Raw genomic sequence first — 142,561 nt, 5'->3', positions numbered from 1 at the left:
TGTTTTCATTCAGTGCACAGCATCTTTCTGAAAGAAGTGTTTAAATTTTTGCACCAAGAAAAGCAAAAACTTCTCCCTTAGCATTTCCAGTGTAAAGGACAATCAGTGAAGAGAGGAAAAGGTGAATGCCATGAGTGGATTTTTCCCTGTGAAGGCCTGTCCTCTGCTTGGGGAAGAAAACACTCCTGAGTAAGGTTGCCCGGTGCATTGGGGTCCCAGAGGTGTTCTGGTCCCCCATGAAGGTTACGCTGCTCAGTCACATCCCATCTGCTTATGTTCTGCCTGGTGTGCATCCCCTGCTGTGATGTGGTCCTACCTGTGGGATCAGCTTCTTTAATCTTGGGAGGTTTAATGCAATTTCCTGAGACTCTCAGAGTCTTTGCCAAGTCCCATGTCACTGGTGGGCAGAGATGCCCACCAAGTCTCCTTGGTTTCTGCTCTGTGCCTTGGATGGCACAAGTAGAAAGTCTGTGTGTGACCATTTATTCCTAGTGAGCCACAGCCTCTCTCAGCAGGAGAGTAACTGCCAGCTGCTAATTAAATATCAAACCTGAGATGCAGCAAAGCTCTGCATCTTATTCTTTTAGGTAGCATTGTACTTGTGTACTTGAAACACTGTGGAGTGTTTCATTCAGACACAAATTTTAGTCCTGTGGAATGAAAGCTTCCTTTAATAGCTTCCTGAAGGGCTGGTGGTGGTGACACTTTTTTCTTGTATCCTTCCAACCTTGGGTAGGGGAGGGACAATTTCCACCTCTTTGGTTTCTGGTGCAATTGGTGTGGTCTGTGTCTTGTGGGAATGGGAGGAAAACCGAGTAGAAAGTGCATTCAGACACTGCTGCAGAGGACCAAATTTCCCTTAGAGTGCTGGGAAGGTGTTTTGTACCTGACTGGTGATTTTTATCCACTGGAGGCTCAGCAATAAAACCCACAAAGCTCCTTTATACCCACAAGGCTCTTGGTGAATCAGGAAGGAGCTTTTCCCTGGGCTGCTTTGGGCAGCGATGTTCAATGCACCAAGTACTCAGTCCAAGAAGTTTGCAACTGGGAGGCTGCAAAGAAAGGCTCCCCTTCTGCACGCAGTCACTTGTGTTACTTGAGCTCCCAGTAAAGGACAAGCAAAGGCCTGCTACTGACCCAGACAGCATGAACAAACTCATTCCTGGCCTTATTCTAGCCTGAGTGCAGCAGCCCAGCTGTGTGTGGACTCTGAATAATAGTACCATAGCACCTGCTAAGCAGTGAGATTGCATGAGAGCTCTTTAATCATTACAGTTTTGCCTTATTTAGGTCAGGAATGAACTCTGCATGTGTGTGTATTCCCAGTCTGCAAACACAGGGCATTGTACAGGGTACAATGCGTTGGGATTTGCCCCCGGGACATAGTGCTGTCCCTCGCCTCAGCTTCCACTCTGGTCCTGCTCATGGACTTGGTTGTCTTGTTTATAAGGGAGTTTTCCCAATTTCCCAGCCCAGATCATGAGCTCTGGCTATCTACACACAGTGTTAGTACTCCAGTTGTTAACAGGAGTGGTGCTTTCAGCCCACTGTGCCCGCACAGACACTGCCCGCTCTTTGGAGAGCATTTCCATGGTCCCATCCCACTGAGCCCTCTCCTGGTGATAAGCTGCTGCTGGTTCTCTCAGTCACTGGAGCCCGCTGGACTTTCCCTCATACCCTGGGCAGCAGCATTTTGCCTGAGGTCTTATTTTCGCTGCATTGATCTAATAAAAAGCAGAACCCAGTTCTTTTATGTGAAGGGCTGAAATCTGATTGATCCTTTGCTGCCTGACTCAGGGTAAGGCTGTGTGATTGTCTGGCTTTTCATTATGTTATGTCTCTAGATTTTATTTCTCATTCCAGCAAGGATCTCCAAGTTATACTCTTTGGACAATAAATGCCAGTGGAAACATGTTCTCTTTTCACAAATTTTAATTCTCCTCCTAAGCCTAGATGGAGCTCATTTCAGAGCATTTTTCAGGGGATTTTGTCCCTGTTGTTCTAAGGTCCTTCTTTTCCCTGTCATTTTTAGTGTGATCCCTCCAAAGCAAACATGCAGCATTATTTCAAAAGCTTAATCCAAATCCTTGTCAGGGACATTTTCACCGTTTGCTTTGCTGTCAGAGCTCCACAGTTATAATTTCACTCTACCATCAGCAACAGGCTGGCCTCCCTGAGGACTCGCAGCAGAGGGTCTAGAGCCGGTGCATCGCAAGGCAGCTCCAGTTTCCCTGCAACTACTAATGTGCAGTGAGATCTTCCTCTCATTTCCAAAAATGACAGCTGGAATCTGTTGGAGAGGCTGTGCCTGCAAAAGGAGCTGATGCAGCTTGCTTAGGCAGCAGCCCTTACACTACAGCAATGCAAAGTGAGCCTGACCACTGAGTCACAAGCCCAGCTTGCAGAAGCCACACGAGAAACCTAACACAGATGTGCAGGCATTGCAGCAGTTGTCAGAAAAACGGACCAAGTGGGAAATGGGTTTGGGATGGGTTTTTCCACCTTTTTTCATCATAGTTTACAAAAAAACAGTAGAAACATAGACATGTCTGTGCAGGTGAGATCCCTTTTGAAGCACCTGGATTAGACCCCACAGCACATAGGATTTCTGATCTCCGTGAGGTTGGTGGCATTTTGCTCTAGGAGTTACATTTACATTTAAAAGCACTTCTGCATCCAGTCCTCTCTAGACAAAGACTTCTTTTTTGGAGCTTCTTTTTGTCCCACAGGCAAAGTGCAGCAAAACCAGGCCTTTCTCAATTTGTCAGCACCCCCCCGGTGCTCCAGCTCCGGTCTCTCTGCAATGCTGTGGCTGTGCCCGGTGATCCGGTCTCCCAGGATTTATTCTCACAGCCCTGAAGGGGAGAGGATGTATCATACTTACTGTGTTGTGCCCTGCATAGTAATTGGCATCCTCGCAAAGAAGGTTCTCACCTGGGTATCCCAAGAATACAGACCTGGATAAGATCCCAGAATGACTAACTGGGATCCAGTAGGTGACACAAGACACCTTAAATCATCCCTTTCTTCAAGGCTTACAAACATTTTGGCAAGAGGTAGTTTTCCAGCCCTCTTTATTACTCTACAGCTTTAGTCTGTGGCTCTTTCACATCCTCTGATTGCTACCTTAAATCCTACCACGTCCAGGTGGTGCCAGAGGGCACTTGCACCCTAGTAGCCCAAGCATGAACATTCCCAACTGCCCCTGCAGAACGTGGAGGTGTTCAAGGCTGTGGAAAGTGATGAGACTCTCCAGATTTAACAAGCTTGTCCCACAGCATCACTCTTGGCACATTATGTCTCCATCCTGCAGAGCAGCAATGCTGGCTTACCAGGTAAGAAGCACAGGAGGAGCAATAAGGCTATGGTCTCCCACGGTGGAAAGCTGATGTCCAGCTGGATTGTGGCTGCAATATCAGGCCAGCTCTTTCTCCTCCCCTCTGGAAGAAAACTTTTGATTTTTTTGTGCTACACATTGGCTTTAATCACAGGATGCAGGCGTGGGTCCTGAATGATGCACCTATGCTCTATCATGCTGTCATCCTGCACAGTGGAGAGCCGCTGTGTCCTGTGGGAGCATGTGCTAAGCCATAGAGTTATTAGCCTGCTGCCTCCATCCAGGCAGAGAAAGCCAAAAATAACCTGTAATTCTGGTCATTTGTTTAGAGAGCTGCATTTTTCAGCAGCTTTCCCGCATCCCCTTCCCCAGCACTCAGGTTTCCTGGGGTGGATGGAGGCCCCGTGTTCCCTTCTTCCCCAAACTACGTTTTCCCCCGGGGTGTTGGCTCCACACATTATTCACTTTGCCACTGATTTCTCTTGTTGGAAATGGGGCCTCCACAAGGAGGTGTCCCCGTTCTCCCCAGGGTACGCCAAGGAAGTGATGGGCAAGCAAAGCACAGGACCCAGGCAGCACCACGTCTGACCAGCCTGGGCTGGGGAGGGTTGTTAAAGAAAGACACAAACTTTTGCACCTTTTTTTTGTCTTTCTTTAAGAGGGAAGATTCACAGTCCCCAGGGGAGTCCTACAGCCATCGCTGTTTTTTTTCTCTGGAAATATTGTTAGCCCCTGTGCAGAAGGGAAGGGCCGTATTCCCACTGGAAGGGAAGGCTGAAATAGTTTTCAACAAGACCCATTCCCAGCTCAGGTTGCTGTCCCAGCCATGTGAACATGTGTGCTGGAGGGAGCATGAAGGTAGGATCAGCCCCGCATGGGAGGCCGGCAGACGTTTAGCAGCGGTACGTAACTACACCAGCTAAAAGTGCAGATGGAGCCAGACCCAGGAAGCACCAACTGCCCTTTGGAAGCAGAGGTGTCTCAGGTCTGCTCAGCCCTGAACTGCCAGGCAGCAGCTTAAGGGTAATCAGATGGTGTTTTTCCTTGGAAGGCCCAAAGCCATTATGTTTAATGAAGTGATAATGAATGTCTGAGGCTTGAAAAGCCTTAGGAGGGGGCAGGCTCCGGCACAGCCGGGCAGAACACAGCATCAAGAGAGGTGACAAAACCTGGCGTGCCTGGAGGACTTTCTGTGCTGCTTGTTACTGAAGATTCAGCCTTTCAGAAGGACCCAGCCTGATTGCTCAGTAAACACAGGCCAGAGAAGTCCACCCAGCAATGCTGCACCCTGCTCTCACCAAGGCTGAGGACAGAAAGCAGACTTTTGGAAGATGTGCAGGCCTGATTTACAAATGCCAATTAATGAGAAATTTACTGCGCCTGTGGGGAACCAGTGCCAATGGTCAATTCCCCGCGCTGTTATAAATTTGCTCCTCATGCTCAGCTTTTTCCAACAAGCTCCACATTACAGCCACAGATCTTATTCTGACTTTCCCTCCCGATTTGAACAACCGTGCTCTTGGAAATCTCTTTGTCAGGAATAAACCTGTGATTAGGTTTATTTTTATTATTATTTATTATTATTATTTATGAGCCTACCTTCTCTCAGAGTGGGTCACTGAACTGGATGAGTTGGTGGCTTTTCCTGAGCCCAGCATGGTTTAAAAAAAACCTGCTTACAGGATTGGTGGCTGGGTGTGCAACAGCATTGCCACCCCCCCCATCCAGCCCAGCGCTCCAGGGTTGTGAACGACTTGCCATGCTTGCTGGGTTCCCGGTGCAGCTCTGCTTTCTGCCGCTCAGCCTCTGGCCTGTCTGTGGTGAGAACCTGGATCCCCAGGCACGGGGCTCGGCACGGCTCAGGCTCAGCTGCCACAATGCGCTTGCTGGTGGCAGAGGGAGATGTCATCCCACCCCCCGTGGGACAGTCACACATGGCTTCACCGGGCACCTAGCTCCCAATTCCAACATGCAGACAACCAGGACGGGACTCTGATGGGAATTCCCCCTAATCCCAGAGAGTTCAATACTGCAGCACCCAAAAGTTTTAGACATGGGAGATGAGCAACACCTGTGTTCTTGGCACCAGCAGATCAGCCAAGGTAATCCCCCAGCAATCTGCCCCTGCAAAATTAATCTGCACTGCCTGACAACAAGCAGCCCTGGGATGTACTCACTGGGGTCCACCTGGCTGGGGACATTTGGAAATGAGTGATAATGTTCCTGTCTGTAGCTAATCAGCACCTGCCACTCTGCGTGAGGCCAGCTCAGCTCCGCAGAGCTGCATCTTCTTGCTGAGCGGAGTGCAGTGTTCTGGTGCTCAGAAAGGCTCAGGTGCCTCGTTGCAAGGAGCGTTGCAGGGACTCAACCATTTGAGTATTTGATTCTGTTTCTTCTTGGCTCTTCAGACCTGAATTTATGTTTTCAAGCACCTATCATCCCACACCTCTGCCTCTTAAGTGGTAAGTGCATATCCAAGCATGAAAGCACGTGGGATAACAAGTGTATGTGTATCATACTGGGAGGAAAGCAGCTTTTTCATCATCTTAAGTGTTGCTTAGTGTTTGTAAGATTTTCTGACATGCCAAGAGTCAGAACCCACTGCTCGGGAAGGATGTGGATAAATCCCTGTGACCTATGCCTCATGTCTGGACAAGAGGTGGTGTTATCCAGCAGTCCTAGCAAATGCAAGAAGGAAGTAATGGGTTGGGCCTCCTGGCATGTTGCTGGGTGTATTCCCACAAAATAACTTCTGTCTCTCCTTTGAGGTAGAAAGGAATAGCAAAGGAGACCTCCCTTTCCACCTGCTGTAGAATGTAATTTATATCAGTGTCAGAGAAGTGGTGGTGGGTTTTGTTCTTTCCAAATCACTTTCCTGAGCCTGCACAGGGAGATTTTCCATGCAGTGGGGTAGCTTTTTCGCAGCTAGAAGAGTTTTGGTGAGGAGACAGAAAGGGAAAGATATGCTGGGGACCAGAAGGAACTCCGCAAGATTTTGTTGCAACTCAGAAAGCCACTGAGATAGATAAAACCAAGCCAGAGGTAAAGAGCCAGCCGTGGGAACACAGTGGGAAGGAAAAGAGTTTTTTATAATGTTTTTTATTTCTATTCCATCTGGCCTGGTCACTCTGAGTTCATCCTCTTTCAGAAATGTAGTTATTCAAGTTTATATTCTAATAAAACCTGAATTTGGAGTTTAAAAGTCCTTTTGGTCTTTGGAGAGAGTTCACTGCGAGGAAAAGGTGTGAGCAGATTTACGTCTCCACTCCTGCTGGCTCTTGCTTCAGGAATCCAGGTGCCCTGTAAAAGCGGCTGAGCATAAGAGCTGCCCTGGTGCAGCGACCTGTAGGGTTTCTGCAAGACTCGCTTGCCAGCGGAGGGCTGGAAGGCTGGAGCAGGAGTGCAGATGTAGCTGCCTGGCAGAGACCAAGGAGGAGAGGGAGGGTGAGGAAGCAGCCACCAGGAACGTGATGCTCTGGGTTATGAGGGGTCTGGGAGGCTGCTCTGGCTTAGATTAGCTTCTTGATTGCTGCACTGTGTTCTCATCAGAAGAGAAGAGGGTTTGATCAAAGGAAGATTACCTCCAAACGGGAAAAGAAGGTTTCATTAGAGAGGCTTAGATGATGTGAAGTAACTTAACTCATCTTTTGAACAGCTCAGCTTAACCCTTCGGGAAGGATTGCTCTCCACGCCTGCCTGTTTCAGCAGGCAGCTCTCAGCGCAGGCAAATCCGTTCCCTGAAGGAGGCCCTGAAATTCAGAGATGCTTTAGGACCAAGATGCTCTTGGCCCCAGATGTCTGGCCTCAGCTTGCAACACATACCGAGTCTGTCTCTCTTTTTGCAGTGATTAACCTGAGTAAGAAGCCTCTTCCAAGCCCGTCTTCAAAGGTTAGAGGTAGAATGGCAAATATCCAGCAATCCTGTGCATTTGCTAGCCCAAAACCTAAGAAAAGACGGTGTGTGCAGTGCCCAGCTGACTGCTGGTGCTGATCAGGGCTGGTCAGAGCAGTGAAGCATCTCTCAGCTCCTTCTGGAGGAAGACTTATTATTCTTCTGCCCCTTGTACCCTTAGTACATAACCCTGTGTGCCTGCATGAACTGTTCGGTTTGAAGCCATCATATTCAAGGAGATCCAACAACTCCCATTGTTCAGATTTAACCTGGCTTTGCCTCCAGAGCCTGGCATGTTTGAAAGTGGAAATAATTGGTTGGGTTTCATCTGTCCAAACATAGCTGTGCACAAAGTGCAAATCCCATCTTCTCCTGCTCCCCAGAGCTTGTCGTCTCAATTGCTTTTACCATTGATGAAGAGAAATTGGCACTTCTAGGGCACAGGAAATCTTCTGGTATGAGAGAAGTCTGGAGAGATACAGCTGAGTTGCTCCCAGAAGCATCACTCCCACTGACAATGATAGCACAGACAAGTTGCTCTGAGGAGACAGAAAAGAGGGTGGTCTGGTGTTTACCCTGGGCATCAGGTCAAGTTGTAACTGCAGAGTGTGGAATGAAGGAGAGTGTAAAAAAATCCTAGAGCAGATCTGATAGCAGAAGTCCTCTCTCTCCTCTGAGATTCCTCACCAAGGCTCCCTGAGATGTGTATCAGCCATGAGAGCTGGGCAGCAACCCGCAAGACAGTCACGCTTCAACCACAGCTGGACCTACAGTGAGCCAGCAGGGCAGGGCTCGCACTTCCCCGAGTGGCTCAGCCCCTCTGCCCTCCTTCTCTCCAGTCAGAGCAGACCTGGTCTCCTCCTCTGTGCTTTCTTGTATTAATAAACCTCGTTCAAGCTGCTACACAGACAGAAATGTACCGATAGCTTGTCTTGTGGGAGCAATACTTCTGCGGTTCAGAGGTCTCTCAGCCAGTTTCCTTACACTGCAAACAATAAATGTCCACTGTGCACGTGTTCCGTCAAGCAAACAGGCGTTAATTTGACAATAGAGAGTGTCCTTCACAGTATGATCAGCACTGGGACAGATTTGGTAAGGGGAAGCTTTGTCCAGGCCACCTCTGGTTTTAGGTGCACTTGACCTTGTACCCTCTACCGTGGAAGAGACCTCCAGGCTAGCTAACCCCTCATGCAAAGATGAGGTGAGGAAAGGGCTCAGGATATGCTGAATTATGATATTCTTTAATATCTGAGGGCTTCACTCTGCCTTAGCATGGTATCCTAAATGGAGCATCCCTTGGCTCCATATAGGTTTGGCCTACTTCAGTCCCTCTCCGTAGACTTAGAGTAACCACCCAGGACAAGACCAGGATTTTCCTGGGAGAGGGAGGCTGTTTGAAGATCTGAGCTGTCAAAAGTCTAAAAGACCTCTTGTCTGAGATCACAGAGGGCAAACCAAGAGGGCCAGACTGGAAAAGAATGGACAGATATTGGCATGCCATGGGTAGGGCTGAATTGATGGAGAAAGTCCAAACATCTGGTCGTTGGTTTTAGGGTCCTTTTAAAAGAGATGTAAAGAAATGATCCATCAAGATAATGATGGACTATAAGACATAATCTCTGCCATTTTGGCCCCCCACTGCTGCGATGAAGCAATCCATCCTTCTATCACCCAGCTCTTGAGACACCTTGCCAGAAATGATGAGTTCAATACCCACCCTGTGCACCTGAAGCAAGCCTTCAAAATGCTGGGAACACAGCCTTGTACGGCTCTTCTCCCTTCTTTCAATTTTCTTCCCTGACCTAGTTCCTTCCTTTCCTTCTTATCTTTTCCATATTTTCCTGTGTGTAGCAAGATGCTGGGCTTGCCTGGGTGTAATTGCATCCTTTGCGGTATTGCTGGAAGCACCCAACTGATGAAGCCACAGAAAGGGTTAAGCAACTTCATGGGTGACCTAAGTTTGCCAGGTCTCAGAAGAATGGATCATTGAATGTACTGAAGCTGTGTTCCTCCAACAGTGACTTGCAATTTGATCTCTCACCAGAGACATATTTTCTGTTTTGCTGTTCTTTTTGGCCATGTTAATGTATTTTGAGCCTTGTTTTTCCTTATAGACAGCGGAATCAAATTCCAGCAATGATGGCATCTTAGCCAAGTATCATTCAATTGATTTATTCCCCCACCCCAGAAAGCATGGTTATTACTTTCTTTAATAACGTCAAAGAGGCTCGCGGACAAGGGACTTTTCTCTATTAAGGTTTTCTGTTACTAAAGAAAAGTGAGTAAAAGATGCTGTTACATGGGAAGACTTACATTGCAAATGCTTTAACAACCCTTCCCCCACCCCAAACTCCTCATTAAAGATTACACAGGCTCTTGATGGTGTTCATTGCCCTGTGAATAGGTATGCCAAGACTTTTGGGGCTGAGAACCCTGCAAGAAGTCCTACTCTGGACTGTGGCATGGTCTTTGTACTCAGTGGTGCTCAGATCCCAGTTACTCCATCAGAAATGTGTGGGAAGCAAGGACTCCGGAGAGGGCATGGGGAAGATTTCAGTAAAGGGAATTAAGTGTGGCAGGACTGTGGCAGAGCGGCAGGACAGAAAAAAGAAGGCGGGACAGAACGGCCAAGGAAGGACCGGTAGCCACAGGAAATACTGGAAAGTGCATGTCTACCAGATAAAGTTATCTGGGACTGGGGATTCCTGGGACTTCCCACCCCTGAGCTTTGAGATAGCTGCATTCAGTGGCTGTTTTCTCACAGAGCACCCCTTGAACAGACTAGAAAGCTCATCCCATGTCCTCCAGCTTCTTGTTACTGTCTTCTTCACCCTCGCCTGGGCTAGCAGGATTGGTTGATTGCTCTCTCACTTGGTACTTAGCCAGCCCTGCAAACATGTCCTCTGGAAATCATAATGTATGAGCAGCCCTGCCAGAGATCAGTCACTGTGTTCCTGCTAGCAATCTCACAGGCTGAGTGCAGGGCTTGTGTCTTTTGTGTGCGAATCTCCTCAGAAAATGAAAAAAGAGGAGGGGGATTTATTAAACGAGCAGCGGATAAGGGCTTCAGATTGATCTGTCACAGGCAGGAGTGAAATTGATAGAAATGGCCACTCTGCACCAGGGAGCAGATTACGGTGCCTCTGCTGCATGTCCTCGTCCTGCCACAGCTCCCTGATTCAGGCACCCCATGACCCAGGTCCCCCTGCCAATCACTTGGACACAGATTTTCTGGTGATGTTGGGACCAGTCTCCATGTCTGGTGGGGACTATGAGTGTATTTAGAGGGTAGATGTGCACTTTCTCAGTGGCAGATTCCCCTTTGCTGATCCACCCACCACACTACACCTCCAGTTGCTGTGTCTACCCCCTGAAATGGTCTCACTTCGAATTAAACGAGTAGCCACGCTAGGGAGGAAGCAAGGCAGTGGGACTTTTGACCCCTGACACCCTGGAGTGTCAAGGCTATGGAGGTCTCTGGTGTTGCTCAGCTGGTTCCTCTCTGCCAGCAGCTCTGCTCTCTCTGTCCTCAGCAATCCTACCATGAGGCACTCTCCAGACTGGATGTCATTCCTATTCTGGCCATCAGTGGCAGGAAAATACAGACTAGAGCCTTAGAATATCCAGGCAAGGCTCTTGGAAGAGGCAGGCAGGTCTGGGATCCCACCTTGACACACCTTGCATCCTCGCCTGTCCCCTTTACACAGGACTCCTCTGAAGTCCCCAAGGGACCATGGGAAAGGTCTTTGGCATGCCCCCCTCTTCCTCTTTAACATCCCCATAGTGGTTGCGATTTCCTACAGGTCTTTCTGACAGCTCAGGCAGGAGGATGAGCAGCTGCATCCTCACCGCTCCGCGAGGCACAGAAAGAGAAAGCACAGCCCTGTGTGTGTGTACGCCAGGGACCTGGTGCCACCACGAGTCAAACATTGTTAGCATTATTGCACATTAGAGACAGTAATTTTTTAGCAGACAAGGTATTGCACCCAACATGAGGTAATTTATTCTGGATCTTGTTATGATGGATAAAGATGAATTAATCACCATGCTGAAAGTTAGTGGTTGCCTGGGGACCCATGATCATGACCTGATTATATTTAATATAGGTAAAGAGAGAACAGTCCCAACCAATTCTATATATCTATAAACCCACACACTCACATGGTGCTTTAAAACGACTCATTTTGCAAAGCTGGGGAAAATTATGAGTGGAATTAATTTGGAGGGAAATTTTAATCAAAAAAAAAAAAAGTGACTGAAGATGGTAAGTTCTTTAATGAGAGAATATTAGGTCATAATTTTGCCTCAAAGAAAGAAGACAATTTTGCCTAAAAGTCCACACTGATTTAGTGGCAAATGAAGGAGGCTATTAGAAATAAAAATGCAACATGGAAAGAATAGAGAAAGGGAGAAAAGCCACAGTTACTGGTATGAATTGCAGCAAGGAAAGGCAGGAAACTGATAAGGAAAACTGAAGACAATAAAAAAAAATTCATGGCTGGCAGGTCAGAGAACAATAACTAGTTTCTGAAGTGGGCTGGGAACACAGGAAACAACAAGCACAAGCAGAGTCTTTCCCAAAAGGAGCCATTTCAACTTGTAACGGGTAATGCAGCAAAGCAGAGCTCAATCAACACGATGCCTCTCCCCAGGAGTCCCACACTAGCAGCTGCCTTGTGAAGTCTTGGCCCAGTGGTGGTAACTCTTCACCGGCTCTAGCAAACAAAAGCATCCTGGAGATGCAGTGAATGCTGATGCTGGACAGCTAGGAGAGCAAAGCGAAGCAACAAAGGGGACTCCAGGCCAGAAACTTCACTTCCAGTGGAAATAACAGAGATGGCCACATGGCACCTGAGTGCTCAGCAAACGGAGATGAAACAATATTCATAACTTGTTCCTGGTGAAGCTCATTTGTTAAGTAGGGCTCCACTTAGAGGTGGCATAAGGCAGCATTGCTGCTAAAAGAGGCAGTCTTGCCTAGCCCATGGCAGCCTCCATATTCCAGTCTGGTGGCATCCTTTCCCTGTTAATACCAGGATTTGAGGCAAACTGGGCCAGTGAGCTCATACTACATGAAGATTACCCAAAAGCTACAGCTGAGTGGTTTGTTTTAAGCCAGTTCAATTCCCCAGACCAGAAAACTGCTTTTTAAAGTTATTATCATCATCATCATCATTATTTTCCAGGAGCAGCACTTACTTACATGAGCTTTACCTGTTTCTCAAACTGAGAGGCTTTAACATTTTCTTGGGTGTTTGATTTACTGTCATGGAGTATTCTGTTTAAAAAATAGCTCCACAGGCAGCCGAAATGATCACGCTTGGTTTCCTGTGGCTGCCTCCTGTGTGCTTCCTCATGTGTCTAGCAATTTGTTTGATCTCAGAAGGAAGCCTTTCTCAGCAGAGCACTAATTTGGGTATGTTTTGTCTAGCCTGGTTACATACATTCCTGGTATTTGTAAGAACACAGTGTCTCTGAGAGCTCTACCTCTCAGCTGAACTTGATGGAAGGCGGCAACAGCAGGATTGACAGGCAGTAATATCATATAATTCCTGCTTCCTCAGGAAACCTGGCTGAAAGTAACACCAAACTGCAGCAGTCAAGTACTTGATAAATGGACTAACAACTGGCTAGCAGATCTCACAAAAAGAGTTCCTGGAAAATCAGGCTTTCTGCAGATCAGGATATGGATCTGTGCTTATTCAACACTTTCCCTCAAGATCTGGGGGCAAATAAAAATGACTTCCAGGTAGGTGGATGACAAAGACCGTCCAAGCAATAGACCACATTTGGATCACTACACAGTGATGAGAACCCCTTATTGTCTGTGCCTTGAAAAGCGAAAATGTATTTTACCACGGCCGAGTTCCCAGTAGCCAGAGTTCAGATCAGCTCATCACACCTTGGAAGGGTGGTGGCGGGGTGATGATGAAGGCATTATGCCAGAAAAGCTCATATGTTCATGGCCAAGAAAAGGGGGATGCTCAGGAGGAGGAGGGAGGAGATATCCTCTCTGCCTATTCCACTGGGGAGACACTGGCACCGAAATACCCCTCTTCTGGTGCCCTGTTCTTATACAGTGTGTGCTTTGCTGGGTTGCAGGATGCACACACCTGCCCTGGGCCCTCAAAGAGTTATGGTTTCATGAGCACGTCTCATTCCTGCTTGATGTGTTTGATTGGCTGTAATGACATATTTGGACATCATCTATGTTTCCATGTCTGCAAGACTGTCATCACCATTTGTACTGGGGACGCTTTCCAGCTGGTGTACCACAGTAGTTTCAGGCTACAGTTCTGTAAAACAAGGAGCATCACCCAGCACTTCCGCCAATTCCTCCTCCTCATCCCTTGCGCATGGTCCCATACAACCCACTGACCCATCACAAAGTCTCGTAACCATTTTATGAATATCTCCTCTGTGCTGAAGGCAAACTTTTCCTTCTTCCATTCTGCCAATCTGCAAGTTTCTAACCACTCATGACCTGTGAGACCACATGTCGTTTCCTGCATGCCCTTCTGGAATGGCTCAGCTCTCTCCTACAGTCAAACCACCACGAGCCTGGCTCTTGAACTCTGTGTATCGTATAAATAATCCCCAACCCTTACATCCTGGCGTCCTCAACATGGTTTATCATGCTCCTGCCAGGGACATGTGGAGCAGGTAATTCCTGACAGGTCCAACCACTGTTTTTCCCTCCAAGAGCCCATGAACTGGTGCCATGTGGCTGTCAGATTGCTGCCAGCTCTGGCAGCAGCCGTGGGGAGCCCGTGACAGCCAGGTCTGAATCCTCACTGCTGGACCATTGCTAGTGAGGAGAGACCAGGATCAGGGCAGGAGAGTGCTGGCAGGATAAACAGCATGTGGCAGAGGAGCAGTGTTGGAGAATGGTGAGACGAGGTCCAAACTGGCTGCCAGCAAGTGCATGGTTCCAGTTAAGGGAGTGTGTGTACACTGTGGACATGGGGGTACGTGCAAGCAGAGGTGTGAGCCACCAATGCTTGGTGCCCTGGGTACCAGGGGTGAAGGTGGTTTGGTACCTGGGGAAAGGCATGGGATAGGAAGGTGATTACTCACTGCAGTGGGGCTCAAGAATTATGCTTTTTCCTGGTGGTGTTTATTCCTATGTGTCACTCTGGTGGTAGGAGGTGAAGGTCAGACATCCAGCATGACATCTGGGGATTGTCACTCTGCCCCACTTTCCCACAAAATCCAGCTTGGCCCCAGGGAAAGGGGACAATCTCTTTTTTTTTTTTGGGGGGGGGTGGAGAATTTTCTGGGAGCTGCAGCGGTCTCCTTGTCTGCCAGCTGCCACTGTCCTATGGGTTTGGGTGGCCTGAACACCTCGGTGCATCCCTCCACTAGGATCCACAGTCCTGGCCCCACCGCAGGGATGCTCTACCTCCTTCCCCTTCCAGTGCTGGGGAGGAGAAGCTGTGCTGCTGGCACTGTCCAGCTCTGGAAAGTCCAATTAAGAAGGTATAGGGTGAAAATAAAGGCACAATGGAGAAAGGCATAAACCAGTGAAAGCAAGACAGGAACTAGTATCAAATACTCACAGCCTGGTTTTGTACAGCGTACACCAAATCATAGTCCCGCCACAGTCTCAGGGTATTGGCCAGCTACCCCAATGGTGTGCATCCTTCTACAAAGGACCACACTGGGAAATGGAGGGTGGGACAGGAATACTCGAAGAGGAGATGCTCTGATTCCACCCGCTGTGCCCCAGCTTTTAGGTGGAGTCATGATTCCTGCTGAACTGTTTCCAAGCACTTGCTGCAGGAAACCCTGGGAGTTCATTCACACAACCAACTCTGGGCCTGCCATGCAAACACTGGTGTTTCCGTGCTCTGTAAGCAGCACCCTCGGGAATTTTCAAGGAAAACAGTGCTTCATTCATGACCTTGTCGGCTTGAGAGAACAACTTTTCCCCTCCACCAGCTGCAGCATGGGCTTTGTTGCCAGCCCTAGGCACAGGACCCGGATCAGTCACTCAGAGCCAAGTTAGTCTAGAAATGGCAGAAAGGCACGGCAGCAGTTAGGCTGGAGCATGGAGAGCTGCAAAATGCTTGAGCTGACCCTGTTCCTAGCTCATGCTGGGGGCTGAGTATGGAAGGGGCAAGGGCTGTGCTGAGGGAGGACTTTTCCCAAGCACACTGGCAAATTGTGCTAAGCAGAGGTGGTGGAAACTTAGTCCTTGCACCCAAAGCTGCAGCCTGCTACGATGTCCAGGACGAGACATGGGAGTTCCTGGGAGACATAAGAGCCCTGGGTGCAGGCTGTACATTTACTGGGCCACCAGTCACACCCATCCTGGCTGATGCATTCAAGCACACAGCTGGATGCTTGTGGACTCACCACAAAGGGCTCTCTTGTCCAGTCTGGACCAGTTCACTTCCAGATGTGGGAGTCTGGAATCACTCAGAGAAGATAAATCCCCAAATGCGTTGAGACTAATCCAGAAGACTGTGAAACCATCTGCAAACCCCCAGGTTCATTCAGTAGACGGTGATGATAGCTGCTGCATAAGCATGAGCAGGAGAGCTGGTCAGGTTGGGGTTGTTCCTGGCAGCTCTGCTATATTGTCTTAGTCAATAGCTGACAGGATGCTGCAGGCCGTGAATGCCAATATAACATTAATGAGTATGTCAAAAAACACAGGGCTGAATTATTCAAAGCGTGTAGCTGGAGAGACAGCGCCCAAGACATGCAGATACCCACCTGCACTGGGACAGCTTGGGAGATGTTAGGACTGACTCCTGGCAGCTGGACGACAGACCTCAAGGGAAAAACCCTGTAATTCCTTCAGGGCTCAGGGTCTGCCTGCGTCCTGAAGGCTATCCTAATAGCTAAAGTCTCATGATGGGAAAATGGGAAGACTCCATACATATGGAGCTAAGTCCGGTTAATGTTCTGGCAGGTTAATAAGCCAAATCATACAGAAAACCCTATTTAGTAATGTAAACAAAATTGTTATCCAAAAACTTTCCAATGTCTGTCCTTTTCTCTGGTGCTGTACTCAGCCTTTCTATGTCCCTCTGGGTCTATATGTACTTCGACCTGGCCCAAAGTGCCAGGTGTCCTCAGGCAGGGAGGAGTTACAGAGAGCCACCAGCACCCTCAGCCCTTTGCTGGGAGAAGTCTGATGTTCATGGTGAGGTTTCTTCCTTGATTTGGGAGACCCCAGACTTATTCTTTTATGCTCTCTCCTCATCAGCTCCCAGCGAAAGTTTGAAAGATGCACAATAGCCTCCCACAGCCCCACTTAACACAAAGGGCTCTGTTTCATTATGCACAACAACCTGGATTTGTTATGCCATTAATATATGCAATGTGCACAGAGTTTAGCTAAAACGGTAATAGTTCTTTAATTGCTAGGCAGTTGTTAAAACAAAGTTAAAAGCAGCTCAGGCCAAGGCAAGACCAGCCCAGCCCTGGGACTCCACGCTGTCAGGTCAATAAGCGCCTTTGGCTTTCAACTAGGAATGACAAAATTTATATTTACCTATATTTACTGGGCTACACTGCTGTCATGATCAGAGAGACACACACAGACACACATGCATGTTACCACGACCTGACTACTAAATTTCATGTCACAAATAGACTAATGCTGTTCAGCCTAGGGTTATCCAGAGTGCCCATTTCACTGGCATTATAGACCCCACATTGCCGTGGGCTCCCTGTGTTTCCTCACAGGCACAGGACTTGGCACAGGGTGGGGGCAGGACAAGGGTGATCAGCACCAGATCGGGACAGGATGCTGCTGAGCCCATTTTCCTGACCAATACAGGAGTGGTGGGCAGGGATCTGCCCTCTCCTGCTGCGCCAGCCGCTGGCAGATTGCTGAGCACAAAGGCGCAGGTGTGTAATGTGCACCTTTCTCTGCCTTCCCTTCTACACGCCTTCCTTTCAGAAATTCCCTATAAATCAGTTGTGGATCCCTGCTCAAATGATAAATGATCACTTAAACCTTTGTTTTCAGTTGTCAATGCTTCACATCTCTTACATTATACCCCAGCCCTGCCATGTCCTGCCCTTACCTGCTCCCCCATGAGGCTCAGACAGAGCCACTAAATGAGCCAGTCTAAGAGCCAATAATTTCATTTTTCCAAGACTTAATTTCAGCTTCTGGGATGCGGAGGTGAGTGTGTGGATGTGCCACGCTTCTTGATTCATCTCCTCCTACAACTTCTTCTTGGATATCAAGCACACTATCGCACTAAAAAAAAAATACGGACCGGTAAGATACCAGAAACACTATCAGGGAACAGACACCGTGGATGGTGGCTTTAAGACAAGCCTGTCTATAGCTCATTAGCTGATTGCAGTGAATGTGGGCAGCAGAACACTGAGACACTCCACAGCTCCCTCACCAACCCCTGGCGTTCAAAACACTTGATTCAGGTCTCAGAAAACATTATGCTGTACAAAAATAATGAGATTTTAAAAATTAATAAACTCCATCTCTGTTTATTTGCCTTCTATTTTTTGGAGCTATTAGGAATCATGTTTCCAGCTTTTCTCTGCAATCACAAGTTTGGCTCTGATATGATTTTCATTCAAGACCGAGTGTCTCATGTAATCCCTTGACTCTTGCAGCTGGGGCTGTAAGAAAAATAACAGCTCTCTGAGGACTGAATCATCAGGGTTGCCAACCCTGGTCAACCTTTTTGGGTAGGTAAAGTAGGGATGGGGATGCTCTTAACACTTCTGACTTTGCATTGGAAACTACTGAATTACTTTACCTGTAAATCTGGGATTTACAATTACTCCTGTCACACAGGGGTCGTTTCCTGGTCCTCAGCAAAATCCCAGGGCATACTTCCCATGGTGGGAACAGTTCTGAGATGTTGCTGAGCAGTGTCTGAAGCTCTTACAGGGACGTCAGGAGGACCTGACTGGCCCTACCTACCTGCTGGTCCTTGCAGAGAGGGAACTGGCTTCTCTGCCTGCGGTGGCAAAGCATGGCAATCTGTGCTGGCTTCTTTGCTGTGATGTAGGGTTTGGGCTGGGTAGGTGCTTGGAAGCAGTTCAAACAGTCAGATACCTGAAGCTTGACAAATTTCAGCCAGTTCAAACATTTGCCCAGTGAATAATATAAAATTCACACTCGTCGTTTGTCCTTTGTTTTTTCCACTGACTGTTCATTTTCTCTCCATGCCAGTGATGCTGCTGTGAAAACTCTGTATTTCTCTGAAGAAGCAGGGCAGGACTGGCTTCATAGCTGTCCTTCTGGTTGCCCTTATGTCATGTGTTGTGTCCAGGTCCAATGTCTTCCAGAGCATGCATGATCCCAAATGACATAATTTAGTCATGTGCTTCTCCTTCAGCCGCACCTAAGACAGATTTGGTGAAAAGCTTAACAAAAGAATTCATATTTTTCTCTGAAAGTTTAGGAAAATGAAAGCAAGGGCTTGATACTCTTCAGGGGTACATTTGTGCATGATGACACTCCCCAGTGTCTAGTTCTCTCTGTTTGGACTCAAGAAACAAACAGGCTTGGGGAAAGAAGAGAGGCTGCTACTGTCATTGGAGAGACCTGCTTTCCTGAGGTGTTAATAAGGGTGTCCTGCAAGGCTTCAGGGCTCCTGTCTAGCGAGGGGACCACTGACGACATGCACATTGTTCATAAGCGATCCGGCTCATCCTGGTCTGGACCAACTCCACGATCCCTCCACAGTCACTAGAGGAGAGACCTTAAAGAAAAGGATCTTTGGTAAACGTGAACATTTGTGCACATATTTGCTTCCTGTTTTGTATCTCTGACAAACTGCACAATCGAGGTTTGATCTGTGCTTTGATGGATTAAAGTAATTTTTATTCATCTTTTAGTTTGCTCTGCTGTCAGAATAATTCCCAGGTAATGTGGATTCCCACAAGGCAGCCTGTCCCTCTGGGAGAAGAAAGCCCCAACATCAGACAGACCAGCTGAATTTCAATTGCCTGCCAACCCATCGCAAGGCAGGCACCTCTCCAGAGATGAAGCACTCAGTTTGGGGTCTTCTGCCAAGCAGTGCTGGAGAACCAAGAGTTTATAAACTCCCTAAATCTTGCTCCTTTACACTGAGGCCAGCTGTGGTGGATGAGCAAAGGACTTCCTCTCACCAGCTGACAGACACCTCGAAGAAGGATGCATTTGCATAGGAAATACTCATTAAAAAGCAGCTGGATGTTCAGCGGGTGAACCTCTGGGCACCAGCAGGCTGCAGGGCAGGGTTCACGCAGGCAGCTGCTCTGCTGTACACTGCGAGCATGCAAAGCAAGAGCAGGTATATGTTTTTCAGATCAATGCTGCACCCAGAAGAAGTTGTCATTCATATCACAGCTCAAGTCACAGTCTTAATATTCAGTGTTCCCTACAACGCCGGCTGTTCTTTAGGTGACAAAACTGAGGGTACGTAAGAGTGACACGTTGACACAGGGCAAGATGAGACACTTATTGCTTAATTAGTTAGACAGGCCTTCTTTTTTGAGACTGCTTGGGGGGGGCAGCAGCTTTTCTTATTCTTTTTTTAATTTTTTTATCCCCTCCAGCAGTTTTTTGTGGGGTATTTTTCATTGTTTATTCGTTTACGTAAGGGGGTTTTGGTGTTTTTCTATTTCTTGTTTCTTCTCCCACACCTCACAGGCAGTTGTTCTATGGGTGTGTTGGTTGATATATTTATCTGTCTGTCCATCTACCTCTCTTTTTATCTCTATTTTTCTATCTGTTGTTCTGGTTTTAGTTTTGCTTAAATCCGGTTTGTTCCTTCTGCTTTCTTCCAGTATCATCTAGAGGTTTCTCCAGCTAACTGCTTCTGCTGGTTGTTTCCCTGTTGGTGGGTCCCTCATTAAAAGGGCTTGCACCAGTGGTCTGTAACTGCACGGAGAGGCTGGTGCCTCTCCTGGCGCTGGGGGTGATGGTGGGCTCCTGGATGGGAGGCGAGCACCACTTGAGATGCTGATTTGTCAGATGAAGGAGCTGTGGAGCAAGGAGCAGACTGCACTTGCAGGGAGGATGAACACGAGAATGACAGGGTCTTCATAGAGACCTTGAACAGGCAAAAAAGCCTGAGCGCTCTGATGCAAAGGAGGACACGCTGCAAGGGATGGGACTAGAAGGACTTGTGGATGGAGACTTCCATGATGGGGGAGACATGACACTTGTGACTTCAGGCAGCATGGGAAATGACCTTTCTCTGCCTGCCGATCTGTCTTAGCAAATAGGTGCAGACCCTTCATAGCCAAGGAAATGGACCAAGCCCATGAAGGGAGGTTTCAGCCAGACTGAACAAAGCATTAGGAGCAGAAGGCAGCAGCTGGTGCTACTCACCACAGGTTCCCTCCCGTGCAGGATGGAGGCACGCATCTGCTGACCTAAGCTATGACACAGAAGGCTTGTTAGTCACCAGTGACCTGGGTCTTGGATGTTCTGGAGATACTGCTGAAGCTTTTTTGGCCTTCAGAGTGTTATACCTTGCTGCAAATCAGTGTGGACAAAATGCTGCTGTCAAGGGACACCTGTAAGAAATCAAGAATGATTGTTGAGCTGCAGGGGTGAGAAAGAAGGACTTTGAAGCCCAGATATTGTCGTCTTCAATCCTGCAAGGAAAACCAGAAAGACTTGGGTAGGAAAGGACTCCCTCCATGAGTTAACACTTGGCTGGTATCATAGAGAGTGCTTTGGCTCATATGGCTTGTCCCTCTGTGGTAAGCAAGGACTGCTGGGCAAGGATGGGATCCACCTGGATCTGCTGGAAGGGCAATAGAGCAAGAGGTAAACACTCCAGGTGGTGTCTGGAGGATGTCTGGGATAACTTCTTAACATAAATTCTTGGATGCACAAACCAGAGATAATGCCTGCCTGGATGTGCTACTCATAAAAGGAAGAGCTGACTGGAGACGTGATAATGGTATCGGTGCTGTTTGCAGTGACCACAAGACCAGGGACATCTGGGGAGGAGAGAAAACTTCTGTTTTTGCACAGTACAGGTAGATGGGATCCCATGGGTGGTAGCTCTAAAGAATAAAGGATCTCAGGAAAACTGCCAGGTGTTTAAGCACAACTTCCCCCAAGCATGAGAAAAATTCTTACCAATATTCAAGAAAGTCAGTAGATTAGTTTGGCTAAAGAGGGAACTCCTGAGCGAGCTCCAACATAAGAAAGATGGGAAGGGGTGGGAAAGGCTACACGGGAGGAATGCAGAAGCATTGTTCCAGCATGCAAGCAGGGTGTTAGGAAAGCCAACGCTCATCTTGAATTGAAAGCGACAAGGGATGTCAAGCATTACCATTAAAAGGGAAGGAATAAACAAGGGGTATGTGGATACAATGTTGAATGGGATGGGTAATTTAGTGGCAGGGGATGCACATGAGGCTGAGGAAATCAATGCCTCCTTTGTATCTGTTTCCACTGGCAAGGTCTCCCAGGCCTTTGTGCTTAGAGAAAGGGTTCAAGGAGGAGAACAAATGGCAGTAGCAGAGCGGAATCAAGTCAGGGATCTCTTGAGAAATCACAACCCACCTGAATCTATGGGACAGAACAGAATGCATCTGGGGTACTCATAGAGCCAGCTAACAGCACTATCAGACCACTCTCTACCTTCTTTAAAGGATGAAAGAGATCAGAGGAGGTCCCCAACAACTGCAAAAAGCCTACTGTCACAGCCAGTTTCAGAAGACAGGATGAAAGAGAACCTGGGAACTGCAGGCTGGTCAGACTCCCTTCAGTGCCTGGGACAAGCGAAGCAGGGTGTGTAGAAGGTGGCAGGGCCTGGTGAAGCTTGCACCAGCTGCCGTACCTTCCAGAACTCATGTTAGGGAGGCAGCAAAGGACTGAAGAAGGGCAGTGTGGAGACAGCAGTAAGAGGGGGTAAATGACATCACTGGCTCAGCCGGGCTTTGATATCAGAAAGAAGAAAGAACAAAGTACAAAGCTTTCAGTTTATACGTGTATATGATATCTCTAGGTGATGAAGAAGAACCATCTGGGCTTTTCAGAAACAAATCATTTCAAATCAGACCAACTTTTTGACAATAACTGGCCCACTGGATAAAAAGAAGCAATAGATGTGAAATATATTGACTTTAAGGCTTTTAACACAGTGCAACAGGATGTTCTCTGAGTGGACTAGGGAAATATACTATAGATTTCATAAGAGGGTGGGGGTGCAATAGATGAAGGGCTGTTCTCAGAGAGCTCCTGACAAGCTCTCTGTCAAACCAGGAGGGCTGTTCAGATAGGTCTGACCAGAGACTGATCCTCTTTTGAGTTTTGATTCCCGACTTAGAGGACAGAATTGAGAGGATGTTTACACCCCTGTGAATAATGAATTCATCCCAGCTGGAAAGAACAGCAGAATCAAAACCAGAGTGGCTGTGATAAAATGCAGAAATGGTCTGAAAACAGTTACCTAAAGCGGGGAAATGGAGAGGACGGAGACAAACTCTTTGCAGAGGTGCATAATGAGGATTAAGATACAACGGGCATGAGTTGCAATTGGGAAAATTCCCATTGAACATAAGGAAAATATCTTCACCCTCAGGACTAGGGAGGTGGGGAGGATCTCCATCCATGGAGACTGTCAAAACAGATCTGTGTGAGGCACTGAGAAACCTGGTCCAGGTTTTGAGTTAGACCTGTTTGGAGCAGAAGAGTTAAGTAGAGACCTCCAGAGGTCCCTTGCAACCTAAATCTTTCTATTAGTCTATGACAACGGTTTATCTGGTTGTTTGACAATATCAGCCATTCTGAGTCAAAGTGATGACTGAAGTTCTGAGAAGCTCAGGGGAGAAGGAAAAGATGAGATGTGCAAAAGCCGAAGAAACTTCAGAGAAGCTAAAGAGGAAACACCAGTGCACCTGAAAAGGGACAATCCTTCAGTCCAAGACGACTGGCAACAGGTTTTAATTTCTCTCCAATGGCTGCGATCTTGGTCGCTGCGCCTTAACTGACTTTATGCAACACGTCTAAATAGCACCCGTCTTTTGGAAGGCAATGGCTGACTGTAAATGAATTTGTTAACCCATTAGGAGACATTTTCTAGGCCACTGTTCCTGGTTTTCACACCGGTGACTCTTAAGCTCTTCGCCCTTTTTGCATGACAAAAATCATTACTTTTTTGAGATGGCCAGCTGTAGCCCTAGATCCCTCTTCTCTCAGGCTGTGTGTGGCTGGATGGCAAAAAATCTCTCCCCAGTTCTGCTTCTCCCTGGTATTAAGTAAAGAAATTATCAGTAGTGGATAGATACTTCTCAGATATATTTTCTTTTTTTTTTGCAGTCCCCAAGATTATCCACAGGACAACATAAGAGGAGAGAGGGTTTCTAAACAGGCAGGGTCACAGGTTGCAGCTGGGGTTGAAAAGGCTTCCTGGCCACCCCCTTTGGACACAGGGCTCTGTGATGTGGAATCTGTGTGAGGTGGCTTCTCTGTAAGGTCACCTCAGCAGGTAGCTTAGAGAAACACAGGTTTGACCAGCTGCCCTTGGATTTGGGCCATGGAGCATGAGAGAGGACCTGAAGATGGGGTAAGTGGGTGGAGGGTGAGGTAGGATATGGTGGGTGAGTCTTGTGCTCAGCACATCAGACTTGGCAGATTGGGTGGGCAGCCAGATCTGCTCCTTGCAGTGGAAATTCCTGGTCTGTTCTCAGAGTGCTCCCTAAGTCACAGGGACACCTGGCACTGCAGGACATCCAACCTCTTGGGCAGCAGGATTGGACATCAATGCCTGAGTCTATGGGATCTGTGACATCACTGAGCTGATGTCAGTCAGGCTGCCTGTGGTCTCATTGAACCCCCATGTGGAGTGCTGATACAAAGGAGCAAATGCTCTGACATGTCCTCCCAAGAGGCAAATAGCCTTGATCCCTCCAGGAGTCCCTCCTTCCCTCCCATCCTGCACATGGGGCTTCAGATTAGCCATTGAAGACCCCCTGTCCCATCAATTAACAAATCCCTATTGAAGGTCTTTGCTCTTTTTCATCTTCTCTCTTGCATTTGGCCGAAAGAACAATAGATCATTAATTCTCCAAGGTCTCAAGTCAAATCCTGGGTGATGTCTTATTTCCATTTCCTTCCCCCACTTAGCGGTGAGACAAATCCTAGACTATCTCCCATATTCTCCAGGAGCAGCAGAGATGCCGCACCACCCCACCACCAGCTTGGCCCAAGGAGAGCTTGTGAGACATGCCCCTCACCAGGGCTCTCAAAGACAGCTCAGCTGGGCCAGAGTACCGCAGCATTCATTTCTGAACCGCAGAATACAAAAGATTCTTAGGAAGGTTTTGCCATAGGGGTTTTTCTAAAGCTTTTGTATTCTGCTCGAATGATGCTTTTCTCAAGCAGAGCGAGCTCCCCCCACCCCCCCCAAAAAAAAAAAGGAAAGGAAAGGTCACGCCAAGTCTCTGCGCAGATGAAATCCCTGAAAGGGCTGGTTTCATTGTGCAGTTCAAATGCTGCATTTGCCTGACTAAGACACAACCACTCCTGATGGCCTTTTGCACTGGTCCCAGGAGCTTACACTGGATTGCCACTAATGCAGGTGCTGTAAGAGCCGAAGTCCTTGAAGGAAGCATTTCACTAGGGCTGCCGACCAGCGGACGCTACCTTTGCCTTAATTGCTTAATTAATACTCTGCGCAGGCATCCAGCAGCATGAAAGCAAGCAGGTGTGAGGTTGTGAGCCGCCCTGCGGAGCTACTTCCTATTAACATTCACTTGGCTTTCTGCAGCGGGAAGCAAAAGAGCAGGGCAGATAAAGCGTAATTAAAGGGCCATTCATTCAAATGTTACATTTCCATCTACTTGAGTGCTATCAGGAAGGCTCTGGCCTGGTGCAAGGCACCAGCAATTTGGTTAAATTTTCAGCCATGCCCGCTTGGATGCACCAGCAGGGACAGGGACCAAGTCTGGGAATGATGCTGACCTGGTCAGCTGGGTCCCGGGGTGTCCCACTAAGTGCTGGGACTGGGACAGTGTGGGAGCAGCCTCCTCCAAAAATGTGTGTTCAGAGGGAGAATTTTAAGATTATTTTGTTCATCAGCGGAAAAAAGCTGAAGCTGGGCTTCATCCCTAATGAAATTAGTGTTGATGAGAGGAGTCATGACGGCAGCCTGGCTGTGCACAGGCTCCTTGCCTGAGCTGAAGTGGTGATGGGCAGCGTGAGCTACCCAGCTCTCCCCTGGCTGCCTGCTCGGCGCAGGGGCCTTTGTGGGCGTAGTGAGGGGGCTCCCATCTCTCCACAGGGCATCACCGTGATGTGCAAGGGGGCTGGTAAAATAAGGGGGCACACAGGGCAGGGTTGTCTCCATTGCTGATTCACACCGTATTATACACACCCTGCAAGCCTGGCAAAGGGAGGGGTGTAAAAGCCCCCATCCTCCGCGGGGCAGAGAGGGGGCTGGCTGCTGAGCCACACTGTCATGCCCCTGCAGTCAGTTGACGTCAGCTGCTGGCCCATTTTCACCTCTCGTGAGCAAGCTCCAGAAATGTTTGCTGATTGCTGTTACTGAAATAACTGTGGCCATCACAGTGTCCTGGTCCATCAAGCCCTGAGTTGCTGGAAAGCAAGTCTGGATTTCTCTGGAGCTGAGCCGTCGGGGCATGTTCATGCTGACTGTGTGCCATGCATTTTTTTCAGGTGTGGTGGCTCTTGCTCAGAGTCACAGCCTAGAAGACATCTTTGTGGACACAGCTGGCAACTGCTTGTGAATCTCCCCAGCTATCAAATTGGAAAGAGGCCCAAAAGCAATCAAGTACCTCCCTGACTGTCAAGAGGGAGCAGAGCTGCAGTTGTTGATGTCTTCTGCTGAATAAAAGACACCGTGGGAGTTTTCCTACCTACAGAACATGTTTTCCCCCCTACAGGCTACATCGCAGAGATGCTCCCTTGAGCCTCTGCTGCTCCAAAAGAAGGAGCTCCAATCACAGCTTGATTAACAGGAAATGCCCAGTTGGCTTCTACTCTCCTGTCATCCCCAAAAGAGACAATTTCTGCTTGAAAGTGGCAGCGAGGCATTGGGTGTTTTCCCTGGAGCTGTCAGCCATGGGAAAATGCTGCCTGTCCTTTCACTTCCCCATCCTCTGGGGACCAGAGTGCCCCAGAACTATGACTGGACCATTTGTATGTACAAGCCTCCAAGAGGAGATGGCCAGCTTTCTTCTCCCTGCCTGTACAGAGAGCTGCTTGTGAGCCAGAACACTAACTAAAACTGATGGGACTGGGTGTCCAATGCCAGCAGCAAGGAGAATCATCCTCTTTCTTTGCAGGGCCAAGACACTTTGCTGCTTGTCCTAACACTCTCAAAATGGGCTGAGAATGGGGCAGACTTTGAGGCGCACAGAAAAAAAAACCCAGAACTCTGTTTCTTAAATAACCACCTGCTAGTGCAATGTAAGGTAGAGGAAGAAGGTTGTACGTGCCTGTCATTAGATGGGCAGGTCACTTCCAAAAGCTGGCTGTGTTTTGTGTACTGAAAATACCACTTTCTGTATTAGTGGCCCTACTGTATGTCCGCTGCTAGCCGTGGGAAAGCTGCCTTCCAACATAGCCTCAACATGCTGCCTGGAGGCAGCCAGCAGCCCTTTCCCTGGGAGGGAGAGCATGAGGCTCCATACAGCCGGCTGCAGGACAAGGGCAGGGAGTGGCTCTCACAGGGCCAAAAGGAAAAGCACAGAGAGCGAGGCAATACTGAGTCAAAAACCTGGGGAGAATGCACTGAGAAATGCAGTGGAATTAGAAGAAAATTGGGAAATGTTTGAATGAAAAATACAAAGAAAATAATATCTTCCAAACATCTTTCATTTTATCAGAATTGTTCTGACTTTTTTTCCCTGAAAATATTTTCCAGTGATGCTTTGTCTCATGAAACCTTGTTTAGTTGTGCCTGTCTAGTGTGGGAGCACTGGATGAATGATGGGGCTTTCCTTGGAGCTACCAAAGGTGCTGCGACCTGGAGCAGCATGGGCTGTCCTGCCTTCTCCTGCAAGCACAAGGCACATTTCTGCGCTTTGCTCCCTCTGAGAGCAGTATGTGCATAGCTTGGAAGTACAGACAGCTTCTCCGTGAAACACCAGGCTGCACACAATTCTGCTTTGGGCTAGGATGACAAGACCAAACCTGATGCATTTCACATTGCTTAGTGCACTACTGGAAGGCACACATAACTGGTCTTCCCCACCATGGGGAAGGGTCCAGTGTAGAATCCAGCAAAAACTAGAACAGACACAGCAGCTGCAGTGCCATTTCACAGCTTCAGCCACCTCTAGACGCAGAAGCAGGACGGAGAAAGACAGAATAGCAAGGTTTTGTTTTGAAAAGGTGGGGAGTGCTTCCACTCCTTCCTCAGCATGGGCCTGTTAGCATAAGGCCAGGACTAAGGCAGCCTTCACAGATCACTGTCAAAGGGAGGAATAAAACAAACAGGCACTGTCTGAAACCCAGGCTGCCTGCCTGCAGCGGTGAGGGGTTTGCAGAGCTGTAAGTTACATCTTCTCACATGCGTGCACAAATGCACACAGAGATCAAACGCTCACAAAGACCCATCAGGCAGCTTTGCAGGCGCTTTAATCACTATCTAGGACTGGGAATCCCAGTTGCTCTAAAATGAGAAGAAAACAAATCAAAACCTTTGAAGGATGAGGGGAGGGGCGGCAGCGAGATGGAGAGCAGCAGCCCACGCAAATGACATCTCAGAGCTCCCTTCACTTCTCGCCTGCAGAATTGGCCTCTTGCAGCAAAGCAGATGGTTGTGCTTTGCTTTTGAGGTGCTGGGAGAATAGGCATCCTGGGGCTAGACAGGGGAGACTGCCTCATCCCTCCGTTGTGATCATGCTTTCATTGATAACCAGCAAGGTGCTTGCACAGCTCCCACACCATACCAGTTCCAGCACCCATTGCAGGGAAACACTACCCGTGTCCTTTCATCGAGATCAGGGAAGATCTTGGAGCCTGACTGAAGAGGAAGATGTGCAGCAGCCAGTGAGCAGCTACGCGGTGCAGGGGCACTTTAGGCTTTGCAAAGGCTACCCACCCTCCAGGGAATTCTTGGGCTCCTTCATGTGAAAGACATGCCAAGGGGTATTCACCAATACCAATGCCTGGCTGTGCTAGGTTTTGTACAAGAACATTATGAGGATCAGCTGGTGCCTCAAAACAATTTTTTTTTTTTGTAGAAAGATGGCTCATTCAAGAACAGAAAAGAGAATAAAGGTACAGAGGGGAATGGGGTCATTTTCCTCCCACCTAACTCCCATTGCTCTAGGCAAAAGACTTTATTGATGGTCTCACATTTAGCAGGTCAGTGTCATGCAGAGCCTTTGGAGCATAGACCAAATACGGGGTGGTGGGTCTAGGTGGTGAAGAGTCTGGCTGTCATCTCCAGGGCTAGCTGAACTTCTGCCAGACATCACTGGTTCTCTCATGTCCAGTTCACACTCAAAGCAGCTGGCTTATCTCTAGGTCTTTTCTCTGCCAAACTTTCCAATCTTTCATCCTGGAATTGTAATATTAATGACAAACATCCCCTCCCCTGGTGCTGGTACAGAAGGTGGTTGACGCAGCCACATTGGGTAGTTGTGAGCTCAGAGCAACATGAAATCCCCAGGCCTGTGGCCCAGCTGCACAGTGTTCACGGCCACGTGTTTGTTCCTCTGTGGATGGGCAAACAGCACACTCACGTTTCTGCTTCCTCCTTTGACTGCTGCCTTTGGTTCTAAGCTTTGGTTGGGAGCAGGTGGGGAACAACCCCCTGAGGCGCACATCCATGTGGTGATCTCCTCCAGTGCCTCCTGATTCACAGACCTGAATGCTAGGCAAGGTGGTAACAGATGTAGCAGAGAAAATATCCCTCCTCTCTCGCCTCAGCCCTTCCAGCTCCCCAGCCCTGTCCCTGAATATCACCGCAGCCTCCTTTTCCGCCCCCCTGCCTTCCCCACCAGCTCTGCTTTGCCTCCTCCATTGCCCCTTTGCAAACTTAGCAGCACTGTGCAGGCGCCGCCACGCCAGTCCTGCTCCCCACCCTGTGGAAAGGGAAATTTTCTGCACCGAATCCTCTAGGAGCTGGTGTCTCCATAAGCAATGCAGGGGAAAACATAGACATTGTGACTTGAAGTGGGGAGGTCAGTTTGGGGAACAGCAGAGAATACCAGCTCACCAAAGACTTAGTACAAGGTGACGGACAGAAGAGAAATTGCTGGCCCAGCTCTGGAAAGCTGCCTGGCCATGGCAGCTTGGCACGGTCCCCCACTGAGCAACAGGTATGTGAGATGGTACAGCTTTGCATTACAGCTTCCAGGCCCGCAGCCAGCTCTGGACTGAGCTGACATTCAGGTCCTAACCTGCCTTTCCCTGCACAGCCAGCTGCCCTCCTGCCTGCCTGCCGTGTACTCAAACCTGGGAGAGCCCTCATTACCCCAGCCATGGCCGGGTGAGGTTCTTCTGCCAGTAATACTTGGAGCAAACAAGTACCACGTCTTTACAAATGCCCTGTCTTCAGGAGGGAGAGAACTGGGTACCTGTAATGCTCTTTCCTCCTGTTTTGTAAGTTCCACTGCATCATATTGATTGAAGCCATGATCCACCAGCCCCAAACACCACTTATAGTAAATGCACAAGTGCTTCAAGTGTAAAGTATTCCCTCAAAAACCAAAGCTCTCAACTTTCTCAAGTGATCCCCAAATAAAAAGCAGAGCAATAATAGGATGGATGCGTTTGGCACAGTCAGCTTCGTAATGAACACCTAGGGAAGCATGAACATGTTAAACAGGGCTCGCTTATGCTATATCGGGTCACTATTACATGCCCTTCATTATTGGAAACTTGTAACAGGCAGATGCCTCTGCCTAGTGTGAATTAAGAAAAAAAAGACACGACATTTATGCTCCTCACGGCATTATCATTTGCTACCTAAAGAAGCATTCTTTCAGCAAGAACTTATAAAAATAATGAGCAGGTGACTCTCCTTGCAATTTCTTGACATTTATTCTGAATGTCCTTAACTGCCTCATTTCCCAGAGTACCGACAGTAGCACCCACCTGCTCCAGCTGGGTGTATTTCTGAAGCTTTTATTCCCAGAATCAGATATTCCAAGGAAACCCTCCAAGACTTAATTTGAATGGGCCAAAGATTTCTGTTTTGTGAGTAAATCACTGGAAAACTGCAGTGGCTCTGAGCCGCGCTGCAGAGCCACTGGTACATAATGCATGTAGCCAAGCCAGAGCTCAGCTAAGAAAAGCTCAGCCCCAGACTCTGGGAGGTGCCTGGATTTCCTCAAACTCAACATTACAAAACATCTGTGAGCACCCAAAGTACTGAGTTTAGCAGGAGGGAAAGGCTAATGCTAGAGACGTCTGAGGGATTTAATTGTGAAAAGTACTATAAAGCCTGGATTTTCAGCAACATTTGGGTATGGTTTTGCAGAACATCATATTGTAGATAGCCAAGCCAGAGAACCTCCAGCTCCATCATTCTCTTTCTACATATGCTACCAACACTCAACACAGCCTGGCAACTGCGTGGCCTCCAAACGCCCCGTCTCTGCTCTTCTACTGCGGCAGTCATTGACACAAGACCTTAACCACTGGAGGTGTGCTATTGCTTTGCCCGCAGTGTCCCTAGGACCTCCCTCTTGTCCTTAAGTGGAGTCAGATGTCACGCCCCTTGTTCAACAGACCCTGAAGAGAGCTCTCAGCCGAGGCTGTCCCCTGCAGCCACCCTACTGCCCTGCTCAGCAGGTCTTTGTCCAATCTCCCTCCCCACAAGCACTTGCCCTGGACTACTTTGTTGTTGGATTACACATCAAGTCATGCCTCCAAATTCACTGGCAATTACCTCCTAGGCAGTGAGAGTGAATGGCTTGGGTCCCTGGTGCTGTATTTATTTTAAGATTTTTCCTGGTGGTGGAATCAGCTTAGATCCCTATTGAGGTCAATGAACCTCTACTGCTGTTATACACACAGGAGTTACCCTAAAATATACCCACATGGTAGCCACCCAAGCCCCAGAAAGTGCAAAAAAAAGTGCTTTCCAAGCAGCGGGACTGCCGTGGCTGTTTGCCAGGTGGGTGCATTAAGGCTTCCAACCCAAGAACTCATCCCAAGCCATGGGGCTGACTCATAATCAGCTATTCCTATGAAAGCCTGGGCCACCCTCATCCCTACTTCAGGCTCACTACCTTCCGATCCACCATGATGGCTCACCCTAAGCCTTATTGCTCCCCAGACTCAGTCCCCAAAGCTTTCCCATCCTGCTCCCGCAGGCCAGCTCAGATCCAAATCCTCTGTGGTCTGTCTACTCTTGTCCACCCTCTGCTAACTTCAAACTCATGTCCTGTACCGTTGTCCCTGACTGCTCATGCTCAATTATGTCCCAAAACACACCTGCTAGGTAATCGTAATCTATTCCTTGCTGAATTCTGTCATTAAACTGCAGCCTAGTGAACTGCCCTGGAGTCCTCATGCCAGCCCTCCCCACCCCACCAAATTTATTTCAGTCCCTCTGAGTGAGAATTGCCACAGCAGCCTCAGCACAGACCTGGCCTAAAGGCAGAAAAGCTGGGAGGAGGAAATGAAACATGATAAGAAATAGAAAGAAAAGATTCTAGACTTGTCAGCCTGAAACTGAATCAGGGACAACACAGCCTGGAGGAACTGGAAATAGGGGAGCACCTATTAAAAGGAGGGAAAACGCAAAGAAAAGTGGAAGGGGAACAAATTGATCTGTGAAACATTTATGAAAAGGATCAGTTGGTGAAGAAAGAAAGAAATGAAAGTAACAAAACACAAAGCAATTCTCTGCAGATGACAGTCATGAGATATCTTGACTTTTTTTTCCTCTGAAATTTGTTTTCTAGAGGGTCTAGTTTTTCTAAAGGGTTTATCTTTTCAAGCACGTTTGTTCCTCCTTTTTGAGTGGCTTCAGTGCTCAAAACTTTCTATTTCCACAGCAAACATTGGTAAAATCACAGAAAAGGGATACCATCTTCCTCCTCCTGCCCTTCCTATACTGTATGGAGCTTTAGGAGATTTTTTCTGTAATATACAAATGATGAGGAACGACAGTGATGAAAATGCTCTGATGCAGCAGGTATTTGGTTTTAGAAATGATGGATTTCCCTTTCTCTCCTCATCCCCTAGACAAAGAGCACAGGGCGGTCGCTGTACTCTGTGGGTGGCTGCGCACATGTGCGCGCACGCCTGGGGTGAAGTGGATGCGCAGGTCCTTTCAAGCTCTGGCAGAGTGCTGGTCACTCCTCCAGTGGCGAGGGCTCCCACGTTGACCCTAATCCTGTGCCCTGTTGACAAAGAACACCTCTGTTCCCCCAAACCAGAGCTCACCACCCGGGACATTTCTTCTAATGTCTCTGGGGTGTGGATGCCTTGCTCTGGTGCTCCTCAGCCCAGGTCTCGTGGATCAAGCTGCTTTGCTGTGCCTGGCTGCTGATGGTACAGCAAACCAACAGGCTGCTCGGCCGTCCACGCTGCTCCGGAACGAGAAATGCGGGTGTTCAGCGGTTTCTCCGCAACACAGCAAAGAGGCAGTGGCCTGAATCATCAGTGTCATTTGTTTCACTTTGGACACCGGCAGGCTTGGTCATGGAGCCAGGAGCCCTCCCAGGGAGGAGCAGGGCGAATTGCGTGGCCCTGACGGAGGGCAGGGACTCCGGTTTGCATCAGCATTTCCAAACATACTGTGTGCCTGTGAAAGTGAAATGGCCTTCTAGTACTTACAGAACTGTTTTTTGTCAAGTTTAATATTATCCTGAATATTATATTAGTATTTAGGGTAGTAGGATTAGTAGGATCACTTTGCTGTGGAATCTACTTTTGGGTGCTTGCACAGAGATGGAAGATGCATCAATGGGTAAATCCCACTTTTCTTTGCTATTTACCCAGAATACCAAGGGGTTTTCCTGTTTACCATGTGAAAGCCCAGGCAACCTGAGAGTTCAAAAATTATTAAAAAGCCAAAACCCTCAAAAATGAGGAAACTGCCTTAAAAATAATTAGATATTTTCTCAAAGACTGTTCCAAATAACCTTGAGGTTTTTTTCTTATGTCCTCTTTTCCTCCTTCCCTTCCTGTGACTGAGCCCTGCTGCCTTGGTAAAAGATACGCTACTCCCCAGTAGCCACAAACATTTGTAAATTCAACTCCAAGCTGTTTGGACTATTTGTAGGACTTGTGTTGACCCTCCTGATGGCAGCAACCAGGGCCCCTGAAGCAGAAAACGAGCAGCGTGTCTGCACCACGCACCAGCTGGGGACTAGCTTCTGCGTAAGCCTGTGGAGGTCCTGAGTCCATCTGGGATGATGAGGCCAGAACGTAAAAGCTGCCTATTTGGAGACCATCCTGGATGCTGCTCAGTTCCCCTTTTGCCAGACTCCTGGTTGCTTCTTCCTACATCTAAGAACTCCTCTAAGTACAGGAGCTACGGCCTGGGCATATATTTGCAAATTCATTTCAATTAATATTTGTTCAATTAGCTTAAAACATAAAGAATTGGGAGGTTTTTATCTGTCATTTTATGAATTTTCAATGATGTTTCCAGTGGCATAGTTTGCTCGCAACTCTGTTAACTACTGGGAGGCATCTGGGGCAATGTACTCAATGCTTCTTTCTCCTGAATTGCACAGAAAACAGCCCATTACAGTCACAGTTCAAACCAGTGCAAAGGAAAATCCTTCCAATACTTGCTATGCCAGGCGCGGGCACTTGCTCAGGTGGCAGCTGGCAGATGATGCCTACTGGCAGCAAGGGTGCCAGCTGCTGAGCAGGAATATTTCAGAGGAGCCTGAGGGTCACGCAGCAGAGCAGGACACCCCAGCAAGGAGGACATGTCTCTATGGCTCCTCGTGCTGTCCCCTGCAGACTCACTGCTCTGCTCTCAGATGCTGTCTCAGCCCCGCCAGGTGCTCCCCTCCCTTGAGCATGTGGTCTTCTGAGCTGGATGGGCACGTGCTGTCCCTGTCTGACAAAAAACAACAGTGGTAGTGCCAGCTTTTCTTGGCTTTGACTCCTCCTGCAGCTCTCTGCTCTTAGCACCAAGCCATCAGATGACAGCTGTCCACAGGGCTTCAAAATCCTGTGCTCAGGTCGAGGCAACGCTTGCTTTCACTCATCTGGGGCTCTGCCTTTGCCTCCTGCCATTAGGACATGTGACGGCCAGGTCTTCGGGGTTTTAATCCTTGCTCTACAGACCAAACCCCCAGAAGTTTTAGAAGAGAGGTGAGATAAAGCTGGCATCCCTTGACTCCAGTCTCTGGAACTGCCCCAAACCCACCACTGTTCCTGCTATGTGCTCTGGATGCTGCTGGAGGCTCTGGGTGACCTCACCTGGTTTGGCTGCATTGTTTATTCTCAGAGCCAGCCTGGTACCTCCTTTTCCCCGGCTCAGGATGTCACAGCTGGTCAGACTTGTGGTGCAGAACTGATCGCCAGTGCAGGGCTGGTGCCTGGTGAAGAGGGGGAGCTGAGCAGGGAAAAGGAGGATGCTTTCCCAGCTGGGAATCCAGTCTCACAAGGCATCCCTGAGATGCAAAAGGGAAAATGCAGACATCTGACCCACTGCTGGTGAAAATGATAGCACAGGAGAAGCCTTTAGACAATGGGATGCGTAGAGATGCTCTCTTGCTGGCCCCCGTGGGGAGAGACAAGCCTCTGGTGGGGGAAGGTTAAAAAACACATACCTGCAGAGCCCAGAGCAGTTTCTAACCTCTCTCCACTCCACTGGAGGGACCATGGTCTACTGGGAACTGCTCTTCCATGGAAAGATGATTAATCATATAAATGTCTCCAGTCTTTATCTCAAGATGGCATGTTGTAACCGTGTGCAATTGAATCCCCACTGAACTTCTCTTTGGCAGCACCAGAGGTGATGCTGCAGGTGAGATGCAGATGCCCAGTGTGACAATGGCACAGCTGCTGCGACCCAGAGAGGACACGCTGTGTGGCACTGTAAGACCTACGAGCCAGCATGTGAACAGCACGTGGCACCGTAACGCGTTTTGCGTCATTGCATGTGATGTGTGATTGTGGTTAAGTGTACAGAGTTTGTAGCTACAGATTAGATTAAGATTATTTGTAAAGTTTTTTTTTTCACATATGTTTTCCCTTGTGCCGAACAGCTGTGGGCAAAAGCCTCACTAAGTCTGCTTATCCTCTGCACAGCTGTTTGTGTCACTGTGCTGCTTCTGCCACTCAGTGTATCTATGGCAGTTTGTTCTCTCTGGTCAAGCCTTTGTGCTCTGAGCACGGATGCTTAGAGCACCTTCCTTCCCACATTTCGGCTCCAACCAAAATAAGCAGAGCCTCCCGCTGAGTCTGCACTCTTTTCATGCCCTTAGTACACTCGCATGGGCCTGAACTCCAGGTGCCCTCTGGATGCATTGGGTCCTGGGTGTATTCTGCAACATAACTGAAAGGAATTGATAGGAGATATCCTGTGCTGGGGTGCGGATGCTCATGTTGAGTTGGATAACCTCTTGTCTCTTGCTTTGGTGACTGGCTGTCTCTTGAGTTAAGTTTGCCATGATTTCTTAGTGATGCTTTATTAGTTCATAAATGGCTTCTTCAAATAAAATAATTGCCGAATGCTTGGGATTAGGCCAGCCAGCTTTTGGATGATGGTGGTGAGTTACGTTCTGGTTTAAAAAGAAGGTGAAACAAGAGTAATTATGACATACAAAAGGTAAGGAAGACTACTTTCCCTAGCCAAACTCCTATACTCATTTCTCTTTCCTGAAGCAGCTGAGAACTCTCCAGAGGAATCACAAGCTCTTGTTAAAACAAACAGGTGACTGACTATTCCTTGCCCAGCTATGGGGAGTGTCCTGAGCCTGGAATCCCCCTTAGGCGGCATAGCCTTGCAGGAAAGGAGTTTTCTGCCCCAAGGATTCTCAGCACAGCTGTCTATGGGAATCAGAAGCGCAGCAGAAACATGGGTGATGGTGCCATGCTGGGAACAAGATGCCACCGGGAGCCTTGGGGTGCTACCAGATTCAGTGCCCTGCCTAGAGGCAATTCACCAGGAAGGCTTTTGGCAGGCCAGCACAGGGCTGAGCAGCCTGCAGCAATACACCCTCCTTGGCTCCTCTCTCCCAGCCTGCTTGTTCTCTGGACTGCTGCATGGGAAATGTCCCTTTTAATAGCTAAGAAGCCTGTTGACTCGCTGCCCAAAACTTCAATGAAAGAGGCTCCATCTTTCCACTGTACCATCTTTGCTAAATCAACACTCTCTGGGCATTAGAGATCCCAGGTCAATGAAGTGCTAATTATTAATTTAATAGTCAGAATAAAAATCTCTCAGGTCATAAAGAGAAAGGCCACTCCCCCTCAAAGGTGAATATATCAGTAAGCAGACATAAATAGATTGCTAGAGCTAATATATCATCAAAGAGCTATACCACCTGAAAAGGCTGGAGACACCTCTCAGCCCTTTCTGTGCTTTGGGTACTGTCTACATTTGGTTTCTTAGATCCAGCAGCTTCTTTGTGAAGCAAAAATTTATCGTGCGGGAGAATGTTAATAGCAAAAGTTCAAGTGCTATAGTCAAAATCTGTTTCCTGTCTTCTTGGAAAGCCCAGGCAAAAAGATACATACACATATAGAAATAAAGCTGAGAAATATATCACTTGGAGCCAAAAATTAAGATAAAAGCTGTGGTTGCTCTGCATCTTAATCTAGATGCCACGGCTAAGATTTCCTTTTCCATTAGTGCATTATTTAGCAGCTAAAACATAATAGAGGATATAAGCTGTGATGCCTAACACAGCCTCAGAGAGGCTCGTTCTGGTAGCAGTTACACTGCTGTGCATGCAGACCTGCCACCTGGAGAGCTTGCTCCAGATTTAATGAATCACCAAGAAATAAGGGCATGCCTGAGCGTGCGGATAGAGATTTTGAACAGGTGAATGGTGTGGGAAGGGAGAGCCCAGACCTACACGGGTATTGTGGCCTTAGCTACGGATGGTACAAAACCCCCGGTGGAATCCAGCAGCATTGTCTGTCTGTCCCTCCTGCATCTGAAACTCCCGAGTTTCTGCCATTCTGCAGAAGAAACTCCTCCTGCTGATGCCTGAGGTCCTCCTCTTCATGCTGCCTCGGGAGCTGAGGTCTTCTGAAAAAATGATCCCAGAGCAAAGTATCACCTGCCAAACGGGAGAACAAATAACAGTGCTCTGATGTGTCCTATCCATGCTCACCTGGAAGCATCACAAACAGCCTCCATCCCTACACTCTCCGGCTAGCACCCCAATTGTGACTGTGTGGCCGTGGCTGTAGAGGCAGGCTAGAGCCCCTGCATTTCTTTTGTGGTGCCTGGCAAATTCCTGGCCAGCCCAAAAGCACCAGTGTTCCTGCAGTGTCTAGATGTGCTGATAAACTGAGCCACCAGTGCCAAAGCAAGGCTGCCTGCACACCAGCTCTCCAGAGAGGAGGTATTAATGGGCTCTACACCCAGGAAGGTGAAAGGCACCAAGGGCTCTTCCTTTGCATATTTAGCCCCTAAAATCTCTGTTCCCTGTCCTCTGGGCTTCAGGACCGCCTGGTCTCTCCCAGCACTGTCAGGCAAATGAAACAGCAGTGGCTGCAGTTGTGGATATTGATGTGTGCCTATATTCATAGCTCCATAAAGCTATTTTATGGTGATATAATAACCCTAAATATGGAACATATTGGCAACAGAGAGTTAGCAATTCTAAGTGGTCTATCCATAGTGAAATAAATGCCTCCCAGTTATCAACAGAGGAGCTTGATGGAGTCAAGTAAACAGCCGCTTTTCAATATCTCTCTCTGCTGCAGATTCACAAGGTATCAATATATCTATTGGAGTCCTTTGTGAGTAAGACATAAATCTGGGCGTTTGTTTCCTGGGAACAAATGCTTTATTATTAGCAAATTGTAAAGCAGGGTCTAGGCACTTTGCTAACAAGTGCACGATCTGCAATTCTAATGGCAGTTCATCTCCCATCTCACATACACATGCACACACACATACGCCCCTCCAGTAAACCAGTAAACACCTCCGTGGGAGTGATTAGTATCTCCTGATGACTGATAGCCAAGCTTTCTCCTCCGGTTTATGCTGCCAGTTCAGCTGCTGAAAATAAGATCTGCAATTGCTCCAGGCCTGGCAAAGGAGCATGCGAAGAGCTGGGCAATACGCTCCACGCACAGAGTGGCAGTGGAGCATTTTGACATCTTGCCAGGTTCCCTGAAAAAGGAAGGGAAAAAATCCATTTTCATCAGTCCTTTTCTGCTCATTGTTATTAAAAGTGAATGGGGAGCTGTGTTTGCCAGAAGCTGTGAGCCAGACAGGCTGCTCATCACCCATGTGGTGCAGAGAACAGACAAAACCTGGCTGGGAAATGGCTGCAGACACCTCTCGGGACTCTCCGAATACCCAGGTTATCACAGCTCACTTGTATTACCTGCCTGCAGTCTGGATACCCAGACTGGCCTGCCTGAGAAACCCCACTGGGTGATACTTCACAGCTGGGTGGCAGCCACCATGAGTCGTCAGCGGTTTCGGGAACTTCCCGCAGCCCCGCTCCACTTTCACACATGTTTTCAGCTCCCTGAGTCCTGTTTCAGAAGGGACCAACTGGAGGCAGCTGGCAAACCCACTCAGTCCTTCTTACCTCCCTGTAAAGCGGAAATGGCCCAGGAGGCTGCCACAAGATCCTGACAGTGGATGCTGATGGAGGTCCCCCCTCCAGGTTTTCTATTTTCCCAAGGCATCACCGTCCCTGGTCTGGGGGACCAGCCAGCCATGAGCTCTGCAGCACCTCATCAGATACTCTATGCTATTTAAAGGGGGAAAAAGTGCTCTTGTGACCATGAGTTGAAAGGCTGGTGTGATGATATTCAGTCTGACTTAAAAAGACTTTCCTATCCTCCTGGCACTCACTTTCCCTCTCCAACGACATGCAGGCTGCAGGGCTGTCATTTCAGGGATATTTCAGAAGTGTGGTTTGCAAAGCTCTGATATTCACAGCAGCTCCTTGGGAGCACTGCAGAAAGGCACATACCACCCACTCCTCTCAGAGAACAGCAAACATGTCCAGATATTTGCAAGCTACATTTGTAATGCTTTGAAACAGTTTTTCAAGTAAATTTTGGTAAAGCTATCAGTGATCTTCCTCACACTGAAACTATTTTATATATTTCAGAGCCCATTATCACACATACACAGGAAGGTACCCTTCAGAGATGGCTTGTCTGATGCTTTAGTATGACATCAAGTTGTCTGTGTGATTCACAGACCCTCTGGAGCCTAAGGAAAAGAGCAGCCCCCAGATCTGTCCAGATATTGAAGGACCTTTCACACCCAGGCACACCCAGTGGTGCAAGAACTTCCCAGCCTGCAGTTTTCTAGTGTACATGCTCTTCTCCAAAAGGCATCTGTTGGACCAGATCAGAGATGTTTGCCATGAAAACAGCTGTGGAAGATAGAGGAGTGTTTAGATGAGGCCTTCCCCTGCTGCTTTGGTAGGAACTCAGCCATGGATAGTGTAGGTGAGACAACCAACAACACACAGAGGCCAGCTGCAGGGGGCCTGCTTAGTCCTGTGGACCTGCCCTCTTCCAGCTTCTATGTGATTTATTGCACAAGAGGAGCTAAAGCTGGATAGGATGTATCCTCATATGGGCTCCTTCATGGATGCAATTGCTGTCCCTGGCTGCTTGCAGCTGTGGGACTGCAGCAGAGGTGAAAATGGAACCACGTGCCACAAAAGGAAGAGTGAGGACTGTGAAGTGTGGGAAAGGCGTTAAGGTGGGTGCTTTAGCCAAAGGGCCCAGATGGGCTCTGGGCTTTGGAAAAACCTGAGGAGGAATGAGGAGTGAGTCCTGCCCTGCTCCCAGGGCACTGGGCACTTGCACAGGTAAGACCTTCACCACCATGGTCCCCCACATATCCAGTATGAGGGCTTTTACCCCCAGGGCAGCTCCTCTCGCCAGATGTGATGTGCAGGAGTGCAGGTAGGATGTCTCCCCACTGCTCAGGGAAGGAGCCGCCTCCTGCGCTGAAATGCTGGGGCTCTTCACAGAGCCCTCCTGCCCCTCACTGCTCTCCTTTGCATACAGCATCTGCAGAGGTGGCCAGGTGCTGACAGGGGCTGGTCTCCATCCCCACCCTGTTCCCGCACTGCTCCCTGAGCATCTCTCCTGCTACTGTCAGAGATGCAGCTCTGGCCATGGACAGCCTCAGCACCACGGTTCCTCTGCTCCACACCAATTCACAGGGGAGGCCCCTTCCGCCGTGCCCATCACCCCCAAGCTGCCCAGGAGAGCAGCCCATATTTCACACTGCCTCCAGCCTGTGCCCAAGCCAAAGCTGCAGCGCTGAGCAACTATAGCAAAAATGGTTCTTTTCAGAAGACTGTGGGCAAAGCCCCCTGCCCCGTAGGTACCACTCATGGAGAAAAGACGCCAAAGTCATAGCTCCTGCAGCATGGAAATGCTCAGGGTTGTCTTGCCTGGCACCTGCAGCTGTCCTACAACCTTGTGCCCTGCAGCTCCTGGCTTCACCTGTTGTTTCCATTATTGCATGGGTCATCACGCACACACACACGGACTGTGCCAGGCACCCGGCAGCACCATGCCAAGCCACCGAAAATGCTGCTCTTCGAAGGAACAGAGGCAAACGGTGGAGGAGAAAGCAACGTCCTCCCCTCATCCCGCCGTCCCTTCTGCTCTGGGAAGGCCTGGTGCAATTCCCGTTCTCACCGCACAGATGGCGTGAAGCTCTGCTCTGCTCTGCGGTTTGCCCATGTGTGCGTGGGTCTGCAAGGCCAGACACATGTACGTATACAAAAATCTTATGTTTTGATAGTGATCAACTGTTGGTGACTTGAATGATTTCTCTCTGTTTCATGCTCAGCTCTGTTGTGCTTAAGATTCACTTCACTACTGTCACCCAGGATCATCTTCTCCTGCTTCACATCTCTCCTTTATAGTCCCTAATAAGGGGACTGATTTGTACCGCTGCACCCTGCCTGAGATAAATGCAGAGATTTATCTTGCCTTTGTGCCACTCAAACAGTGAGCTTGCACTGATGATCTCGTTTGTTCTGGGGCATCATGGTTGGATCACCAATGCCCTGCCATGCTCGATTTTCTCTGCCAGCTCCCCCCAGGTCTGGCCCACTGTTTCCTTGAAACTTGTCCTGTACTTTACTTTGAATGCAGCAGGGAGTCAGAATTACGCCCACTGTTCCCTTCTATTCTTGGCCCTCCGCTTCCCTCACCTCCCAACCAAAATCTGTTCGCCTTCTGAAAATGGCTTGTATTTTCTGACTGTGAGAAAGCATCTCTCCCACGGGGGTTGTGGTGCTGTTGGCTGTCACACTTCAAAGCGGAGCAGCCTGGGGCAGGGGGTCTGTCCCCTTCCCCTCCCTGACCCCTCTCTCCAGCCATTCTCAACTGACAAGTGACTGATCTGCCTTGTAGCAATAGGTTTTGTGGCTCCTCCAATCACTGTTTGTTGCCTTCATTGCTTGCTTTATGCCAGCATTGCTAAATTTACTGGACTTGTCACTGGGAATTATTGGTGTGTCCGTATTTCTCTCCTTTGATGCCTGTGATTGCTGGGTGAAGTGGCACATGCTATTTGTCCCCTTTCCAAACGACGTCTCTGTCGAATCAACAAGAACAGATTATTCATCTGCTGCAGGAGGCTAATTGCATACAATCATAAAACAAAATATTATTTCATTGCAAAGTAATGGACAGCACTGTTTCTGCACCATATGGCACCCTAGCTCAAACACGGCCTGATCTGGCCACCTGAACACAGCCCTTGTGCAAGCGCTTTTCCACTTGCTTAAGGGGTGTTCATCTAATGGGGCATTTTCCTCAGCAAGGCAGCAGCAGATCCCTGTTATTCACAGCCCAAGGAGAGCATCTACAGTGCCAGAGCAGGGTGACTTTCATCCAAGGAGAAGCGACAAGCCCCAAGCTCGCATGAAGGCACAGCTGTAACAGCTGTAGCAGCTCCCCAGAGCTTCTGAACCTCTGCCTGCAGCATGGGAAATTGTGAGGTGCTTCTTTAGTGCTTTGAGATCTCTGGAAGAAAAAAAAAACCCAAATCAGCATCCTTGAGTTGCCCATTTTATGATCCTTAGCCATGTGGTGGCAGAAACATCAGCACCTAGGAGTAAGGGCAAGGAGGAACGTCATGGAGGCAGCTGTGGAGACCCTTCAGTTCGGAAACACTGTGGCAGGGTTTTGCTAGAGATGAGGTTTGTGTGTCTCATTCTCATGGCATCCTCCGGCATTAATGGTTGGACCTCACCTCTGATAATGCACTGTGACATTTACTCTTGATGAGCAGCTAGCACAGCGTGAGTGTCCCTGTGTGTCTTCACCTGGTCAAGAATTGGTCAGCACAGCCTCGAGGAGTCCTGGTTTTATAGGAGATGGGAACAAGAGACATCAGGCTCACAGTCCTCACCACCGCTGCTAAGTCTCTAAATTGGGCAGCTGGTTTTCAAATTTTCAATGAAAAGAACTGATTTCCATGGGACGTTGAGTCTTCCCACAGAGAAGCATTATGTTTACCTCCAGCCTTCTGTCTTTTCCTGAAAACCACTTTCTTTAGGAAACTACGTGGGCACTTCATTTTTCCTGGGGACACACTACGCAAGAACAGGCTTTTAGTCATCTCTTCAGCCTCTTAACCGAAATATGAAGGGATGGATGACCAAGTGGCCACACACCAGTGGGGTTCATGAGGTGGCCTAACAACAGGAGGTCTTCTAGGCTCAGACCACTGCCAAGACCACCACCTCCCTCTCATTGTATATGGCAGTATTTTTTTGCCAAAGCGCTCACTTCTGTGTGTTCCTCTCGCCACTTCCCAGTTTACCCTGTGAATAGGAGCCTAAATGTTCACCTGCCTTTTGTCAACAAAGAAAAGCCATTGCCTTGACAGCAATACTTGTAAAGTCTTTGTTAAGAGCTGGTTGGACAATGTTGCCAGCATTTTCTTTGGGTTATTTGTTAAAGCTGAAATGGTTTTTGTAAAGCCTCAATAGTTTCAGCACACATCTTCCTGAAAAATCACTGTGGTCCAGAGCAGCAGTAATGCAACAGTAATCCCGTGGCTTGGTGATTAGTGTTAGCTAGGCTGTAAGGCAGGCAGCTCCAAAAGGCCAAACACTGGCATTTGGGGAAATCACAGTAATTTGGGACAATAATTGCCAAAATGGATCAAGGACAAACCCACCAGATTTGAGCTCACTCTTCAAGTATTACTGTACTCCCCTGAATAAAAAGCAAGTTTTAGGACAGAAAATAAGGTATGAAAAAGTCCAACTTGCCACAGATTTTCTCCAGGTGATCTCTGGGGTCACATTTCACCTAATACCTTCTTACATTGTGAGCAATATATTGTTCCTCAAGTCTTCTGCCCAGTTTGGCATGATCAGGGATGGAAAACTCTGCTCTGAACTTTACACTTCCACATGTTAGCTCAACAGCCCCCCCACTGTGCTTTCAGGAAGACATGCACAAGAATTTCATTTAATTGTTTGATTCTAATAAAAGAAGACAATAGTGCCTCACACATTTCTGTGAAATACTTAAACACACTCCAGTCCAGTCTGCTGTTTTACATATTGAGTTTTGAAGACTTGTGACTGCACTCTGGTTTTTATTTTAAAAAAAGGGAGCCAGACTGTGGTATCTGGAGATCCATGGCTCACCAACAGTCAAAATGTCAAAGCTACTTAAACCTGCTCTGTCCCAGCTGATGGTCCTGCACAGGAGGACCCATAAACAGCCCAAGCCACTTCAGAAGGAGCAATCTTTGCAGATGATTGAACAAACAATCACTGCCATATCCCAACTTCCTATCTTGCACCTTTCTCCAGCTCCATATGTTTTTCTTTACCATGTACAGTTTTCCGCTCTTTAGCCAGTTTCTCATGCATCAAGCCATGCCAAGTCCTAAACTCATCCAAAAGAGCGCATAGGCATGGGAGACTGAACCCCTCACATCATTCAAACACAGCCTGCTCGTAGTCCCCATCACCTGGACAGTCTGCCTGAGGTCAGCGATGTTTGTCCAGTCAGACACGCCCTCAGAAAGCCTCAAGCTACTCTTAGGGAACTCATTCTTCTTAAGGGTCAATTTCTTCTCCTAAGGCTGTCTGGAAGATTTCCAAGGGCTGGCTGGCTGCCGTTCCTGGTTTATCACACAGGTGGGCTTCAGCATCCAGCACACAGGCCCTTATTCAGGAATGCCATGCCATGACAGGGCACATCTGTATGTCCCACGTGGTTTGGTCCAGCTTGCAGTTATAGTTTGCCTCCAGCCTGCCCTGCTCCTCTATCCCTTAGCTGTGTGCTCTCCTTCCCGCCAGTTCCCCATCCCAGCTCTCTTTTGGTTCCTGTTCCAGGGAGGTTCCCTTTCCTCCATCTCTCTCCGATGATGGCAGCAGGGCGGGGAGAAGAGTCAGATTCTCAGTCTGGTATAGCCTTACCTTCACTGTCTCTGGACAGCCCATGGAGCTGGCTCATGTTTGGTAGCAAATCCACATCGGCTGGGAGGAATAAGTGCTGGCCAAGTGGTGACAGGATGCCCTTATCTGCCTCACTGGCATCGTGTCTGTCCCCAGCACAGCACTACTTAAGGTGCAGGGGCTCCCCTGGAGATCTCTACAGGCCCTGGAGGGTTTCAAGTTAAGACATGAGCTAGGAGAGTAATCTGAAATGAATAATTTATTTTGGTGAATTTTCTTTCCCTCTGTTTACAGATTGTCTAGGAGCAGATTGCAGCTTTCGCACCTCAATTCATTATTGGAAACTATTTGCAGATAGTTCCTGGTCTGCAACTCATTTGCTAACTCTGTTGGGAGTACTGCAGATCTGAAATCAGAGTTGTTTTGATTGGTCATGTGGTACTGCCATGCTCTCATTCCTCCATGAAATATATGTGACGTTTAGAATTAGGCTGTAAGGGCAGATGCTCCTAGTCACAAATTAGATGTTCATTTTCTGCCAGTACTCCCCAGTAGCCCTTCTCCATTTCCCTAAACTGCCCCTGCCGGGGCATCCATCAACATCAAGAGAGTAGGAGTCGGCCTTAAAAAAATTAGTAACCCCTTCTCATCTTAAATTGGGGAAAAAAAAAACCCAAACAACAAAAAAAAAAAACCCAAGTAGGAGAAAATATGTGTTAGTAACTCAAGGCAGAGAAACAATACACAGCAACATCCATCCAGATTGGCACCATCACTGTTAGCTTGGAGGAAAACAAAGAGCTGTCCCCTTTAAAAAATATATGAGCTACAGCCCACCCCATCAGTGTACCTGGGAACAGCACAATTCCTGAAATGCAGAACGGCGAGCAGTTACGGGACCTGGAAGGTGACCCCAATTGAATCATACTGGTGCGGCTGGGATGGAGCAGCCACTCTTTAGCTGCTGCTCTCAGGACTCTTCATACTCTTTGGGCAGCGTGTCCAACACACGTCCTGGTGGTCCCAGGAGAGCCATGGAGTATGTGCAGGATCTGGTCACCAGGTCTTACTGAAGGAGCCCTGGGAGGGCTTTCCACAGCAAATACCTGCTTGGATTGGATGATTTGTTCTTCAGGAGGTTTGGCTTTCACACAGCTGTGGATGAGAGCTGCCAGAGAGCAGCAGTGCAGAAGTGGAGGGGCCAAGACTCTGTTGGGCTCCTCTGGACCAGGTCACTGGTGGGCCTGTGAGATGCCAGGCCAGCCCAGCCCTCATTCACTCTGCGGCCAACACACATGGAGTGCACAGGCTTCCTTCCCCTGGTTCAGCTCCACAGAGGGGAGGGTTTTACCCTTGGCCCATGTTTGGGCTTTTGCTGCCCTTCTCCCCACTCCCCTTGGCTCCCTCTGCACATGCTGACGAGAATCTCCTACCCTCATATGGTCCATGCAGTCATGAATCCTACCCTGTCCATCATCTGGAAGGAAAAAAAAACATCCTGCCCACAAATCCAGGGCACCAGTTTACCTCTTGAGCTGCTAATAAGGCCAGACACTCAGGATGTGGGGCCTTTCTCAGCAGAGCCTACAAGTCCCCAGACCCACCATGGAGGACCCTCCTTTGAATCAAGAATCTGGGCAGGAAGTCACTGAAGAAACCTCTTAGGGCTTTTTTTTTTTCCCCTTCTTCAAAGTCCTTTTAGCATCTTTGACCGTTCCCAGTTGCTTCACAGTCAGTGCAGAGGAAGCTCAGGGCAGCTCCAAGCCATGTGCAAGTTCTCATCCAGCTAAGTCCCCCTAAGGCTTGAAACCAAGCAGTTTTCTGCAAGAGATGCCTGAATAAATCTGTGGCCCTTCCTGCATGGCCCTATGATGCTCTGAAGGATTCTTGGCACATCCCAATGCTCAGCAGCACCGCCAGGACCAGGTGGGAACCTTTTACTGCATGACGAGAGGGGATTGATGTGTCAGGCTGAAGCGAGTGCTGAGATGATTTACAGGAACAACTCATCCAAGCTGACCCTATTGCTCAGGCAGAAGAGGCCTGAAATCTGAGAGAAATCACGAAGCAGAAGCTATGAGGCTCATAATTCACCTTCCTGGGAGAGGCAGCATCCATGGGGAATTGCTGGCTGTGCAGGGGGTGGATGCACTGACAGAGGGGAAGTTTTTCTTGCTATGCCTTGCCCATCCAGGCTCTGCACGGCTGAGGCGCAGTTTTTTCATGGCAATAGGAGCAAAACAGCACATAAGACCAACACAGATTCTCAGTGCCTTTTCCTGAACTAACGTGATACGTTAATGAGCTGAGACAGTTGACAGAGATGGAGTACCATGCCCACCATAGGGGGGATGGATGGTTCAAGCCATCCAAAGCTTACATCAGAGCCCAGGACTCGATTAGCATGTCTCCAGCATGACACGTCTCACTGCTGAAGGAGCCTAGGAGTGGCCAGCCATGCTTCAGTCTTCTGGTTACTGGAGTCGCTGTGCAGTGCACTGTTTGCTCATACAGCCATCTGAGGCATTCTGGTACCCAGGACACTGTGCCCAGTGGGGTACCCTACTGCAGGAAAGAAATCAGACCTGACGTGTAACCTGGGACTGTTTATAGATATGTATGTATGTATATATAAAATATATATAATATATATGTTATATATTACATATATATTTTTTATATATATATATATGGTGTGCAGGTAAGATGATCCAATATTGCATTCATGGTAGTCTGGTCTACTGGGAGAGTCACTCTGTTAGTGTGCAACTTATCTGCGCACCAGTGTGCATCAGTTCAAGTCTCAAAATGGAGCAGTAACTATGCTGGGTGTCTGGATAAATCACGTCAGCAAAGTTCATCCTCATGTGTGCAAACCTGGCCAAGCAGCCTTGCTGATGGAGAGCCTCCCTGTGCCTCCATGTTTGGCCAATCTGCAGGGTATGTGTTTCAGCTGCTGAAAATGTCCAGGAGAGAGCCATGACCTATGTGCCTTTCATATAAGACAACAGGTAGACATTATAATACACAAACTATGTCAGTAGTCCTAGTGTTGGTGGGTCTGGGGAGCCCTTTCAAATTTGTATTCGATAGTCTGACCCGTTGTCTGCTTAGGCCTGTCCTCAGAGCAGGTGAAAACTACTTCAATACAAGGTCTTTTTGGATCTCCAGAAGGATGACTTGTCCAGAGGGACCCTAATCTAGTGGAGAAAGTAATATTTGCTGACCTGCTGATTGTCCATGCTGCATTATGCACCATGTGCTCATGGCTGCTCCTGTCTCCTGCAAGCACAGGCAGTTCCAGAACTTAGCCTAGGCACAACAGGAAACAAACTGGGGTTTTTTTAGTGCCCTTTTTCTGCCTTCTTCCTCCTCCAAGAGATGTTTTCAGATGCTCAAATCCACATCAGACACAGGACAGGTGCAGCCACAAGGCAGTGGGGAAGAAAGGTAAAAAGCCTTTACCGGGTCAGCAAGGGTAAAAGGGGGCACTTTAATTGATATTGGGATTCAGGAATCAACTCCATTAGGTCCTATTCCACAAAAAAAAAATGTGGGTGTGAGCATGGCAAAGGGCAATATATTCCCATTTTGTAGCGCCCTCTTTATTTCTCCACATCCATGTCTCTTGTCCACCTTCTCCTCAGCACCCTTAGACCCAGGAACGTGCCCCAAGCACATTAGAGACACTCTGCTCTCAAGCAAGGGTTAAAGAGAGCAAATGAATGGTTGACACTTTGCAAACAAGACTCACAATCCAAAGGAAGAGAATTTATCTAAGTGTGATTAAGCATTAGGTAAAGATGAACATGTAATTATCCAGTCAAAGCAAGGTATCTCTTGATCTCAGTGAATGCTGGCTCCTTTCTAAGCTGCAAACAAGCTGCACAGAATTACTCACACTGTAATTGCAAGCCACCTCAGCTCCCCCAGGAGATCTGCTATTTGGGAGACCCCTTCTCCTTCACCCAGTCCTTGCTAGACAATGCTTACACATGCTGGGAAATGGAAAGTGCAAAAGTCCAACATGCAGGCACAGAGGAAGAGCCAGTCTCCTGTACCTTGTAACATGAGCTCAGAAAGCAAGCTGGCACTAGGACACCCGTCATACTGTGGAGCACCACTTCGCATGCCAAGGTCACAGCCACCATGTTACTTCATGGTGACCTGCGTGTAACAAACAGTTGGGTCTCAAACCAGCCCAAAGCGGTGCAGGAATCTGCAAGAAAAGTCAGTTGCAGCCCTCTACAGATGTGCTTTCTCCATTTCAAGATTAACCTTTCAGAAATGTCAGCCAAACAGCCACACGCAGTCGGCTGCCTTCCTGGTAGAACCTGTAATTTTCGGCCCTGTGACTATAGCTTCAGTTAACTACTTCGTTGCTCATGCTCGCTTTCCAGCCCTCTCCCAAACAATCCCAGATCCAGGGTCCTTTTATCTGCAGCAATCTTGATGCTCTGCACATAGGTGACCCCTCTCTCCTGATGTACCACTTGGGAAGGCAAAGTCAGAGGGCACTAGTGAAATATGAGTGCTTGAAGGTGTGTTTAAAAGTGAAGAGCAGCATATTCCTAACCTGTGGTGCCCAGACTGTCACTGCAGAAAGAACAGGGCAGACAGGATCATCCTCCCTTCCCAGAAGATGTCCACAAATCAACAAGGCATGCTTCCAGCAGATTGCATGGGAATGCTCCTTGTCTGTTCCCAGACATCATCCTTCCTTTATCCCTGACACCTCCAGACATCCCTTCTGTGCCTTCAAGGCAGGCCTGCCACAGACTGGCCTGAAGTCACAGTCCCATCTGAGGGTCCCAGCCTTTGACCTCATGGGCAGAGTGATCCCTCGGCAGCACCTTCATTAAGTGCTGCCCTGGGCTGCATGAATAGGACTTACAGAGAAGAGAGGGGCCGTATGGTGCTAAGTTCTAGTAGGTGCAGGGTAGGACAGGGGTGCAGCATGCACTGGTCAGGTGCAGGCATGGATACAGGATGGGCAGGGATACAGCTGGAGATCGCCCTTATGCAGAGCAAGTAGAGGGCATGTAAGGGAAAAGGAACAGAGAAGGTAAAAGTATGCCTAAGCTGGGATGCAACTAGGTGTGCAGGCTGGAGGTATGGGAAGGAAGAGAACTAAGGAATCAGAGCGGCACCCTTGCACCCTGGAGGGGCAGAAAGGGCTCAGAGGGCCAGATATACCCCTACCCTCCCCTGGTGTCATCTCCCGTCTCCAGGGGAATGCAGGAGAGGGCCTCAAGGCGTTAGGATATACCTTTACATTTGGACCATTTTAGAGGGTGTCTGGGTGGCTACAGTTCTCCTGGATCATTTTTAGGTGGAATTTCAAAAGGTGGACAACTGCAGCTGAAAACTCTAGCAGAAGAAGGGGGAACTGGAATGGTCAGTGGCTAAGAAGTCTGATGCAGGGGAAGGCACACCGTCTGACCAAGGTGAAGAGGTTTACAAGGTTTGTAAGGCAAGGTAACAAGGTGATGCATAATTGGACAGGCTTAGCTGCACCCCTTTTTGTGATCTGAACCCACAGAGCTTAGCCGAGTAGAAGACAGTACCCCACAGCCCTCATAACTCCCCCTTTATGCTTCTTCCCCAGCCTGGCTCCTGGTGCCACACCGTCCTGGCTCTGAGCCAAGCTCTGGAGGTAGCATCCCGCAGGCACTCCACATGCCTAGTCCTGGCACCAGCATTTGTGCCTTCCTGTGCATTCCTCTAAGTACATCCTGCTTCCAACTGTTTCTCAGCAAGTCCCCAAAATGTAGGCCTTGGAAGATGGGTGTTATTGCATGAGAACGTGGCTGCATTCGGCAGGCTTCACACTGTCCTGAGAAAAGCCAGATTCATCTCTATTGTGCTGGTGGCACTGAAGGTCCTGAAAGATCTGCAGTTGAGGTAGGTCCTGCTCTGACCCCCAGATCCCAACTTGGGGCCTATTCCAGAGCTCTGCCAGCTGCAGCCCTCCTGCTCTGGTCCTGGAAGCTCTGCATCTCAGCCCTCCTCCAGCACACTGCTTGTATTTTTCTACCCATATATCCTCACAACAGCCTTTCCTAGGCTCTGCTTTTACACTTGGGTTGTGAATCAGTAATAAAATATCAGCAAAGGATATCTTGAAGACATCTGGAAGCCAGACCTCCCTGGTACCTTTGGACAGCTGAGGCTGTTTGCATAATTAAAGTCCACACTTGGTAAACTACCTCCATCTGGCTCAAATGTCCAGTTAGGACTTCCTTTGGTTGCATTTCTTTTTTCCATAGATGATTGTGATGTTAGCATGAAGTAGTCCACAGATCTCTGGGTGAGATGAGATGGGTTGTTTTACACAGGAGAAACTGTTTCCCGGCTCATCTTGGAAAAATGCCTACAGAGAAAGATGCACCCTGGGTAGGCCTTCAAGAGATGTGGTTGCGACACAAGCCCTGAGTGCAAGCTGTTCTAGAGATGGTCAATATTTGGGTGACAAGCTGGAAGAGAGGAATGAATATTCAATTGCATACATATACCTATGTGTACTTAGACACAGATAGACGTGTCTGGCAGCAGTTTGAAACCTCTCACTAGCAGGGACAGAGCCACCATGTCTTCATGTTCAAGACGTGTGGCTTTCTCTGGCACCATCCTTCCCTCCTCCTTTCCCCACTGAGCAAATGAATTCACTCAATAAAAATCTGTCTTTCTGCTTCCCAGGACAACTGCGGATGGGAGCCGCCTATGCAGAAAGCACTTGTCCACTCCAGGACAGGGAAGAAGGGAAGCCTGTGGGAAGGCTGAGGAGGATGGGAAAGCCAGCTTCACCCTGCCTCACACCACCGGTGTAAACCTTGTGCTTTGTGGGTAAACTGAGGTAAGCTGTTGTCTTTCCTGCACACAAGAGCGATCCCAAAAGAGCAGGGCTGGGATGTGGCGAGAGGGCTCAGGCACGCAAGAGGGGAGGAAGAGCTCGCTCTCTTTCGGACCCTACCCAAGGGCCTGCCTTTACCAGGCTTCCTGCGGGGAACGCGGCAGCTCCGCGCCAGCAGAAGCAAAGCCTGGCGATGGGGCCTCGCCACCGCAGCGGACGAGGCGCTGCGGGTCCAGGTGTCTCTTCCCGCCGCCCCGGAGAGCAGCCCGGCTTCAGGGGACCACGGCAGGGGCAGAAACCACCCGCCGAGCCCTCCGGCACCCGGGGCTCCGCTGCCTCCCGGAGGGGCCGCAGGGCCCGGCAGCCCCCGGGGGGGCCCCCGGGCCGGGCCGTGCGGGCGCGCCGGCCGCGGGAGGCGGGGGGGGGGGGGAGCGGGCCGCCCCACGCCCGCAGCCGCCCGGGCGTCCCTATCCGCGGCTTCCTTTAGGTGGCACCTCTCCTCCAGGAATGAGCCGCCCGGAGCCTGCCGGCCCCCCGCAGCCGTGCCCGGGCCGCGGCCGCGCACCGCGGGCGCTTCGCCGCGGAGCCGCCGCCGTCGGAGCGGCCCCTGCGCGCTCCGTCTGCCCCCGGAGCGGCCCCTCCCTCCATCCATCCCGTGCCCGTCTCCCCCGTCCTCCCTCTCACTCCTCCAGCCAGTAAATCCGATCTAGGCTGATTCCTTTCGCGTCAAACCACATGATCCCATAAAACATTCATCGCCTCTCCATCCCCGCGCCCCGCTCGCTCGCTCCCGGGATACAGTGCAGCAGGCTCCGCGCTCCCCGCCGCCGCCGCCGGCTCTGCCGCCGCGGGATCCGCCGCAGCCCGGCCCCGTGCGTGCGGCGGGCGGGAGGGAGGAAGGAAGGAAGGAAGGACGGACGGACGGAGGGAGGAGGCAGGCAGGCAGGCAGGCAGGGAGGGGGAGCCTCGCCTGGATGCTGACTCCAGCTCGGGGGCTGCTCATTCCCCCGATGAGCGAGGGCGCCGGCACTGGGAGAGCCCCCTCCCCGTGCGCCGCCGCTCCGCGCTCGGGCTGAAGTTTTGCACGCGGATCTGCCCCGCTTTCGCAAGGATTGTACCGCTGCCGCTCGACTTTGCGCCTCCAGACGTGCCTTCCCCTACCCCTAAGATGAAGAGGGCGATAGCTGAAGGTAGGTGCGTCCCCGTCCCGTCGCCCCCCTCGCCGGGGCTCCCCCGCTCCCCCGGGGGGGCGGCAGGGCAGGGCGAGGCGGCCACGTCCCCAACTTCGCACCGCACCGGGAACTTCTCTCGCTGCAACTTTTTTCTTTTTTCTTTTCCTTTTTTTTTTTTTTTTCCCCGCGGAGTCGGCGGGAGCGGCCAGGTCCTGCCGTGGGGGAGAGAGGGGCCGGACCCCGGGGGCTGGGCTGGGCTGGGCTGAGCGCGGCCGGCGGGGCACGGCGGGAGCCGGGCGCTCGGCCCGGGAGAGGCGGCGGGGAGGGCGCGGGGGGAGCGGGAGCGCGGAGCGGGAGCGCCGCGCCTGCAGGAGCGGAGGAGAGGCCGGAGGGGGAGCGAGCACCGGGCTGCGACCCGGCACGGCACGGCTGCAGTGGGCTGAGCCCCCTCCGGCCCCGGCCACTGCCTCGGCTCGGCCTTGGGGTGCCCGGGCTCCCCCCGAAGTTGCAGCAGGCAAAGTGCCGCCCGGGGAAGCGGCACCCCGCGCTCTCAAGCCCGCATCCCGCGGGGGCACGGAGCGGGGATGGGGGCAGCCCGGCTTTCCCTCCGTTCCCAGCCCGGCCGGCGGGGCAGCACCGGCTCCGCTCCCCGAGCTCGGCGGAGGAGCTGCGGGCCGCGCCGTGCCCGGCCGCCTGCGGGTGCCTCCGGCCGGGGAAGTTTGGGGAGGCTCCGGGTGCCCCGGAGGGACGGCGACTACCGGGGTGCGGCGGGTTCACCCCGCAGCGCCCCTCCCTCCGGGACCCTCCTGCTTCGCCTCAGCCCTGTGTCTCAGCCAGAGGCTGGGAAGACCTGGGGGTGCGGACCTGGGGGTGCAGGGGGGACCCCCACGTCAGCTTGCCCCCGCCGGGCAGAGGCACACATCATGCGGCAAGGCCGGCCTGGTGCAGCCGGATCCTCAGGCTGAAAATACTCCTTTTTTCCTCTGCTTTTGCAGCCCTGGCGATAGCCTTTGCTTCCCGGCGTGGAGGGATGGGGCTGGGGCTGTGCTGGCAGCAGCCGCCGGGGGCTGCGGCTGCTGTTAGAGCTGCCCCGCTGTACACTCACGGCTTGGCCATTTGCAGTTGCTCCGGGTGAAACCCGAAATAAAGACCTACATTTGGAGGAGCACATGCTGCAGGTTCAGACCACTCGGAGAACCATGTGCCACCCAGGTGTGTTTACTGGAAACCCAGCCCACGGGTTGCAATTTTTAACTCAAGTGATCAACCCATTGTAGGAGCTCCACTGCTGTCCAAGCTGCTGGTCAAGGGAGCGTTTGGCATGCACGGAGTCTCTTTCTGTGTGTGCCATCTCCAGATTGCTTCCTGTTCCCATCAGCGACACAAATATAATCTTTTTCTTTCTTTTTTTTTTTTTTTCCTTTCTATTTTGGAGGGCACTCCGGCTTATTTATTTGTGACGATCAAAGGACATTTCCAAGCTCTGATCCAAATGGCACACCGCCTCCTTTAGAGAGTTGGTATCATTTTCAAATCTGAAATGGCCAATTTATTCTTGTTTGGGAACCACCCTGGGAGCAGGTTGCAGTGACATCTTCTCCTGCGGGCCCTTAGGGGACACAGATATTTCAGCATCCATTTGCTATGTGCTGCACCATAGCCTGGTGCATGGGTTACCCACTGATTTGAACCCAGCGTTTGTGTGCCTGTGCAGAGACTCCTGGAGCCGAGCTGGTGGTGTGGGCTGTTTGTCTGCTGAGATGCTGTAGGATGGCTGTCAGCTGTGCAGAGCGGTATCCAGGTGATGGGTGTGGTACAGGCACCCAGGGTAGCCTCTCCCGTGCCGCTCACGATCCTGCTGCAGCACAGCACTTTCCATACACTGACATTGCTGGCTGCTACCAGCATAATGTGAAACAACACAGAAGATAATGAAATATAAAAACTGTGTTACAACGGCTTTATTTATAGAACAAGGCTTTGAGGGGTTTGGGTTTGAATTATTTTTTTTTTTCCTGCAGTTTATGAATTGTTCCTGGGAGAGGCTGGGTAGCCTGGATTGCTGGTAGGTGTGACTGTAAAGTCCTTATGAACCCTGGGAGATTATGTTTAGATGAGTGACCATCCTACTGTATCTGGACTGCACTTCCCACCGTGGGCTGCCAGGATACTTGAAGTGCCTTGTAAGACAGAAATAGCCACCAGGGGCAGTTTGACAGGCAGAGCTTTCACCTGGTGTTCTCAGCACTTACTGCCTTACTAACACTATTTATATTGAAAGAGGTCTTTCCATACTTATTCTTTTATGAAATTTATTAAAAAAAAACCTAACACAAAACCCTGTAATATGAGAACCTACACCAAGCTCAGAGACTACTTATCACTGATGTGAGCGCAGCTTTTTTTCCTGAGAGAAAATACCATTTATCAGTGTATTATTTTATACTTCCTTTCTGTATAATGTTAATTTTGTATCGAGGGGCTGCAGCATTTCCTGGGCTTCGTCCCTCCTTCCCCACCAGGCAGCGCATACCTCAGACCTATATTCTGCGGGGCCATCAAAGGCTGTGTTTGGAGAGGTTTTCTAAAGAGGAATATCAGGGCACAAAGGTGGAGGTGCCATTGCGCTGCTCCGTGCTTGGGCGTTGTGTCAGTGCAGATGTCGTTGTGTTCCTGCTGGTTCTGTGATGTTTTCCCCACTAAGAGCGCTAGAGAAAGCTGGTCCAGAAAATAAGTTAATTAGAAACGGCGAGAAAGCTGCCGCTGCTCTCTCTTCTGCTGTGGCTTGTGGGCAGCATGTGCCTGTGCTGCTCACCACCAGCATGGCTGTCCTGTCTTAACAAGCCAGGTCCTTCATTAATTACCTCCATCCTGTGTTCAGATGCTCTGGGCTTTGCTTGCGTAAAAACCTCCTGGGATCCTATGCTGTTCCTAAGTGCAAAGGAGTGGGCGGCGGGAAGGAGCAAAGCGAGGAAGGGGGCAGTTTGCTACACAGCTGAGACGCCTCGCCCTGCTTTCGTCTGCTACCTGCCGTGCTCAGGGGGCTTGGAAGGACAGGACAGGGGACTGGTTGTCCATCTGTACATTTGGCCTGGTGGCTCTCCATGGAGTTGGAAGCTGGCAGGGGATGTGGGGTTCCACAACTCGCATCCCCCCAGAGCCTTGGTAACTCTGACGATCAGCGTGCTAGTAATGAAGGCCTTGTGCCTGTGTAATCTTCTTCTGACGCCGATGATGACTTTGGCCATTAAGCCTTCCAAAGGAATAAGCAAAATCCCGCGGCATCTATGTGAATTTTCCACCTTCTCCGGCTTGGAAGCAGCAAGGGAGACTGTGAGATGGGGGCAGGGAAGGGGAAGGATGCTCCTGAGGCCAGCTCTTGGGCACACTGCTACACTCCCTGCATGCACAGTGGTAGTGGGGAGCTGCTGCCTACCCTGGAAAGCACAGTGCCTTCCTTCCCTTCCCATCCTCCTGAGTCGTGAGGGAGAAGGAAAATCAGTTGAGCCTGAGCCTCAGTGCAAAGCAGGACAAGGAAGATTGCAAAGAGCTGAGCTCTAATCTCTGCTCTGAGCCTGCACATGGCTGCTGTGCCAGTTGCTCGCGCAGCTCAGTCCCGCCGTGCTGCAGGGTGAGTCCCAGTGGAGAGGCTGAAGCTGCAGTCCCAGTGCAGGATTCACCCTGCGCATCCAGCCAGAGGCGGAACCAAAGGGTGAAGAAAGGATTCAGTCTAATTAGGTGTGCATTTTCTTCCCCTTGGATTTGAAATGCTTTCTGCTGCTGTCACCTTCATTAAGACATATCTCTGAGTGCCAAGCTCCTCTTTTGATGTTCCTAAAGAGGGTTTGGAGTTTTTTTTTTTTATGCAGGAGGCGTACACATGGTGGAATAGGAGTACTCTGTACAACTGCAAAGAGGTGTCGTAAAAGGCAGCATCACAGTATGGTCCCTACAGGGGCTGGGAATTGCACTGGGGCTTCTCCCTCCTGTCCATGTGTAAAGCTTTGTGCTGTGTCCCAGAGCCCGATGGATTTGCCTGGGATTTGTGAGTAACAGGGTTTCAGGGCTTCTCCATCACAGACACACACAGAGGTGTGGGAGGGAGGAGGGAGGCTTGTGATCTAGAACGCCAAGCCTCTCCACCCCTTTTGTGCCTGTGGTTGCAACTCCTGGAGGTTTCCAGACACTGAGGGAAAAGGAGACAATTGTACCGAAAAGTCATAATCAGCTAAAAGAAGCAAAGTGTGGATCCTTCCATGTCTGCACAGAGATGCTGAAGCAATTCATACAGACTTTGCTAAAACGTGCAAACTCAGCTCAGCCTGTGCTGGTGTCTTATTATGGGTGTCGGGACATGCAGCAGCCTGAGTTTTGGGTGGCTGATTAACCTTTATGGTGGTGTTCAGTGATGGTTTTTTGACTCAGAGCAGAGTGGCGTCAAAGTGACGCAGATATTTCCAATGGTGTGTGCGCGCAGCATGCATGGAAAGTCCCTGTTCGTATGTAAGGCAGAACACATCTGCATGTGGTGTTGCACAGACTGAATTTACTTTGCTTTTAGAGAGCTCCTGGAAGTCAGGGCTCCTGGAGTCTGGTCTTGGCCCGGCTTCTGACTTCTTTGTATCCTTGACCAGGTCAATGAGACTTTCTTTAGTTTAGTTTCAGCTTTTCCAGCTCTAACACTGGGAGAGCGATGCTGAGTTGCCTCCTGAGAGACCCAGAATATGCTTAACGGTCAGTCCAGAGCTAAAACGTGGATGTCTGTGCAATTGCCGATCACTTTAGCAGTGACACGGTGCCAGGTGACAAGACCGATGATATTCTCCTTAGGGGTGTGGCAGCATCAACAGCAGGTTTGTCTCTCTGGTCTGGCCTGCCTTCCTCAAAACCTTTGTATTGTAGCTTGGAGCTGATCAATAGCAGTATTTATGGTCCCTCTCAAGTGTCTGCTCCTGGAATCAGGGGATAAGAAAAGTACTTGAGATATATTTTGTAGCCTTCCTGGTTGTCAACAAAAGCAGAAGCGTTACATGAGTGTGTGCAAAACATTGAGGAAGTTGGAGGCAAGAAAGTACTCCAATGCTGTGATTTTTAGTACGGTTTCTTGGTAGCTCAGTAGTATGAGGCATCAGCCTGATGACTGGCAAGTAGCAGGCTGCAGCCCTTCTCCCCCAGGCAGCCAGCAGTGTTAGGGTCCTCTCTGCTTTCTTAAAGATCATAGATTAGTTTGGGGGAGACATCTGGAGGTATCTAATCAACCTCCTTCTCAAAGCAAAGCTAATTTCAAAGCTAGATCAGGTTTCTCAGGGGCTTGTCCTGTAAAGGATGAGTGTCATCTCCAAGCATGGAGATTTCCTCTCCTCCTCCATCGCTTGGACTTCTTGGCCTGTCTGGCCAAGGCTGTGCAAGCGCTTTGTCACCTGGCCTGCGTCAGGACCACGAGTGGCCCATGTCCCTTGGGCATGGTCAGGGTACCTCTTGTCCCACTGGGCATGGCAGTGGCGGAGCGGGAGTGGTGATGCTCATAGTGCCTGGGTCCATGCTTGATGGGAGTAAGTGGTTGTCTCTGTGAATTCAGGAGCAGGTGTTGAGGGAGATGCCAAGGAGGACATGAGAGTGGGGGTCACAGTCAGGGTCCCTGGCAGAGACACTCAGTAAGGCAACAGACACTTCCAGACATTTCTGTCTTGCACCTGTGTGCTTGCTTTTCTGACTGCATTTGGGGTTGAAGCCCTTGGGTGTATTTTCTGTATACTGGTTACAGCTGTCAGCAAGGTGTCCCACATCAATATTAGTTAAAGCAGAATTTCCTGGAAACTCTTTAGTCCTCAAAGGCACCCTGTGCTGGAAGCCTTTCCTGGACACGGTGCAGTGGCAGAGACCTGTCTGAGGCCGTGGTTTAGCACGGCCAGATTCCAGAATCCTGAAGGTGCTGGTGGGAAGGGCCCTCTGTAGGGTCCAGACCCCAACCCTGAGCAGGTTATTGCGAATGTCAGATCAGGTCCACTGTGGCGTTCTCTAGCCAAGCTTTGGAAACCTCCGATGGTGGAGATTTGCTGGCCTTTCCCAGCACTGGAGCTGATCAGAAAGCTTTTCCTAATGTCTGAGCCGGACCTCCCAAACCGCAGTTCTCAGCCACAGCTGCTTGCTGTGTCGTCTGGCCTCACAAAGGTGTGTTTGGCTCTGTCATCCGTAGAACTGCCTTTGAGTGGCTGTAGGCTGCAATTGGATTGCCCCTTCACTCCTCTTTGCCAGGCCCAACCATCCTGACTCACTCTACCTGACCTGGTAGGACGTATGCTGTAGGCTTCAGACCATCTCGCGCCCTTTCCACTGGATATTTTTGGTTTCCCCTCATTAATTTTGGACTGGGGACCACAGCTGGACACAGTGTTCGAGACGCAGCCTCCCCAGTCCTGAGCGCAGAGGGGCTGTAACTTCCCCCACTCTGCTGGCCACACTCCTCCAAGCACAGCCCAGGCTGCAGTTGCTGTATCCATAGTGAGAGCAACCATTTGCTCATATTCACCTTGGTGTCCCGCATTGCTCCCAGGCCATTTACAGCAGACTGCTACTCAGTTTGCAGGCTGGAACTGATGCATGGAGTTATTCTGCTGCAGGTGCAGAATTTTATGTACTTCTTGTACCAAGTACGTGCTCCTTAACACTGTTCCTCTTCCACTCATTCAAAAGGTTTGGACATTTAGGTAAACAGATGCCTACCTGCGTGTGAATTTGTTTCTTAACTGTACTGAAACGTTATTTAGCAGTGGGTCAGAAATATTTGAGGAAATCCAGGGTTCCCATCCTGAACTTGGCTTCTTCACATCACCCTGCTGAATTGTTGTTCCCCATGCTGCTGCCCAAGTTCCAGTCCAGACAGCTAAGGAGAAGCTAGTCCTTGACATGGGTTGCCTGCTTCCTGCCACCATTAGCATCCTTAGGAGATCAAAGTCCGTTTGCCAAATGGTACCTGTTTTGCTGTTTACTTTCTGGAGTTGACTCGGAAAAACTTTCTTGTCCTGCAGTTCTGTACTTTATCCAAGGAGGTGTCCGTGAAGGTCTGGAGAGTCTTTATTGTCAGCTGTGCTTTGATCCCCATCCACAGCTGCAATTCTGCATGGAGATGAAAAAAAGGCCCAGAGAAAGCAAATGCAAATACACCAGTGGAGTGAAGTTCACTGCTTGGATGGGGGTTTCCAGCCCGTCACAGCTTTGCTCTGTCTCGTGGGAGTTTGACACGTTCCCTCAGATGGTTCTTTGAATCTTCTTGCCTTTTTAACAGTTGTGCTTTCTTTTATCTCTCTGTGTTGCGCCTTCCGCTGGAAACAAAGGAATGTTTGCATTCAAATCTGATGCTTTCTTCCCTGAGTTCAGGGGATAATTATAGTGCCTTGCATGGACTTGTACTAATTGATCAGTTATTAGTGATAATTATAATCTACATGATGGTTTTAGGAAGAAGGGGCACTTCTATGGTAGAAGTGATGCTCTAAGGTAACAGTTTGGAATTGCTTGCTGATGTGTCAGATCATCTCCTGTGTGTTGCTCACTGGGGAAATGGGTTAACTTTTTTTTTTTCTTTTTTTTTGTTAAGAAAAGTCTTTTGCAAGAACCATCTGGCTGCTAAATTCTTCTCCTGAAGCTGTGCAGTTTGCTGGGAGTTCATTTGCGTCTTTAACTACTAAAGAGAAAGTAAAAGTGACTGATTAGTCTAAGACTGGGACCATTCACATCAAAGTGACAGTTTTTGTGAGCTGGATTTGGGGAAGTGTTTAAAACTGGTGTGTTTTCATTAAATTTTGAAGACTGTGGGCAGAACTGTGCTCTTGGCGCTCCACCACAGCTCTCGACTCTGCACCCTGCGTCGTTATGTCAGAGTGAATTGTGTGGCTGTTAAAATTTGTGTGTGCTTGTTTGATGACTTTAAATATTGATTTTAATTGTGCGTCTTTCTTAAGGCCGTGAGTGATGGTCCACGCCATGTACAATACCCCATGTGCATAACACAGCAACGTGTGCAGGGAAGAGATGTGAACTCAGTCTGACTCTTAAGCAGAAAGGAGGAGGGAGAGGAAAGGAAAAAATCTTTGGAGGCCCCAAATTTAGCTTTCCGTGCTTCCAGGCACCATGGCGGGGTTTGTCAGAGACATGCCATCGGCTGCTGGGCAAGCCAGGATTTCAGAAGCCTTTTGCGAGTGCTGGTGTCAGGCTGTGAAGGCTACATACCCTCCTCTGACCAAGGGCATCTTTTGAAATCCTAAGAGCAAATACTGAGTTTGTTAACACTGTATTTGTCTCTGCAGAGAAAAGTGACCACCTGAAAGCCACCGAGACTTTTAGGGCTTGCGCATCTCCGCGGCATCGGCGTGTTCTGAGGGGTGGTGGGAAGCTGCCGCACGAGCAGCTGGGGAGCAAAACCCTCTTCCCTGGGCGCAGGTCCCTTCCCAAGCGCACGCGTCCAGCCTGGATCTGGCTGCGATTAATGCTTTCCATGCCCGTGCAAACATGGTTGGCTTTGGCTTTACACTAGAGGGCTGTCTGTCCCTTTCCCTTCAGAGGAAAGGCATGAGTCTGTGCGCTGGGAACGCTCTTGTCGCTCACAGTACCCACAGTTTGACAGCGGCCTGTTTTGTCAGGTGGGTACTGCGATGCGGGCTTGTATTTACCGCTCACCGCCTCTCCTCGGGCTGCGCAAGAACATCCGTGTCCTGGTCCGGAGGGCACTCTGAAGCTGTTCGTCTCCAGTGAAGCCTCTCTGGTTTTATCACCCTGCACTCTGTCCTCCTGTGCAGGTCAGCATCCTTTTTGCAAGAACCTGCAGGCTTCAAACTGGCGGTAGTCTTCCCCGCCCGTTTGTTCAGGCCACTTTTGCTGTCAGGAGTAATAGCACTGAGTGTTAGCGCAGGGGCTTGCTCTGGGTTTGCAGGAGTGTGGCATTTTCTGCTGCTGCCCTGCGCTTGCGAGGAGCCGCGGCCCTGAACTGTGCACAAGCAGTTCTGCAAGCTGTGGAGTGTGCTCGGGGGTGGTGCTTTGGAAATGGCTGCCCTGGGGGCAGGAGGAGGGTCTTCAGCATCCTAGGGCTGAAAGAGATTTGGCAGCTTTCATTCTGTAAGCTCAGGTGGGATGGCTTCCTCTGGCTCTTCTGCTAACAGCAGGGCTGGGAGCTCTGTGGGGACCTTGGCCACTGTGAAGGCCAATTGCTTCGGGTCCACGCCGGCACTCATATCACAGGTTTGTTTAATTCTGTCCCCACTCACCTTCATCTAGACTGGCTTTAACTCAGGCAAAGACGAAACTAGCTGAGGTTTGCCTCCGCTCAACAAACTTGGTTTGAATTATGACCTTTCCTTAAAGGGGTATGGCTGACTGGAGAGATGCAACTGCAAACACAAGCCCCTCAGTGACTCCCACGTGCATTGTGCCAGCTGCGTTTGGGGCATTTGTTTCTGTTCCTGGATGCCTGTGCAGTCAACGTTTGGCTTGGTTTGGGCAGAAGTGGTGTTAATTGAGAGCAGCCAAGTCCCTCGGCCTTTGCTAACAAGGGTCTACTTCAGCAAGCAGGGATGGAGGTGGGGGGGCTGCGGTGAGGTGGCCAGGAGCCAGCGGAGGGGAGGCACCGGTGGGAGGGAGAGTGGTGCTGGGCACGCTCTGGGGTTGCGTCCTGCACACACTGAAGTGCAGACGTTGGTTCTTTGTCAGCAGCTGATTTATAAAGTCCGGGGACTTCTCTCCCTCCCTCTTTTCTCAATTTGCAGTTAATATATCCTGAAGGGAGGGGGGAATTAATAATGGTAATTACAGCAGCTCTCAGTCCTGGGCAGTAGCATTAACCACCAGCATAGTGATGGATGGTGGGGAAACTGCTCTGCCAAGAGGAAGCTGGACCTGAAGATGGCCTGTTGGACCTGCTTTCTGTCCACCACCACCACCCACGGGCTGGGATAGCAGCTGCTGCCAGCTGTGAGGCAGGAGGGGGATCAGCAGCGAGAGCAGGCTGATATCTGCTGTCACCTGAACTCAGGGCAGGGATGTCCCTGGGCTGAAAATCAGAGATGAGCCTGTCTGCTGCTCAGGTGTCACCTGCTGCAGGCACAAATTGCCTTGCTGTCTCTGCCCCTGACCCGGTCACCTGCTGCAGGAGCTGGGAGCTGCAAGCGGGCAGAGGGCATTGCCTGGCTCCTCATGTCACACGCCTGCCTTGCCTTTCGGCTCTGGCCCTGGTCCTCTAACACCCCTCTGCCGTCCTTGCCCTGGGGTGTTCATGGAGTATGTAAAGGTCTGCAGAGCAGCCCAGCTGTTTCCAGAGACCAGCAGCAGCGCATGACCAGCACGGGATTTCGGTGTGAGAATGGTGCTGCCTTTCCCTGCCCGTGGTGTGGGATGCTCCCTGCCCATGCACCCAGCCAGGCTGGTGTGCAGGGCAGCTTGCGAAGTCCCTGGGGAGCTGCCTAGGCTGGGCTGGTGGGCGGCATCGCCCCACCCCAGCCCTTGCTCCCCCATTTGCATTCCTCTGTGGAGACCGACAGCTGCGGAATCCCTCGCTTGGCTAGTTCAATTTCAATCCACAAAATGAATTTTAGGCCCTCTGGGTGAGACAGCAAAGGGATTCTGCCGGCCCAGCCTGTCTGGGCATTATGGGGGTGTTGTCTTGCGGGCTTTGGTGTGTCATCTTTAAGCCTCAATTTCTGAAGCAGTCAGAGGTCAAGCAGTGAAGTGAGACTTCAGCTGAGGCTTGGAGTCCGAGCCTGGCCGAGGGCCTGTGGCTTGCACCTGACACTGGAAGAGGTGACATCTTTGGGTTAGATGTTACCCACAAGACACTCGAGCCATCTCTCATGGTCTGTTTAGGAAGAGCCACTTCTAACACGACATGCTGTTTGCTGCTGGGGCACTGGCTGTGCTCCGAGGGAAAAGCCGTGTCTGGAAATCAGGCAGCAGTTATTTAAACGTGTCCCCAGGTCAGCGAGAGAGTGGTCCCAAGCCCTGGGAAGAGGCTCGGTGCGGGGCTGGGGTTGTTGCCGGTGCTCGAGCAACGCGCCTGCCCGGGCTCTGCTTTCCTCCTCGATGAGTGCGTTGTGTCTGAACAATGGGCCCTTTTTCTCCCAGGTTGGAAGGGAGCACTATGGGAGCAGCACAGCCAAAGAGAGACATTTATATGAGCGGCACAATAAATGAATCTGAGCTGCCTCCTGGGAACCAGCCCAGAAGAGACTGACTTTACTTGGCCATGGCTTTCCAGTGGGAAATGCTCTTCTTTTGTTGTATTTATTTTTGGCTTTCCTAGTGTTTTGCTAGGCTTACAATTAATCCTAAGCTTCTGGGTGGCCAGCTGTGCTGCAGGGACAAAGTCATCTTCAAAGCAGTTTGCTTGGTCATTTCCTGAGGACCTTGGATTTACTAGGAGCTTGGGAGGGCTTAACCTGGGTCCACCTGGGGCGTGCAGACACAACGCTTTTGACGGAGAAGATGTATCTGTGGCGGCAGCCTGCGCAGCACTTTCCTATCAGGTGGACAGGGAATTTGCTCTCCCTTGGGAGAGGTGGCAGCCAGTATGTTGCTGCTGGGAGCTGGCATGTGGGAAAGGGACCAACTATGTGTCGGTGTGTGCGTGAGTTGGTGGCAAGTGGCACGGTGCATGTTGTGTGGGTGTTAGAGCTGGACTTGCCCCTCACCCAGGTGTACCTGGCATGCTTTTCTTGTTAAAAGGATCCCCCAGAACAGATTTTGCCTGCTCCAGCCTCCTGTGTAGCATTATATCAAATGTCTTGGGATTGCACTGAGATGGATGGGCTGCAGGACTGGCAGGCATTGAGAGGCGCTGTGCTGGGCTCCCCGGGACTCCCTGCACTGCAAGATCTGTGCCTTCGGTGCTGGAGGGGGATCCCAACCCTCTGACGTATTCAGTGCCTGCCTTTTGAGCTTGTTTTATTGGCAAACATCCAGCGGGTACCAGCCAAGCCATCGCTCTGTGTGCTGTAGACTCTTTTCCCTGCCTGTACTCTCTTCCCTCCTCTTGCTGCAGCTGAGATGGACCCTCTGGAAGTGTTTGAGCTGTGTTAGTTTTGGCTGGGTTTCTGAGCCTTTCCAGCTAGCTCCTCTCTTCCTAAAATGAGGGCTTCACTGCGGCTCATCTGAGCATGACTCCCTTGCCATGCATATTTGTGCCCTGTTTCCTGCTCATAAAGCCACCCTGTAAGGCATGGGCTCAGTGGGGGGAAACTGCTGATGGCAAAACTCCTAAAAAAAACCCCAGTGATGAGTTTGGGGTTTGCTCCACTCGCTGTGTGCCAGTGGAAGATGGGCGTAGTTGAGCTTAGGCCTCTACTGCTGTGCTGCAATGCAGACAAGGTACAGGCCACCGAGTAGAGCACGGGTTGCCTGGCTGGGGCACGAGGTCCGGCTCGGCTGGCGACCTGCTGTCAGGCAAATGATTTAGCGTGTGACATAGAGAGGCCACAGGCCAGTGGCTCCCGCTGCCCCTGTGTGTGACCAAGGCACGCAGCCCCTCCTGATAAATCCTCATCAGCATATCGTTGTCCTTCTGTCCGGAGAGGAGGGTGACAGTCATGAATTCTGCCTCCCCGCTGCCTGTCCCCAAAACCCCTGTGTTGAGAGGAGACCAAATGCAGACCGAACATCCCCAGGGGACGAGATGTGGCAAACTGATGGCCTGCAGTACTGCAGGTCCCAGGTCCAGTTGCTCTGAACCTGGGGAATGCAGAGCTGCACTGCTAAAAAAGACGTGCGAACTCTCCCTGCATGCAGGGCTGGGGCAGAGCAGGCATCTACTGCTCTCTCTAAAACTGAGAGATCCTGTGAATTAAAGGAATGAGCCTGACACTTGGCACCGGGAGACGTGGGAAGTGATAATGGGAGACAGGGCTATAATGGCATGGGAATCTCTCAGTATGATGGGAGCTAAATGACGCAGTAAGGAAAATTGCACCTCGTTGTGAGTGTCAAAATCGACTGAGAGGAAAGGGAGATGAGCAGTGTTTGCAAGTGTACCCGGACAGCTCCTGTGAAAAAGCCTTGACCCACCTTTGGCTCAGGCTGGAGCCAGCTTGCCAGAGAAGCTCGCATGATCCCCAGCTCCCCCCTCCCGCTTCCCTCAAACCTCTCATGCTTGGGAAGGAAGAAGTGATGGGCAAGATCAATCGTTCAGGCCAAGCGCACACTCATGCAGTCTTGCAGGGGCTCTCCGTGCCTTTCTGGACCATGAGGCTGTATGCATGGTCGTAAGACCAAAATGCCCATCACAGAGTGTGGACGTGCCTGGATGCATGATACCACGCGCACGCATGTGGGGCTATGTGAGCAGAGGCCATACATGTGTTTGGACAAACAAGCAGGGCACGGTGAGTGCTGCACGAGGGGCTGCCTTTGTTTCTATCATGGGGCAGGGGTGAAAATGATCATGGGATGAGCACACGGCTTATGAAGGGGAAGGGGCTGCAGCTTGCTTGTCACCCAAAAGAGACAGGAAAATCAGAGACACAGAACAAAAATAATTAAACAAATGGCTATGCTGAATGCAGGCTAATGACAGGCTCTGCCACGCATCTGGGCAGTGGTCAGCATTGCTATCTGTTGCAGGGGCTGAGCCCTGTGTGATCTGATGGTTTTGGAGCTGCGGAGGCAGGAGGCTCAGCACTGAGGAAAGCATAGGGATGCTCCCTGTCCTCACTGGGCTGCAGGGGAGCTGGGAGCCTGGTGCACGTCCTGGCGTGGGGCTCTGGCAGCCAGAATCTGAGCTTGTGTGAAGGGAGATAAAAACTGGATGAAGAGAAAAGGGAAGGTCTGTATGTAAATCAGCGGTGCCTCCTCTCTTGGAGAATCGTGGCTCCTTCTACCCTCTTCTCTCAAAAAAGACTTAAATTACTGAGCACACAAAGTAAGTTTGACATGAAGAGAGCTCAACAGGGCTGGAGCTACTTGGCATCAAAGGGAGATGGAAAAGATGGGCCAGTATATAGGAGAAAGCACGGTGACAAACGGCACAGGGAGGATAGCTTGGCTGTTGCTTCTGATACAACAGCCAGATGGCAACATGCTGAAAAGCGTAGGAGGAGAGTGTTTCACTAGCAGGAGAGTCCTCCCGAGCTGCCGCCCACAAGGTCCTGCCGAAAGTCCGCAGAAGGTGCAGCAAAGGCCATGCATGTATATTTTTAGGGAAATATCTAGCAATGCCAGCCTGCAGGCTCTTCCACTTCTGGCAGGGGTGGAGGAGAGCTGAGGCTGTGAGACAGCCCTCCTGCCTGCAGGAATGCAAAGAGGGGTCATCACCAGTGCCTGCCAGGGCACTCCTGGAAAACCAGCAGCTGGTGCCACCAGCCTCAGCGCTGCCCCTCTTTGGACCCTGTTTTCTCCTCACCCAGTGGTTCTGGGTGCAGGTACATCCTCACGACCTGCTCCCTCTCAAGCATTGCCACCTTGGTTTCTGGCTTCAGAGGAGCTTGCTGAGGAGATGTTCTTCAAAGCATAACACAAACATCTGGAGGAGCAGAAACAAGGCTTGGAAAACAAAAGGTGGTAGGTAAAGATGAATATTGAATGCACGTTTAGCAATGGCGGATATGTATTGCTCAGTGTTGCTGAAGGACTGACGCTGAGCTACATGGCATTGCTGAGCTGGGAAGCGGGTGCGGTAGGGTGGCCCTGTGCCCAGACTTCAGGGGAGGCCCTCTGTTTCTATCGCCATGTGTGCTGTCAAAGAGTTTCTCCTTGTGTTTTAGTAGCTTGTGGCTGAGCCTGAGCCCTCTCCCACTGACAGCCCTCCCTGACTGCTGCTTTGCTTCTGCTTAGCTGAAGCCAGCCCTTCCCTGTCGGGTGATTGACTTGCAGCTTGTTCATTTTAATTTGTAACGGTCCTTCTGCACACACTGTAAAGAGTATTTAATGTACAGCATTTTGCTGAGCCTGTAGCCTTTGGAGCTTTTTGTGGAGACTTTGTGGCCTCCCTGGACACATTATTGGAGTGATACAGTCCCAGGCACACTATTGAAAGCAGATGTCATGCTAGTTAATACAGAAGTGCCTCCATTGCTTCCTCCCAGGATGCATCCAGTCCTGGCCGTTCCTCAGATGGGGTAACGGAGGCAATGCTGGCTTCCTCCTCAGTGCCCTAGGTCGCTCTACAGATGCATGGCCAAAACTTCGTGCCCTGCTCTGCTTGCGGTCCTTTGGTTTGGTCCCTCTCAGAGCTAAAGGCCACTGTGGTGAAGTGGCACGGTGCTGCCTGAATGGGCCCCTCGGCCCTAGTGGGCGCAGGCTGTTTGTGCTCCCTGTGTGGCGGGTTGGCAGCAGTTCATGCTGAACAACTGTCTGGCTCTTCAGAGCAGCACCGGGAAATATGCAAATTTAACCTTTGCATTTACCGTGCTGTTCTTTTCCTGGGAAATGTCACTCAGGGCATCAAGCTGGGATTGCCTGGTCTTGGGTGGGGAGTGGGCATCTGTGGCACATGCTGTGTCTCCGGGGATGCATCCAGCTGGCCGGCAACGTGGGGAGCTGGGTCCTCCAGGGAGTCTTTAGGTGCTTCCTGCGAGCAGGAGCGCCCGTGCTCTGGAAGCACTGGGAACTCACATGCTCTGCCTTGCTGTCAGCAGAAGCTGCCCTGAACCGATATGATGTGATGGGTGGAACATGTTTCGGTGAATTGAGCTGGCTCCTGAGTGACGTAAGGAGGATTATGTCCCCGTCGCTGGGTGTTGGGCGGGGGGAGCTGTCAGCAGTGACACATCTCGCGGCAGCGAGAGCGGCTCGTGGGAGCCAGTGCCGGAGAGGGCTCCTCTGCCTCGAGGGAGGGGAGCACTTGCAGGGCTGGATCCAGACGATGCTGCTGTGGCAGGAGGGAGCTCCCTGTTTGGCTGAATGTGCAACAAAGAGCTGAGGGGAATCCCAGCTGTCAAAGCTAGCAGTGACTGGTAGGACTATCCTAGCTCAGACCAGAGACTAAGATGAAGGGTTGAGTTTACAGGCTGCCCCTGGGAGGTACCTATGGAGCAAAAAAACCATGTGATTACAGTGTGGGCAGGAGCGACTGTGCAAAGATGATGATTTCAGCACAGGTGAATAACCAAAGACTGTATTAACATCCCTGGGCTTTGCCCTGGTTGCTGGTCCATCCGTGCCAAAGCCTTTCTTGCCACATCAGCTCTGTTGCTTTTGTGAGCTCCTACCAGTGTGGATATGCCTACCTCTGCAGCGTTTCCTCCATACCTATGTGGGCTGTGCCAGCTTCAGGTGTGGCTTTGGGGAGGCAGAATACACACGAAGAGCACTCTGAATGGCTCTGATCGTGTGGCCCTGGTGCAGATTGTTCCCTGCAGCTTTTTGCAGAGTTATTACAATTGCCAGTACAGATCTGTCTTTGTTTAGGACAAATGCTTCAGGGTCAGCAGAGCAGGAGCTCTCAAAGAACAAGCCAAGGTGTGCAGCTGGGCTCTCGTCCAGGACCCTCCGATTACAGCCAGCCTGGGCAGCTCCAGGCTAGCAAGACCCTGAAATAACAGAGCAGAGTGCAGCCTGCTTTCACAAGCATCCCTAAAAATAGCAAGGCAGGATGTCCATGTGATGGGTTTCAACAGGAAAATAGATTCATTTCCCAGCTCCCAGAGGGGTTTTTGGAAACAGCAGAGAGTAAATACGGGTTTTGAAAGTGATGACAAATACTGTGGAGGTGCCCTTCCAAGCAGCTTCAACTGTTTGAAATTACACTCACATCTCCAGTGGCTCTGAGAAGGGGAGTGAGGCCCTGAAGATTTCCAGATCTAGTGTGCTCTTATTTGCTTGGGTGCTAATTAAGAGCATGTCGAAGCTCTGCTATGTATTCTGCAACTCTCTGTAAATTCAGATAAGAGCCATTACAAATCCATCAAAAGGTGTATTAAAATCTCCTTAATTAATAAACAGTAAACACAGCAGTCTCCCGGAGAAGGGCTGTGAGCACTGGAGAGGAACACTGGACAGGGGTGGACACCAAGTCGCAGAGCAATGAGACAAGGTGAGGAGGGTGCTGCCCACTCAGTCCCCATCCCCCAGGGGCAAGGCAGTGCGGCAAAGGGAGCCATGGCAGACTCCGCACCGGAAAGCTGCTCGTCTCACAGCTGATAGCTGAGGGCCAGAGCCCTTGGTTTTGCCAGATGTTTCCCTGTGGCTGCTTGGAGACTGAAAAAGCATCACAGTCTTTGTCCTGGCAATGTGGATGGAAAGATGAGAGCCGTGGAAGGATGGGTTCCCCTGTCCCGTGCCGCTTGAGAGCATATGGCCAATGGCGGGTGTTACCCAAGGGACGCTGGCTCAAGCCTCTGCGGCAACAGAAACATCCTGTACCAGATATAGCCAGAAGAGACAGCCCGCGCCAAGGCTACACAGGCATTTTGGGCTGAAAGATGCTGGATTATTTACACAGGTCCTCACTTGCCTAAAGAGAAAGTATGCTGGGGTTTGAGCGGCAGGTGTGCTTAATACACAGATGTAAGAAGGAGGTGGGTTCTTGGGTGGGGAACTCAAGTACCGAGTTAAGGGTTTATGTACCTGGGAAACTATGCAGAGAATCGCCCTGCTGCAGATGGACCGCTTCAAGGAAGTCCCATGGGTTGTTCTTTCAGGGAACTTAGGTCCTGAGAACTGGGGCTTCATCACCCGCTTGTCCTCTGGGAGTTGGCAAGGAGGGTCCGCAGGCTTTCTGAGTGACATGGAGCAGTTTCCTCCTCTTTGTCTCCAAATCTTTTTGCAGTAGCTCACTGAGGAATATTTCCATTCCAGGAAGCATCTCCTCTCCCAGGTATGGATTCTCTGCTGGTGTCACCCACTTCTGTGATATGCACATTACTATGCCCGTACCTTGGGGCGAAGTGTCAGGCCAAGACAGACCTACTCCTCTGTCCCTCTTCTCCATGTTGTTCTTCTACCAGATGGCCTGGGCTTTCCTGGTCTCCACTGCCTTTAGGACATCAAGGGCAACAGCTAAGAGGGACATAGCATTACTACTGGGTGGGAGTGAAACCAGTAAAAGGAGGTAGCCTGCTTTTTTCTAAAGCTATCTCAATTCATGTGTTGGCACTGATGGTGCAGTTTCTTCAGGAGCAAGAAGGCATTTGTCCCTTGCTTGGTGGGTTCAGAGGTCTGAATGTCCCTGACAAGGTTTATTACTTGGCTGATCCTGATAATGTGACATTTGAGCCCATCATGAAGCATGCCTTGTCCAAACTGCCTTTCACTCCCTGCGGTACTCCCAATTTGTGTCAACTGAGGGTTGATGAGGCAATGTGTGTGACAAGTGTCTGGGTGCTGCGCTCACAAATCAGCAGGGCTACAGGAGAACTTGCCAGGGAAAGATGCAAAATCTAAATAATCCTCAGATAGTATCTTAAAGCCCTGACAGGCTCCAGACAGGTGATTTCTATAATAGACTCTATTCTCCACCTGCCCTGGGGCAGAAATAGTGATCTGTCTTCTGCTGGCTGTGCCGGCAGACTGTTCAGCCCCTCATAAACCCATTGTGTGCTTTAATGTCTGTTCCTGGCACCTGCAGCCTCTCCTGACCATGCCCTCTCCTGGGTGAGCACATGTCATGCTGCCACGTCTCCTGGCCCCGTGGCGCCTTGCAGGGCAGCTCCAACAGCCGTGAGTTTGTCCCTTACGGACAGATGTCGGGACCTTGGAGTCTGGCCTGAAAATAGCAAAATACATAGAATTGCTGCGTCTCTGTAAAAAGAGTTTGTCTGGTTTCAGGCTTCGCTATCTAGACAAAGAGTGGGCGGGTTGGAAAGGAGCAGGGGGGTTGTGTGATGATGGCACTTATACAAACCTCTCCAGCCGTGCTGACTCAGCCATCTCCAGCTGTTCTGGAGGCAGCTGTGCAACACGCTAAGTGGCCATGTCCCTTACTCCCAGCAAGGGGACCCTAGGGGGTCACCCCAGTCCACCTCCTCGGATACCTATGCTAAAGGCTTCCAGCCACCACCATCTATTGTAACTCCCTTTCCAGGGAGGGTGACAGGTCCAGTTTCAGTGACCCAAGACTGGGGCACCCATTCTGCTGGAAAGCTGTCCTGTGGCCTCGATGCACCCACAGCATCATCAAAGGGCTGGATGGGGGGTGGGAGAGGGCTTTGCATAGGGGCTGCCTGTGCTGATGGGTCTTTCACAGGTTACTGACCGGGTTCAAGCACTCCAGCATGTCTGCCCACCACTGCATAATACTCCCATGCCATCTGCCCTTCTAAGAAATTCTTCATCAGGCTATGGCCAGCCAGGCATGTGGGAACAACTCTTGCAACATCTGCAGCTCAGGAGCTGTTTGAGGAGTGCTGGGACAGCAGAGCTGCACCATCAGATCTGACACAGAGGAGGATGCGTGGGCTGGAGCAGAGAGCATGGGGCTTTGCCTCCTGGATGTGCTTCGGACTGGCAGGAGGTGCTGGATGTCCTCCAGAGGAAGGCAAGGGGAGCGAGGCCCTGTTCAGGGCCAGAGGCTTTCCATCCCATGTGCTTTTCTCCCCAGGCTGGCTAAAAAGTCTGTGTGGAAGGTGGGTGGCCCTCAATGCACCGTCGGAGGTTGGCCCTGCCACCAGCCTGTAGAGCCAAGACACATGTCCAGCATCAGAAGCTGCGGGGATGAAGGGGTGTCTGTCCCTGATCCCATCTTCCTCATGCTGCTATGCTTGGCTCCGGAGACAGTCTGCTTCTCCACGTCTGCCGTGGGGTATCTGATCTGTGGGTAATGTCTGCAGGTCCCCTGCCGTCTGAGGAGAGATGGGGCTGCTTAGTTAAAATCACAGACGCTAATTACTTATCCTTATGGCACTGCTAAGATCATGTTCATCTGAATTGCCAGACCTCTTTTACATCTCCAGAGACAAAGACCTCAGTGGTGGCTAAGCTACACATGAGACAGTCCGGTCCTGGGGGAGAGCGGGGTAACCCACGTGCAGTCGAGGAGATGGGGGTTGGAGCTGGGTTTGGACCGTGAGTCTGGGGGGATCCCCGCAAGCACCCTGCCCCTGGGGCTGGGTTGTGCCTGGGAGCAGAGCGGTGTGCTCTGCCTGCTGTTGTGCTCGTGAGCTGGCAGTGTTTGGCCAGCAGTGAAGGAACAGCAAAGGCATCATGGATGGACTAATTCTTGTGGCATTCACCTGAGGAAGAAGAAACAGTGGGGGAGCCAGCTCCTTGCTTTTTTGTGTTCAAGGCACTTTTGCAGGGAGCTGGGCCGCAAAGTCCTCGCACACGTAGCATCCTGCGGTGCGAATATGGGCGCGTTTGTGACTGCCCAGCTGCAGCCCACGTGTGCGTGGCAGGACGGACAGGTCTCCCATATCTGACAATATATTGTAGGTGCATGCATCCAGAGCTGGAAGACATTTCGGGTGAGTGCTGCAACTGCGGCAAAGTAGCCTGTGCTCTGGGGTTTAGGCATTTCTTCCAAAATTCATTCAGGAGCAAACATGTGAGCACATTGTGCACATGTCTAACTGCAGCTGTAAAGGAAAGCAACAGAGATTTCAAATGGCACTGCCTGTTTTACCATTTCAGGAAGAAGTGTGTCTTATTATAATTGCCTTGCTTATTTGGAAGAAAAAACCCACTGTAGTTACTAGAAATTCAATATAGAAATTACTAGTTACTACCCTCTGTAGACTAATTTTGAGGGTAGAAGAAGAATGAGGAATTTAATGCACACTATAATGAATGTCAATCTTCTCTCTTAATGAATAGGAATCACAGTTTGCTGCACATTGTAGGGAAATGAAAAGCATCCAAAGTTCAATTCATTTTTTTCTTTTTTTCCTTTCTTTCTTTTTTTTTCCCCCTTTTTGAGAGAGATAATACAGTGCACAGCAGATGGGTACATTCATTTGTGAACGCTCAGGATTTTTATCTCTCACTGTACAAGTCAAGGCTTTTCCTTCAACTGAGCTTTGTAAAATTTCCTATACAAGCCAAGGCATAATGCCATTTACAGAGCTGGATCCTTGAGAGCAAAGTGGTGGGTTTTTTTTTTTCCCCTCCCTCCTGTAGCAAACCATCCAGACAATTAAAAGCAGAGATGACCCAGCTTGTGCTTGATATATGCTTGCTATTCTCAGCCATGGCTTTGCTTGCTATATTTGCAGAGGAGTGTGTGTGTGTGTGAGACTCTTGTGCAATTAGGTCCCTCGGAGGGGACACAAAATCCCTTCCTATTGCTGTACATGAAAGCAGTACCTCTGCCTGCTTTCTTAGCTGCTTCCCTTGCCAGCAGGGATCCCCCACTGCGAGCCAAAGGACAAGTTTGCGGCAAGAGCTTTAAATTTGAAAAGGCCGACATAGTTAGCATGAGACAGCCTTATTCCTAGCTGTGGAGGCTGTGCAGGAATTAATGTTTAATAGCAAGGAGAGGGTGGTCTTTTCAGTGTGCTCCAGCTCTGTGGTCCACAGGACCTTGGTCTGCAAGAGCTTGCTTTGCTAGCGTGATGCAGGGTCTCTGGAGGAGCAGAGCGTCTCAGTCTTGTGGTGGGGAAGATGTCTGTGGAGCAGCAGAGCCTGTATCAGGACCCTTCCTAGTCGCTCTCCAGTGGTGCTGTTCCTTGGCAGCTTTGTCGCTGTGGGAGAACCACCCTCCGATGTGGGATCTACTGGAAGTTGCTGAGCTCCTGTCAGTGGCCTCAGCTGAGTGAGGCTGGGCATTTATACGCCTTTCTCTATGGCTCCATTAATATTGTAGCTAGCTTGGAGACAGTTTTAGGAGACTTTGCTGCAGCCCATGACTAGAGGGCAGCAGCTGGGTGTTGTGGGTGGCAGCAGAAGGCTTGGTGGACATCTCCAGTGTTGAGGCCAGGGCCCTGGAGTCCTCTGGCTGATGCAGGTAGGATGGCTGAGCAGGTCTTGCTTGTTGGTCTTTCTAAACAGTGGTGGGTCGTTGCTAGTGGTCCTCTGACTTGTTAAGAGTTATTCCCTGAGCCTGGATGGCCGTTAGGATGAGACCTTGACTGGCTTTTCATACTTCTTGCATCTCAGAGTTTTGAAGTCACAGCACTTTTCTGCATGGGAGAACCACTCTCACCTGAGGTTCAAGCCAAGCCCCAGCATGGCCTGGAGGGACACCAGTGGAGAGTGCCCATGGGCACAGATCCATACTACACTAAGGTGATCCATGGACTAAGCTGCAGAAAGGACCCGTGCCTGCTGTGAGCAGGTCCATCTTTATGCACTCTGTGTTTTCTTCTAGTTTCCTGAGCTGAACTGCCTCAGTGCTCTCAGAAAGGAGCTTTAGGAGGAACAGCACCCTCAAATAACCCATCTGTCAGCCTTGCAGGTGGGGCAGCACATGCTGAGCATCTCTGAGGGCTGTGGTTTGGCAGGTGGGACCATGTCCCTGCCTGTTCCCCTGTCCCAAGCTCTGCAGTGCAGCCTGTCGTGGGCCGGGCTGGGCCAGTGCTACCAGTGCAGCCCATCTGCTAAGCCAGTGCTAACTTTGCACTCTGAGACCTTCCTGCGGGAAAATCCAGACCTTTTGGAGCAGTGTCTGTGGGAGAGGCCTGGACAGAGGCTCATGAGAAGGGCACTCTGAAGACTATGGTGAAGGTCCTCTGCTCAGCCAGGTCTCCACTGGACAATGTGCAGACCTTCCTAGAGCCTGCTCTTCTGATTTTTGTCTCCCTCTTTTCTGCATGGATAGCAGTTCATGTGGGCATGGCTCTCTGTGATGTGGGTCGCTTCTTGCACACTGCAAAATCATGCTGTTGAAGGTGGTTTTAAAGCAAGCACTATGCGCTGTGGTTAGAAGCTGGAAGGTCAGAGATGATCCTTAGCTCCATGAAGGTCTGCTCCACCAAACCCCACAGCATCTCTGTCTCCTGCTCATTTTGTGATCTCCCTCAGGCTTGAGCAAAGACAGAGATAAACCTACTTTTCTGTAGTTAATTCTGCCCATCTTCTGCCCAAAGCCTGTGATTTCCTTGCTGTACCCATGCAGCTGCTCTGTGGCCTGAATCTGCTGGACTCAGTAGCGAGGGGAAGCAGGCTTTGGGGTGTATGGGGGGGTTGGGGAGTACTACGCAGAAGGGCCTCCCCCTGCAGGTACTAGAACCCAGGGCTCAGGCATGAGAGGGTGTGGGATGTACGGGTGCAAGGGGGCGGGAAGGAGAATTTTGAGGGCCACCTGGGAGACAGAGCTGAGGGCTTGGCCCCATCAACCCAGGGCTGAGTCCCAGGAAACATCACTGGGAAGGGATGTGCCAGCAGAGCCTGGTTGGGCGCCGCTGCCATCCTGATGTCCAGATACAGACACCAGAGGAGGAGCTGGCTTGCAGAGGCCATGGGAGCCCCTGTGGCCATTGCTTTGGGAGGTGGAGAGGGAAGGCAGCTCTCCCCCAGGCAGAGGTGCTCTGGCTTAGGTCTGGAGAGGTTCTGCGCTGGGGATCTGGAAGGTGTTTTCCATCTGTTTTCTCGCATGTGCAAATGCAAACTCCAGCTGAGCAGATGCCGGCTCTGTGCCAGAGAAGTTTAGAGTTCCACTGTTTTAAAATATTTATTAACGTGAAGATGTAGTTAGCACTTAAGCTGAGGCAATACAGTAGAAGTCTTTTTGTTGGAATGGAAGTTAGTGATGCTGAAAAGCCATTAAGCTGTAAATATAAACTGTATTAAGTGCTCAGTAGCAATCTTAAATATTCCTTTGTTAGTTGCTTTGCTTCTGTGAGGCTGAGTGTCTGCTGAGGGGATTACTCACTGCTATCGCTCAGCGGCATGCCCAACTCTACCCGACAGCTTTAAGAGGGGCATGAATGACTTTGCAGGTGAGATTTCCTGAGCAGCACAGGTCAGTGCTTGCCTTCCAGCAGCTGATTATTCCACAGCCGACTGGATGCTCACAGGGACTGTGAGTGGGGCAACATGGCAGAACAGCTCTGCTCCACCTGGAGAGGCTGTGCAGGGGTCCGGCGTTCGCCTGCAAGGAGTGGGCTCGCAAACCGCAGCCACTAGCCTCATTTCTCTCTCCTTCATTGCTGGTATGTTGCAGAAGGTGCTTGCTTGCCCTTAGGTCTGGCAGATCCCAGGCTGCATTCCCAATTTGCCCTGGAGGCACCAGCACCAGGACAGAGTGAGTCCAGGGCAGAAGGAGGCTCTAAGTGAGATGCCGCGCTGCCTGGGTGAGTGCTGCCCATGGACGAGACTCACAAGCTTCCGCATTCAGCCCCTGCTGAGGAGCTGCTTCCCATCCAAATGGGCTCTTTGCCTAGTGCAGGATCAGCCCTGATCCCCTCATCCTTGCAGATCGGTCAGAAGAGACGGGCTTTCTCAGAAAGTGCTGCCAGAGCTTAAAGCAAGTGTCAGTGAGTCTCTTGTAATCACGCTGCCACTGATCGTTCCCTCTGCTCCATCCCACCACGCAGGCTGCTCACAGGGAGAGTGATAAGAGGAGGAATGGGGTGGTGCTGGCCGTGGCCTGTGGGACTGTGCTCCCTCAGCACCTGCGCAGCACAGGGCAAAGCAGAGCAGCAGAAGCCCTCGTGGTGCTGCGTTATGAACCCTGCTGTAGTGCCAGCCCGGCTCTGCTGCCCAGAGTTTAACAAACCTTGTAATATCTGCCAGAGCAAGGGCTTGGCTTTTCCTTGGACCTGTGTGTCTTGACATGCTGAATCCCAGCAGCTGGTTTTGGGTGGATTATCCCAACCAAAAGGGCTGTCTGGGCAGCCGGCTCTGCACCCTTCGCAGCCCTCCCACAGACCCTTTGGCAGCAGGGCACCGTGCGAGACAAAGGGAGGCAGCTTGGCCATGCAGACCCTGCCTGCACCCCCTGTTTGGCTGTGTCTTTCTGTGCTCCAGCCCAACAGTGGCGCTCGATTTAGTAAACTCCCTTTACCCAGGAGAGCTCATATTTCAATCTGTAAAACCGGCCTGAATAAAGATTGCAAAAATAAGAAACCCCCTGCTCTGGCTGCTGAGAGCATGAAGCTATATGGATTTCTTAGGCAATTAAATTTTACATAATAGAGTAACTAGACTCTGTACAAACTTAAAGAGCACCTGGAATATGCAGGCATATTCTGAAATTTCTAATCTCATATTTCATCCCTAGACCATTAATCTGTCACATTTCTTGCCTCTATTTCTTTTCTATCCACTGCTTCAGAGTTCAGATATCGCTGGTAAATGCAGCTCTTCCATGTTCACCTCTAGCTCCTGTTCTGTTAGGTGCTCCTCCGCTATGCTGTGGGCATGAGCACCTTCTCCTCTTCAGAACCTCTGCTCAGCATCATGGTTTTTTGGAGGAGAATGGAGCGTAGCTTCTCAGCATAGCTCGTCATTTTGCTGCTGCCTTGGTAGGAAGCAGTTCTGCAGCAGAGCTGGGACAGGCGCTTGGGGATGGAAGCACCATCCACAGAGACGGTGCAGACCTTCCTGGGGAGAGGGGGTGCAGCCTCATGACACCATTACACATGGAGTTGTACTGGGGGGGGGGGGGGGGGGGGGCATGGGCTGGGTGGGCAATAGGAGGGATAAGCAGGTGGGTAGGTCACTGAAGAACCCACATCACAGCAACCTCTGGCAAAACCTACTGCTCACATCCTGCCATCTGCTGCGCTGCTGCTCGGTGGCCGAATGTCATCGCTGTGTGTGCAACAGTGCCTGCAGGTTGCACACCCTCCCGTGGCCTTCCAAGCTCCCTGAACACCCTGCTGACCTCTGGGTATTGCAGGCAATGGTGGTCGCTTCTGCTGGCGACTGCAAATGCCCAGCTGGGCTGTGTTCCGTGCATGGCATGCTTCCTCCCCTTTGCGCTGATCCCTGTGTAGCGGCTGCCACCTGCCAGCAGCATCCAAGCTGGGATAATGCTGCAGAGCCCCATCATCCCCAGTGTCCTGCCTGGCCAGCCCAGCCCTGATTTATTCTTCCCGTCCCCAGCTAGCTCTTGCTGGCCAGCCCTGGCTGCTGGCTCGCCCCCAGGACACGCTGGAGCGTGTAATCCCCTTGTTGGGCAGCTAATTCTGGTGTGCTGGCCCCTTCCCGGCTACTCTCATCTCTGTGCTTACCCCTAAGCTGCTTTCCCAGGTCAGGTGGAGAGCAGCAATATTTCTGCTTGCTCTTCCTGAGCGGGAGGATGCTCAGTGCCTGTGTGCGTGAGCAGACTTCGGGAACCAGAACTGTTGGTTATTGTCGGTTATTTAAAGCCTGAGATGCAGCCAGTGGGATCTGGCCCCTGAGCCTGGGGAGAATTGCTGAGAACACCTGGATGTTTTCCGCTCTCCCCAGTGTGGCTGACTCGCCTTCAGGGGGCCCTTTCCTGCCCTGAATTACAAATTCCTGGCTGGCAAGCAGTTTTAAATGGCCCGGCTGTATGAATCCTGCTGCTCTGAAGGCTCAACAGGCTGCATGACTAGTGAGGAGACAGCTCTGGCAGGCCGATACCCTTGGGACAGTTTGCATTGGGCTGTTGCAGGTTTTCCTCCCCACTGCTTGCCGTTTGGGTCAGGGAGTTAAGGGGGAGATTTTTCCCTTTGCCCATCACAAGAGTATCCCCCCAGCTCTCCAGACGGACCCTTGCAATGCCCAGATCTGTTGGAAACAGTGGCTGGTGTAGTTTTGTGCATTGCTTGCAGGAAATCAGTGGGCTGGCTGTTCAGAAGTAGACTTTATTCTAGCAAATCAAAGGGCTGAAGTCATGGTTGTAACATTGGAGACTGTTCACCAGAAAATGGTAAAACAAACCTGAATTGCAGGTCATATTTATTATTAAACCACATGCCTCATTTTTCCTGTCCCTTTGATAGCTGGGCAGGTTAGCGATCTCGCCCTTTTGCCAGCAGGCTACAGCAGCTGCCCAGGGAGGTCTTGCCATCGTAGCAGTGCAGTCCAGCTCCTGCCAGCCACAGGGGCTGCCTCCGTACCCCTTTCCCTGGATTAATCCAGCTCTTTTCGATAGGGAATGTGTCTGTAGGAGCATTAGACATGATAGGGGCCTGACTTTGGTCTGGGGCTCTGGCTGCTTGTAAAATGCTGATGGTGTTTAAACAAGGAACCCTGTCAGTGACTAAGGGAGTTGAAACCCTGCTCAGCTTCATCTAAAATAGGTCACGGGTTAAAACGACCATGCCGTGTCCCTGCCTTGGGTATTATCTCTGAACTAAGGGATCTTCAAAATGCGTTGTCTCTTTTTGTGCTTCTCCACTGGGGAAGGAGAAGCGTGGCAGCCTGGAGGTTTGGCTGTAGCCCTGTCCCCAAGGTGCTTCTGGGGAAACAAGAACGTATGGGGGCAGCAGGTCCAGGAGGCAGTGCCACGCATCCCACCCTCCACGATGCATCCAGAGGCCTCTGTGGCCTCAGGGTCCTTCCAGCCCTCTGCGATGCATCTTCGTTCAGCCTCGGCTGAAACTGCATCCACCCCTGGGAGCTCATCTGAAATCCAGCTAGAAGGAAAAGGGGGGAAAAAATAAGTTGACCTGGTTTTGTTTGTCCGTGCCCACAATCCAGGCTCCTTGGCTGCTTTAAGCTCCTGGCCTAGATCAGTAGAAGAGATTATTTTCACATGGAATTGTTTGGGAACAAAGACAGGTCTGGGATGTTAATTTGCTCTTTGTTGTTGCTGAAAGTACAGAGGAGTTTTGGAGACTGGTTGCTCTGTGAGCAAGGCAGGTAGGTTTGTGTTGTTTTGTTTTCAAAACAAAGTTGGAGGGATCTACTTTGCAGAACAAAATGAGCAAGAATGGAAGAATAGATGTGAATGCTATCTCTGGAGAGCTTTAAAAGTCTGAGCACCTCTGAGATGCTTTAGAAATTCAGAGTTGACCCTGCTCTCTTTGTTTAAAAAAAATAAAAAATAAATCAAATACCTCTGCTCCCCCATCTGTGGCATTCTTTGTGAGGACTTCTGAAAGACTCTGAAATGCGCTGGCTGCTGAATAAATTATAAACGCGCTTCCTCTGGTAGAGCGCTTGTTTCAGGCTGCACATCCAAAAGCAAATTAAATACTCTTTGGTGTAATTTCAAATGGAGCCGTTTGCTTCATTCTGAAGATTGTGTATTCAGATTATTTATCTTTTTCTCAGGCTACTCAGGAGGGGGCTATCTCTAGCGGAGGACCTGGCTGCAGGGAGGCGTGAGACTGTGCGCGCTGCTCTGGCTCTGCACAGGTTGCATCGCTGAGTGCCGAGCCGGCAGCGCTCACTCCTGCCTCAGGCTGCCTGTGTTCGGAGAGGACTCAGAGGCAAATGTTTAAATCATGCTGCTTTTTAAAGCAAGGAGAGCCCAGGCCCCATGCCTGGGCTGTGGGAGGGCTCCCCTGTGCTTCGCTTGCAAGGCAGGGATGGGGCACAGAGGTGCTGCTGGGTCTCCTCAGAGCAGGGGTTTCGCTGCAGGGAGCCAGGCTTGTTAAACGAGCTCCTCTTGGCTGCTGTGCTTAGAGAGAAAATGGCTCAGCAAAGAATTGGACAGGCTTTGCCAGAGCGGTCCGCAAGGAGCCTCACCGGGGGGACGTTTCGCAGCCCGGCACCGTCTCAGTGGCAGAAAGTCCCCAGGATGCGACACTCAGAAACAGGTGGGATGCTGTCCCTGTGCCTGCTCAGGGTCCCAGGCCTCCCCAGGCTGTACGGGGAGACGATGCCCCAGCTCTGCGAGTTTGCTGAGCACAGCAGCGGTGCCCTACACCGGCGGAGCTGCAGCGCCAGCACCTCTGCGCTGCTTGGGAAGCCTTCTGGGAGCCCAGCAGTGTGAAATGCATGGAGGAAAGTGGGTCCAGAGCGCCTCTAACTGCTCTAATTCCCCACAGGCAACGCGAGAGGCCTGTGGAGAGTTCGGCAATAGCCGAACGTTTATACGTTAAGTTATGTAAGGATATAATAGCACTTTATGTTGTAGAGCAATGCAAACTGCACTTCATCACCCCTTCTGCTGGCTGCCTGCCTGCGAACTGGACACGTGATGTGTCAGTTCAGCCTGTGCCCGTCCCCAGCGTGAGTTATCAGCTTGATTTCAGAAAAGGCTTTAAGTATATTTGAAACATAAAGGGGAACAGAATTCCCCTCTATCTTCTCCATGAGCAGCGTCCAGTCAGAAATATTACAGACTGATCAGTATTTTATCTGGGAAGGAGGATGGCTCCTTAACATCATTAAGTGGTGACCTTTAAAACTCATATTCTCCTGCCAGCCAGATCAGGCAATGGATGGAGCAGAGACTTATGGCGGCGGTGGGGAATAAAATCAATTGTTTGCTGAGATCAGTGCGTGTGTGTTTTCAGTGGCATGGAGGTCCCTGGGCCACTGTTCACCATCTCTTTCTGCACATTTCTTTTTTACAGCAGAATAAATTCTGTTTGGTGCCCAAGATGAATTTTCGGAGTCATATGTCATGTTTTACAAGGGGCTGACAGCACAAATTGGGGGAGAATAATGGTGCCCAGCCCTAACTCACCTCAATGACTTTATTAGATTTCTCATCCAGAATCAGATAAGCAGGCTGGGTTCTCGGGGATGTTTTCTGCTGGGAAGCTGATCTACTTAGTTTCAACTTTAAATTTTCATGTGTGTTAATGCTCTGCCCATTTTAGGCTGTGAGACACAGCGGGTGGCAGCACCAGAGCCAGCGGTGAGGCTGCTCACTGGGGAGCATGCGGTGGCTTTACACCAGGCTGCTCCAGTTCTAGATCTGGGTCCTGTCCTCTTCACCCCTGGTGACACCTGCCCTTGCAAAAGAAAAGGTGTCAATCCCACGCAGATCTGGGCAGGTTTGCCTTGAACCCTCTGAGTTTGTCGCAGCCCGTGGCAGCGTGGCGATGGGAGTCTGCTCTGTTGTGCCCTGCGTGTGGTCTTGTGTGTTTTAAGCTCACGCATGTACGTTGCTGGTTCTGTGAAAACAAGACCTTCTCAAGGCAGAAAGCTGGATCGTGGCTGGCAAGTGTTGCCTCATGTGGCATAGGCCCACGGCAAAGTCTTCATGCTCTTGGCTGTCATCTTCCAACTCCTGCATCCTCCATGGGAGGTCCAGCTGCCATGCATGGTGGTGCAGTCCTGCCAGACACAGGACAGCTGTGTGCCACAGCCACCCTCTAGTCCTGCAGGTGTTTGTCACCTGTGCATTTGCAGATGGTCTGGGACCCAAGCTGTCTGCAGGTGTGCGGGTTGTTGCTCTTGCTCGAGTTGGCTTTGCCACAGCCTGGGACCCCTCACACAGCTGAAACCTGCATCTCCGCTGGGGTGGCAACTTCAGACCCAGCACAGCGCAGCTCCCCAGGGGTGTCTGCACCCCTCTGCTCCCCCCAGCCTGGAGGATTCCAGCCTCCAGGGTTGACAAATCAACCTTATGTGCCATGTGCTTGGAGGGCTCAGTTTTCTGTGTTCCCACGGACTCGAGCTCATGTAGGCTAAGGTGAGCTCTGTAAAGTGGGTCCAGCTCTCGCGCTGCTGCCCACAGCTTGGCAGAAGAGATGCCCCAGGGGAAGCAAAGAGCTAAGTGAGAAGGAAGCAGGTGAAAGTCTCCTGTAGAAGGGGTGTAACTCTGTGAGGGGGTTTTGCTGCCCCAGGGCAGTGGGTGACCAGTGGATCCTGTTACCATGGGGCTGTGGTCGGCGGTGTTACTCCTGCCAGCAGCCTGGAGCTGGATCCAGGAAGGTAAATCACAGTTTGGCCTCTCTGTTTCTATTTCTGTTGCCTGCAACCCTGCGGCTCCCAATGCAGCCTGGAGCATCCCTGCAGGCAGTGGGGATGCCGTCTGGGATGTGGGGCAGAGGGGAGGACGAGACAGGGCAGAGTGAGCTCGGGTAGTCTTGGTGGAGTGAGGGTCAGCTCTGGGGCTGGATCTGGAGCACAGGCGCATGGCATAAGGCCACAGTGACCCACTTAAGTCTGATGGAGGGGGGAAGGAACAGGCTCTGTGCTAGCCCAGAGCTGTCTCCGCTTGTGCCAAGACACAATGCAGAGTCATTACAGGGTATCGTGTTTTCCAAGATGAGCAGGGAAGTTCTGCATCTTTTTCACGGCCCTATTCTTTGACCTCTGCGAGGCGATCGTGAGGACTTGGTGCCCATTCCCATGCATTCATCACCGCAGCAGTGTGTTGTTCACCAGCAAGACAGTTGCTCATCCAAACCAGAGGCATGGGGACAGTAGCAGAGAGGAGCTGCATTGCAATGAGGGGTGACAGGTACTAGGGACAGCGGGAGTGGCACAGAGACCAACTTTTGTCTCCCTTCCCCTCTGAGGACAGAAATCAGGGTTTTCCCCAAGCCCTGAGCATATACAGCAGTTGGTACAGCTGCTCTGTGCCCATGAGTTGGGACACATTTTCTCCTTGTCCCAGGGCCATAGTTCCGCAGGGGAGCGAGGACAAAGTACCTGTGTCTTTGGTGAGGATCTGCCTGACTTTGGGATGTCTTTGCAGAGCTCAGACAGCCCTTAAAGCAGAAGGTTACCCTAATTTATAGTCCCTGGATTTATGGGAAGTATATATCAAGGGAGAGTGTAATAGCTTTCATGTGGCCCATCAGCAGAGGGGAGACCATCCTGAAGTCGCTGGGAGCAAGGACAGCTGCAGGATCATTCACCAGTGTAGCTGCTTTAACTCTTTCACTTCAGGAGCAGGGAAAAGACAATCCTGCCACTGCCTGACAGTTGTGTTGCAGCTTGCTCCATGCACTGCCTGCAAGCAGATGTTGAGTCTGTGCTGGGAGGAAGCTGGAGCTGGTATCCAAAGTCACAGAATCACAGAGTGGTGGGTGTTGGAAGGGACCTCTGGAGCTCACCCCGTCCCACCCCTGCTGGAGCAGGCACCCCCAGAGCAGGGGCACAGGGCCGCATCCAGGCGGGGGGTGAATGTCTCCAGGGAAGGGACCCCACAGCCTCCCTGGGCAGCCTGTGCCCCTGCTCTGGCACCCGCACAGCAAAGGGGTTTGTCCTCATATTGAGGTGGAACTTGCCATGTTCCAGCTTGTGCCCGTGGCCCCTTGGCCTGGCGTTGGGCACTATTGAAAAGTGCCTGGCTCCATCCTCCTGACACCTACCCTTTAGATATTTATAGGTATAGTTGAAATCCCCCCTCAGTCTTCTCTTCTCCAGGCTAAACAAACCCAAGTCTCTCAGCCTTTCCTCATAAAGGAGGTGCTTGGCCGAGGGAGTCCCTTGGCTTCTGGCAGTGGATGGGAAAGTTAAGAAGTGGAGGTTTCCCAAAGCTCATCCAATGCAGCATGTGAGGTCAGAGATCTCACTGATTCCCTCCAAACTCCCTGCCCTGCCTGGGGAACATCCCTGTAGATGCCCTCTCCCATGCACACCCTTTCTTCATGTTCATGCCCCCCACCAAAGGCATGTTTGGCCTTCCTGCATCCATACCCAGAGCTGGTCTCTTTCTGTCCCTTGGCCCAGCACTGGGGACCTGCCCCAAGGTGTCCCTTCAGCCAGCATCATTTATTGGTGTTCCTACCTGTGAAAGTGGCTTCAGTGTCCCTCGGTTTGTCTGACAAGCAGAAAGGTGAAAGGGAGATTAGCTCCCATTTCACGCCCCATAGCTGTTCTAAGCAGCCAGTGAGCCCTTAGGAGGGTGGCGATAGAGCTGTGGGGTCTGAGCTCTGCTGCACAAGCCCTTTCTTCCTCTCTGTCCCGTGGTGCCGTGCCCCATTGCCCCCACCCAGAGCTGCTCTGGGTGCTGCCCTGGCTGTGGAGGTGCCCTAAGCAGGAGAGAGCTGAGCTGGTGGTGGGTGGAATCACTCCAGCTCTTTTGCTTTACTGAGCAGGAAGACAGGGTCCTGGATGTCAGCCCCATCTAGCATGCACCGGGCATTCATAGCTGGAAGTTTGTTTGGGAGCTGGGGATCGCAGCAGCTGCTGACTGCAGCAGCAGCCTCCCAACAGGAGCTGCTGGACGAGCCCCGAGCAGCACAGGGATGGGAAGGGCTCCTCCGGGTGCAGTGCTTGGCGGTGCTGGGAGGAAGAGTTGTGTGGCCTGAGCTGGGCTGGAGCAGGCTGTATTCCCTGCAGAGGGACCAGCAGAATAACTCTCTGAGTCATTCCTGAGGCTGCAGGCAGGGCCTGAAGCAGCTGGTGGCTGCTGATGCTCCAGCAGGAGCAGGGCAAGGGAAGGGTGAGAGCGCAGGTGGGTGTAAGCAGGGTCCTAGACACTGGGTGCTGCATCCATCAGCACCACCACCACCTTGCAGGATAGACAGTATGAGCCTTCCTCACACATCCCAAAAAGCATAAATGTCTAGAGCACCTCAGCTCCCGCTGCCTTTGCTCTCACTGTGCAGACTTCTGAAATTGGGAGGAACCACTTGGGTTTTCCTCGTGGACACAGCAGGGCAGGCTGAGCCCTTTGCAATTCAGCTGACCCCACCAGCTGGAGCTGCACTTTTCAAGCTGCTTTGCTGTGGGTGTAGGAGGATGATGGCTGCAAAGCTGCTATTCCTGGGGCCCAGGCTCTCACGTCCTTCCTCCTCCTCTGCAGTTCCTGTGTGGAAATGGCTGTTGCTCACTGTAGAAGATGGCATTGCTGCTAGAAGATGTTCTGCTTCTTTAGCAGTTCAAGAGCTTCAGCAGTTACAAAAAATTCTCTTTAAAAATTCATGCTGTTCTGTATCATGTTAAATATTTATTCTTAAGGAACAATGCGTTCCCCCCTCCCCCATTCTGCTATGATGCCTATTTTGCATATGAGCTGATTAATAATTAAGCATCTACATTTTATTTTGACTAACATAAGATGTGCTCTAGCCAATTGGATGCCTGTTGTGTTCTGCTGAGCTGTGAATTCACCTTCCCTCTCCAGACCGAGGGATCTTGGTCATGTCTTGGAGCTCAGAGCCCGTGCTCACGTGGCCACGGGGAAGACTGTAGGATCACTCCATCCCTTTACACCCAGCAGGAAGCCAGCGTGGTTTCTTCAGCCTCAGCTGTGCTTTATTCCCTTTCCCTTCTAACTTTGCTGTCTTGAGGTGAAGATGATGTACTTCTGATGGAGGTCTCCCCTAGGCTGAGGCAGAAAAAAGTTGGTGCGGCTCTGGCCAGGCAGCCAGGATGGCCCACGGCAGCGGTGAATGCCTGGGTGCCAACTTTTACCCCTGCTGAAGCAGGAAATGAGGGGAGAAATTGGGTGTCCTGGTCAAAGCCAACTCTGTCTCAGCTGGTTCTGAGCGCAGGGCTGCTGCTGAGCTGCTGAACAGTTTCCTCCAATGCAGCTTTGAGCTCCTGTGGCCCCCTCTGGGGAAGCCACTGCTGAGGCTGAGACCCAGGCTCCCTAAATGATTCCGTGGTGTGGAAGGGGAGACCTATCTCCTTGAAACAGGGACCTGGCTTGGTGATACAAGCAGGGCTGCTTAGTCCCTTAACCCCAATGGATGCAGGCTCCTTCGGAAGCAGTCGGTAGGTCCAGCTCCATAACTGGAGCCTCTCTGCACAGTTCTGTGCAAGGGGGAAGCATGGTGTCTACAGCTTAGTGGGGCTGGGCGCACAGCAACTACCCTGGCAAACCTGGACAGGTGCTGAGCGTGCACCTCCTGGCAGGTATGGGGCCTTTCTCCTGTAAAGCCAGCTCCGGTAGACAAGGGATAATCAGAGAAAAAGACCTCTTGGCACTCTGGGACCCCGTTCTGCTGCAGGGGCAACTCATGGTAATGCTACTCTGACACTGCTAAGCTCAGGAACAAGGGCTGAGGAAAGAGCTGACACAAGGGCAAACAGTACCCTAGGATTATAAGGAATTAATCCTGCTAAGAAAACTGGATTGCTATTCAGGAGAGGTGCTGAAAAGCAGCGTTTGTATTCTGTGGGAGATTTCAATGTTAGCCCCCTCTTCTCTCTGCCCCAGATTTCCCAAGGAAGAACAAAAATAAGTCTTGAGTTTTCCCATGCAAATACAATCCTGGCTGCTTTGCAATCATGGGAGCATCTTGTTTTCTGTAATTCCCAAGCAGAGTAATATATATTCTTTTCACCAATAAAAATGATGCTACAGGATCCATTTTGGAATAGATGTTTGAGTGTTCAGGAAATTACAGCAAATTGTGTCGAGGTGTTTGTTTGGGGAGCTCTGTCAAAATAGATGTGATTCCTCATTGTGGTCCCTTTCAGGAGTGCAGCATTTTCTAAATGCTCTGTCAAAAGCATCTCAGCTGGCTCTACCCTTTAGACTGGAATTACAAAATGAAGAGACCGTGCAAGGCTGAGATTTACTAAAGCATTTGGTGCAGATTCACATGAAATCTTTGTCTCAGACTGAGTTTTAACAGCCTGGGTTGTAAGCGCTGTCATAAAGAGCAAAGATTGCCTGGGGGGTTGTAAACAGAGGGTAACGGTGGGTAATAGCAGAGTGCAGAGTGGGGTGCTGAGATTGTGCGTGGGGTGCAGGGGACACACACAGCAATTGGTGTTTCTTATTTAACAGCTTCATTAGTGAGCTGGAGGCAGGCACACGCAGCATGGTAATGAAAGGCACAGATGGTGCTAAACTGGGAGGTGTTGCAAACAACAGTTCAGTGTGCGATGCAGAGCGCCTGGGAGAGGCTGGAGAATCAGGCGCAGTAGGGTGATGCTCAGCTCACGAGCACATGGCCCAGGACAAAGATGGCCAAGGGCAAAGCTGGCAGTGAAACAGCAATGAAGGCCAAGGCAAGAGTGTGCTCAGGAGGGTAGGTGGCAGGTTTCATTTGCCACATGGTGCATGTGCTGCAAAACCCTCCTTCCCTCCTTGAGCAGGGGGGAAGCTGTGTGCATCTGCATCGCAAGAGTGAGCAGGCCCTGGGAAGGAGTAGCTGTGTGCTCTTTGCATTGCTGGGGCTTCCTATGTGCCCCTGCATGAGTTTGCATGGTATAATCTGCTTTTAGGGGGAGAAGAGACCATGAATGTCGAAGTCCTGTCTTGAAAGGGCTGGTTTTAATGGTGTCAGGCACTGGCTGTAGGACATACAGGGCTTTGGATCGTCTTGAGGACCCAGACTGGGACATCTAATTCAAGAGTTGCAAGTGTTAAGTACAGTCTGGGCCTGCCGTGCTGCAGGGACAAGCTGCCACATCCCTCACATCGGTCAATCGAGGCTTTTTCCTATGGGGCTTTGTGGAAAGAGATGTGGTGCGTGGGGCCGGCAGTGGAGTGCCCCAGACATGCCTCAGGCGAACGGGGAATACTTGCAAAGGCAGGTCCAGAGCCTTGCTTGCCTCTGTGCCAAGGCTGTATGCATCAGCCAGAGCTCTCTAAGAGGGCAAGATCTCATGTTTCCCACTGGAAAGGCTCTGGAGCAGGGATGTGAGAGATGCACTGCAGGATGGTACGGGTCTTTGGCCCTGCTACACCTGCAAGATTGGTTGTGTGAATGCAGCTTGTATTTTGGACAGTCTGGCTTTGAAGGCACCTGTAGATGGAGGAGCTGCTGTTTCCCTCCACTCTTCGTGGTTGTGGTTAATCACTGTGACTCATCTCATTTCTGATTTGAATTCTCTGGCTGTAACCTTAAGCCACCGGATCTTGCTTTGCTACCCTCTGCTAGATTAAAGAGCCTTTGAGTACCCTGTAGTTTTCTTCCCTGAAAGTGCTTAGGCGCTGTTATCAGGTCACCTCTTTTAGCTTCTCTTTAGAGGAGAGGCAGATCACGTGTCTTCAACCTCACACCATTTTTCCTGGCTGTTGGTATCATTTTAGGCTCTCTGCAACTGCTCCCCTTATTCGGTGTGGTGTGGATCTCCCTGGCTGTAACTAGGCTTGTGCCTCTCTCTGAACTCACTTGGGATAGTTTTGTACTCAAGCGATATTGTAATCCTGCTTTCCTTGTGTTGCAGTATGGGCCAGTTCCCTTCTGGACTTGCAGAAGGCCACCGATGAGTGATCGTGTGTATTGCTGGCGTTCATTCCCAGCTCTTGTGACTGGAGCTATGACACTGGCTGAATGCTGCATTTTTGATGAGCAGTTATTGTTTTCAGACATGCCCTGACAGATTTGCAGACCTGGGAAGCAGGAAGAGTTGGATCTGGTGCATTTGGATATGGACAATGAAGTTTTCATTTACTTTATTCTTCTCCGTGTGAAGCTGGCTGGCGTTGTGCCAGCAGCTCTCCCATCCTCTCCTCTCCTCTCCTCTGCTTGGACAGCAGCAGCCTCTTCCCTCTGCATTTATCTGCTGCTCAATGCCAGTGCTTGGTGCGTAGGACAAAGGGCTTTCGACCTTGTTTCCTCCCAGCCTGGAAGGAGGCTATGCCTGCAGGCTCCGCTCTCTCACTGGGGATTTCAAGGTGTAGCTAATGCCTGGACCCCCAGGTGTTAAATGGAGGTGGTTAAAATGGTCAAAATAGAGGTGAACTGGCTTTACTCCTACACATCCTTTCTCTCCAAAGGGAGGGAAATGTCTTTTTCCAGGAGGGGTCAGAAATCCAGGCTTAGCTGGAGAAAGAAGACATGCCAGGGCCCTAGACCTCCCAAGAGAGCTGGAGACTATGGCCAAACCAGGGAACTACTGGCACAGCCCAAGCCAGTAAGGCAATGACACTGCACGCTGGCACTGTGCATCTCTGATAGTCCTGCTGGGCTGCATCTGCTCTCAGCAGCCCAGCATCCCAGCTCATTCCTTGTGCTGGCAGAGAAAAGGCAGCTGAGGCTAGGGTAATGGAGGATAACATGTCAATGCCAAGGGACAGCGGCACCAAGACTTGGACCAGAACTGACCTGGGACCTGTCTCCCACTTGCAGGGACCAGGGATTGCCCTGCTGCCCCCTCCCAAGCCAGTCATCACTCCCCAGTTCTTCTCTCAGAGCGTGACTGCCCTTTACCCTGCTGTGTGGATTGCAGCATCAGATTGGTGGGTTAGCAGGCCCCCCTGTTTTGTATCATCACTGGGAGGTGTTGTAGGTCCAGGAGAAATTCCCAGTAGCCTGCTGGACATGGTTATCCTGGGCTGTTGAGCTAGAATCGTCAGAGTCCTTCAGTGGGCCTGCCTTCAGGGCAGCGACAGCTTTAATTGCCAGTGTTAAGTAGAAGGTGCCTAAATGGCAGGGATGTAGAAGGAACTGCAGGATTGTGTGCACAACAGGCACACGCGGCACGTAGCAAAGGCAGAGGTACATGTGCACAGAAGTTTCTCCCTCTTCTTTCCCTGCCCTGCAAATCTGCCTAGTGGAAAAGCCTTCTGGTTCTGCTGACTCTTCCTTTGTTCACACTGAGCTCCGTGAGTTTTGCAGAAATATTCCCTTTTGCTGCAAAAACACAAGCAAAGTGAAAAATCAGGATTTCCATAGCACTGAGGGCGGCAGGGGAGAGCATATGAGCAGGGCTGGGGTTGGACCAGGAGCCTTGCTAATAGGGGTCAGCACCTCTTCTTTGGCTCAGGACCCTCTCCTGAGATTGCAGATGCTGCCCATGGCAAACATCAGTGCATAGATGGCTTTCACTTGGGCTCCCAGGACAGGCGGGACCCCTGCCTGTGACCTGACCCCTCCTCTGCTGCCGTTGTCCTAGCTGGCCCCCAGCAGACAGGCTGGGCTGAGGTTCCCTGTCTGCAGAGGGTGAGCAGAGGCACAAAGGTGCAGAGGTGATGGCTTTGCAGGTGTCTGAATGGAGACAAAACTCAGGCAGTTGGGCAACAGTGTTTGAGTTTAGATGGAATTGGCTCAGGTCCTATAAAAACTCCATCCCAGGAGGGACAACACCCGTACGCTCGTGGTCCACCCACAGGAGTCTGGTCCTGCTATCGCCCTATGCTGAGCTTCTTGGTGTGGTGCCTGTCTCCTTCCCAAGGCATAGGGTGACTCTGAGCATCACTTGCCCTGTTGCCCATGTCCCTACATGGATGGCCTCATGCCGAGCTCTCCCTGTTGTCCCCATCAGCAAGGAGGGCAGCAGTGGGTAGAGGCACCAACAGTGCCATGGCTGGTGCAGAAAGCAGGAATGATTCTGAGCTCAGCTGGAGGGAGCTCAGGTCCATATCTCCCTTAGCCAGGAGTTCGGTCCTACTCCAGCACTTGGGTCTACACAACACCTCCAAGCAGGCACTACTTGCTCTCCTTTTCCATGCTTGGCCACGCTTTCTGCAGGAGTTCCCCCCTCCACAGAGTCTGCAGCACCCACTTCAGGCACTTCCATGGGTTTTGGGTGAAGCCAAGCCAGAGCTATGCTAGCAGCAAAGCTCTCCTAGACAATGTATAAGAAGGCTAATAACTCCTTCCTCTCCTATGCTCTGTGCCAAGCTTGTCTCTTGGGAAAGTCCCCTCTTTAAATAGCAGGCTGAGTGTTTTTAGGTTGCAGAGTGGTTTTACAAAGAATTGCATCAAGGACTCTTAGTGCTCGACCTTTCCCATCTTGCTGCAATTCCTGAATGTGAGGCTGAGGATGTGAAGTGGCTGGAAATGCCACTGACCCCACACAGCCTGTTCTCCTCGGCAGGGACTAGAGCTGCAGCTGCCTCCCGAGGGGCCTGCCCTGCCGTGCACCACTGGTGCTTGTCATGGGGCTCCCGGAGACCTGGGCCAGCCTTTGCATGGATGGTGTTTGTGAAGTAAATATCTGAAGGGCGGGTGTCAGGGGGATGGGGCTGGGCTCTTTTCGATAGTGCCCAGCGACAGGCCAAGGGGCCACGGGCACAAGCTGGAACGCGGGAAGTTCCCCCTGAACATGAGGCCAAACCCCTTCCCTGTGCGGGTGCCAGAGCAGGGGCACAGGCTGCCCAGAGAGGCTGTGGGGTCCCTTCCCTGGAGACATTCACCCCCCGCCTGGATGCGGCCCTGTGCCCCTGCTCTGGGGGTGCCTGCTCACGCAGGGGTGGGACGGGGTGAGCTCCAGAGGGCCCTTCCAACCCCCACCATTCTGTGAGTCTGATTCTGTGAAAAGTGCTGCACCTCCTGAGCGGGCTGTCAGACCACAGCCTTGACACATGGTTCCTACCGCGTGTGCCATGCTTGTGCTGCTCCTGCTCTGGGAAGACACCGTGTGATGGTGCTAGCTGGGGTGCGCTGCTGTTTTAAAGTGTCGGGTTTGTAAGTTCGTCTGGCTGAAGTCAGATGAGCCAAGCGGCAGCAGAAACGCAGCCAGTGCGGTCCAGAGGAGGCAGAAGGCACTCTAGGCCTGCACAAGAGCGGATCTGAGGGAGCCCGTACTGGAGGAGAAGGTCACACCAGCACCATGCGGGAGGTCGGACCTGCGTGGGGCAGGCTTCCTTCCCAGGAGGCGAGAGGGGCTGCCAGGAGGGTCGTCTGCCTGCAGAGGGCCTTGCACAGGGCTGGGGTCCCATGCCCACTGTGGCTACACCAGCCCCAGCTCAGACACCCGTCTTTGAGCCGGCTGCCTGTTGGAGTGGCTCACAGCAGCTGAGGCCCATGCAGGACATGGCACCTGAGTGAAAGGGCTCTTCAGACTGGTGGGCAAAGGTCAGATAAGGGTTGGTGTCAGGAGCTGGTCTGAAGCACATCTTGTTTAGCAGGAGCAGGAGGTAGCTGCTGTGCCACGGGGAGTGGCGGGTCGGGTGTCTTCGGCAGGTTCAGTGGACAGATTTTGCACTTCTCTCTTGGTGAGCTCCGAGTTTGAAGCAGAAATAAATTGAGGTAGTGTTATTGTCTCTGCAGTTCAGGAGGTCAGAGAACACAGCTGTCACCTAGGGGTTTTCAGCCAGTGACGGTGGACCAAGAAGGGATGCTGCCATAGGGTCAGGTGAATTCTCCCTGCCTCCTGTGCGGCCAGACCCCTCTGCTCGCCCCATGGCATGCACGGTTGCTGGAGATCAGCAACCAGGCTTGTGGGCTCCATCCCTTGCCCTGCAGAGGATTGCAGTGGACTGCATGGTAAGAGGCGGAAGATCCTCGGTGAAGGCGCATACATTGCCCCGGACGCTGTTTCTGACCCTGCCGGAAGATCTGGTGGTCTGAATGAGCAGAGATCTGCTTCAAACCCAGCTTTGCAGAGGACTGCCGATGTGTGTGTGAAATGGCAATGGCTGAGCTGTGGCCGTGGGGCTGTTATGTGCAGAGAAATCAGGGTAAGCACAAAGCAATTGGGGAAAAAGAGAAATGTTTTTAAAATTTAAATTAGTTTTATTTCTTTTCATGTTGCGGGTCTGCATTTTCTTTTCGTCTTACAGGCTTGGGCTGCTAAAGTGGTTGGTTTGTGCTTGTTTCTTTAATTAGTTTCTTAGCAGTTTCCCAGCTTTTCCACAGAGACTTTTTCTTCTGAAGTTTCTTTCTTAAGTTTAGTCCTTAAAATGCTCATCCATACTGAAAAGCAGTGCCAAAGCCCAAGGAAAAAACTGTGCCGTAGGAATGATACAGACACATTTGCTGAGCAACAAACTCCGCTTTCTGATGCGCTGAGGAGTCTCCCAGCGAGACAGCCAAGGGGCTTTGATTTGACCGTATCCCATCATCAGAGTTTGCAGGTTGAGTTTATTGGGACTTTGTCTCCTCAAGCAGTTACATGCTTTAGAAAAGCATTCCTAATTCCCTGCATCTGGGACTATGAGGCTAATTTTATACTGCTTCATTTGGAAATGTCAACTTGTCTGTACAAGAATTTTACAGCAACTTTGTTTGTCCATTGAAAACTGAGATCACTTTTTAATGTTAACAAGGAATCAATTTGTTTTGAATGTGCAAAGATTTTATGCCACTAAGAGAGAAGATTTTTTAATATCTATAATAAGCCCATGGTGTTGCCCGTGTTTTGAATAATCCATATCTTTCTTGTTGCCCTGCCTCAGAAAAGATGCTGTGGTAAAGGAAAAGCTTGCCAGGATGATCGGAGGTACAAAATAGGTCGTGGATGGGGAAGGACCCGTGTAGAGGTTTTTACACTTGTGGAGACCTTTTACACAAAGGTCTGTGTTGTGGTTCAGCCCCAGTCGGCAACTAAGCACCCCGCAGCCGCTCGCTCACTGCCCCCACCCCTACGGGACAGGGAGAGAATCGGGAGAGCAAAAGCCATAAAAAAAAAAGAAAACTTGTGGGTTGAGATAAGAACAGTTTAATAATTAAAATAAAATAATAATGATAATAATTATTATAATAATAATAACAGTAATGATAATATAGTGAAAAGGGAAAAAACCACAAGCGATACAACCGCTCACCACCCGCCGACCGATGCTGCCCGTCCCCGAGCCGCGACTGCTGCCTCCCTGCCCCGGCCAGCAAATCCCAGGTAACACACTGGGCATGACGTTACATGATATGGAATATCCCTTTGGCCAGTTTGGATCCGCTCTCTTGGCTGTGCCCCCTCCCCTCCCGGCTGCTTGTGCCCCCGGCAGAGCGTGTACTTAGCCACTATTTTTAACACTGGTAGCACTCAGTAAAATGGTGAGGACGGAGCCTCGCAGCACATCCATCACTTCTGGAAATCTTTGCGCCAGGATGTTGTGGGAGTCAAAAGAGAGAGCGAGTTTAAAGAAAGGAAAGGCAAAGTGGCTTTTTGGGATCCATTGGCGGCCATGAAGTGGATGGTTTGTGTGCGATCCCAATTTTGGACGTCTCCAAGCAGCTGACTACTGCCTCTGACAGCGTGTCAGGGGAAGGGCTGTCATATTCCTGCCCCATTTCTCCTACTCTTACCTAAGTGAAGGCTGCTGGTGGTGTCAGAGACAGGATGAAAGCTCTGATGATCTTTGTTCTGGTTCAATATGCCAGTTCTTGTATAAAAAAAGAATTAAAAAAGGGTTCACAGGAGCAGCCAAGACCCAGATTCAGAGCTGCTTCGGTGTTGCAGAAACAGGGATTTAACTTTTACAAGCTTGAGATTTCTTTCTATCTCTTTTCTGTCTTTTTTTTTTAACGTATTCTAAAATTACAGTAAAGCATCCCATGGAAGATTTTTTTTCTTGTTGGTTTATTCTGTGTGCGTGCACACGCATGTGTGCGTGTGTGAAAATCCACGGTACGCTGGTGCTAACTACTTAGTTTTCAAAGACAGGCAGACCATGCAGCTGCTTGGTAAAACGTGTATAAATCACAGAGTGAACATAAGTGGCTTAAAACATTGCAGGTGTTCTGAAACAGGATGAATTATTTCTTTAAAGCAGCTCCCAGATAATAGCTGTTGCTTTCCTAGTTTGTTGTGCTCTGATCTATCAGACAGAAGCTTTGCTGCGAGTGTGATAGGAATGGTAACTCGCCCTCCTCAGGCTGTCTCCAAGCTGGAGGAACCTGGCTATCTCCTCCCAAGGATGTTTCTCTTTGTAGTCAGGACATCCGATGTCACCAGTTCACAAATGCCCCTTGCGGGATGGTGACAAGTGTCTGCTCCAGCTTTTCAGATTCTCGTTGTGTGTGCTGGGTCAGGAGTCGCTCTGGCTGGACCACCAGGTGCCTTTAGCAAGATGCCATCACTACGGGACCGCTGTTCTGCACGTGCCAGCTTGGTCTGGACATCGCACCTAGCTCTGGATGGGATTAAAAGAATAAAAGTAAGTTTGGCTGATTTCACCAAAGGCAGAGGGATCCTCCTGATGACAGCCTTCATAAACCCATTACAACAATTAGCAGAATGAAACGTGTAGGTAAAGCCAACCAGGAAACCCCACTCCCAGCTCTCAATCTGGATTAATCCCGCTGGCCTCTGCTTTGCCACAACCTCCCCTCCCGGCATGTCGTCTTGGATAAAATGAGAGTGGAGACACCAGGTGCGTGTCTGGGCTGGCTGAGTGCTGGGATGTGCCCTTGGCAGGGGGAACCACAGAGCTCAAATGCAGGATCCAAAGATGTCCTGGGGACTCCAGTCATTTCCATCCACATCACAGACATCACCTTGACTTGCCACAGCCTGAGCAGGAAGGTGGCATGCTGATCTCTCCCAGGTCTCTGAGCCAGGTCAGCTAATAGCTTGACATCTCCAACATCTTGGAGTACCCCAGGATTAAGTGGCCAGTGAAATCTGGGTTTTTTTGGATCCAAAGTGTCATGGGCTTTAGGCTATGTGTACAGATACCTGTATAAGTAATTTCAGTGAGTTCTTGGTCTAGACATCACCTTCTTAACTCCCAGGCCCATGCTGGTATGGGTGTTGGGCCTTCCTTTCACCTCCCTGATCTCTTGTAAGCATCTATCACCTCGCTACGAGACCTGCAGGGTTCTCTTTCCATTCTTCTTGTCCCCAAAGACACCAAGTTGGGCACGAGCACTTCCTTCAGGGCTTCCTAAGGTGTCACTTAGCAATGGAGATGGCATCCTCTGATGCCAGTGTTTGCATTCCCCAAACCAGCTCTCGCATTGTGATGCTCATAACTCAGATTGCATTGAGAGATACTCACCTACTCTGTCCCTGCAGTGACCTACACGTGCCAGTCCCTTGCAGAGGTCCAGCCTGTCAGTCTCCAAAGCAAAGAGAAAAAGAGTTGCCGTTGTGTTTAGCACAAAAGTAGAACAAGTAAAAGCTGTGTTTGTAGCACCAAAACTTTGCTGCTGCCTTCTAGGTTTCTCTTCTCTGGCAGCTGGAATGGCACACAAACCTTAGCAAGATTTAATTCAGCCTGTGGCTTGGGCATGATCTCTGTAGCTAGTCCTGCAGCCCTTCCCCAGGAGCCAGTGGCACACACCACAAGCTATCTGCCACCCCTGTGTGATCTCAGCATGGGCCAAATTCCCACTAGCTGTCTGCGGTGGAGTTGTTGTCCAGGCAGGAACCACATCTTGGCTATTTTTTATTGCTTGAACACGCATTTGTTGCATCAGGTGGTATGGAGGAGGAGCAGCTGTAATGTACCCCTGTCCCCAGTCCCACTGTGTGTCCTGCCGACCCTGGGAGAGAGCCAGCTCTTCCCTGTGCTTCCGTGGATGATGGGTGCACGATCTGTGGGTGGAGGTGTTCTGACCAAGAGCTCTGAACACCTTCCTCTGCCCTTGCTAGAGCTGGGATAACATTTTTGCACTCCCCCATGCTTGTGCTTAAATAATTTACAGCAGATTACCGACACATTTATACGTGCTATGTCACCTCCCAAGCACTGCTTGCTTTCTGCCTTGCGGGAGCATTACAAAGCATGCATGTCAGCGTGTAGGCTGGGGTTGCCACCCTGGGCTGCTGTCAGGGACTCTGTGGTGTCACACAGGCTTATCCCTTCCCCTTGCCCTTGAGCAAAACCCTGGGGATGCCTGAAGGCTCCCCTGCCAGGCAGCTTCACGCCCCATCTCACTGGGCACGCAAGGATGGTGGGGCAGCCCCTGGCCACAGGGAGATGGAGCAACCTGGGAAGCAGCAGAAGCCAAGGGGATGCATTCCCCTCTCTGCTGGTGTACCTGACTGTGGAGAAGGCACTCTCCCTGGGTACCTGCTGCAAAAGGCATGAACTGAATCTTGTCCTTGGGTGTGAATGGCTCAACACAATGTGCAGGCGTCGCAGCACCCAGCTTGCTGTGTTGACACAGGCTCCTGGGAGAACAGCATCAATACTAGGTGAATATTAATACTAACAGGAGGAGACAGAACCATTGTTTACCCTGCTTTTGTTAATCAGTTTGTTTCCATTCGTGATCCCAAAATGAAATTAAAAGGCTCTGTTTACATTGCTGAATTATCATCTGCTCCAGCAGGTAAAGCACTTTGGCAGAGAATTAATGGAGCCACGGACAGATTTGTGTCAAAAATATGTGCATATTTTCCCACCAAAGGATTTGTTTGAAATGAGCTGGAATCTCATGCCTTTGTGTTTAAATAAAACATCATCCACCAACCACCCACACATACTGCTGAGATGCTGTGGCCCTGAAACAAGTTCACCTTTAAAACAGCTGAGTTGGAGGCTTTCCCATGCTAGATTCAAAGGTGATTTTCCAAGACCAAAGATGGCCTTGGAGGGTAGTTAAGGATTCAGAATATGCTTGAAGGAAAAATCCAATCCTGATGCCAAAGAAAGACGGGAGATGTGCACAGGGCTTCAGTTTGTCCTCAAGAGCTTGTGCTAGATTGTGCTGGGCTGGGGGCGGGGGAAGGATGGGTATTTCTGTCTCAACAGCAAGAGCCAAATTATCTTCTCTGGTGCCGCAGTGCAACCCAGCACAGAATGGGGCCCTTGCACCTGCCTCAGAAGGCTGAAAAATCCAATTCTGATCATTTTTGCTCCAGCAGCACTAAATTTATAACCCAGCACAAGGAAGACAAAATCTAAAAACCAATTTAGCAAAAAATAGCCTTTGCAACTAAAAATTAATGCTTCAAACGGCCTAAATGAAGCTTGAAACTAGCTTTTTTTTCTGCTCCAACCAATGATTCACGTGCCTATTTGCAAACAATTCAAATGCAGTAAATTGAGAGGAAATATAAATCAGGTTCCTAAGTGTAGCTGCATAAATCCAATAAATGATTGATGAGAGGATCCTGTTTTAAGAAGCTGCTGTCTGTCTCTAGTGCTGAGGCAGAAAATAATGGGGCCTTCACCTCTTTGGGCCGTGCTGAATGAAGCGAGTTTGCACTGACCTCTGATCCCCACTCAAGGTCAGATGCAGCTTTCTCTCTCCACCTGGCCAAACTGCCCAAAAAGAGAACTGCAAAATACGGCTGTGCACACCCAAGGACCTGGCGGAGATTGTTACGGTCTCTCTCCCAGGAAGGAGGAGGGGAACAGACTCACCAGCCGTGCGGCAGAAGAACCAGAGCTTGAAGTGCAGCCCTGCAAAGGGTTCGGTGGTCCCAAAGAAACGTGGCTACTGGCATGGACCCGCTCCTGCTATGCATGAAAATCATGGCTCAAGACAGCCAGGAGCTGTGCATTTCTACCTGGTTTCAGGGCAAAGGAGCAGATGTGTCTGACAAAGGCTGGCTCTGCAGTAGGACTATACCATGCTCCTCTGCTCTTATGGCAGGCGTAGGGCTGGGCAAGCCATGGGGAGAAGCTCTTGTCCCCTTTGTGCTCTCCGCACACAGGGACGTGTGTCCTGCTGGCACAGGGGAGGTCTGAGCTCTGATCTTGGAGCACAACTGCAATGGCAAGGGCAGCTGGAAGGGTGGCTGGTGTTGACATGTTCCCAGAGCTGATGACTGTGGCAGATGAAGCACAGGCACCTGAAGACATACCCAAGAATCTACCCAGTTACCCAAGCCAAGGCTCCTGCATGCTGCAAGCTATCCTGGGACTGGTGGTGCAGCGTGGCATCCAAACCTTTGCTTGGAGGTGCAGGGGATAACCCACTATATGGGAGTATATGGGAGCTGTTCACCAGGAAGGGGTCTGTGGCCAGAACATATTCCTCATATGTAGTTGTTGGTCTTCATTCCTTGCTCTCCATGTGAGCAGCAGCTCCAGTGACTGTGCCTGCGGTGCTGGGAGGTGTGTGCTCTTGCCCAGCTCTGTTCTTGGCATGGAGCCACCCACGCCATGTGCAGGGCAGGCAGCCATCAGACCCCGTGCCTCCAAGACACCGGCTTCTGACCTGGTGACTGATGTGAGCACCAAGCTTGCAGTGAGTGATGAGTCCTTAACACACCAGCAGCTGGCTTAGCAAACCCCTGAGGGAGACTGTCTAAGAAAAAGAGGGGATCTGGGTATCCCATCCAGCTGCCAGCATCCTGCCTCCAGCACAGAGCTGGTGCCACAATATCCCAAGTCCCCTGATGGGCCAGTTGCTCATCCTGCTTGGACTGAGCAGCTCTGCAGGCATTTGCAGACTGGGATGTGTCACATGCTGCTGATGCAGCCCTGAGGGCTGGCAGCCGTGAGCAGCTCTTTCCATCCACAGAGTGATGGGTGTGTTGGGAAAGGGACAAACCTCCTACGAGTTGCTCTGCAGCTGTAGAGTGGAGTACAATATTTCTGGGGTGGCACCATTCCCGTCTGTTCTGGAGATGGAGAACTGAGAAGCAGCAGGCTCCTAGGGTCCATGTGGTGCTGGGCTGTGCCGCACTACGCCTGCTTTGAGCTGTGGCAGCTTGGGTTATAGCAGAGTAGATTACCCTTGAATAGACCTTGCATTTCACCTCAACCACTGTCCTTGTTCTGCCCTGCCATCAGGCTGCCAAAAATGCGAGGGGAGGGGATGGTTTGCTTAGGCAGCCAGCAACGGGATGCTCTGGCTGCCAAGGTGCTGGGAAGAACCTGAGCAAAAACCAGAGCCATGTGGTTCCCTGCTTTGCGTTGGATTTGGGAGGTTCAACCACTTTTTTCTGCACCTGACAGGTCAAGACAGCTGCCACCAGCTCCTGCTTCCAGGCGGCCTGGCATAAATCAGCATCAGTGGAATGAGGTGTCTTGTCTCCGCTCCAGGTTGTCCCTGTTTGGATTTGGCTCTGACACAGTTTTCGTGAAAAATTTATTTTATGAGAAATGTATTTTCACTCAAACCAGGCATTTCTGCATAAAATATTGTTTGTGTTGACATTTTCCCATTTTTTTCAATGATAGAGTTCCCTTCCTTTCTTCTGCCACCCTCTTCCAAAGAGACAAGCACAAAAATAATTCAGAAGCAGTGTTAATTTTTCAGTGAAAGTGTCTGGGTTTGGGTAACAGAGGACTGCATATTTTTAGAGAAAATCAAATATTTTTCATCAAAACAGAAGAAAAGGCAGTTTTCAGAAATCAAACCAGCAGCTGTTAATGTAGTGGGGAAATTATAACTATCTGGTGACTAGTTTGCAGAGAGAAATTGGAGTCTGTATCTGGCCAGCCTGCAGCACTGGGGGAGGGTGCTGTGTCCCACCCAGCCTCTTGCCTCTACAGCCCCGACCGTGCGGACCCATGGGGGGGGGTGGGGACAACAGCATCCGTGGCCTCAGGTCTCTCCTCTTGCTGACGGCCAAAAGCCCAAGATGACCTTCTCCACGATGGGATTCGCAGCAGCCATCCTCCTGCTTTCAGCCAGTCCCGCTTTCGGCCCTAATGAGGCTGGGTCAGGCACCAAATTAATCTACTCTGGTGACAAAGAGCCTGTTGTGCGCAGGAGTGAGGAGGCAGTGTCTGGGGTCCCGGGACATGCCTGCTCTGTAATAGAGCTGATTTCCACGCACCCTATGTGGGCTAGCTGCTGCTGGCGAGCTTGCCAGCCCCTGGTGCCCTAGGTTTGGCTTCCTTCTGCCTGGCCCGTTGACAGGCCGAGGAAGCCGGCTTTCCAAAAGCTCCATGTGACAAAAGTCTTTTAAAAAGGCAAAGGCTTTGCTTCATCAAGCTGTGATGGACAGCCCCTGCATCTGCCAGGGCACAGGAGCATCCCTCAGCAGGCGACTGCGGGTCCTCCATCCTTTGGGTGTTTGGCTCCCCTGATGCAGGGCTTGGGGCCAGCACAGGGGAGCCCAGTGCCTCGGCCGCAGCCACGAGGCAGCAACAGAACCAAGCAGCAATTTCTGAGGCACGCAGATGAAAGTGTTCTATAATCCCACACGTGTGTTTTTGGGGGGGCAGAGGCCAAATCCCCCCACACAGCCCTTTGCGTTTATCACAGCTGAGCTAATCAGTGGGAAAGGTCTTGGGGGATCCCCGGCTGTTCTGATGAAGTTATCTGATGTTAACTCGTAATCTATGACCCCACAACAGCCCTGAGCTGGCTGTTCACTGCCACTCCCTGAGCTGGCTGATCCTGGGAGCAAAGGGTGCTGGTGCTAGAGAGGAGCTGGGGCCAAGGCCATGGCTACATAGAGCAGTTGAACCTGTCAAGGCACTGTACTCTGTCTGCTGCATGGGGGCTCCTGCTGGCTGCCCTTTAGAGGAGCAGCGCTAGCTCTGGAGAGGCCTCGGCACGGTTCACCCTGCCAGCTGTGGCTGGCAGCTGCCTAGGCACACAGCCTTGGGAAATTCATGCCATTTTCCAGCTCTTGCTCTTTTGCAGGACTAGCAGAATTTCTCAGTGTAGAGACATTTGTCAATTTGCATAATTAAAGCACTGCAAACTCATCCAGATTCACAGATCCCTGCGCTGGCTCCCCTGAGACTCACCACTTCTCTCCTATGAATTATTTATTGGCAGCACTATTTCAAACGGGCCCCTTTGTCTGCTGCATTTGCTCCAGATTTCATATCTCCAAGGCAGAGACGATGCTGTGGTCCTCTGAGGCAGAGCGTGGGGAGAAGAACAACTCCATTTGCCACAGCCCTTCCTTTTACTCTGCCCATCAGGTGAGAACAAGGGAACTCCCTTGAAACTATGGGGCTACCTGTCGAGGGCAAGCTGAAGGAAATGACTGTGCAAGCAGCAGAGATTCCTGTGGAGCTGCCTTTAGCAGGGCAGCTGCAGCCGACGCCAGGGCTGTGGTCTCTGCACGGCTTCGTGCCTCTGGGTGCATCGTCAGCAGGGGCTTGGGGTGCCTGGCACTTCTGCCCCTGCATGCTTGCCCACGTATCCCTGCGTGGGATGTTAGGGCTTTGTGTGGGACAGGCTGCAATACCTCTCCAGCCGTTTGTGCTGTGGGGAAGCAAAGGGGCCGTCTGTGAGCAGCTGCACTGCAGCCGGGCACCCCACGCTCTCCTGTGTGCTCCCCTTCTCCCGGACTGCTTTGCCTCTAATGAGAGCACCCATTAACTGGCCACTTGCCAGCAACCACATTACCCTGGTTCAGGCACACAAAAAATAACAGATAACACAAGAGAGAAAGCCAGAGAGACAGAGGAAGGCAGCAGCAAGTGGTAAGTACATAGAGACCTCGCTCATATTTGCAGGCTCTCCCTGCCGGAGTTGAGTGTGTGCTTGTAAATCCCACATCAGAGGAATACAAATATTTGTACTGCGGAAGCACTTCTGATGAAGTCCTGGAGCTCCCCTTCTCAATTCCTTTTAGCCTTTCAGAGGCCTGTTTGCTTCTCAGTCTGTGGGAGCCCTGCAGAGAGCATGACTCTGGCAGGCAAACCCCTCAACACCCAAACGCTAGAGCTCCTTCCTCATGCCACGGCTGCAATGGCTCCCTGCTGGCAGCATCCACAGCACCAGGAGCTCAGCACTGCCCAGCAAAGACGGGCAAAGACGCAGCTGCTTTCCCTGCATCTCTCAGCAGTCTGTGCAGCAGTGTGGGACTGAAGCAAGGATGAAATCAAAACGTAGAGGTCCCAGTGCTGAGTAAATCGGAGTAAGTCCAGGTGTCAGCTGCTGCGCACAGCTTTGCTAAACAGTGGTGCAAAATGATCTGAGGATGGAACACGTGAGCTTGGGATGATGCTGGGGCCAGGAGAGGTCCAGCAAGGCCAGAGCTGTGCTCGCCGGTCTGATACATCAGACTGATGTTTTGACCCGGACCTGGACCTGGTGAGGGAGATTGCGGTTGCAAATTCAGCCCTAAAAAGCTGTGATCTGCCAAAATTACAGATGCCTGTGCAGTTCTCGTCCTCTCCCCACCCATGAATATGTATGTACAGCGACGTGGCTTTTAATAACATAAGCACTTGCTATTCGATCTCCTGGAGCTGTGCCAGCCCCGAGGCTGCCACGGGAGGGAAAGGCAGCAGTGGGGGCTGAACCAGGAGCTCCAGGGTTGGCGCCTCGTGGGAGATTCACGGTGCTTTGCTATCGTGGGCCCTTTTGCCACCCGTCGAGTGGGGCTGGGGGGACTCCTGGCGATGCTGGTGTGGGCTTCACTGCATATACAGCTGAAGGCTTCATACTGGGAGGCTGGAGCGTTTCTTCAGGAGAGCCCTGGCTCTTGCTGTGCTCATCAAAAGGTGTGATCACGCCTGCGGAGGCGAGGCCCTGTGTGTGTAATTTTCAGCTCCTATCCCCTTTGTTAAATCAGATGAGGCGAGAAATGGTACAATGCAGTTGGGGGCTATTGTGAAAAACCTCTGCAAAGGATTTTGACAGTGTGATGGAAGCTAGAATATTCATCTGGGCTTCTTAGGGGTTTTTTGGGTTGGTGGTTTGTGTTTTGTTTTTTGGGTTGGTTTTTTTTTTCCTGGAGACTGCTGTTGCTGATATATTATTTATACAGCAGGAAATTAGACTCTGAGGACTCAAGTAGTCTTCAAATAAGCTTCCTAATTCTGTCAATTAAGAATGCACAGGCTGCTGGGTCTCTGGCTTGGGAAGAGCCACAGAGGAGTGAAACCTGCCCCTGGTCATTGCTCTGATGTGCTGCATTGACAGCACGCTACACACATTTCAGCTGGAGGAGAAAGATCTTGGTCCCAAAATCAAATGTGTGAGATGCTAGGAGCATTATATACGGCAGCTCTTGCTGATTTCAATGGGACAAATAACTTCCCTGTGCTCTGATGGGGGAATACTTAAGCCCTGAACATGTGGTCTCTTGTTATGTTCTGTAATGAAATCTGGTGCTTTTCATTGCTATTAACAAATGGCTGCCAAAGCTGGGAGACCACTGTTATGAGTTAGGGGTCATTTACTCTCTAATTAATGCAGTAATACTTCATGTGCTCCCAGTGTAGTTCTAGAGCAAATTAGTTGACATGTAATTAATACATAAAAGAGCATCTTCCCTCCTTTACTGCCTTTCCTTAACCAACGGGCATTTGTAAATGGGTTTGGAAGTCTCCCCTGCACCAGGGCACGGGGATCTGTTCCCAGCCATGGAAGAGAGCTTGGGCACAGGGCAGGACAGGCTGTTCTTGCCTCCCACAGGAACGGGAATGTCATGGGGCAGAGGAAACGAGAAAGCAGACTGTCCCCGAAATGCAGCTGGGCACAGGGCCGCACTACAAGCTGCCGGCACCAAGCTGGGAAACAGAGTGTTCCCTTCTACCTGCAAAATGCTCAGCCCCGACCTGTGGCTGAAGATGTTCACTTCATAGCCAGGAAAAAGCAATGTGGGGGGTGGGGGTGAGGCGATACTTGCCAGCAAATGCTTTGGTGCATTTTCTGCACAAGGATGTGAGGCGCCGGAAGAGCTAAATGCTTGTCCTCCCCTTAGTGTTGCTATGAGAAAGGTGAGATCTCTCAGAAGAGAGAAACCCCTTTGTCCCCTCCTGTCTCTTATGGGCTGGACAACGTCCCTTCCACTGCCCCACAAGCACTCCGCGCTCTCTGGCTGAGGGAAGGAGGTTTATGGCTGCAGTGCAGTTTTTTCTGTTTTTCTTTGCTGCGAATTTAATGTCCACTGCAAATGCAGATCTCTCTGTCTGGAGGAGGAATAAATGCCTGCACTGTCTGCTCTGCACAGATGGGATAATTCATTCTGGGGGACAGGGACACATCACTCTGTGCAGCACTTGCACAAGTCGTGCCAAAGGGCTCTGGGGACAGGTCTGCCACTGCGGGCGAACACCCTCACTGCTCTGGGTCAGGGCTGGACGGGCGATCCCTCTTCTCCTGGGGTGCTCTTCAATACTGCATGCCAAGGACCAGTCCAGAAAAGGGTTGATTCCTGTGTGCCCCTGGGAACACGGGTCTGGCCCCTGTGCTGGCAAAGATGCCCCCTGTACCCTCCAGAACTTCCCAGTCCCCAAAGCCTTGCGCATGACACCGCAGTGACTGACTTGCGCGAAGCCTGTGTGAAGTGAGCTGTGGATCCCTAGTCACAGAGGAGGAGAGAAATAATTTCTCCTGCTTTCTATAACCCTTTATGGCCTTGGCAATGTATCTCTCCCTCGTCTTTGTCAGCTAAACAAGTTTTCCCTCCCAGACTTCTGTAGCAACCCCTTTGTTGAAAACCCTAGCTTCTGGGAGAATTGCTTTAATTTTCAAGTGGTTTATAGTCATGGTGGCTGTGGAAAAATATGAAATAACTCAGCCATTTGGATTCACGCAGCTGAACCACAAATCAATGGATACACAGCACTGGTTGATTAGCTGTAAGAAATGCTGTATGCTGTTTTAGTGCTTGTGAGTCACATGGACTTGTGAATGGGGAGCTGGATGTGGAAAGAGGCTTTTCCACTGTTTTCCATGCAGCTGTGCAGCCAGAGCCCAAAACGTGGGCATGTCCCTGTGCAAGCAGCTTCGCCTGAGAAGCAGAGATGCTGGAGGGTGAGTATGGCCCCTGTGCTACTTTCGTGGTTGCTGTAGGATGGTAGAACATTCATGGTCCAGTCTCAGCTTCCCTGGAGGCATGGAGCATTACTGCCTTTAGGCAGGCTGGTGCAGAGCAGAGCTGAGAATAGCTCTGATGATGAGGGTGCCCCGCTCTTCTTAATCCATGGGGTCTCATCTTTTTTGGCCTTGGCAATGCCCAACCCCTCCCCAGGTGCTTTCCAGAATCTGACTCTTAATCCCATGGGTCCCTGGACCTTGCTTTCTCTTGTCCTGCCTGCCGTTGGATGCAGCACTCTTGGTCGTCTCCATCTCATATCCACTGGCTTCCCCTTTATCTCATCCTCCCTTGCCTGCTGTTGAGACCATGGTGCCTTCAATTCAGTTTGCCCTTCTGCTGGTTTCTATCTCTGCTTCTCAGCAATGCACGTGGGCCAAGAGCAGCATATCCTCTCTCTGTAAGAGCGTGGCCCACCACCGACCCTCAGATACTGCGTGAAACCAACAAACCAATAAATAGGGAGCAAGGCAGCTCTGAATTGCAACGGCTTCAACTCATGTATTGAGTTAGAGAGAGAAAAGCTGACAGCAGGCACTCACTAGCAGGCTATTTCTGCTTTGAAGAAGCTCATGAAATATAAACCACACGTGGCATTAGACTTCTCCCTGTCCTTCATGCTTACGGGGGAATAAATGCTTTTCTTTTCAGCTCTACTGAATGCAGGGCTGAGCCTTTCCATCTGAAAATGCTGGGTTTGCTATGGAAACCAGTCCCTGTTATGACAGCTCTCCAGTCCTCATCCAGGGAGGAATCAGAGACAAGGCTTCTGGCTTGGAAACAGTGAACACAAGAGAGGCACCACTCATCTTCTGCACCTTGCTGGGGCAAGCACAGACTAACTGCCTGCTTGGCTGGCCTTGCTCTCAATTTGAAAGGGCAGTAATGGAGGTAGGGGCTTGATGCAGGGAGGGAAGCGCAGCAGAAGGCTCCCCATTCTGCTCATTTCTAAACTGATCCTTTTCTTCCTTGCTATTCCTATTCTCTATTCCTCTTCTTTTTCAGTCCTTCCAGATAGGAACATATAGAAATATAAGCCACAGCATTTTAAAGAGGCAGCACACTTACAAAACAAGGATATATGTAGTTAAAAGTTTTCACTCTGTTGGATTTTGGCTTATTGCTTATTGCTTTTCTACCTCTTGTCAGGAAACAGAGCTCTGCAGGGACCTGCCAGCTGGCTCCTGGGGATGACTGTGCCCTGCAGTGGGCTGTGAGTGAGAATGACGAGCAGGACAGTCCTGGAGGGCAGGTGCTTCTCATTCTCAGACGTCTCTGTCACAGGCGTGATGCTCAGCAGAGACGTGGTGCAATGATCAGGAATGGAGGAAGCCATCAGAGGTTTGCCTATACTCATTACTGAGCCCCTGCCTCTGCTTCTGAGGTTATCCGTAGCCAAGCTATCTGCAGTGCCAGGAGACATCAGAGAGGAGGGTCTGTAAAGCAGCAAGGCATCTAGCAGGGCAAAATCTACTATACTCAGGGTCCACCAAGCTCTCACTGAAGGCCCTTGCAGGAGGTGTCACTTCAAAAAAGAGGGATCAGCCCAATATGGAGATGTACATCTGATCTTCTGATCTGGTTGTCCAGTGACATTTGTTTGACCAAACCTGAATGTCTACATCTAAGCGAGTCATCTCTGCACCCTTTGCAGTCAATGGAGTCCAGAGCATGATGTTTCTCTTTCTAAACACCTGCACTTTCCCAGCTGAATTGTGTCCCAGAGTCTGTAGCCCAGACTGATCGGATCCCCTCCCTTAAATTAGAATAGGGAAATGCAACTGCATACATCATCTAATCTCTAGGACCTGTGGTACACAGCAAATCCGTGCTTGCATCGGAGCTGGCCATTAAAAAGGGGGAAACAGTATTTTGTGAGATTTATGGCTGCCATGGATCATCTCCAGGACCCTTTTTGGAGGGTCCCTGGGCATCACAGCCCATCCCTCCAGCCAGTACCCAGCATGCTGCTGCAGGCAGGAGAGCCTCTGCTGCTTCTGCAGCTGACACCAGGTCCATAAATCACTGTACCCCCTCCTGCCTCCCTGCCCTCCCCAGGAGTACTTAAATCAACTCTAAATGAACTCTTCTAAGGAAATGTAGGCAATCAGTGGTGAATTATCACAAGGCACAAGGGCTTTCTTAAAAGCGACAGGCACTTACTGGTCATCTGGACTCCAGAAGGCACAGCCCTTTACATAAAAACCCACGGGTCAGACTAAGCAACGCCTCTGCTGCGCTTCCTTGAGCAGAGCCTGCACTGGCAGGTTGTCAGCATCTTCTTCCCTCCCTGCTGTCCTTTCAAAACATCCTCTTCAATATGATCCCTGTGCATTCTGCTCTCCCTTTTCAAACTCACTTTTGCTAACTGTTTTTCAGTCTGAGGACAGTGTGTACTTGGGCTTCGGCTGGTTTTGAGACCTTCTCGAGCTCTTTCCGCACTACGCTGCTTGGAGCCACAGGGAGGCTGGCTAAAATTGGAAGATCATGGAAAATAGTACCCTGTTGCTCAGGAAAGGGGTGTCACTCTCTTAGAGGGCGGTGTCATGATTTGTGAGCCTGCCGTTGAGCCTTTCCTGGTTCACCGTGTTTGCAAACAGCAGCTACAAACCTCAGCTTTGAGTAGGGAAAGAAATTCACAGAGAACAGTTTGGGACATTACATTCACGTCCTTCTTTCTGAGGTTTGGGGAGATAGGTGAGTTAGCATTTTCTTCTTCTTTGCCAGAAAAAAAAAAAAATATTAGCATTAGAAAGAAAGCTATGGGTGACTCCTGAATCCAGAAGCTGGAACTTCAAAAATCTGCTAAATATCTTAACATCAGTGATAAAATCCTGAAAGTTAGCAACACCTGTAGCACATGCATGGCCACACATCTCCCTGCCTTTGACGGCTGGGCTGAGGCTCAGGTGGGACTCCTGCCCCTTGCCTTGCCTCCCCTTGCCTTTCCTAAGCTGTACAAGTGCGGGGGATCCAACAGGATCAGAGCAGCCTATGTTTAACGCAAATACAAGACATTCATCAATAGCCTGATCCGCTAATTTCCATGTTGTGTGGTGGCAGTGAGTGACAGCTCTATAATCTCACTCACGGAAGTCATCATGTGGGTCATATTCTGTCTAGGAAACCACAGGTAATGTTTTGACTTCCTTTGAATTATCCTAGTTTAAAAGCGTTTCAGAATTCCCTCTTGTTTCATCTGTAATGTTACGGTCAAGGGAGTTGCAATAAAATGTCATCCCTCCCCAAAAATATTCTACCTGCAGATGAGAGCTGTTTTGGTTTCTGAGTGGGTGCAGAAAGTGGGGCGAGAATGGGAGTTCAGCAGGGGAGAGATTGCAGGAGCAGCCGTAGCGCACAGTTGTGTGGCAGCTGTTCAGAAAACAATGTCATAAAAGAAAAGGATGGCAAACCCTTGATGACACCCCCCCTCCAAGGCCAAACATCATTTCACTCAAGCATTTATTAATTATTTCTGAACACGAAGCCTGCCGTATTTGGTGCCTAACGATGATACTTCTCTGGCCCTGGCCGCTCTAGCAACACCAGCTCCCCTGCCCGCGGTGTGCTGAGCTGTGTGACCCCGCTGTATAACAGGGCAGAGCAGCTATTCCCGCTCTTCAGGGCACGTGGCATCCACGTGCTGAATTCTTAGAGCTTCTTAGGTACTCAGTGAACACTAACTTCAGACGTGAAGTTCGTGAATCTTATAACTTTCTTCAGTCTTGGGTAAGGGAGGGTACGTTCCCACAGCACAGTGACATGCAGGGCAGCAGCTCCAGGCTGCTGCGGGTGGTCGGGGTGTTCTTGTGCAGGATACTTCTCTCCCATAAAGCTCTGGCTACAAGTGCAGACATAGGCTTCATCGCCTCTGTCAGTCCCACTGGCACCCACCGGCAGCTGTGGGGTTGGGACACCTCTGAAAATCAGGCCAGCAAGGAATGAACTCCAAATAATTCATGCTAGCTTGAGGGTGAAGCCTGCCTATGCTTCTGCCATCAGGGGTGAGAGATTTAGGAGGCAAGACTGAGTCAGAAAGCCCTGTGGTCCATGCTGCCTGGCTTCCTGGCTTTCAACAGCCCCCCCAAGCGATGTACTGTTGTTGGGGGAGGATGGGGGAGTGGTGCTCTGCAGTTTCCTCTTCTGAGCCCAGCTGCAGCCAGCAGTGCAAGGATCCTGAGGGAGCAAGCAGAGGACAGCATGAGCTTATTGACTGAGCACACAGTAGGGGAGGGAGCCCTTTTTCCTCATCCCTCCTCAGTGGAGAATTTCTGACTTTTAATTCTCAGATGTGCCATGTCAAATACAAAAGCAGTCCTCTGAGCAGGGACTGAAACAGACCTTCTCCCTTCTGCTCTCTGTCCCGGTCTCAGGTTCATCTCCTGCCTCATTCTTTGCAAGCTTTTGTTTTATTTGTCTTGGCAGACCCATGCTCAACACATTTCATTTTTCAGTCCTTCCTTCACATTTCAGTCCTTCCTGCTGTGGTTACTGATCCAGCCCTTCAGCATGCTTATTGGTTCCTCCTGAATCCGCTTGGATGTCGCTATGCTCTGGAGAGGTCAGACGCCTGAAGTTGCTCCCCTTTCTCTGGAGTCTCCCACCAACCATTGAGATGCTGCTTAGTGACACACAAGTATAGCTTTAAGCTTGTGAATTTGCCAGGGAGGCGCAGGTAGACATGTTCAAGTTACATAGAGCACCAGGTCTGTGAAGGAGCCTCTCCTTGTGCTGTGATGCTCCTACGTCATCATTATGAATTGATGCCACTGGTGTCTTTTGCTAGAAACTGATTATTTTTAACCTGCACGTGGGATCTGACAGCTCTGCTCCCAGGATATATGTGCCTTGGACCAGCCCTGAGTAGCTGCTGAGGAATGGCTCTTCTCTCTGGGCAGATGTGCGGGGCCACCACTTTGGTGTGGGAGCTCACCAGCTTTCAGAGCCTGGCCAGTCTAGCCAGTCTGTGTGAAGAGCATCGTCTTGCACCACTGTAATGAGAACTTCAGCTGATCATCTTCAGAAGGATGTTCTTGGTTGTTAAAAGATGACAATTTATACTCAGGAGCTTTGCTTTCCACCCTTTTAAATAGTCTTTCTGTTCTCCTAGGATCTCCCTCATGGTCTGTCCACTAACTCACTAATGTAAAAGGTGTCTAAAAACATATAGTACTCTTTATATGCAAGAATATCTCAATTTACTTATTCATTTTTGCTTAGGTAGGCAGTCTACCAACATCTGGTTTTGCTTGGGAAGTGTTGTGTTTGGCCACCCCCTCTAACTCAGTTCTTCCAGAGACCAGACTGGCATACCAGGGCTGTGAATGTGACTGGGATGGCACTGGACCTGGTTGTTTCCAGTCACCTGGATTTCTGGAGCTGATGTAAATGCTTCTGGTAGTCTAAAGTTGTTTTCTCTTTCTAATGTCAGAGTCACTGGAGAGACCATGCTCTAAAATGTCAGATTATTTGTACTTTCTTTTGGGGATAACGGGTCAGTGACTTCATCGGAAGTTCAGCTCAGACCATTGCTCTTAAATGTTGGTCCTTCTCGATGTCACGTCAGTGCATTCCTTAGTTTACATTTCATGCAAATATGATTTGAAATGTTCTTGATGATCTTAGACAAAGCTATGATACCTTTCCTCAACTTTGCTGTTATTTCAGGTAGTCCACAGAGACAGGGTGATTGATGGTAAATGTACGCTGAGGTCCAGCTGACCTATTACAAGAAGGGTGGGTCAAGAAAATGCAGAAGAGCCAGAGGTGACGGTGTTCCCCTTTAGAGGATATGTCACTGGTGTGGAAGGCTAGGTGGGATCTTCCGCTCCATCAAAGCCAATTCACTATTTTCTTTAAAGTACCACATTCTCAGTATCTTCCATATCCACCAACCCAGAACTAAATTGAAGCCTTTTGGTCCTCCCCTGCTATCGTGAGGGTTCCTTCTCTCGGATTAGGTTGTTTATAACTAGCTCATAAGTTAAAAATGCTGATTTCATTTGTCTCCTCTGCTGAATTGCTTGCGTCTGGATGTGATCTGATCAGTGACAACCGTTTATTTATACATATGTTTATTTTTAAAAACCAGTACCTTACATCACCCATTTATTATTTCCTGTAAGGCCGTGCAAGTCTCAGTTGCAGCAAAGCTTACAAGCATCTTAGCAGAAACCTTGTGTCCCTTGTTGCAAGTGCTTTTCAATTCTCTCTTTCTCTTTCTCATTTAGTTTTTCTTCCCAGTCTCTCGTAAATGTCTTTCAGCCATGGGCTTCCCTGGTATTGTTGTGATTATCAGGAATGGCTGAACTCCCCTTCAGGCATGAGGGCTCCCATGGCTCTGGAAGCTGTGGGTCTGCTCCTGCCGACATACAGAAATTATTTTGCCAGCATTAGAGAAATTGCTTTGGCTTTGTTCATTAATGCTACTATCAAGTCTTAAAATTTTTTTCAGAGATTGCCATGTTGCCTTGTCTCTGTTCTCCGGTATCTGTTTCAAGTAGTCAGTCATTTGCCTTGAATATCTTCTCCCTCGTTTTTGAAGTTACTCCCTTCAGAAATTGTTTTAAGTACACTTAGTCTCCCTCTTTCTCAGAGAGTTGTGTCTCACATTTGCTTTCCCTCTGGAGAGAAATTTCTGGTGTGTCACAGGACCTGACTTTCGTTGCTGTTATTTCACTGGCCGCTCGGACTGCAGCTGGCCTTAGTTGGCAGATTTCGGTGATGTTCTGCCTCGTGTGGAGCAGAGCTGAGGGGGGACAGGGGACATTTATTACCATCTGTCATGGCCTGGGAGTATTTATACCTCTAAAAGGTGATAGATGTCCCAATTTCTCCCAACATTTTCCACTGAAAAATTTATTTTTGTGGAGCATCAAATGTCCTTCCCTTCCCTTGCATAAGGATGACAAAAAGGAGGCCCCATAACATTGACCTGTGGTGCTCTGCTAGTCTGAGTGATGGTTTTACATCCAGATGCTCTGTTCCAATCTAACGCAGAAACTGAGCTGGGACTTCTTTGTCCAAAACTTTCTGGTTTTATTTTTTTCCAGCTCTTTGCAAACAACCTGCCTAGGGTTGGCCTGGTGTGTGCTTGATTCATTGACTCGCTGCAGCTCTGTCTTCATGTGGGTACCAGCCTGACTACACGGGGTAGGCTGTCATCATACAGCTCATTTCTGAGGTTCACATTTGAAATAGAGAGGATGGGCAACATGCTTTCCTTCGCGGTCTTTCCATATCTCCTAGTTGGTGAGCCTTGCTGTAGTGCCTGGTAGGGCAGTTGCTCCTCCTTCATTTTAGTTAATTTACTGTGCTACACTGCTTCCTCCTGTATTTTTCCAGGATTTGGCAGCCTTTAGGACACACAGTGAAGACATTCCAACCTGTGCACAGAGCTGGTCCTCCAAGTTCACCTGTGGATAACGCCCTTCTCTCGCCGCTTCCATAAGTTTCTTGGTGTTTTGGTTAAGCAAGAACATCAGAACCTAAGAGCTGTTGTAACAGCGATCAATAATAACAATTGTGTTCTTTCTGATAGTCGCCAGGAGCCCCAGGCAAGAACTAACATTTGGCAATATAAGCACAGAGCAAAAATTCACTCCCAAGTAAACCACCTTCCCTTCACTCATTATCAGCCATCATCTTGCAGCTCTCTGGCAGCTCCTCAGATGCAGCTCTTTTTATCTATGGTCTTTCCCCTTCACACTGATTAGCTGGAAGGCTGATCATTTTCCCCAGAAGTAGCTGCATTTTTCTAGCCTATATCAATCTGCCATTTTTTTCCACAACCCTCCCTGTCATTTATCTATCCCCACTAATGCTGAAAGCTTCTCCAGCTCAGTAGCTCAGTAGGGGCAAATTTAGTTAGCCTGCTATTTTCTCCCATTCTCATCTAGGTCATTAATGTGAGTGCCTAATGAGTCTGTGTCTAATAGTGGTCCCAATGGCCCATCACAGCACATATCCTCCTCTTGATATATCAGCGAGTTAACATTAAGCTTCAACTGGCATCTTTCAGCCAGTAGTAGTCATTCCTCCAATCCAGCATGAATTGGTGTCTCATGTAATGTGTCAGGAGTGGTTGATGCTATAGTGTGTGTTGTCCATCTGCCTGTCTTGCACAGCCAGCTGGAGATGAAGGTACAGGTCTGTGCCTCAGGTCAGGCGTTGGGGCATACAACAACCAGGACTCACCACATCGGGCTTATGGGTGAAACCCATACACCAAAGGGCACCCCGGCAAGCCTCTCCATACTCAGCTGGCTAAGCAAACCCCTGGATGCTGAGGCCCATCAATGCCGGGAGATGGAAGTGTGCACCCTCACGCTTGTAGGTGGCAGGAAAATTTATGTGTCATTGCCTTCGCAGGCAGCTGAGATGAGTTTGAGAACTTCTGTGGCGGTTGCATTTTAGGTGCTGAGAGCTCCTGGGGAGGTTTGCCACTGCGAGAGCTACCCTTGTCCCAGCAACCGGCCACCATTGCTGTTTCACTCACCTTGCTGCTCTCCAGCCAGCTGGAGACTAGGGGATGCTGCGCTGTGGGAACCGGCCAGAGTCCTGGGGAAGATGAACAGGAGGGCATTGAACTTGTTTGATTTCAGTTCAGGCAATGATTTGGAATAAACCCAGGCATCGTGCTCCCCCACCCCTACCACGTCATGGGAAACCCCAGACAGACCTTCCAAATCTAGGATTAGCCGGGTCCGATAATAGCCTCTGGGCACCAGCAGCTAACATGAGGGCTGAGAGGCATGTGTCACCTTCAGCAGGCTTTAAACATGTAAGAGGAAAAGAGAAAGAAATAGCTGCTGGATTTTAACATTAAAAAATGTCAAACCATACATTTGGGAATGGAAAAAACTTAAGGTGACCTCTAGACTGCTGGGAAAAGAGCTGGAATATCTTTATAGTGAAGGGGATTTAGAGATTCAGAAAGCATTATTTTAAGGATGAGGGACGCATGGTGGCTTCAGCAAAGGATGCTATCACCTGGGAAGAATAAAGATCCAGAAGGTGTTTTATCAATGCAAGACCTATGTGAAGCCACCAGCTGAACCCAGCAGCGCACGCAGCTGGAGACACACGGAGTGTGGATGGCGCCGGGGCAGGACACAGACCTCCCCGGCAGCCAGACCCTGCAGAAGTACAGAGGTGAGGGAAGAGCAAGGCTTTGCTCAGAGCAGAGGAAGACTTAGGTTTGTGGCAGTGTGAAGAAGGAAGGCTACTCTGTGGTGATGACTAGGAGAGGAGTGCAGGCAGGAGACGCTGCATATACACATCAGCAGAGACCAGGATAAAAGTGGTGCAAGGTCAAGAAGCGATTGCCCTCCTTTGGAAACAGCACAAGCTTGGTCCTTGAAGTACGGGGAAGACACCCTTCCTTGAGGTGACATTTTATCAGTCGGTGCAGGATTTGTCTACAATTTCCTTTGTTGTCAGCCCGATTTGCTCCGTCTGCTTTCCCCAGTTGTTTGGTGTGTCAGGCTGCTACTACTCGTTACGCAGCGCTTCTGTATGGTGCTGACCAAGTTATCCAACAAGGGAAGCTGTTTTGGACTTTTTCCTCAGCAAAAGGTGGGGGTGAAAGGGCTGTCACCCCAAATAACATCTTAGAAGCAAAATCGCAAGGCAGAGACCAAGGGTGGCAAAGCAGAAACGGCAGCATCTAAATCCTGGGTGGAAGTAGGTTTTCCTGAGGATGAAAGTAGTAACGCAGGAGCTTTTGGCTCTCTGTAATCAGGGTGAGATTGTCTGAGTTTGCTTAATGCTACATCGCTGAAAAAAAACCCTAGGGGAGGGAAGGCAGGAACAGAGGCACCAGAAGAAGAGGACAATCCAAAATTCCCAGCTTTACTCTGAAGTATTTGTGGTTTCCCTGTGCGAGGTCCCTGCTGGAGGGGGTTTGCTAGGATGAGACGGTTTGCTGGGCAGTTTTTGTGGAGTTCTGGTTTTGGGAGGTGAGAGTACTGAAGAGGTTTGTATGCCAAGGCTGGCACAAAGCACACTTTTTTGAAATGTATTGTCTGGATAGTGCCTGCTAGAACCGGCAGGGTTTGCTTTCCTTGTCCTCGCTCCTGTCAGACGTTGCACAAGCTATTTCCCCAGAGAAAGGAGAGTTTGCTTCCACTTTGGCAGGGAAAAAAGAGCAGGAGAAAATGAGGACTTATTTTTTTGTCTTCAAATCCACAAGATTTACTCTTCTTTTTCCTTGCCTTGCATCAAGTGTGAGAAATCCCAAAGAAAGTAATAGTGAATATGCTGGGATGAGCTTTCTCCAGGCTGTAAGAAATGGGATATTCTAGTTGTAAATGTATATAATTCCTATCAGGTGCCATTTTGGTGTCTGATGTCATTGCTCTTAACCTCAGGGGTATCCTGCAGGATTGAGCTTCACAGGTGCATTGTTGTGATTCTGAAGTAATTTCTACTCATAATTTGACCAATTTCTTCTGTTTTTCACTTCAGTTAATTCCTTTGATGACATGATTCATATTTCCCCCAAATCAGCAGTTGGTCCTTGGTCTCCCTCCCAGTGCTGAAGGAGGTGAATTAAACAAATAAAGATGGCAAATGAAGTGGAAAAAAAGTTCGCTTTGTATCATGAAATATTAATAGTCACTTAGTATTAGTGGAAATTAGTCCTGCTGCACTAAAACTGCTCTGCATGGCGTGACTGAATTGCAGGGTGTGAAGTCTGTGTCCCCATGGAGATTTGCAGGTCCTGGCTGTAGGATGAGGATTGCCTTCAATAAGCTTCATGGTTTGGTTCTTTTAATTAAGTAATGTGCTTCAGGGGATGAAGCAAAATGTATTGCTACAGCATCCCTTTCTCAGACAGGGCCACAGTGGGAGAGCAACGTGTGCCTTGCCCACTGTGGAAGAGTAAGGAAAGGGTATTGGTTTGACAGGGGTGTGGTGGAGTGACACGAACGCCCCAGTCCTGGAGAAAAACAAGTCTCATGGAGTCAGTGCTAAGAAAATGTTTTATTTTCTCTGGAATGGTCCTGAGTGCTTAAGGAGCTTGCCCATGGGGGCTGTGAAGTAGCATCTCCAGAGCGGGGTGCCCAGCTGAGGTGAGATGCCATCCATCAGGAGTGGTTTACGGAGAGTGACAGTAATCCGGCCATGGAGGGATGCGCGAGCCTGTTCCTAAGGAGTGGGTATGGGAGTGCTGTCAAAATTAGCTGACAACTTCCCAGTTCTAATTTCTTATAAATATCCGAAAACCAGGGGAATCCTAGAGGCAGGGAAGGCCAGTGCCCACCGCTGGTTTAAAGCAGTGAGTGGGAAAGCCCAGGAGGCAAGGAGAGGCTGGTCGGTTCGATCTCATTGCTGTGGAATAAAGAGGAAATGTTAACATAGCTAAAGATCAAAGGCATAGAAATATCATTAATTTCAACTGGTAGATTTCCCAGAAAGTATTCCTAAACCTAGTCAAGTCCTCAATTTTTTCTGATATTGTTTTTAAATATATTGCTGTCGCTATTATTTATTAATAATATTGCCACAGTGCCAGGAAGCCCCAGGCATGGACTAATGTCCTGGTATATTAGATGTGGACAAAAAAAAAACCCAGTCTCTGATCATTTATCTGGATTTTCATAATATATCTAGACTTATGTCAGGCACTTGATTTACTTGGTCGAAAATATAGTCTCTATTGAATCAATGGACAGTTATTAAATGGATTAAGAAACAGGCAGCTAAAAGCTCTCAAAATGTGATTGTTGTTGGAGGATCATTGCCGAACAAGCTGCTCGCATGGTAGCTTTGCAGGATTCAGCTTTCACCCTGGTGTATTTCACTATTTTCATGAATGATCCAGAAAATATATATGAATTAGTTGCCTGTAAAGTTTGCAGCTGACTCAAATTTTGCCATGATAAATAATGATGAAGGCAAGTCTCTAATGCAGAGCAATTGCAATTGCTTGGTAGACTGGCAACAGTGAAACAACATGAATTTTAATACAGCTAAATGCTCGGTCATCCATCTCTGAGCGCAGAATGTAGGCCACTTTGTCAGGCTGGGAGACTGCCTGCTCGAGGGCAGCGACTCTAAAATTGATTTAAGGGCCATATTGGATAACAGGTGCTTATGAACATTTAATGCCCTGTAGTGGTGAAACGGATGAACATGATATCTGGATAAAGAGGGGGAGGCGAAGTCTGCATAGGGAGTTTTTATCCACCTTGATTAAAAAGCAGGAAGGTGCTGTAATCTACGGTAGCTGTAATGAGACCAAAAGGCTGGAAGTTGAACCTAGGGCTTTCGGCATGGAAATCTGGTGCAAATTCCTGGTGGCATACTGTGGGGTCTCTGAACTCGGGGCAGAACTCTGCTGTAAGAGATTTGGGCAGCTCAGCCAGGCACCGGGGGCCGCTGCCTTCAGTGAGGGTCAAGCCTTGCCTCAGTGCAGGCTGAGATCCTTTCCCCATTGCTGCCTTCCCAGTTTCCACGCAAACAGAAAGGTGTATCATTAGCATCCTGTTGTGTTCTTGTTTAGCTCGGCTTCACAGAGTCTGCACATCTCAGAGAAACACATTGATGGAGTTATGGGCGTCGTGTTCCTTATCTGGTGAGAGTGGATGAGAGAGCTGCAGAAGGGCGGGCAAGCACGTCTAATGCTGAAACGGCAAAGGAGACAAAGCTGACACCCATTCAACAGTAGCGGTTGAATCTGCACACTTATTAAAAATCAGTCCCAGCTTTTATCTGGGAATGAAAGAACGAGCCGTGTGAACGTGTCAGCGATGTGTGCCAGGGAGCTGGGAGGGATGCCAAGAGAGACAGAGGAAAGGAGGCAGAGGAGGGTGTACGGCTAGGCTGGGCTTCTGTCCCACCATGTGGATGGAGCGGCCAGGTATCCAGGGGAGCGCTGAGAAATGCCCTGTGTCTGCACCACAGAGCTTGTTGTAAGGCAGCTGCATGGTAGAGACCTTACATTTCGTTGCGTGGCTCTGCTACTCCACCGCCCAAGGTGACAGCTCACGGGGTGCTGTGGAGAGCTTGGGTCGGTCATCCAGGCTCAGAAAGGAGAGCATCAAGTCGTGAGCAGGGTAGAGAAATATGACCCTCAGTCAACCATGTCTGATCTCATCTTTTCATTTCTAGCTGGTCTTTGAAAAAGTGGTTGCGTCTAAAATTGAAGTTAAAATGCTTTCCCTCTCCCCACCTTACTTGTGTTGCCTGGCACATTAGCTCCCAAGCTATTTCTGCCGCTGCAGGTGTTGTCTGTGTCCATGCAGACAACCAAACTGAGGTCATGGGAAATTTTGGGAGCAGCTTTTCCTTCCAGGCTCTTTCCTAGAATTCATTTCTCCACTCCACATTATCTGCAGATGCTGGGTCTGTAAGCAAAAGCTGAGATAAGTGTCATTTTAGAGGAAAACCGAGAAAAATGCTGCCTGGTGCAATGGGGCACTTCCAGTGCTGAAGATGTGGGGGTGGGATTTGCAGCTGCCGGGTGGGGTGCAGTCCCAGATGGCTGGGGGAGAGCAGGTGTAAATGCCATCTGGAGCTTTACCTCTCCTTTCTGTGAGTCACTCGCACACAGTGCTTTCACCAGTGCCAGGTTTGGATACGCAGGAAACTCTGCTTCTTAGTAATAATGTTTTGAAGCATTCCTGAGATACTCTGGGCTCCACAGGAGATCTAAGTCATCTCAGGAACCAGAGTTTACTTCCTTTGGACACCTGTTTGCCCCTGATTTTTTAAAAATACGGCACAGATAATACTAAATTGTGTAGGAGCTAGATGTGATTCACAATACGTATTTTCTCACTTCATTCTTCACAGTGTGAGGGTTGAATGGTGGCAATATCATATATGACCCTGTTCACGCAATATGCTGGATGTGTCCCATCCAGATAAGGTAGAAATGAGGGTCATGGCCGCTTATGATGCCCTCACCCACTCTGCTGGGGACTGGCCACAGCTTGTTTCGGTCTGCTTTCTTAGGCAGCCTGGGATCTGCTAGGATTTACTGGGCTGGGTATGGATTTTAGTCATATGACACTTTGCAGAAGGCAGTGTGGCAGGGACAGCTATCATGATACATGCCATTGGTGGCCGTGACTTGGAAGAAAGGCTTCTGCAGGTGTCTGTCTACCCTTGTTCTGCTGGCTGCCCTGCAGCAAGCCTGCAGCCTTCCCAATCCCCTTCCTTTTCCCTTCTCCATGCTAATTTCTCCCAGGGGTGCCATAGGTGCTCCAAACGCTCCTTGCAGGCCATGTGCTTTCACCTTCCCTTCGGGCACTAGGCATTTTCTGCCCAGACCTCTTGCCTCTCATCTGACATCCACATCAGATGTTTGCCCTGGACTTCTGCCTTTGTCACGGACAGTACCCTGCATTGGATATCTGCGTGGCATTTTTGCCTCTCCTCCAGCTATTGCCGTAGTATTTGGTAACTGGCACGGTATCATGTCAGACTCGCTGCTCGGAGCCAGATCCCTACAAATACCATGTGCTCTACTGGGTATAGAGGCTGGTGCTGGGGTTACCCTGGGGGAAGCCGTGGTACAGGGACCTTTGCGGCGTCCCGCTGGTGGGGGGCACACTAGAGAGGGCCAGGAGCAAGGCAAAACCAAGACTTCGTGTTATGTCTTCAAGAGAGCTGAACATGGGCATGGTATTCCAGTGTTAAGCAACATGATCACATCCTGAAAGGGGACAGACTTCTGCATATAGTGGGGAAACCAGCTTGTTTCTGAGGAAGAAAAAGGGAATACTGGGAGAGCTTGGATGGGCCAGCAGCATCTGGGACCTACACTATCTGCATGGAAAGGACCAGGGTTGAACAGTTTCGGGTCCGAGACTAAATGCTATAAACCCACATAAGAGGCCTTTTCTACAATTCTCCATGTTTTTACTTTAAGGTCATAAGCTTTTCCCTTTAAAAGGTCATACACTTTTCCCTTCCAGGTATGGGATAGATAGTTGGAAATAAGACAGATGGAAAACATGCAGATTTATTACATCTTACATGAGAACAGCTGAAAATTCTGCCTCTGCTGATAGAATTGGCAGAGATTTAGTCCCACCAGGTGAGGTGGCAGACCACAGAGCTGGCAAGAGTGCTGATTGAAGCATGGCCTAGGATATCCATAGGGTTTTCCTATGCCTGTCCATAGGAAGCACTGATAACTAGGTCAGCTTTTTAATGCCTAAGAGAATAACCTCATATCGAAGACATAAGCAAAGTTTACTCCTCTTTTTATGTAAACCATTTTAAGAAGCCTCTTTAACCTGTGTTGGTCGGTAGGGATTACCGAGTATCCTTATTTTTGTGAACTACTGCTGCAGCTTGGCTGCTGGGTCAGGAAGATGTCGCTGCTACAACCAGCTTACATTTTAAGATTTGGGCACAACAGTGAACTATGATAATATTTCTGCTTGAAGGATAGTGGATATTTGGGCACATGATTTGTTGCAGCAAGGGGTTTCACAGTAAAATTCATAACCACAGACTAGATGGCAGATGCAATTCAGCATTTATAAATACCGAGTAATGTACACTGGCAAACAGCCCAGACCCTTACCTAAACAAAGACAATGATGGGCTCTAAATGAGCTATTGACACTCAGCAAAGTGATCTTGGGGACTGTGGAGGGCTCTCTGAAAAGCTCAGCTTGATGCTGAACGATGGCAGGCAGAGTGCAGGAGCTCTAAGGGACAGAGCAGGACATCTAAACCTCTGCATAAGTCCATGCTGCAGTTGAATCCCGGGTACTGTTCTCCCATCCCAACAGTGAAGAGGACCTGAAAAAGATGCAGAGAAGTACAACAGAAATAGCTGGAGTAGCATTCCTACAATGACCTAGGGCTTGGAGAAAACCTGAGAGTGGAAAGAAGGTTTCCTAGTCTGTTAAGGAGACAGGGAAATTCTGCCTTGGGCAGGCCCTGGGCCACTGTTTGCCTGGAGCTTGGGGAAGATGCCAAGGCAATGCTCATACCACTTAGTACTGCCTTTCCATATGCATCTGCTCCTGAACACTGTGTCGGACCAGCCCAAATGGGCCCTTAGGTGGCTCCAGTGCAGCTCTTCTCACATTCTTATATTATAACGAGGGCTTTTCTCTTTCTCATTTCCTGGCCTCACAGGGCACTACTAGACTATAATAATTTATATTAGTGTTATTGTTATACAGGGACCTAATGACTCCTATATTTAAATCCCTTGATATTTTCCCCTGTGTAGATTTCTTGTGACCTTTTCTTTGAGGTTCTTTCACACCTCCATGGCTTGCAGCAAGACTTTGAAATTCAGCAGGAGGAAAACCCTCTGGCTAGAAAAGAGGTTCTTTCTTTTTTTTTTTTTTTGCCTTTTTTTTTTTTTTGCTCCTTATCAAATTTGTATTCAAATTGGCTGAAATAGAAACTGTTAACTATCACCTTTTCCTTTCTCTCACTGATGGTGCTGAGGAAAGTGCTGGCAAACCACCAGAAGTATAACCCTGCCCAAATGTTGTTAGGCTAAACTGATGCTGCTGCCAAAATGCTGGGAGCGCTGGAGAGCCCCTGGCAGGGATGGGGAGCACCTCCAGCCGGGAGCTGCTTCGGCACATGCCCGTGAACGGATGGAGCTGCCCTGGTTAAGGTTTGTGCTGCACTCAGCTCACGTAATGAGTCATGTAGTGCAGCCCTAAGCAATGCTGAAGAATCAGCATTAAACCCCTCTGGAGATTTGTGAGGATGGATTCTAAGAATTGCACATGATATAACTTGCTTTTACCTTCTTCCCTTAAAAATATCCCTACAATATTAAGTCAAAAAATCACATTAAGGGAGTATGATTTAGGGGGAAAAGATGAACACCTACAAGTTAGGAAATGGCACATCTATTGCCTCCATCCCTTGCCTCGATGCATTACGGAAATGACCTTTCATTTCTAACCACATATGGTATTTTTTCTGCTGAAATCCTGCCTTGTTCAGGGTAGAGTCTGGATATACCAAAGAGCAGGACTGAGGCTGTACTGCCGAAGGGAATGAAGAGCACGACGGTCCCAAAGGTTAATGGATCTGGATGCAGTCCCAGAGCATGTGGGATCAGAGTCTGTACCTATAGGGGTTAGGGGTGGAATTCAGGTACCTAAACATTGCTGCCTGCTGCCATTTATATCACACCCAGCTCCAGCTGCTGGAAGAGCAGAGGTCTAGAGGAGCTGTCTCAAATCTGCCAGCACTTGTATTAGTGCCTCAGACCCTCATGGGTGTCTGAAAGAGAATTAGCTGCCTACTTTTAGGCAGATGGGATTCGGCACAGGAACAAGACGTAGGTTTTTGGCTGTGAAGTGGGACTCCGAGCTACAGCAACAGCCTGAGGAGGTAGAGCTGACCCAGTCAGCTGAGCCTGGAGAGCAATTCAGCAGCCCAGAGCAGGCACAGAGCTGTGGTCAGCTCGCTCGCTCCAGTGACAACACTGACTATTCGCCTTGACAGGGGTGCCTGACACCATGACACCCCCATGGAGCTGCAGATATGCCACAGGCCCTGCAGCAGCCCAAAAACATTATGCTGCAGCTGGCTGAGGATGCTTGCACGGCAGTGGGCACTTGTGTGCTGAGACCTGCTCGGTTCGTACCTGCTCTGGGTCCTCAGTGCCCCAGAGTTGCAACACTGCTTCTCCCAGGTGCTTGTGTAGTGGCAGAACATCACTCCTCTCCCCTCCTTCTCACCCTAAAGCCACTCCAGCTGCGCATCATGAACCAGCCTTCCTCTCTGCAGCAGAGGGAGGAGGCAGCAGAAGGGAGAGAAACTCCAGCCTGGGGTGAGACTCATCCAAACCAATTCTCCTTCCTCATTCATCTCTCAGTTCGCCTTTAACTTGAAATGCATAAAAGTGCTGCCCTCTTCCTTTTGGCACGCACACACTCACACACACAGACACACCTTTGGCCACAGGACAAAGCAGGAGCCACTGAAGCTGCTTTGTAGAGTGTCTTTCAAAGCCATGTGCTGAATTTCAAACAATATCAGTTCAGAACAGAGAATTAAGCAGCTATAGTGTCTCCGTACTATAAACAAAGGCAAAATGCTGTATGCATCAGCAAAGGGCTTTGTATTGTGAAGTACTCCCTTTATGTCCAACCAGGAGAGAATTCAAATGATTATTGACCCCCCACTGTAGGAAAGCCACATTATAATATCTCCAAATCAATAGAGACAAGTGCAGAGCCGCAGAGAAAGGCCACGGCTCTGCAAACTGCAGAAAATTGCATTTTGCTTTGGCCTCTTAAAAAGTTTGCAAAGCATCTATTAGAGGCCCCCGGAGCCTTTTTCTTTCTAATTGCCATGTTTGACAATGTGATCGCACAGGGGACTAGCGGAAAGACAGATAATGGACCCACTTTAATTGCTTCCCAGTTCCATGAGTCATAACACTTCTGAGATGGCAAAGGGGAAGTGCGGCAGTTTGACTGAAGGAGGTTTCTGGCTTTTAAGAAAGCTCTGGAGGAACAAATGCTAAACTCAAAGCCAAAGTCTTGGAGGGACTGAAGGTTCCAAGTACTGGATTTTCTTTCATCTTTTGCTTTTGATTGGAACTATCCAGTTAGGTTTTAATAATATTCTGGAAGGGGTAGGAATGGCTTCTTGTCTAAGAGATGGGGGAATGGATGTCATGTCAAGACCCTTTTACTCAGGGGTGACCACTAAGGTTGAATCCTGCAGGTGGAAGAGTCCAGCAGGTGGTGGAGGGTCCGGTGTCAATCAAGTGGTGGGAGCACACTGCATATGCAAAACTCTGGATGGATTTATCTGACAGCTTGAGGGAAGGACGCTGTAGTTCCCCACTGGGAGCTGGGCTTGGCACATACTTCTGGGAACGGACACACAGTGGACCTTCTGACCTCCCTCCTCCTTGTGACACCAGTGAATATGTTCCGTACTTCTGGCCTAAGGGCAGGGTGTATTTTTAATGGAAAAGGAAGGAGCCCACAGCCAGAGCTGAAGCCAGCACTCCAGGAAAACAAATGATAGCTTTTGCACATGCCAGCCAGGCTGCGGAGTAGCTGGGGTCTTTCTGCCCACCTGCTCTAGATTCTTGTTGTCATCTGCCCTCAACCAGGGCTTTGACCTTTCTGCTCAGGGCAGCACACACAGGGACCCCTCAGCATCATGGACACTGGCTGCCTCCCAAGAGGAGCAGAAGCCTGTGACACTCACACTGTTCCTGGCAAGTTTTAAGCTGTGTCTGTGTGATCTTTGCCTGGCCGCCCTCTGACTGTCTTCATCCTTCACCTCTGCTTTGTGCCAAGGGAAATAAGTTGCAGCATGGTGTTCAGGACAGTGTACAGGGTCTGAGCACTGCCAGGATGTGTCCCAGCCTCTCTGGGGATGGACTGGTTTGCCTGGGTGCTGCCTTCACCTCAGCTAGACAAGCCCTTAGACATGGTGGTTGCAAAGCAGGGGAGGAGGTTTGGTTTTAGCAGCCTTCCGGTCCCAGATCCCTGCCTTGTACTCATCCCTGTCCTAAAGTAGTCACCTGGCACCTGGTCGGAAAAAGCAAGGTGATTATTTGCCTGGAATTGTACGGATGAATCTACCCTGGTGCAAGGTCTGGATGGCTCATGGCACTTGGTGGCCATGGTGGCCTGGGACACACTGAGCACAAGGCACAGCTACTAGTTGACCAGCAGTGATGGAGAAGCTCCTTGGAGAAGCAGGAGGAGGCCAAGGCATGGTCCGGGCCTGCAGCACCACCCTGACTTCCCAAGGCTGCCTGTGGACTGTGCCCACTCCTGCACTTGCTTCAGGCCCTGTGCTGGCGGGGGAACTACGATGACTGCTGGGTGCTGAGCTTTGTCATGGATCAGCTAGGACATGGCTGAGCTGCATGGCAGGAAACTAACTGGAAAAAAGCTTTGGGAGATGATTGACAGTAACTGTCTCTGGTAGGAGTTGTTAATCCAAGCAGCTCAAGAACACCAGGTCACTAATTAGAGCACACAGGCTAGCCCTGCCTGTAATTAATTTCCCTATGCTGCTCCACTGGTTCAGTGCAGGATTTGCCCCTTCCCTTGCTGGGGAGAAGCTGTAGTGTTCCTCCAGCTGTGCACACACCCAGAGGCTGGGACAGGACCTTGCTGCCCAGCCCCTGGGCAGCTCTGTCTATAGGAAAGGGCCGGTGGTGCACGCTCAGGGCACAAGCGATCAAGTGATCCAGAGGGTGCAGGAGCATGGCTGTCGGGAGGAGCGGCACAGGGCAGGGCGGTATTCATAGGCGTTGCTTGTTCTGCCAGCTGCTTCGTGTTCTCTCTGTCGCTCCCCATGTAGACGTGTATTTATTATGCACTTGCCTCCCCTCGTTAGGAGCTGGAACAGGAGTGTTGTCATTGTGATTCCTCTCCCATAGGAATGGTTCTTTGCATTCACTCTGCTGTGAGCGTGTCACATAGTCATAAGGCCTGTGGGATGCATCTGGCTTGTGGTTGGATTTTCCCCAAGTAGGCTGTATCCCCTGCAGTGTTGCCAAGGCAGGGAGGAGCAGCTGGGAAGAGCCATGGAGCCTGCAGCAGTGTGTGTAGCCCAAGCGCTGTTTTGCTGGGGTGGGTGATGTTGCGTAGCTGGGTGAATCCCATTGCTCCACTGCCACCACAGCCCCCATCATCTGAATTGCGAAACTGAACAAAGAGGCTCCAGAAAGTTGTATTTCTCTGGCTACCGGTTTTCATTATCAGCTGGAGAGGAATCATGCTGGTCAGAGAGTTGCCAGCATTGTTTTAATTTCCCAAGAGTCTCCTCTTGGTGTGACATGTCTTCAGCAGGGGATTTCAGTTCTCTCGTGTTACTTTGCTCCATACAATGGGACGTGATATGTCAAAACATGTCAAGCCAGCCAGAATGTGTCATAATACTGCACTCAACACACTGCCTTCCAGGGATGCTCAGCAGCTAATAATATCAGGCTCAAATTATCTCTGCATGCTGAGCTGTTATTTTTACTCCCATGTGGACTATGATATATAGGAGTCTTCTGCCCGTATTGGACTGTTGGATCACCAGAGATTTATTAGCTGCACACAGTGATTATTTGACTGCAGTGAAACTCAGGCCTGGGATCCCAGCCTGTTATTGCAGAAAAGTGACTTTCCTGCCTTGGCTTCTACAATACCATTTTTATTGCTTCGGTAAACAGTTTGGTGAGATTTCCATATGATTTACTCCTTTATTGTTGGGGTTTGAAGTTGCTACTTTGTCACAGAGATGATGTGATTTCATTAGCCCCATGACTGCCGTTCAGGCTTTTCTGTGAGATGCAACTTCTGCCTCCAGGATTTGGCTCCATGGGAGCCAGCACGCCGCACCATGCATGCATGGCTGGAAGTAAGTGGGCTCTCTCCAGTCTCCCCGGTTTGCCCCAGTCTGCCCCAGTCTGCCTCGTTGCCTCTTTCTGCCTGACTTTTTGAACTCTGCTGTTTTACCTTAAGGTGTAATGAGGCATCAATATGCCTGAAAAACATTGTCCATCTTTCAAGGAAGAAAAAAACCTCCCACAACAGCGAAGAGGGAAAGCTGCTGTTGTCCCGGGGCTGGGGATCCCCAGTGATGGGGAGGAACGTGTCTTTTTGCCAGAGGTGCTGTGATGAGCTGGGAAGGAGACACACATGTCTCTGCTCGGACATGGTATTTCACAAAGGGAGCCTCCTGCTGCTACGGATGCTGCCCATTCATTTTAGCTCCCATATGTGGTTTAGAGGAAGCAGTCTAATTACTTGCTGCTAATTGCTGGTAAAGCGCTGCTAAAACTGTCTCTCCCCGCTGCATTCCCCGACGTAGGTAGGAAACAGCAGGTCTCTCAGCTGGAGGTTCACGCTGACCCTCACTCCCAGGTCCCCTTTCGAAGATGATGTTGGCTGCACAGCCTCTGCCTATCCCTGTGCATCCTCCAGGCCTTTTCCCAGCAGCGCAGCTGGGGCTGGTGAATTTGGTGAATCAAAACGTTTTCTTGTGATTCCTGTGCAGCTCCTGAGGAAGCGGGTGGTCATTGCCATGAAAAAATATTCCTCACAGGGCCTCTTCAACCCTGGTGGGCTGCATGCATGCTTGGGACACACAAAACCTACTTCGGCCCTGCAAACTTTGAGGAATCCCTGAATCAAGCATTGCACACGAATTCCTCCACAACAGTACCGCCCTCTGTGGAAAAACATGCTGTTTTCTTCTCTTCCTCGGTGGCTGCACAGATTAAAAGGGAAAAAGGGAAGAGAGGGAGGGAAGCAAGAATACGTGGCATAAAGGTTTGACCAAGAGAAGGAAAGGATGCTCTTGGCCCCGAGACCTCGATAGGCAGGTCTGACCTATAAGTTATGCTGGGAATCCCTCACAGTTATTTCTTCCAGGAAGATCAGATCAGTCAGAAATTATCCATGGAAAGTCACAAAAGCCACATCTCCATTTTTCATTTTGAGTGCAATCTGGGGACACCTGCTTGTTTTGGAGAGTTGTTCAATGATGCCGAAAAGCAAGGAGCTGCGGGCACTGCTGGAATGGGGCGCAGAGTTGCCGGTACAGCCCTGTGGCTGCAGGCATCAGCCATAGCTGGGCAGATGTTTTCCCATAGGCTGAATTGTGCTAAATGCGCCTCTGGCAGAGACAAGTGGCCCCCCAGAAGACAGCCCCTTTGCTCAGAGGTAAGCTCTTCAGAATAGCGTTTATGTTAGATGTGCGTTCAGGACCCATGACACAAATACATAAAGATCACTCTCTTTCGCCACCAAAGTGTGAAAGGCTGAGGAGGTGCTCAGACATTGTCGCTACAAATGTATATTGATTTTAACTATTGTGTTGAGTGGTAGAGCATTTTTAATTCTGCATTTTAATTGTTTGGCTCCCCTGGCATATGTTGTTTGTGGTTAGTGGCAACACACTTAGAAGGGTGATTTTCAGGCTCATCTATTAGTTGCAAAGGAAAGTGCTCTCCCATGGCCCTGGCTAATTTGCATACTATTTTTGTTATCCTTTAGGAAGCAAACTGCTGATTTTGGTGCTTTGCTTGAACATCCAGTCAAAAGTAGAGTCTTGCCCCGGGGCGTGTGTATGCTACAGTGAACCGAAGATTACAATAAGTTGTCAGCAGCAAGGACTGACAGCAATCCCCACAGAGATACCCATCCAGAGCCAGCGCATCTTCTTGCACAACAACAGGATAACCCTTGTGAGGTCCACCAGCTTTACCTCCTGCCGCAACATGACGATTCTTTGGATTCACTCCAACAACATCAGCCTCATTGAGCCTGGAGCCTTCTATGGGCTCAACAAACTGGAGGAGTTAGATCTCAGCGACAACACGAACCTGAAATCTATCAACCCTGTCACTTTCCGGGGTCTTGTTCACCTCCACACCTTACACCTGGATCGCTGTGGGCTCCTGGAGCTCTCCACAGGGCTTTTTCGAGGGTTATTCTCCTTGCAATATCTCTACCTTCAGGATAATAACCTTCAGAACCTGCTGGATGACACCTTCATAGATCTCGCAAACCTCACCTACCTGTTTTTGCATGGTAACAAAATCAAGAGCTTGTCAGAGAATGTCTTTCGCGGACTAATCAACCTTGACCGGCTGCTTCTGCACCAGAACAGGGTCAGCTTGGTCCATCGACGGTCTTTTCATGACCTTGGGAAGGTGATGACCTTGTATCTGTTTAACAACAACCTGACTGTGCTCACGGGGGAAACCATGGCTCCCCTGGTGTCCCTCCAGTACCTGCGCTTGAATGGCAACCAGTGGATCTGTGACTGCCAGGCTCGGTCTCTCTGGAATTGGTTTAAGCAGTTTAAAGGATCGTCTTCAGAGCTAGAGTGCCATCTTCCCCCCCGCTTGGCAGGGAGAGACCTCAAAAGGCTGCAGAGTGCCGACTTGGAAGGATGCGTCGACTCCTTCAACCAGATACGAACAAGCGTTTTTAGCACTAAGACCAGATCTGGTAAACTGCCAACCGGGGTCCCCCCTCTTGGTTCCCATGATGGCTCCCCAAAGTGCTGCCAGCCAGAAATGGATAAATCTTTTATTTATGAAGCTAAAGGCAAGTCAGGTCCTTCTTCTCACAGCAGCCGGCCATCCTCCAACAACCCTCTCAAGGATAAGGAGAACATGTCCAAAACCAAGTACGTTGAGACAGACCCTTCCAAAAATGGCAGCAACAAGCAGATAAATGATTCCCCCTTTGGGACCTTTCCCAGCATTGTAGACCCTCCATTGACCAAGTTGAAACCCGAGTTTCTAGAGCCTATTGAACCTTCCACAATCCCAACCAAAAAGAGGCAGGGCTGCTCTAAAAAGAACAAATCAAAGGCCCAGTGCCGCCTCACCCAGCAAGGAAAGAGCTCTACGTTACAGCTCAGCCTAAGCCTTTTGATCCCCTCCTTGGTGTGGAGCTTACTGTTATTCTGCTAAAATTAACTCTTTTCCTGGGTTGATGACACTTTAATACTAGACTTTTGCTGACCTCCATAAATGTTGCAAACAAAAGCAAAACTACCATCCACCCTGAGAAAGCTTTGTTACACAAAAGTTAACTGGATGCCTTTATTAAAAAAAAATAACAAACAAACAAACAAACAAAAAAAAACAACAAAAAAGACAAACACCAAGATGTATATAATTTATTTGTCCTGAATCCTGTGAATTATACCTTTGGTCTTCGGAACTGCACTTGCCCACAAAGCAGCTTTTGCTACATCAGATGGTAAAGAAATATTGTTTATTTACAGGAAAAAAAAAGGTGTAAGAAATGCTCTGAAAAGAATGTCTAAAATCTGTTTGTAACTTGACATCACACTGACCAGTATTGCAGGTTCCCATTTGCAGAGGTAATGAATTTGATGCTGTTTTAATCCTATGTTTATGAATATTGCAGTTTTTCCGTATTCATTCCGTCACACCATGTTTACGGGCAGCATTTGTTAAAGAATGCTACCTTTTCCTTCACGAGATTGCAGTATATATAGATATGCATTTTATTTTACTTGTGTACAAGTATACAAAAAAAATATAAAATAAAGATTTCTTTTTCCTAAGTGGTTGTCATCTGCAAGGGGTGAAGTACGCTAACCAGCTAAAAAGGTGAAAAATTAAAAGGATGTTGAGTGATCCATGATCTGAAGGCAGGTTGGGCATTTAACACGACAGTAATAAATAAGACACACTCAGCGCGGTTATGCAATCTTTAACTGGTGGCAGCAAAGGGTTTCCTTGCACGAAACAGGCTCTGCTAATGCTCCTGTTCCCTTCGAACTGTCCCACGCATTTGCCCGACATCATTCATATTTCAGGATGCTCAGAAGAGCAGGAAATATTAGCCTTGCCTCTTGGAGCTGAGGACTCCAGGTTGCAGGTAGGGGAACGGTAGTAAGCAATCCCAAGAAGTCGGGTAGGGCCGTTTTTCTTCTGATATGCACAGGCAACTAGGCTCAGCTCTATGATTAGTGAATCAGAGGGTGGTTCCATAGTGAAGCAGCACTCAAGCTTGGGTTTATGAAACAGAGTGTATCTTCCCAAACACGCAGCTCATCTTTGCAGCTCAGGCTGTCTTTGCTGGAGAGCTGGTGTCCATTCCTGGCTGTGCTACCAGTGCTTCATGGACACACTGTGCTAGTGACTTTACCTTCTGTGTGACCCCCATCTTTGACCTCGGGATGCTATGAAAATAAAACCACTGATGTCGGGGTGCTCCTGTACCACACAGTGGGCCGTAAAGCACCTGCCTAGGTCTAGCCGTGTACTCCGTGTACTGCGGACAGCCCCCCTGTGCACTCTGCACGTACTCCAGGTTACAGCAGGGTTGTGCAGAGAGGTTGTCAGGAGGTTGCTTCTCCTAATCAAACTAGAGACTTTTCTTCCGTGCCCCTCTCTTCAGGAAGACTGTTGAGGTATTGAGATCTGCGTGCAAGACCAGCCTGTCACTTGCAGGTGGCAATGTAGTGTGGGCCAGAGAAGAGCAAGAGCTGTGCCAGGCGTGTACCAAGGTCCTGGGAACATGCACTAGAGGACTGTGTGTGCAAATGAGGCTGAGGGTCTCCAGGCTGCACTGAGCACTGTTGTGATTCACAGCACAACCACACGTGGAGGACGGCGGGACTATTGCAAGCCAGGAGTGAAGGATATCAGCAAGGCCATGACGTAGTGCCAGCCTTGGTCTAGGCTTGATGGTTCATGAGGAGGGAGCAGTGACCATGGGAAGAAGGAGGGGAGGATGCTTAGATGGCTCACAGCCCAGAGAGACTGTGATGCTGCAAGTTGGGCAGCCAGGTGGGCAAGACCACCTTCAACACCTTCATGGGGTGTTGCTGGGTACTTTCTACCTCTGCCACAGGAAGTTTCCACCTGAGTGAATGACAGGGAGGTCAATGTCCAAACTGTTGCATTTTTGATCTGTCCTCCAAACCCATCACTGGGGCTTCCAAAAAGATGTGTCATAGGTCTGTAGTAGTGAAGAGCTCTTTCTTGGCACTGAGATGGTGACTGATCTGTCCACCAGCTATGTTGCTGGGCAGGAGATGCTTGCTGTTCAACATGGTCCTGGGATCCCAGCAGATCGGCCTGCTGCCATCCTAGCTTCATGATCAGCATCAGCCTCTGCGGAGGAGCCAGGCATGTTTCGGTGCAAATACATTGTCCTGCCCAAAGGATGAAGCAAGAAGTCAGTGCCCTGTGCTGGGATTCCTAAGTGCCTTGGTATGCTGGACAGCCTTGACAATCCTGGTGCCTGCATGCATGTCCAGTTTGTGTGCATACTTATCCACACGCACAGGTGAGCAATCAGCACATTACCAACTGCTTTCTGCCATACTTGCTAGGGTTTGTCCCCTTCATGCCAGTGCTGAAGGATTTTCCAAGGTCCTGCATGCCCAAGCAGACCCTGTCCTCTCCTACTCATCCAAAAGCATCTTTCAAACTCTTGAGGGATTCAGACCTACACCTGAAGCTGAAATATGGTAGCAGAGAGCAGCCAGGCTGGCTTGACCATGGGGTCAGCACAACTCCAAAGCCCATAGAAAAGCCAGAAGGAGAATTGCTGGATGCAGTGATGGGCTACTGTGGAAACTCCCATTTTGGTTATAGTCTCAGGGCACACCATGTGTCCCACTTGTACAGTAGTTAGTGAGTCTTGTGGTCAAAATGCTTGGACCAGCACCCACAGCTCTGTGGGAATGAGGAAACTAGACAAGCTGGCAAAAACCCAGGATGAAACTGAGAAAAAAAAAAATAGAAAATAAAGAGCAGCTGTGCGTTGTGTCATTTCCCCACAGCAGCTAAATGGGCCCCAAACAGAGCTGAGATCTGGGCTTGTCCATGCCCAGTGCAGAATCACAGAGAGTTTGGCTTTGATGCTCCTTGTGGTTAACACAAAGCAGGCTAGCACAATTCTGAATGGACCAGAAGTTGCTTTATGCCAATCCAGTGACACTCTTCCTGCTTTCTAGAGCTTGACTCTGCCGTGCTTTCGGTGGCTCCTAGGACTATATATTGGCCACAAGCCCAGAAGAATCCCTTGTGCTAATTTCCTAGATTTCCTGCTGTCCAGATGCCAATTTCTGTGTTTACAGGCATTAGAAGGCCATTTGAATGACAAATTATTGAAGAAGGGGATGCAGTGGACAGCAGGAACACCTGTAGGAGGTTGGAAGAGGCAAAGTGTGAGTGCTGATATTGGTGAGGGTGGGGAGGGTTTGAGGACTTCAAAGGAAGGCAGTTTCGCTTTTGCTTTGTGCTTTGCCGGGGTTGGCACAAGTCTTCTGATATTTCTGGACCTATTTTACACTCAGACGTCACTGAGTTAAATGGGACTTGCCCAGCAGGGCTCAGGACCTTGACTCTTCCCCATCTCATGATATTTTTTGTCTTTTCCTTTCCCACTGTGCAAGCCACAGTCAATTTTCTACTCACATCCTTGATGCCAGGAGTGAAATCAAATAACAAAGTCAACAGTGAGGACCCAGAACAACTCTGGGTAGATGAGGGTTGCAGTCTAGACTGTCCTGGAAAGAACGGACTCCCCATCACAGAGCACAGAGCTGCACAACTCAGCGCATAGTGTCCCCTATACATTGTCACCATGCAGACCCTGAATAATGCAGTGCCCACTGTTGAAGATGCAGTAAAAATACAGGCCTTCAAGCAGTGGTGGAAAGACATTATGTTCATGCTTGCTTCTCTGACAGCATTTGCCTCTGCAGAGCCACACTTATCCTTTGCTGACAGCTCCACACTCGTCCTTGCAACAAATAGGAACAGTACCAAAATAGAAATGTTTTCTCCAGGTTACCAGGTCCGCCTCTAAGCACTGCCAGGCTCCAAGCTAGCCAAGGAGACAATTATGCCCCTCCTTGTCATGGTAGCATGTGAAGCGTATTTATCCTCTGCCTGCCCCCTCCATCTTCCCATCCTCCTGCAGAGGGCAGGGAGATGGGACTCTACCACTGCCTATGGATTGGGGAGTGGAGTCCAAAAGCATGTGTCCCCATGTGGTGATTTGTCCCATCCTAAATGGGGGGCCAGACACAGATATAGTGAATCTCCAGAGGTCCCCATCTCTCTCTACCATGCTGCAACGTCTGACATGGACACATTTTATGTAAAAGTAATTTCATCAAACTGGTTTTGAAAGTTTTTTTTTTTTAATGGATAACTGTGATTCACTGAGATCAAAACTTTATACAGGGATGCTGTGGCTTTGACACCATTTCCATTAGCAAGACCTTTTCGATCAAAGCCAGGGAGGAAGAGAGACATAATGCAGTGTGAAAGAAACCCCGCTAATGGCCTGGTTCATAAGAAATCCTAGATGTTGATTGGAAAGGACTTAGATGCTCTGACACATGTAGCTCAAGCAGTTCTACTGTGAGCTGTGGTCTCCTAAGGATTCCTCACTTTCCTTGTCCGTAGTCCCTCCAAGCCTTCGAAACATGAACAGTCTGGGTCTGTGCATTGAAAGGCCGTCACAGGGCTGGGTCTAACCCTCATTGCCATAGCTGCTGGCTCAGCGTTGCTGGAAACACGTCATCAGATGACCAGGAGTGGGTGGGAGCAGGACAAGACCAGCCAGCGGTGATGGTGGCCAGGCACTTGACCCTGGTAGCTTTGTTCTCTGCCCACCGCACACAGCAGATCGCCTTCCGAACAGTGTTACAGAACAGTCCTTTTGCTGCATGCAGGGCATCTAGAAGTGCAGTGCCCTGAGGGAGACAGACTCAGGCAGAGCTAGTGGTCTCTCTTGGCTGCAGACTTGAGGAGTCTGCAGTTGCCTCAAATGTGTTTGTGGTAGCTGCTTTCCTCCCGTCTTGCCCCTCTCTTGCTGGATGTGAGAGGACATGCGCATTGCCCTTGCTTCTCCTGCCTTTCCCCTGAGGCAGGGGACTCCCATTTCCAAGCTGGTCCTCCAGACAGCAGTACTGTAACGTTCCAACTGAAAAACGTTACTCAGGCCTTGAATTCAAATCAGCTTAAATATGTGGGGCTTCTTAATGAAGCTCATCTGAGTTCTGCTTAGCTGCATACTGGTTTTGGAGACCATGTTTCCAAGCTTTTCTTATCTGAGGCTGAAGTCTCCCCACACCTCTGAGCTGAGGAACCATCAGAGTTCCTGACTCTCACAACCTGACTCTCACAAGACTCAGGACAGTGCTGAGAGCTGGCAATGCTGTGTCAGGGGCTGGAACCCGCTGCTGGCAGCGGTGCCTGCAGTCACCTCTCCGTGAGGACAAGTACCTGCTCGTAACCCTGGCCCTGAGCTGCAGGCAGAAGGCATCCCTGCCCCATCCTTCCCCAATAGCTCATAGAAGATCATGGGGCAAATGCCCAGCTGCCTGTGACTCCACAGGGATGAGATCTCTGCTCCTAAGCAGGATTTCCTAAACCTTGTAAGCAAATGGTATTCCCACATCTCTCTGCTCTGACATGGAGAAGATTATCTGAGCTGCTGAGTTTTGCTACAAACAAGCATGATGCATAGAAATAATAAAGGCTGGAAGGTTTTCTAATTTGAAGCTGTGTTTCTGGATTAGTTCCCTGTCATTAGACAGTGAGGGAGAAAAGCTAGTGCCACTCTGCCTCCTCAAAATCAGAAAAAGATAAAAAAACCCCAGAGTCAGAGTTGGGAGTGGGCAGGAGAACAGAGAACAGGCAAGAGAGGCAAAGGTTTCTTAGGGATGATATTGGCCCATGGTGTCACGATTACCAATGGGAAGCTCCAGATATAGCATGAACTCTGGGTACAACCATCATGAGGGTGAGGAATCTGTGAAATTATGCAGAGACCTTCCCTATAAAGCCAAGCCCAAACATTTGAATCTGGCTCGGGACAGAAGCACTATTTAGAGACCCCTTGATTTGTGCCATAACTAGGGCAGCACATGGGGAAATGCTGAGGCAGTTGAGATTTTAATGGGATTGCTTCCCAGGGCATCTATAAATAGCGATAATGGAGCCTTGGCAGAGAGAGGCACAATGAAAATACAGATACACACTGCCCACTCACTAAATGATGAGGCACTTCAAATCTTGAAATGATCCACCTTCAGTACAGTTTGAGAGACTTGTTCTAGGTCAGCAGGTACCAAAAAGGCCCAGCTGTCATCAAGCATAAAAACAGTAACATCTTTTGGGATGAAATCATAGCTTTCGATAGGCTGCTGCACTCCACATGGCACCGACACAGGCGCGCTCGCTGGGATGACTCATGGGCTGGGCTTCTTCGCAGCATGTCGGTTGTGGGTGGCTCCATCTGCAGTGGTTTTCTTGTGTCAGGGTCCATCTGCAGTGGTTTATTTGTGGGTCAGGTCTATTGGCAGTGGTTTGCTCATGGCTCAGGTCCTTTGTGGTGGTGTGGTTGTGATTGGCTCCTACTTTCATTTGTTGTTCTGTGGCTCGTTTTTAGTATTATCTCAGATTTAAAGCAGAAAGGGAACAACTGCAAAATCTGGTATGAGGAGGGAGTGCTGGACTGTTCCATGTGAGCGGGTAGCTAACATAAACCAGTGAAGCTGCACCTGTTGGCTGGTTGTGGTCAGAGGGGTATAAACTGGCTCTCCAGCAACTCACTGCGTGTGTGTCTGCTGCTGCCTGAGCTGTAAGATCCTGCTCTGCTTTCGGCACAAGCCTCTCTAGTGCAGCTTGATCCAGAACCTCTAGAGAAGGACGAGGAACTTCACGGCATGGACAGCTGATGTGGCCCTGGAGCACAGTAGCATCTCTCTCCGTGTGTGCTGGGGGATCCCTCCCATCGCCCCAGCAGGCCGGGGGTCCCTCCTGCTGCCTGTCGGCAGAAGGGCGCGTTATGCAGTAGCATGTCTGTGTCTGGGAGGATTGGCACGGTGTCTTTCTTTTACAGCACCAACCACGGACAGTCCCCAAATACACAAGGAGCTGCCCCCCGCCCCCCAACCCTCAGACATCACCCTCCCCATCGCTGCCTTGCCCTGGGTGAGGAACTCTGTGTTTAGCCTCTGAGCCTTGGGATAAAGCAACAGAGACAGCTCTGGCTGAACTGCAGTTTCCAGCAGTGTCACATCCATGATGTGATACCTCGGGTGAGTCATTTAACCCCTTTCCCAGGATCCATCAGGGTGCAGAGGGGCTGGTGGTAGGACACCGTGCTGAGTTCACACACATCCAAGCTTCTCTTCAGCAGGAGAATGGCAGGATGCTCGACTGCTTTTTGTTTCCACTGGAGCAAAGCCCTAGAGTGGGCTGACTGAGGACTCTTATTGAGCTGCATGCTTGCTAAATAAGGGCAGTGCTGCTCTTTTCTCCCCCACTATTTCCATTCAAACCGCAACAACAGCGGCAGCAGGAGTCAGCCGCTCCCATGGAATATTTATAAGTTGTTTGCAGAAATGTCAAGAAGAGCCAGTGGTTGTATTAACACACTCTCAGAGCAGCAGTCTCGGAAAGTTATCTTACGCGATTCTTAGTCAAAGTGCTTTATGTAATAGTTACAAGCGCTTACAAATCCCAGTGACATTTTCTTGTTTCTTGACAAACAGCCGCTCAGTATCCTGACACTGAGACAGGAATCAATCACTTTTGCTCGTTCATTAGCTGTCTCAATCCTCCCCTCCGCCCCGCAGTGAAATTAACACCGGCTTACCTGGAAGGCTCACTTCCTTTCTGCATGACAATTAGAGACTGAGCTCACACAAGACGCAGCAAGGCTGGGTAACAGGCATGCTCCTCACCCAGCGATGTCAGACATTCATGCAAATTTCAAGCTGATTTCAGGCCACTAGGACTAAATATTCCCATATACTTCGGCCAGTAAAAGTTGACATTTTAACAAGGCTTCCAAGCAAGAATATTAAATTCTGTTTTTTGCTAACTGTTCGGGGTGGTTTTTTTTTTTCCTCCTCGTTGCCCCTCCCTTGCTAATAGATTGACCTTGGTGGGGCTGTGGGAATGAGGCTGGTGGGAACAAAGGGTGTTGAAAGGAAAGCAACCTGAAGCCTCCCAAACAAGGAGCTCTGGGAATGCATTCATGTGCATGCCTGACCTATGAGTTAGCAGTGGGGCTGAAAAGTACACTGGGATGTTTGACTTTACTGCATATGTTTTGAGGTTGTGTGTCACTTTTAGGAGTGTTTCCAGCAATGGCAGCTCACCAGTGGGGTTCAATACCATGGCCTTCCAGACTCCATGTGGGTAAGTTCTTGCAATGTTGTTGGTTTGCTTGACCTGGGAGGTGCTTTGGTCTTTGACCAGATTGTTCTTGGCCAACTTTTGTAACCTGGGAAGGTCAGGAATATTTAGGTGCTGTCAGAGGAGCATTCAGCTTCTGATTTATTTCCACCCTTGGAATATAGTCCTTATTTCCACCAGAGTTGTGGGCTTTAAACAACCCGAGAGATTATTTCCAACCACTGGGTGAAACAGGGGCTATCCTAGAAGGAATGGGTGTTTGTGGGGGAAAAAATCTGTTTTCTCCTGCCAGAGTGGCCTAGTAGCTCTGGGAAGGAGAAAACTGTGACCCACGGACATCCCATTTTCCACAGTGTGTTTCTATATCGCTGGTGCGGCTCATATCTCTTGCTAGGGCCCTGAGTTAACTAATAGGTCCTAATGGTCCTGACCAGACTTGTCTGTGGTCTTTGCCCAAACCGTGAACCCAGGAGCTTTATTTATGTTCAGTCTGGTGCCTTCAGCCCCTGTCGGAGCCATGCTGGAGGAGCACTGGTCTACAGCTCTGTCATAGTCCTGTTGCTGCCTGGCTATGGAGCCCTGCTGCTCTGAACTCTGATTTCATGGCTTGACCTTGGACCTGTCTCCTCACTATGGACCTTCTAGGTGATCTCTGGACCTGGTCCTGATCTGTGGATTGACTTCCTGGTCTCACCTTGGACCTGCCTCTTTGCTGTGATATTGCCTTATGATGTGGACTCTTGGTTGGACCTAGCCTTGTTTCATCACTCAGGTCCTGTCAGACAGGCTGTGGCTGGTGAGGGCCCTTCCAGCCATGGGATCCCGCTCAGCTCCTGGCACATCTCACAAAATCATAAACCTTACAGACACCGGCTATATGATGAGGAGGAGCTAGGAGAACAAAATGCAATCCAGGTGGCCTGAAGCTTGTCTAAGGTATGACCCCAGCCTTCTCCAGAGTATCTAAATTTTGCTGCTTGCAAAACCTTTTGTGGGGCTGGAACAATGCATATATGTATAAGGGGTGTCTAGTCAAGCTTTATACATTCCAGGTTCTTTCTGGTTTTCTTGAAAAAAATGAGGAGGAGGGTAAGCTCCAAACCATGTACCAAAGACTGGAAAGGAAGCATCTGGTGTGCCCAGGGGTTGTCATAGTGAAGATGAGTGACACATAATAATGATGAATTCAGAAACTTTCACCTTGATTTCCCTGCCTATTTGAGCTTTGAAGAGAGCCTCTAATATTATGTTAGCAGTTTATTGTGTGTGCTTCATTAAAAATACATCACAGACTTTTTTGAGCTAGAAGGGACGCAAATTAGGTCATCTAGTCCAGCCTCCCGCTGTTCTGCCAGGACTCTGATCTTGCTAATGACTCCAGCACAGCCCTGACAGGTGCTCGTCTGGCTGCCAATTGAAGCTCTTGGCTGACAGGGAGGAACCAGACTCCATCCAACATGATTTCACTTTTTAAAAAGTTTCAGGCTTCTTGTTAAATGGGGTTTTAGTTCATGTTCCGATACACCCGCTTGGCCAGTGCTTGAGCTGCAAAGAGAGCAGCTTTGTGTCCTCCGATGTGCTGCAGCTCCCCTCCGTGCTTTGAGCTGGACAGGTTCAGCCGCCGCTGCCGCTGTGGAGCAATGCAGGCATAGGCAGGTGTGGCACAGGAACTGCTCACCGGTGGGAGGGCTTCTCAAATGCACCTCCATGGCTGAAAGCACTTCAGTGGAAAGGTGGCTCCAGGACCCTGGCTGCAGTGGTCTTCCCTCATGGTGTGTCCTCAGCCCTTTTCCAGCTTTGCTTTCCCCCGTGCCTGTCCCCTGCAGTCTCCTTGGCTACTCCTCTGGGATGTGGTGCAAAGGTGTAACCCTCACCACTACTGAGGGATGACGAATCCCTTTGTATTGAGTTCTGCAATGTTAGAAATGTAGGGTTTGCCTCAAACTCTTTGTCAGCCTGGGCTGGAAGACATGAGGGGCTGAGAAACGCTGGGACAGGCCTACATGAGCATATTGGTAGGCTGCCATCTTATTGTCCTCTTGGGCTGACTCTTTCCATGGAGTGGTGCAGCTCTTGAGGTTTGGTGAGACCTCAGCATCACACAACTTGCTTCTAGGTTGTGATACTTGCTGCTGCAAAGGGAAGACCCAACAAAGCTGAGCTAAATACTCACCAGTGCTGGCTAGTGTGGGCAACCAAGGAGGCTGGCCCCCATGTGACCTCGAGAACTAGCTCACCTAACACCATAGGCATGTGCATGGAAGAGCAATGAGATCCATCAACTCTATCAACTCTCCTGTGGGCAACCCAGGACCTCTGTGTGCCAGCTGCTGCGAAACTGAGACAGACTGGAGCTGCCAGGTCCTCCGTGGTGTGGGTCTGTTCCAGCTCTCAATAACCTGGGAGATGCATCTGAAACATGTCCTAGTGAGGAATAGCCTGACACAGCATTTGCTGCTCCCAGAAAAAGTGGTTTGGCCAGGGTCAGCATGGTGCTGGCAGATGTAGGGGAGAGACAGCATCAGAAATGCAGGGGAGAGACAAGTGAGCTTTTCCCCGAAAGACCATCATGCCACAGCATTGTTGTGCTGTGAACCGAGGGCTACAAGCAAGGTTTCATCTTGTGGAGAGATCTGAGCGTGTGCTTCCCCTGTGAGCATGGGGACTCCTCACTCACTACCTGGGCAGCAGCACCTGGAAAGTCCGAGCAGCCTGACCTGGCCTTGCCTGGACTTTGAGGCAGAAGAGGCTGATTCCAGCTTGAAGATGCTCCTGGATTTTTCTCAGGCTCTGTGCCTCCTCCAGGGGAAAGAAAAGACAGACGTTCATTACCTGTAATGACTGTCTTGGGCTGGGGCCACAGGCCCTGGGCTGTACAGTGCTTGGCGGAGTGCTGTGCTGAGCAGTCTAGCGTGACCTAGAAAAACCTCTTAATGTGTTGTTCATTCTGAAAGGGGCAATGGTCTTATCTAATCGCAAACCACATCCTTCTAGCACCAGAGCCACTGCAGCCAAGTTAACTCAATTAGTAAATCACCATGCAGAGCTATTTAGAGACAGTTTTTAATGGCTCTAGCAACAGGAGGATAATAACACAGAAACAAAGTGCACTAATATGCTGTGATGGGATAACTGGCATCCCTCTCCACCCCTGCAGGGCCTTTGCAAAGTGGTGCTGTTATATGGGGCTTTCTTAGTTCCATGGAGGCCCCCTCCCTGGACCCATTCCCTGGAGCTCCTTCTTTGTCATCTCTGAAGCCTCAGAGAAACTCACACATTTTCAAAGCATGCGAGTTTGAGAAGGTGTGTGGTGGGTTTTTTTCCTTTTTTTGCTTTCCCCAACAATCTTATTTTAAGTCTTTCCTCCCCCTCTTCCCTCCTCCAGGTCTGT

At 50.1% G+C, this 142,561-nt stretch overlaps 1 protein-coding gene across 1 annotated transcript; it reads left to right on the top strand.

Annotated features, from left to right (window-relative positions):
- The first annotated feature begins 52,267 nt into the window (after positions 1 to 52,267).
- RTN4R (reticulon 4 receptor) lies at positions 52,268 to 131,555 on the top strand. The gene is made up of 2 exons (XM_075110300.1): positions 52,268 to 52,718; positions 129,503 to 131,555. Exons 1-2 carry the CDS (start codon positions 52,697 to 52,699, stop codon positions 130,930 to 130,932), a joined length of 1,452 nt encoding a protein of 483 aa, XP_074966401.1. The 5' UTR covers positions 52,268 to 52,696; the 3' UTR covers positions 130,933 to 131,555.
- Positions 131,556 to 142,561: the final 11,006 nt, after the last annotated feature.

Source organism: Phalacrocorax aristotelis, chromosome 15 (assembly GCF_949628215.1).
Source record: "Phalacrocorax aristotelis chromosome 15, bGulAri2.1, whole genome shotgun sequence".
NCBI classification, from domain to species: Eukaryota; Metazoa; Chordata; class Aves; order Suliformes; family Phalacrocoracidae; genus Phalacrocorax; species Phalacrocorax aristotelis.
This window is presented reverse-complemented; position numbering and strand designations above follow the sequence as displayed.

Coding starts and splice junctions, on each gene's coding strand:
- RTN4R (XM_075110300.1), top strand. CDS start 52,697: ATGAAGAGGGCGATAGCTGAAG. Junction 52,719..129,502: donor GAAGAGGGCGATAGCTGAAG/GTAGGTGCGTCC, acceptor GTTATCCTTTAG/GAAGCAAACTGCTGATTTTG.